The 144,179-nt window shown below is 35.9% G+C and overlaps 5 protein-coding genes across 12 annotated transcripts; 4 read left to right on the top strand and 1 right to left on the bottom strand.

Annotated features, from left to right (window-relative positions):
* The first annotated feature begins 47,166 nt into the window (after positions 1-47,166).
* On the top strand, positions 47,167-54,565 carry LOC140863747 (phytyl ester synthase 1, chloroplastic-like). 4 transcript variants are annotated; one of them, XM_073267369.1, is made up of 14 exons: positions 47,171-47,315; positions 47,401-47,787; positions 48,006-48,057; positions 48,997-49,052; positions 49,164-49,322; positions 49,401-49,505; positions 50,075-50,187; positions 51,105-51,226; positions 51,632-51,740; positions 51,808-51,938; positions 52,362-52,731; positions 53,445-53,558; positions 53,755-53,846; positions 54,160-54,565. In XM_073267369.1, the coding sequence occupies exons 2-14, from the start codon at positions 47,403-47,405 to the stop codon at positions 54,467-54,469; spliced, it is 2,118 nt and encodes a 705-aa protein (XP_073123470.1). In that variant the 5' UTR covers positions 47,171-47,315; positions 47,401-47,402; the 3' UTR covers positions 54,470-54,565. The 4 variants fall into 4 exon arrangements, with proteins under 4 accessions (XP_073123469.1, XP_073123468.1, XP_073123471.1 ...); XM_073267368.1 differs by having other exon boundaries at positions 47,167-47,787; positions 50,078-50,187; XM_073267367.1 differs by having other exon boundaries at positions 47,167-47,787.
* Positions 54,566-64,224: 9,659 nt separating this feature from the next.
* On the top strand, positions 64,225-68,638 carry LOC140860633 (uncharacterized). Its single transcript, XM_073263636.1, has 4 exons — positions 64,225-64,239; positions 64,913-64,957; positions 65,476-65,624; positions 67,048-68,638. The coding sequence occupies exons 1-4, from the start codon at positions 64,225-64,227 to the stop codon at positions 67,955-67,957; spliced, it is 1,119 nt and encodes a 372-aa protein (XP_073119737.1). The 3' UTR covers positions 67,958-68,638.
* On the top strand, positions 68,013-68,873 carry LOC140860632 (uncharacterized). The gene has a single exon (XM_073263635.1). It carries the CDS (start codon positions 68,013-68,015, stop codon positions 68,871-68,873), a length of 861 nt encoding a protein of 286 aa, XP_073119736.1.
* A 17,793-nt stretch (positions 68,874-86,666) lies between these two features.
* On the top strand, positions 86,667-87,173 carry LOC140860631 (uncharacterized mitochondrial protein AtMg00710-like). The gene has a single exon (XM_073263634.1). The coding sequence runs from the start codon at positions 86,667-86,669 to the stop codon at positions 87,171-87,173; it is 507 nt and encodes a 168-aa protein (XP_073119735.1).
* A 4,166-nt stretch (positions 87,174-91,339) lies between these two features.
* On the bottom strand, positions 91,340-124,176 carry LOC140859917 (uncharacterized). 5 transcript variants are annotated; one of them, XM_073262538.1, is made up of 31 exons: positions 123,962-124,176; positions 120,478-120,621; positions 120,300-120,401; positions 119,286-119,390; positions 117,721-117,837; positions 117,539-117,634; positions 117,358-117,453; positions 117,178-117,273; positions 117,003-117,098; positions 116,832-116,927; positions 116,432-116,578; positions 112,256-112,369; positions 112,072-112,167; positions 111,795-111,941; positions 105,636-105,746; positions 105,455-105,550; positions 99,385-99,531; positions 99,110-99,226; positions 98,928-99,023; positions 98,574-98,720; positions 96,186-96,314; positions 96,015-96,110; positions 95,675-95,821; positions 95,108-95,224; positions 94,907-95,002; positions 94,587-94,733; positions 94,055-94,171; positions 93,881-93,976; positions 93,548-93,694; positions 92,846-92,929; positions 91,340-92,751 (listed from the first exon to the last, which is right to left on the bottom strand). In XM_073262538.1, the coding sequence occupies exons 1-31, from the start codon at positions 124,040-124,042 to the stop codon at positions 91,669-91,671; spliced, it is 4,506 nt and encodes a 1,501-aa protein (XP_073118639.1). In that variant the 5' UTR covers positions 124,043-124,176; the 3' UTR covers positions 91,340-91,668. The 5 variants fall into 5 exon arrangements, with proteins under 5 accessions (XP_073118639.1, XP_073118638.1, XP_073118641.1 ...); XM_073262537.1 differs by having other exon boundaries at positions 91,340-92,756; positions 92,848-92,929; XM_073262540.1 differs by having other exon boundaries at positions 91,340-92,756; positions 92,848-92,929; positions 94,055-94,141.
* Between the last annotated feature and the right edge of the window lie 20,003 nt (positions 124,177-144,179).

The following is a 144,179-nucleotide window of genomic DNA, read 5'->3' as shown; positions in this document are numbered from 1 at the left end:
ACCCACTACCGGGTTTTAGTTGTCAGGGATGAGTTGGGCATCATTGGTTGGGCAGCTAAAAATTTCTATATATATATATATATTCGGGTATGGGGATAAGTATGAAAATTAATTTCCCACGGGCACGAGGATGGGGATCCCCGATTAAAATAACAGGGAATGGGGCGGGGATGGAGACTGATTTTATATTCGGTGAGAGGATAGAGACTTGTTTTGTAATTATCTTTGTAAATATATAATTATTTTTGACTTATTTATATTAATGTATTTAATTTTTAATATCTAATTTTATTTTATAACAATTTCTTTCCATATTTTTACACCTAATATCATATTATTTACTGAAAGGTTTTGACGTCACAACTACAAAAATACCAAAAAATAATTTGACTAACTTTTAGAGTAAGTGTTATCTCTCAGTGTTGTCAACACTTCAAGACACACTACGCAGCGGAATAAATTAAATAAAATTATAAATAACACAAAGATATTTATGCACAAGTACTAAGTACTTGCGCGATGCCTCATGACAAAATAATCACTAGAAAAATAAACCACTTTACAAAAACCAACTAGTGATTGTATATAAAAACTACTTTTCTCAACAGATTTGAGAAAATAAATCACTTCCTAAAAACTAGTAAAAACCAGAATAATAAAGTCAATAGGAAGTTCTCTAAAGCCGAAAAACCAAAACCAAAGAAACAACTTTCAGAACAACACTTCACTGGTGTGTTCTTTAGTGTTTCCAACACTACTCGGCAACACAACGTAGCAGCACGATGTACTTTAGAAATTCTTTAATGATCGATCTTCAAGCTCTTGAATTTCTTCAATAATCCACGTTTGTATTTTCTTTGTACTTTGCTCTCTATCTCACGTCCATCTCTCTTTTCCACGTCTCTTCGAGCATCTGCTTCCCTTCTTAAATAGATCTTCAATCTCATGGGAAAACTTTCCTTCTATGAATAAGATCCTACAAAATATGGAAATAGGATATTATTAGGAATCAGATATTTGCATTAAGAAAGAATAATTATTACCAATGTTAATACTTGTCTAAGAAAGGTAAAACTCTAAACATAGCAATTGATTTCAGAAAGGAAATATTTCAAAGTACGTAAAACACATTCTTTCAAACTCCCCCTTTTTGCCTTTCTGGACAAAACACACAAGTGCAAATAATTCCCTCTAAATTATACAACTAATACTCCCCCTGAATTTGATCAGTTCAAAACGAAGTGTTGTGTTGTCGTGTTAGCAACACTAACTCTCAACACTCACTGGTTCAGAGTAGAAATTAGTTTGATAGCATATCAGAGCAAAGTAAGAAAGTAGCACATAAAAATTCAGAGATATATTAAAGAATTAGAGCAACACACAAACTTAAACAACTCAGAGCAAAATAGCAAAAGATAAGGATAAGAAAAAAAATCCTAAAACTAATTATGACCAGAGTATGACTCTAATCATCTTCCTCGTCAACTTCATCTTGCTCACCACTTGACTTGCCTACTCCCCCTTTTTGTCCAGATGGCCCTGGTAATCCAAGTTTATTCCTATACTTGGCCATTAAAGCTTCATAATACTCGAGATCAGCTTTGGCTTGAGCAATTTTCATCTCAGCATGAGCCATTTGAGCTTGAATTGCAGTAGAGTTCAGCACGAGCAGAGCAGTATTATGAATGGACATGGGAGAAACAAATTTAGTGTTGGCAACACTGGGTGCAACACCAGCCCATGGTAGATCAATCTTTCGATTACACTTCAGTAGACCAGGTGCGATCTTGATAAGCTCATCTCCTCCAATCAACTCTTCATCGTCTTTTGGCTTGAATCCCTGAGACTCTAGCATCCCATATATTAACGAGAGAAACGGAAATTTGTTTGCTTTCCAACCACCTTCTCTGAAAGACATAATGATGTTGAACACCAATTTTCCAAAATACAGAGGAGCCTGAGTTCCAATGGAAAAAAGCGCAAAGGCTTGTGGTTTGGTAACCACCGTAGTATTGGTTGATGGTGAATCTCTTATTGAGATCTTGTGAAGCACAGAGAAGAAGGAATTAAGCTTTGCAGCAGACAAGCGATCCGGATGAAAGTGGAATTTGTTAACCATGCCTCCAGTAATCACCTTTGTGATTTGATCAATATCTTCAGAGATTGCATCATCTTCTACATCGGAAGTATTGTAGTGCTCATTGATCAAAATAGGAGTAAAATCGTATACCTTTCCCCGAACATACACCCATCCAAACTTAAAAGATTCTTCATCTCCTGTCTTTGTATTTAGATTACAATAGAATTCCAGTACAACTCTTCTTGAAAATGGAACGACAGTAGTGACAGTAGAATACAAATTCTGTTGTTTCAAAAAAGTCACTAAATTTTTCTTTTCAAAAGACTCCATATCAATATTTCTTTCTTCCCAGCATTATTTACCAGAAAGAACTTCCCATTCATCAACATATTCTTTTGAATAAAAGCAGAGATTGTATGTCTTGGTAGGATCAACCTCAGTGTCAGATTCATCAGCAGTGTTTTCCTCAGTGTTGGAAACACTGTCATCAGCAACTTGTTATTCAGAACTGGCAGAATCATCAGAAGCAGCATCCTCATAATCTTCTTCCTCAGAACTTGAAGAAGATGAACTATCAGACTTTTGTGGCTGATAAGTATAATTTATGCACTTAATTTATATATGATTTTACTTGGCTTTTGTCATGTATCGAGTGGATTTTATGCATATTTGTTGTTGTTTGTGAGATGCAAGGATTGGAGAAAAAATATCGGGAAGAAGTGGAAAGATGAAATACAAAGCAGCAACTTCAGAAAATTACTGAGAATGTTTGAGACATCGAAATTCAATATCCACCATCCATAATAAAATTTAAGATGTTTTGAAGCTGCTGCCAAAATTTCAGCTCAATACAACGGATAGATTGTGAGATATGATTTTTTGAAAATTATCGCGTGCTGCAAAATAGCATATGCGAGAGGCATGCGCACCCGCGCCATATGACATGCACACCCGCGCTGTCCTGGACGTGAAAAAGTGAAAATTCGAAGCTTATGCGCGCCCGTGCTGCTCTGTGCAAGAAATTGGCGGATTTTTGCAACTTTAAAACTCTCAATTTGTGGGGCTTTATTCGGCGGGCTTCGAGGACATATAAAATGGACTTCAAGGACATAATCAGTGGGGGGAGGAGCCGCACAAAAACATGCACAAGAGCCATGCAAATTTGAGAGAATATAGAAAAGAAGGAGCGACACCGAAACAACACAACTACACATTCAAGTAGGCTTGGGACACGGATTTGGGACGTGAGAGCGAACGACTAGGGATAATCGAATCAAAAGATAGAAGAAATTCATCTGGGGACGGAGAATCAACTCTACTCTATGATTTTTATTATCTGCCTTGATTTATTTTGAGATTTTTGAATATGTCTATGTGTTTAATTATTTCATTATAAAATTATTAGTTGTTTCTAGAGATTGACGGATCTTGATTTGATTTTCATGTTTTGAATATTATTTTGCCTAATATTATTTGTTATTAAGAATTTATTTGTGTATTCCTGATTTGATTGTCTTTCAATTTACTGGCCATAAATTGAATTATTATATTTATTTGAAAACTTGCATTCGGGAGATGAGATTTAGAATATGATCATAGGAAAACACAACCTAGATTTTTTGTAGAGTTCGGGAGGCTTACAAGTTCCTTTGAGGTCATTGAAAGAGAACCATAGAATTTGATTAAATTATTTTTTTTGTTTGATTTCTGATAGGGATATCAAAATGAGCATTAGAATAATAAAATTTACTGGACACTCGAGAGAGGCAGTAAATAAAAATTAAGGGTTATGGGCCTATAAATTGGAATAGATGATATAATCAATTGATGTGATTTGCATGAATGAAAATCGAGTGATATCTTGTATCTAGAACCCGTCTCAGATAGTGTACCCAAATCCATCCTTGAAATTCTGGATTCTTTCTTTTATTTTAGTTTATTGAATTTTAAATTTTAATTTATTTTCTAAATAAAGTTGAGATTATTTTAATTACGGTATTTAGTGTGAATATAAATTTACAATCCTCATGGGAACGATACTCTACTTACTCTATATTAAAAATTGACACCGTGCAGTTGCGGGCACAAAATTACGCAACAAGTTTTTGGCGTCGTTGCCGGGGATTGATTTAATTTATTGTGCACTAATACTATTACCAAGTGATCTTGATCTTTATTTAGAATTATTTTTTATTGTCTATTTATTATTATCATTTTTTATTAATTTATTTTGTTTTCTCTATGTCTGCAGTTGATGCAAAGATCTTAATGTTTTGAAAGTGCAGACACAGTCGGGCTGAAGACTATAAACTAAGCGCTGCTTGGGAGGCAACCCAAGATTTTCTAGTGTTATTTATTTATTTGATTTTTATTTATGTGCGTCTTAAATTCTTGTCCCTTGTCAAATTTTTATAGGTTGTGTGGAGATAAAGTTTAGAGGTGTTCTCCTACTATACCCCCAATGCGCTGCAAATGATGACTACTGATGGTCGTTGCCACAGTTGTGAATGGTTGATAAGATGCTGATGATGATGCCGAGTCCTGATGCTCGTTGTCAAAGGTACATGTCCCTTGTTCTTTTTATTGTTTTCAATCATTAGGGACAATGATTGTACCTAAGTTTGGGGAGGTGATTCATTTTTTATGAAAACTGAGTTTTTGTAGTTGATTTGTTGTTTGCGTGATGATTTTATTGTTTATTTTTTGGTGTGTCGCTGTTTGTGAGTTGATTTGTCCTAAGATAATTTTTAAGGTTGTTGTTTGGTTTTAGTGTTGTTTTGATTCGTGTGTTAAGTTGGTTGTAAATACAAAGTCAAAGAAAGAAATGGAAAATCATGGTCAATGATGAAATTTTTTTTTATTTTACTGATGTCCATTATTATTTGCCTGTCTGACAATTTCTGAACTGGGAAAGCTAATTGAATGAATGATTCTTATATACTCTGTGATTTTCGCTTGAGTCTGAGGTAAAGACATGCAAACATAGATATGATTGTGGTATTGTTTGTTGTTTGGGCCTAATTTTCATTGATCAAAATTTATCTCTAGTTGGATTTTGAGATTGCACGTCGATAAAAATTTTGCATTGATATATATTGTCGAAGTTGTTAGACTATTCTTGCACTGATTGAATTTATACGATTTGATTGTGAATTGAGACTTGCCTAGAACTTGTTCGGACACCCTTCGAGGCGAGATACTGGTATACTGTGACTTAAGAATGATTTAGGCAATTTTTATGTAAATCGTTTGAGTCTTTCAAGCTACCCATTGATATATTTTATCCCTAGTTACCTTGTTTGAGCTTTATAGAAAATGAATGGCATACGTGAAAGAGTATGGCAGAACCCCATTCGAAATCTTTTCAAGGTCCTACACTCACTACCTGATGAATAGATTAAACACTAATTCCTACCTTAAAGGGAGTAAGCTTTGAATGTGAAATTTTTACGTGCTCCTAGTGTGATACTGAAATGTGGAATGATGTGTTGAAAAAGAAAATTTGAAAATAAAAGGCTGAAAAGAAAAGAAATTGTAGTGAAAAGTTGTTGCAAAGTGAATAGAAGGGAAAAGAAAAATTAGAAAAGTGGTGAAATCAATGGTTTGACGAAGTGGAATCAGATTGAAATGAAAAGGAGTTGAAAAACAAAAATCGAATGTAGCTTATGCCCTCCTTTGAATTTTTATCCTTCTTTTGTAGCCATGAGCCAGACCTTACATTACAAGCTTATTAAGTCCTATTTACCGAGTCACATTCGCCCAATCTACTAGTGGAGAAATGGTGCGAGAATTTTGCCTATGGACAGTCGGAAGACATTTTCTTTGAGTATAAAATTTTAATCAAAACACGCACACACTATCTTTATTTGCATTAAGCCGACTGTGAGTGTTTTTGATTGAGTTCTAACATATCTTTGAACTGTTGTTACCTAAAAAGTACTCATGATCTATGAATGTGTGAATTGAACTTGGATGAAGGTGTTTTGAAACGTGAGTTGCGGAGATTGTAAGTTTATGCGGTTAACCAGTTTTATGATTAAATTGTTAATGTTGGATGGGTTAGATGAGATTGGATTTACTTATTTTTTGAATCACTTCTGAGGCCATTTGCTCCAAAGTAATTTGTGACTTTGTTGGTTGGTTTGTTTGTTGATGATTTTGTGGTTAATTTTTGAGTCTGTTTCATTATTGTTTTGCTCGGGACTAGCAAAAGTATAAGTTTAGGGCGATTTGATAAGTATAATTTATGCACTTAATTTATATATGATTTGACTTGTCTTTTGTCATGTATCGAGTGGATTTTATGCATATTTGTTGTTTTTGTTGTGAGATGCAAGGATTGGAGGAAAAGAACCGAGAATAAGTGGAAAGATGAAATATGGAGCAGCAACTTCAGAAAACTACTGAGAATGTTTGAAACATAAAAATCAAATCTTCACTGTCCATAATAAAATTTGAGATGTTTTGAAGCTGCTGTCAAAATTTCAGCTCAATCCAACGATTAGATTGTGAGATATGATTTTTTGAAAATTATCGCGCTCTGTCCTGGACGTGAAAAAAAGTGCAAATTCGAAGCTTATGCGCGCCCGCGCTGCTTTGTGTGAGAAATTGGCAGATTTTTGCAACTTTAAAACTCTCGATTAGTGGGGCTTTATTCGGCGGGCTTCGAGGACATATAAAAGGGACTTCAAGGACATAATCAGAGGGGGGAGGAGCCGCACAACAACACGTACAAGAGCCACACAAATTTGAGAGAATCTAGAGAAGAAGGAGCGGCACCCAAACAACACAACTACGCATTCAAGTAGGCTTGGGACACTGATTTAAGATGTGAGAGCAAACGACAAGGGATAATCAAATCAAAAGACAGAGGAAACTCATCTGGGGACGGAGAATCAACTCTATTATGTGATTTTTATTATTTGCCTTGATTTATTATGAGATTTATGAATATGTCTATGTGTTTAATTATTTCATTATAAAATTATTAGTTGTTTCTAGAGATTGACGGATCTTGATTTGATTTTCATGTTTTGAATATTATTTTGCCTAATATTATTTGTTATTAACAATTTATTTGTGTATTCGTGATTTTATTTTCTTTCAATTTACTGGCCATAAATTGAATTATTATATTTATTTGAAATCTGGCACTCGGGAGATGAGATATTGAATAGGATCATAGGAAAACACAACCTAGGTTTTTTGTGGAGTTCGGGAGGCTTACAAGTTCCTTTGAGATCATTGAAAGAGAACCATAGAACTTGATTAAATTATTTTTTAGTTTGATTTCTGATAGGGATATCGAAATTAGCATTAGAATAATAAAATTTACTCGGCACTCGGGAGAGGCAGTAAATAACAATTAAGGGTTCTGGGCCTATAAATTGGAATAGATTATATAATCAATTGATGTGATTTGCATGAATGAAAATCGAGTGATATCTAGTATCTAGAACCCATCTCAGATCGTGTACCCAAAGCCATCCTTGAAATTCTGGATTCTTTCTTTTATTTTAGTTTATTGAATTTTAAATTTTTATTTTCTAAACAAAGTTGAGATTATTTTAATTACTGTATTTAGTGTGAATATAAAATTACAATCCTCGTGGGAACGATACTCTACTTACTCTATATTAAAACTTGACATCGTGCACTTGCGGGCACAAAATTACGCAACAGTGGCCGATTATCCTCATATTCTTGCATCATTTCAGCATCTGGTTCTTCATCAGAAGGAACAGTTGAGGATACTATTCTTTTAGCCTTGGAATTCCGAATGTTGTCCATGAATGTGGTCAGAGAAGCTTCATCTTCATTATAAAAAGTTAGCTCTTTTGGAGCAGCAGCTTCTTGTGTTGTTTGAACATCAGATGGATTGGTAACAACAACATTACCAGCACGAGCACTAGATTGCTCTTTTTTCAGTAAGAGTCTTAACAGAAGAATTTTCATCAGACAAGGAATCTTCATCCATTGATTGTGCAGTAGCTGCAACAGAGGGTTTAGGTCTTGTGACCACCTCAAAGTTTTGATCAGCAGAATCATCTCCAGAGAAAAAATCTGGATCATCTAAAATAGTTCTTGAAGACTCCCCCTTTCCACAAAATCTCTTATTGGTAGTAAAATCGGGGTTGTAAACCGCTTGACGCTTGGACCTCCTCGGTGTTGGCGGTGTTGGGAACACACGATTCAACACTGAGAAATCAGAAGGATTATCAATGTCAATTTCGTTCCCGGGTTCGCCTGGTGCAACCATATCCAGTGGTTCAGGTTCAACGGCTACTGGAACAATTTTGAGAGTAGGATTTTCAGAACGAACATCCGAAGGATTGTTTTCCTCTTGATAACCCATCTCCGATCGAATGTCATGAATATCAAATTTGTTCCCTGCCATAATCAGAGAAGTAGAAAATAAGGGTTTAAGAAAAATTCTTGCAGAGAGATTTTGAGATGATAGAAGTCGATTAAGAGTGTAAAATCAATATCCACAGTGATAGAATTATATAGGGAAAGGGGTTTATACGGTAAAAATCCCTATCTATCATATTAGACTTGAAATCTCCCCGTTACGGTAACAATTCTCAACGGGTAAAAAAATCTCTTAATTAAGGAAATTGAATTTGGTTAATTAAGGATACCCGAACAACTCTTACTAAAGATTAAATCAATATCTGCCAAATAATTAACTCCACATCGAGTTTAACACCACTAAAATATAATTAATCTCAAACAATTCAATTTTTAGTAAGTTGGACAATTTTCTAATTTTGTTCATCTTTGAACTTCTAACCTCTTAGCACGGTAAGTTCACAATAAATGCAAAATTCATGACCTAATTTATGTCTAAAACAGAATGTAATTAGATTAAAATGCATGCAAAGTGTGTGCAATACGTGTTAAGCACTAGTGTTGGCAACACTTCCCAACAACATTGTATTCTTCAAAATAATTTTGAGTTTTTCACACTTCCAGAGCAAAATCAAAAGTGGTAGTCTGCACACTAAAGGAATGGTCTTCATTGGATTCCTTTAGGTAGCTTTTTCCAATTTTATTCCAAATATATCAAAAGTGGTAGTCTGCACACTAAAGGAACGGTATTCATTGGACTCCTTTAGTCGAGCACACAAAAATAACTTTTACTCTAAATTTGCGAAACCACTTTTCACATGAGACAAGATCATAGAATACACGAACATCCCTCAACTACTTCGTGATTTAGTTAGAGCACATTAACCCGGAAAGTGTGATTTAAAAAGAGATTTTGCAGAAGAACTACAGCATGTCAGTTAGTGTCATCAAACAGTACAAAACATAGGACATTATGAAAATGCAACCTATAGTCCTAAAAATGCACATGCATGTTTGGTGTTGTCCTTCAGTGTTGGCAACACTCAGGGACAACAACCGTGAGTTATTATAATGAAAATATGTTGAGAGATTTCCTAAGACTAGAGAATCTCTCGAAGTCTAATGCTTTTGTGAAAATATCGGTCAGTTGGTTATTGGTCCCAACAAACTCCATATGGATCATGTCTTTCTCAACTAAATCTCAAATGAAGTGATGTCTTATGTCAATGTGATTTGTTCGAGAGTGTTGTACTGGATTTTTTGATATATCTATAGCACTTGAGTTATCACAGTAGACAATTAGAGTTTCACTTTCAATACCATAGTCTTTTAGCATTTGATTCATCCAAAGTAGTTGAGAACAACAACTTTCCGATGCCACATATTCGGATTCAGCAGTGGAAAGTGACACACAATTCTGTTTCCTACTATACCATGAAACCAAGTTGTTACCCAAATAAAAACAACCACTCGTGGTGTTTTTTCTCTCATCAACATCTCCTGCCCAATCAGCATCACTATAGCCTACCAAACTAGTGTTGGTTTTCTTAGTGTACCATAAACCCAATTCTAAAGTACCTGGAACATACTTCAAAACTCTTTTTATAGCTTTCATATGTGTGTGACTTTAGGATCAGATTGATATCGAGCACACAAACACACACTGAACATAATATCAGGTCGACTTGCACTCAAATACAGTAGACTTCCAATTATGCTTCTGTATAGAGTGTTGTCAACACTGTCTGCAACACTGTCTTTGCCCAGTTTTTCATTAGTTCCCATTGGTGTTTTCATATGTTTAGCATTATCAGTACAAAACTTCTTTACCAAATTCTTAGCATATTTGTTTTGACACAAAAAGATCCCATCATACATTTGTTTCACTTGTAAGCCTAAAAAGTAATTCAACTCACCAACCATGCTCATTTCAAAGATAGTAGACATGCACTTAACAAACTCATTCACAAGTTTTTGAGATGAAGCACAAAAAATTATGTCATCAACATAGATTTGACAAATAAGAAGGTTACCTTGTGCTTTTTGAACAAAAAGTGTTTTGTCTACCTCACCTCTTTTGAAGCCAATGTTGAGCAAATATTCAGTGAGTCTCCCATACCAAGCACGAGGTGCTTGTTTTAATCCATATAGGGCTTTCTTCAACTTATAAGCATGATCAAGGTGATGTGGAACTTCAAAACCCTTAGGTTGTCTCACATATACTTCTTCACTCAAAATTACATTAAAAAATGCACCTTTGACATCCATTTGAAAAGGTTTCATTTTCATGTGACAAGCAATGGCTAGTAATAATCTAACAGATTCTATACAGGCTACCGGTGCGAATGTTTCATCAAAATCCACCCCCTCAACTTGTGTATACCCTAGAGCAACTAACCTAGCTTTGTTTCTCACAATATTTCCTGATTCATCAGTTTTATTATTAAAAATCCACTTTGTTCCAATGATATTACTATGATCAGGTAGAGGAACTAAAATCCACACATCATTCCTCATAAATTGTTCAAGTTCATCATGCATAGCATTGACCCAAAATTCATCTTTTAAAGCCTCAACAACATTTTTTGGTTCAATGCTTGACACAAAATAAGAGTATCTTACCTGAGAGTATGCAGAACTCATGCATACTAACTCTATCATTTTTCTGTAATCAAAATTTTCCTTTCTTCGGGTTTGCATGCTTTCTTTTGCATCTCCAATAATTTGTGAAGTAGGATGGTTTTTCTGAATTCTACTTGGTACATCATGACCATCATCTTGTATTGTTACTTCAAAATCATCCTGATCATCTGTTCTCTGTTCATCATTCTGTTCTGGTAAGTTCAGATTCAGTGTTGGACTCAGTGTTGTGTTGGGTGTTGTTCCAGATGAGACAACACTTGGGACAACATGTGAATCTGTTAGGGAAGTGACATTATCCAGCAGATCATCAATATTATCTTCGATTGTTTTCCCCTTCAGATCTGCATAATCATCAAATACCACGTTAATAGATTCAATAATAGTCCTAGTTCTCAAGTTAAACACACGATAATCTCGACTATTTAATGCATAACCTAGAAATAAACACTTATCACTTCTTGAATCAAACTTGGCTAATTGCATCCTGTCATTCAAAACATAACATATACACCCAAAGATATGAAAATACTTGAGGTTAGGCCTCTTTTCCATGAAAATTTCATAAGATGTCATAGTAGAACCTTTCCTCAAATACACCATATTGGATATATGACATGCAGTATTTAACGCCTCAGCCCAAAATCTTTTTGCAATATTTTTTGAGCTTAACATAACCCTAGCCATCTCTTGGAGGGTTCTGTTTTTCCTTTCCGCAATGCCATTCTGCTGAGGTATCTTAGGTGCTGAATATTCATGTGATATACCTTTTTTTCACAAAATTGATCAAACAATGAGCTCTCAAATTCCTTACTATGATCAGTTCGAATCCTGATAACCTTCAAAGCATACAGGTTAGTGATCTGTTTTATCAATTTTTTGAAAGCATCGAATGTCTCAAACTTTTATCTTAGAAAACTTACCCATGAGTACCTTGAGAAGTCATCAACACACACAAGTGAATATCTCTTACCTCCACAGCTTTCAACCTCCATAGGTCCCATTAAATCCATGTGTAGGAGGAGTTCAAGACATCGTGTTGTCCCCCAGTGTTGTAACACTGGATGTGACACACGAGTTTGCTTACCCTTTTAACAATCTCCACACACGTATGAAACTCCAGAAGTCAGATTTGGCATTCCACGTACAGCTTCATATTGGCTCAGTTTCTTAAGTGCTTTGAAGTTAGCATGACCTAAATTTTGATGCCATAAGTTCAACTCATCAACTTTGGTGTGTTTGCATGCAATTTCCTCTCCAAGTTGATAGCAGTTGTCAGATGATCTAGAACATGTCAAAACACAAGAATTATTCTTATCAAATACTTGACAGAGATTCTTATCAAATTTAACATAAATATCATCATCACAAAGTTGACTAATGCTAATAATATTAGCATTCAATCCTTCGACATATAGAACATTATGAAGCTTGGGCAGTCCTTCTACATTCAAGGTGCCTTTTCCAACAATCTTCCCATTGGCTCCCCCTCCATAAGTCACTTTTCCTTTATCCTATTCAACATAGCTCAAGGGATACTTCTTCAACCCTGTCATGTGGCGTGAACTGCCACTGTCAAAGTACCAATGACCTGAAACATTAGTTTTTAAGGAATTGTAAACAACATTACAGTTGGATTTAACTTTTGTTACCCAAACCTTTTCCTCAGTATTTTTCTTCCTGGCAGTGTTCTAGTGCAGTGTTGGCAACACTGGTCGCAGCACTTGCCTGGTATTCCAATTCATATAATCATACCTGAGTTTAAAACAGTAAGATTTGATGTGACCTGGTTTGTAGCAATAGTGACAGATGAACTTTTTCTTCCTTTGCTTTATCCTCTGAGCAGGAACTTGAGCTTTCAATGGAATTGGTTTTGCCTTAGGTGATACACTTGAAACACTAGCAGGGTTACTGTTCTCCTTGACAAAAACAGTTTTTGATGATTCTCCTACTTCAAACTTGCTGTTTTCAAATCCTAGTCCAGCTCTGTCATCTTTCCCCATCATCAATATTGATTTCAGCTTGGTCTTGCTTGAATTAAACTTTGCGAGAGTTGCATTAGCTCTTCCAAGCTCTTATTTGATCTTGCATAGTTCCAAATCCTTTTTCCACAAAACAACTTCAAGTCTAGCAACTGCTGCCTTCAGTTCACTGTTTTCTTTTGATAGAGTCACATTTGACTTGGTTCTCAACACCAATTCAGCATACAATTCTTCATAAATTTTTTGCATATTTTTTAGAGAGAACTCATCCTCACCTGCATCCTGATTATTCGATTCTTCAGTTACTGATGCATTCAAACAAAATAGCTTTTGGACAGTGTTGTGGCCAAGTGTTGTGACACCTGTGACAACACTGTTTTTCTTCTTGATCAGAACTGTCAATGCATTGAGAGTTTCTTCTTGTCATGGTTCTGTACCTTCTTCAACTTCATCATCACTTAATAAAGTATTCATTCCTTTGCGAAGTCTGATTGAACACTCATTTGCATAGTGACCAAAACTTGTGCATTCATGTCATTTCACACAATCAATATTCTTCAATATAGTAAGTATTTTTCCTTCATTCTGAGTTCGAGATTGACTCTTTGCTGGGATGGTGTGCTTTTCTGGTCCAGTGATCCTCAGCGGTTTGCTAGTGAAAAGAGCAGCAGGGACTTTGGATTTTTGTCCAGGTTTCTTTGTGTCCCTCATCCTCTTCAGATAGTCACCAAACTTTTTGGTGAACACAGATATGGATTCGTCTCCTAAGTCAGACTCATTCACATCCTACGAAAATTCAACAAAATCGTTGTATGAGTCATTAGAAACCTGAAGTGCAATTGACTTACCTTTGTCCTTTTTCCCCACATTCATCTCTAACTCATATGTTTGCAGTGAACTCATCAGTTCATCCAGACTCATAGATGACGTGTTATTTGACTCATCAATAGCACAGATACTCATGTGGAATCTTTCGGGCAGTGATCGCATCACTTTTCTCACAAGGCGTTCATTTGAGATAGCATCTCCTAGATCAATTGCCTCATTCTCAATCTTCCTCAAGTGGCGTTCATATTCATCTATCGTCTCACTTTCATCCATTCTCAAGTTTTCAAACTGAGTAGTAAGAATTCTTCTTTTAGTTCTACGCACGCTTTCAGATCCTTCACAGTGCCTTTGAAGTTTTTTTCAAGCCTGTTTAACACACACACAATTTTTAATTAGTGAAAACATATTAGAATCAACAAAAATAAATATAGCATTAAGGGCTATAGCATTCTGATTTGATGATGCAGTTTCATCAGCATTCCACTCTGTTTCTGGTTTGAGTGGAAAATCTCCTTCACCATCAGTTGTTCTTGGTGGAGTCCATCCATGTAAGACACTTTGGAAAGCTTTTTCATCAATAGATTTGATATAGAATCTCATCCTAACTTTCCAAAGAGCATAGTTAGACCCATCCAAAATTGGTGGTCTTTAAGCAGTTCCTGAATATGGTATCTCCATAGAGAATTCCTGTCAAACATGAAAACCAGAATCTCACTTAGTATCGTTAAGTGATGGCTCTTGATGCCACTTGAAAGGTTTTGACGTCACAACTACAGAAATACCAGAAAATAATTTGACTAACTTTTAGAGTAAGTGTTATCTCTCAGTGTTTTCAACACTTCAAGACACACTACGCAGTGGAATAAATTAAATAAAATTATAAATAACACAAAGATATTTATGCGCAAGTACTAAGTACTTGCGCGATGTCTCATGGCAAAATAATCATTAGAAAAATAAATCAGTTTACAAAAACCAACTAATGATTGTATATGAAAACTATTTTTCTCAACAGATTTGAGAAAATAAATCACTTCCTAAAAACTAGTAAAAACCAGAATAATAAAGCCAATAGGAAGTTCTCTAAAGCCAAAAAACAAAAACCAAAGAAACCACTTTCAGAATAACACTTCAATCATGTGTTTTTCAGTGTTTCCAACACTACTCGGAAACGCAACGTAGCAGCACGATGTACTTCAAAAATTCTTCAATGATCGATCTTCAAGCTCTTGAATTTCTTCAGTAATCCACGTTTGTATTTTCTATGTACTTTGCTCTCTATCTCACGTCCGTCATTCTTTTCCACGTCTCTTCGAGCATCTGCTTCCCTTCTTAAATAGATCTTCAATCTCATGGGAAAACTTTCCTTCTATGAATAAGATCCTACAAAATATGAAAATAATATATTATTAGGAATCAGATATTTGTGTTAAGAAAGAATAATTATTACTAATGTTAATACTTGTCTAAAAAATACAAAACTCTAAACATAACAATTGATTTCAAAAAGGAAATATTTCAAAGTACGTAAAACACGTTCTTTCATTTATTTCTATTTTTTAAATTATAATTTATTTTAAAAATTTAAGTGAAAATATAAATAAATTAAAATAACTTTTAATGGAACTTAATTTTGTTATTAGTGTAATACATTGTCATCTATACTAGTGTTATATAATTGAACTAGCGCTTCTATAACCTAGTAAATTTAATATTATTTAATTTTTTTGAATAGAGACCGATTAAATTTTTTTATTGTTGGCATGTTCTAGAGTTGGTTTTTTTACTCATGTTATATTTGAACACAAAGACCGAGAATAAATTGGGAAATAACAATGCATGGGTCATTACCGCTGCGACAACTTCTCCTTTCATTGGGTGTGGGCCAAGTGCTCTTGTAAAATTATTAGCTTTGGATATGACTAAGTTGAGATGGAAAATAGGAATGAAGATTTTCCAATTGTTGATGACCATGTTGACTGTTGCGTGATCTTTACTGTTGGTCCCCTATATATTTGGGTGGAATGAGATAGCGGAAGTTGGATTTGCTCTCGTAGCGACTATTTTTGTTCGATTTGCATTGGGTGGTATCGGAAATTATGGGATGATGGACATGTTGACTGCGATCTTAGTTGGTTTACTCAGTCCAAGAAGGATTGGTCTGGTTTATGGATAGGCTCAGCAGAGCAAAAAGAAATGAAGAATTGAAAAACTGGATTAACCATATGTTCCGGTGAGGATAGGAACATATCTTTTAAAAATATATTTGATTGGTAGTTATATATTTTTATTTATGACATTATGATTAATTTTAAAATTTTATTTACAATCAAATTTTTTTACCCCAAATTATTTTATGTATTTTAAAATCAAATTGAATTATATATATATATATATATATATATATATATATTCGGGTATGAGGACAAATTTGGGGATTAAGTCCCCGCGGGGATAGAGATGGAGAATCCTCGATTAAAAATAACAGGGAATGAGGCGGGGATGGAGACTGATTTGTATTCGTTGCGAGGATATGAACTTGTTTTGTTATTATGTTTGTAAATATATAATTATCTTTAACTTATTTATGGTGATGAATTGAATTTTTAATATCTATTTTTATTTTATAACTTCTTACAATATTTTTTACACCTAATGTCATGTTATTTACTTCTATTTTTTAATTATAATTTATTTTATAAATTTAAGGAAAAATATAAATAAATTAACATAATTTTTAATGGTACTTAATTTTGTTATTAGTGTAATACATTAATTGTCATCTATAATTGTGTTATATAATTGAACTAGTACTTCTATAGCCCAGTAAATTTAATTTGATTTACTTTTTTTAAACACGCAGTGATTAAAAATTCTTATTGTCGGCATGTTCTGGAGTTGGTTTCTTTCACTCATGTTATATTTGAACACGAAGACGGAGAAGAAATTGGGAAACATCAATGCATGGGTCATTATCCTTGCGACAACATCTCCTTTCAGTGGGTGTTGTCCCAGTATTCTTTTAAAATTATTGGCTTTGGATATGACTAAGTTGAGATGGAAAATATGAATGAATATTTTTCCAATTTTTGACGACCATGTTGACTATTGCCGGGTCTTTACAGTTGGTCCCCCTATATAGATGAGTGGAATGGGATACCAGAAGTTGGATTTGCTCTCGTAGCGACTATTTTTATTCCATTTGCGCTGGGTGGTGTCGGAGATTGTGGGATGATGGACATGTTGACTGCGATCTTAGTTGATAAGATAAATCCAGGAATTTTTTAGGGTATCCCAAGATTTCTTGGGATTTACTTATTGGTTTACTCGGTCGAGTGGTTTATGGATCGGCTCAGCAGAGCGAAAAGAAATGAATAATTGAAAGACTGGATTAACCATTTGAAATATATTCATCAAAATTTCCAAAATAACTTACTCCGGCGAGGGTTGGGACATACATAAATTCCCGAAATGAGCGATGCGGATGAAACAATACTTGAGTTTGATGGAAAGTTTTGTTAGGTGCAGAAAAAAAGAGTTTCAAAAGATAAAACGTCTTCCAGTACAAGGGAGATTGTATTTTCTTTGCATGTATTTTGATCAATTGTTAATTAGCTGACAGCTGGTCAATTCTTATGCAAATCCAGCTTTTCCCAGTTTCTTGCAGACATATGACAAAGAAGCAAAATAAAAAGAAGTAACAGTTAAATGACAAAGCGAATGGAGATAGGTCTGAAGGTACTTTTAACATGTTTTTTCAAGTGAATGTATAATGGCAGTTTCTTATATATAACAAGTGTAAGCTACGTCAAGGATAATTTATTTAGGGGTGGTTTGATATGGTATACCACGGTATTCAATGAATACCGCATACCGTACCAAAAATTTCAGTACCGAAATTTTCGGTACCGCATATCGTACCGAAATTTCGGTATGACATAAATCCATACCGTTCTTACCGAAAAAATTCGGTATATCAAAATTCGGTACATTATCGATATGATACCGTGTATATAGACTTTTTTAATATTTTTTTTGGTATACCAAAATACCGAAATTTTCACACCGTACCGAAATTTTTGGTATATATAGTTTTTTTTCGGTACGGTATGTGCGATATGAAGACATTTTGTTATTTTTTCCCAACCCTAAGTTTATTGACGGGACCTTCTCCAATGAATAAGGGCATCTACAGCGGGGGACATTTGGAGAGAAATTTCTCTTCAAATGTCCACCCTAATAAATGTCCTCCATTGTGGAGGACATTTATTATACCAGGTGGAATGTCCAGACACAGATTTGTGTCCGGACATTTCATCCATTTACTTTCTTTTCTTTTTTTAAATTTTTTTTAATATATATAAATTTTAAAAACAAATATAATTAGTGTAATTATAAATATTAATACAATTCGTATTGTTACCATATAAAATTTTAATATTAAAATATAATTTTTAAAATCTTTGTGTTGCTGTATATGTGTTTTATCAATTATTTTTAAAAAAATTAAATATTTTATGAAAATAAATTGTCTTAAAAATTAATTATACTCGTCTTTACGGATTAGTTATAAAATAATGTTGGTAAATTATTTTATGTGAATGAAAAATAAATGAATAGTAATAAAGTGATTGTGGGGTCCACAAATATTTGGTGTGTAAGATATTTGATTGTGAAGTGTGAGATATTTGAATGGTAGAATATTTTTGATTGATGATATGGCAGAATAGACCCACAAATATTTGGGAAAAATAGTGGGTTCCCTAAGATATATAAAGCTATGAAGTTTTGTTGTACGTAAAGTGATTTCATACAGTAGTCATTCCTTTCTTGATTATGCTTCTTTTTCTTATTTTTTTTTTTCCAATTCCCCTCAGATGGGTTGCTTGGGATGTGAAATCTATGAGTTTGTGTTTTTATTTTACTTTCAGTTTATATTTTTTATTAATTGGAATAATTATGAAAACTGGACAGAATAAGAATAAAACCGGATCAAAAATATTGTTTTAATCAGTATTAAGAAATTATTAATTAAGAAAACGAGTCATTATTTATCAATTAGTTCGCGACTACCGATCGAAGTTCTGTGTGGACCTTCCGAAGGGTGTTTAGACTTACAAGCTGTCCACACATCCAATGAGGATCGACACATTACAATTAAGAACTTCCAAACATGTTATTGGAGCTTCCAATATTACTCGTGTAGATAAGTGATATCTCGACCATGATACTTAGCCGCAAAGCCGGTTTGGAAACTTTCGAACTCCATATATAAATATATACTTCATGTGAGATTCATTTCCTTGGCAGCATTTGCATGATTCCTCCCTCAGTTATTAGAACATATTGCGGTTTTATATCCACGTTCAAAGACCAGTTGAGTTGGGAAGTACCTTCAGAATAGGTGGAGACTCAATGTGCGATCGATGAAAAAAACATTCCCATAATTCTAACAATGGATGGAGTATAATGTGGAAGCCTTTTGTAATAAGATGTGAATAACTCAAAGAATTATAAAGCATGTTGAAACATATGCATGAACTAGCCAAAATAATAGTAAGGATCCGAAGAGATATTAATATTCAGTTTTGTTGTAAGGTCTAAGTGTAGACATTACAGATTGGTTTAGAAGTACATAAGTACTGAGACATCCATATGAATACACATTCTTATGGGTTTGCATATTTACTTTTCATATGATGCATATTTTCATGTCATTTGTATATATTGCGTCATATATCATGTTGAGCTCGTTATCCTTTGAGATAAACTCTAACTTGTGAGAACCCTCAACTCTTTTTCTTGGACGATCAGGTACCGGGAGCCATCTAGTGATGTTATGGTGATCCATGACATTAAAGGTCCAAGATCTTATAGAGTGTGAGAGCCACACACAGGTTCTTTGGGGCATAGTTCTACACACTTAGGTGTCTCTAAACTTAACATGAGATTTTATTATTGATCCCAAATCACGAGTACGTACATGTTCATCTACTTTTCATATAGGTTTGTATACCCAAATTTATGTATTGGGGGATTAGGTCTCTCACGTTTTTGTTTTTATCTTAGATACTTTTGGGTTCGGGTTTGATCAGGTTGGGCCCACAATTTGATCCAAAGAAATTAAGTGGATTGAGTCAGGTACGCACCAAGCATGGTTGACCCAATTTTTTGAAATTATTTTCTTGTAGACTAAAGAAAGATTTATTATATTTTTATATATTATATGTTTGAAAAAAAATTATAGTACATTGATATCATAAATTTTCATCATATAATATTTATATAGTAAAAATTTGATTTTTTTGTGTGTCCTGTATTTTTGGACATTTTCAAGAATTAAGATGCAGAAAATACGAAATATATATATTTTTTTGTAAACATGCATCGTGCTTGTAGGTACAAAGTATCAAGCGTAAAATTAAGTTCGACCAAAGTAACTCAAAATCTCATTATTCAAAATTCGTTTAATCATTGAACAAAAATGATGATAAATCATACGGGCACGTCAAAACTTCCTCTGGAGTAACCCTACATTGAATCACCTACTAACTGGCAACTATGACATGCATTTAACTTAATTAAATGTATAATACTTAACAGAGTAAAAAGTGCGGAAACATAACCCATAATTTACATAACAACGCTTAGTAAACAGTTCAAGACTTATTCCAGTAGTGATACAACCATATCGAATAAAGTTCAAAACATCATACAGCTAAACAAACTATGTTGTATAGAAACCTAAGACATCTCTGGCTCTCCTAGTCCTGCCTCAAACCACCAGCTCCATCCATCCTATGACCTGCCCCGTAGAATAGGGTGTCCAAGATAACAACTACGATGTGAGAGATTAACACCCAGTACATTAACATGAGTAAACATATATATATTATGCATGCAATCGTGATGACTAGTAATGGGTCATCTAACAAGTCATGATCAGTACCGGTGCCATGTGAGTGTTTTAAACTCACATATCAACTCCTGGGTTCAACCACACTCGTCTAGTACACCGGAGTAGTCAGACATACCATCCCCGCCATCGCGGTACTCTCAGTGACAGACTATCAAGTATAGAGTTAAGCGGCTCTATAGTCAGGGTATAACAAGGAATAGGCTCAACGTGTATATTCACATGATATATGAATATGAAAAGCGGTAAATCATATATCATGCCGTATAATAATGCCAAATAAATGCAATATATAGATATGAATACTTGCTGGCAATCTCAGTCAATGTGTACGTACCTCTAGGATAGTTCGAGTCTAGTAGGGTCCTAGGTTCCAAGCCTATATTCAAAATTCACCGTATCACTACACAAGTTCTATAAGCCTTAACTAAGCTAATAAGTACTCCCAAAACTTAAATCGATTCCCGGACCATACCTTCGTCCGTAGTAAGCCCTTTGGAGTCGCTAGTCCCGGATGACTATAACCACACCTTGGTTATTCCAGAACCTTATTACAAACCGATAGGGCCCTAAAGTGTATATCTCACACTTATATAACTGAAGAAGGAAAACTCGGAATTTGTATTTCAAAATGAAATCAAATGATCCCTATTTATAGGAAAATTTCCGGCCAAGTTCGGGCCCTCCGAACCGGCTCCTATCTTGCATGCGATCCACGTTGAGTTCGGATCGTCGGATCACTACTTCGGTCCATCCGAACTGGGCATGCTCAACACTTGTCAAAATTTATAGATTATTCATCTAGGCTCGCTGCCCGTCCGATCCTGGTTTGGACTGCCCGAACGTGCCTTAGTCAAGAAGTCTACTTTGGAGCCCACGTGTTGATAAGTTTGGATCCTCCGAAGTCATCTTCGGACCGTCCGAACTTGCTAAATCTATGGAAGCCAAATTCTTACTTTTGCAGTCCAATAAAGCCTCGGATTTGGTTAATTAATATCATTTAATCATGTTTAACATATTATTATCTTAAAATAGATTCTGGGTTACTACATTCTCCCCACCTTTAGATATTTCGTCCGCGAAATAACATCTAAAGACAATACAAGATAACAGTATGAAACATCAAAACATGTTTTATTACAACAACTGTAATTACATCTGTACATGGTAATCAAAAGTACAAGGCAAACAACTCAGGATATTTCGCTCGCATGCGGCTCTCTGTCTCCCAAGTTTCTTCTTCAACGCCTCGTCTTTGCCACTGTACCATCACAAGTGGTATAGTCTTATTCCGCAGCACTTTCTCCTTCCTGTCTAGGATACGGAGTGGTCGTTCAACATAAGACAGATCTGGCTCTAGCTGAACATCAGTAGGCTGGATAACGTGTGAATCATCAGCTATGTACTGTCGAAGTAACGACACATGAAAAAATCATGTATACTGGAAAGATATGACAGTAAAGCCAAACGATAAGCAACATCTCCGGTCTTCTCCAATATCTGGAAAGGCCCAATGAAACGAGGTGATAACTTGTCTTTCAATCCAAATATCATCACCTTCCTAAAAGGTGATACACGCAAGAAAACATTTCACCAGGCTCAAACTGAAGTGGCCTACGGTGAATATTCGCATAACTGGCTTGTCTATCTTGAGCAGCCTTGATCCTCCGTTTGATCAAATCTACCTTGTCTACAATTTGCTGCACCAACTCGGGACCTTCAACTTGTCGTTCTCCTTCTTCATCCCAGAATAACGGAGTACGACATCGGCGACCATACAGTTCCTCAAAATGTTCCATATCAATACTACTATGATAACTGTTATTGTAAGTAAATTCAATCAAAGGTAACTGATCCTGCCAAGATAAGCCAAAATCCATAACAGAACTTAGCATATCCTCAACGTACGAATCGTCCGCTCTGACTGTCCATCAGTCTCCAGATGATATGCGGTGCTCAAACTCAGAGTGGTACCCAACGCTTGCTGAAAACTTGGTAACGCTTATCGTGTCACGCCCAAATTACCCAACTCAAGCAGATAATCACTGAAAATGTAGTAGTGTGAGTAGGGATCGTTCCCACGAGGAAAGGTAAATTCAATGTGTTTAAATAAAATAAATGGGGGTTTTTAAGTTTAGATTAATTACTAAAAACTTTAAGCAATTAAAATTCACTAGCATGCAAAATTTAAATAAAAGACTGGAGAAATTCAATAAGAGACGAGACTTGATATCGGTCGACTACACCCTTGATATTCATTCATTCAATCATCGATTCTCTAAATAATTAATCTTATTAAATATTCGTCATTGAAAATTCAATTCATGTTTCACCGCAATATTAGTTAATTAGAAAACAGCATTCTTAATTAACCATTACCAATGGACCAACCCGATAACAACAATCTAGATTTAAATCCACGGTAGCATTCAAACTAGTAAAACTGACGAAACTAGACAACACAACACCAGCGGTTATATTTAGCCTATCCAATAATTGACCCTACGAGATAATAAATTCAACAACAGCAATTATCACATGTAGTTGCTTCGCAAATTAGAGGTTTCAAACAATTACGGATTTGAATTCTAATTTAGCTATCGCTTGCAATACAAAATCCTAAGATGGCCAATCCTAAAATCTCGCATACAAACATAAAATAAAATAGATCAAAAATTGATACTTAATAAAGATTAAAACACTACAAATCAAATCTCATAAATGAAATATACCAAGGGTTCGTCTCCCTCAACCAAGTAAAAGAGTTTAGTTACAACGATTCATAGCAAAATTCACAAAATTCAAAGAAAAAGAAGAAAACTAGAATTAAGAATTCAAGAAGAAAAACCTAGCCTCCAATGTATCTCCACAAGTCTGATAATAATCCTCCTAAAACGGAATAATAGTCTAATAAAGGCTAGGAACTAAATTAACAAAGTTTCAAAAAATATATTTTTTTTCCAGAATCACGACGCCCGCTCGATCTGCAACATTCGGCGGATCGAGCGGCGTGAAAATGCGTAACTCTCTGCCTCGCGTAAAAAGGGTCTCGCTTGATCTACAAACTCCTGCGGATCGAGCGAGAGAGAATTGTCTTCCTACTGTCTTCATAATATAAGTGCTCGCTCGATCTGCATACTCTTGCGGATCGAGCGAGAGAGCATTTCCAGAAATTGACTTGAATTTCCCTTGCTTCAAATCTCCGTTCCTCCGAGGTTCCATCTTAGTCCACAAAATAAGCGACCTAACCACAAAAACAAGAATCCCATCATGCAAACACAGAAAATGCAATACGAACAAAATGCTAAAATAAAACATGCAACTAATGCAAAACAACAACAAAAATGATACTAACAAATGCAACAAAAAGACAACTATCAAATACCCCCACACTTAATCCTTGCTCGCCCTCGAGCAATTTATGCAAAAACAAAATGAAACAGAACAAACATGTAAGCAAGGATGAATCACATAATTCATAGCCTCAGAAAAAACCATTTTCATCTAAAATAAGCTCATAGCAACTCTCAATTATCAATGATACACCTACAGTCGAATGTGAACGTGTGTGCGCCATGTTACCCCAGTTACATGCAACTTCAAAAGAACAAAGTTTCAAGACTGTTCGCTGAACTATAACTATTCAGTGTAAGCTACACCATCAAGAACTCTCCTCCCAACAATCCTACAACACAACACAACTTTCTTGAGAATAATTACGCACCTCCGGATTTTACACCCGGTATTGCAATAGTCCCAATAATTACCCGCTAACTTAGCTACAACTAAGACAGGATTAGAATTTCAATCCCCTCGCCTATAGCCCGGATGGAGCATCAACCCCATTTTATCCGCATACTTAGCCTTGAATTTGATCTTTTAGGATTAGGATTTCAATCCTTTTCAGGCCCGGATGAAGTTGTAAAATTTTTTTTTTTCTAGGTACGCCCAAGATCATTTATGTCATATCAAAGAAATCATCAAGATTCAAACACTATCAAGTTTCACAAACACCTATTGTCGTGCAATGGTCCAACAGACATCCACGATATCTAATACATCGCTACACTTCACCGGTTAAACATGTGTGCTTAAGAATATTCAACAAACAACCTACGGTTTCTCATATCGAATCAAGAGTAAAAAATTTTTTTCAAAAATTCATAATTTTTCAACTATCTCATCATAGGCTAATGATTTCATCCTCAACTCATGCAGTTGGATAACACAAACGAAAATAACAACAATACGATGCATAAACAACACAAGAAAATGTAACAACGAAACGAAATGCATGTAATGCAACCCCCCACACTTAAACAACACATTGTCCTCAATGCAAAAACAAAAGAAAAACACAACCAAACAACGAAACAGAATGAAATGCAAGAACGCAAAATGGGACTCCCCTGGTTCACAGGTCTGCGGAATCTTCCTCTTCAACCTCTGGAGGAAGGAAAGGGGCGGCGTATTGGAATGGGAAAGGTGGTGGATACGGCAGAGCGGCTGGCACAGCATTTGGATCAAGACCATGGTGGATTGTCAGATTGCGCAACAAAGAATCCAAAGCCTGCGAATTATGCGCCGCCACTGTATTGTATGCATTCTGATGTTGGGCAAAAGACATGAGTTAGCGGATGGCATCAGCTTGAGATCGCCGAAGAGGATGAGGTAGCCTTGGCTGGGCTTGCGGTGGTGGTTGAAAGTGACCATCCTGCATAAAATGCTTGACACGGTGCGCCCTCTTTGCTTCGATGAAAGCGGAGTCGAGTGGTCGCTGAGGTGACAACCACTCTTTATCATTCCGAACTGAAATGCCGGCGCGTAAGCATATATAAATAGGAGATGATCATGGGGAAATAGAGACCCACGGTGACATTATGGATGGACTTTTGGATCTCGCTATGAAGAACCCGCCCCACATTAATGGGTGCTCCTACTTCCAGCGCATAAAGAGTGGTGGCGCGCTCTAGACTGACGTCGCTTGAATGCAAGATCGGCATCAGACGCCGAATCACAAAAGCATACCATGTTGCAGGAATGACACGCAAGAACCGCTCCTTGAATTTCAAAATAGAAGCTGGATTGACCCATGTAGCACCGGGGTACGCTAGTTGTTCAAGTAATTCATCCAAATGCGGGCCGTTTTGCAGGCTTTGGTAGAGCGATTTGTCCACCTCCGGTATTTCCAATAATGCATTCAGCTCATGGGGCAGAAAAGAGAACAGTTTCCCTCGAACAAATGTCTTGTTATCTGTTCGTTCAGCTGCATTTGCATAGAATTTGCGGACAAGCGGCACTACAGCTGGCAGAGGATCCTCGCAGAATTTCGTCCACCCACGCTCATGAATAGTCTGGACAATGTCTGGATAGGCCAAGTTTTCTTCAAAACCACGTTCAGGGATGGGTGAACGACTGACCTTGGCTTCGAAGTACCGATGACGAGCGGCGTCATTGACAAAGTGGCCGACAAACTCGGCATAAATATGATCAGCAGCCCGAGAAGAGGATTCGCCTTGGTGTCGGGTGCATTTGGGCCCCATTGATAGTAGGAAGAAGATAGCAAAAGGGAAAAGACAATTTGTCGAACACCTGGCGTGCGAAGAATAGTCCGGCAACCCCTTGAAGAACACAAGATCAACAATGAAGAACTACGTCTGGGAGATGCCTAAGGAGAAAAGCTCGACGAAAATAACCCACGACGACAAAAATCGAGGATGGTGACTGGCGGTAGGCATGACTTGAGAGAGGCCGAAGAAGATGATAGGAGAAGATGGCGTCCGAAGAGTTGTGGTGGAACTTCCGAGAGATTTTCCTGCGAATTGAAAGATGGAAATATGAAATTAGGGAGGAAAATTAGCTAAAAACTAAAGGTGGGGTTTTAGGAAGACACAAGAGAGAAAATAGAGAATAAGAAGAAAAGAAAGAAAGAAGGGGGAAGGGAGTCGGCGTTTTTATTAAGGTAAAAGTGCTCTCGCTCGATCCGCAAGATGTTGCGGATCGAGCGAGACAAATTATGTAACTTACTGTCCCGAGCAAAAAAAGCTCTCGCTCGATCTGCAAGATATTGCGGATCGAGCGAGACAACAAAAATTAATTTTTTTGGATTTTTCAAAATTTTCGAAAAACAAGAAACAACATAAACATAAAATTAAGACTAAAGAAAGTAAAAGAAATAAAAACGAGCAGAAGTAAAAAGGAAAGAAACACTGGGTTGCCTCCCAGTCAGCGCTAAATTTGCAGTCAGTCTATAGCTCGACTGCATGCCGTGATTTATTTGACATTTGGCGGAGTATCGAGAGTGATATCATGCTCTTCCACTCCGACGTTCACTTGGACTCCTTCATAATAGTGCTTAAGCCGGTGGCCATTCACCTTGAAAGTTTTGGATATGTCCAAACTTTGAATTTCGACTGCACCATGAGGAAAGAAGTTAGTGACAACAAAAGGTCCATTCCAACGCGAACGTAACTTACCTGGAAACAACCGAAGTCGTGAATGATATAGCAGAACTTTCTGACCGACTTCGAAGTTCCGTTGAGAGATCATCTTGTCATGGAATGCCTTTGTTTTGTCTTTGTAAATTTTAGAGCTGGCATAAGCATCATTGCGGATCTCTTCCAATTCTTGCAACTGCAGCTTTCGATGTTCGCCTCTCTCATCCATCTGCATGTTGAAATTCTTTATAGCCCAATAGGCTCTATGCTCCAATTCGACTGGCAGATGACAGGCTTTCCCAAAAATTAACCGATATGGTGACATTCCAATCGGCGTTTTGAACGCAGTTCTATAAGCCCACAAGGCGTCATCCAATCGCAAGCTCCAATCCTTTCTCGTAGGATTCACGGTCTTCTCTAGGATAGATTTGATTTCTCTGTTGGATACCTCAGCTTGACCGTTGGATTGTGGATGATATGCCGTGGAAATCCTATGCGTCACATGATATTTCTTCAGTAGACTCGCCACGGTTCGGTTGCAGAAGTGTGTGCCTCTATCACTGATGAGGGCTCTAGGAATTCCAAACCTAGAGAAAATGTGATGCTTGATAAACTCTGCAACAACTTGAGAATCGTCAGTACGGGTGGCCTTTGCTTCCACCCATTTCGAGACATAATCCACAGCAAGTAATATATAAATATAACCATGTGAATTCGGAAAGGGTCCCATGAAGTCGATGCCCCAAACATCAAAGATCTCACAAACTAGAATGAGTTGTTGGGGCATCTCCTTTCGTTGGGAGATGTTACCTGTCTTTTGGCATTGGGCGCATGACTTACAGAACAGGTAGGCGTCTCGAAATAAGGAGGGCCAGAAGAATCCGCTATCCAACACCTTCCTTGATGTCCTTCTCGGTCCAAAGTGGCCACCACATGCATAGTAATGACAAAACGTGAGAATAGGGATTACCTCGCTCGCGGGAACGCATCGTCGTATAACTTGATCAGCGCAGTGCTTCCACAAGTATGGATCATCCCACACATAATACTTCGCATCACTTCTCACTTTGTCTTTTTGTGCCTTAGAAAATTCAGAGGGGAAACCATTAGTAACTAAATAATTCACAATATTTGCGTACCATGGTAATTCGGTGGTCGTCGAGAACAGCTGTTCATCAGGAAATTCGTCACGCAAATTCAGCTCCTCATCAATATGAACTAGACAACTCAAGTGATCAGAAACTAGATTCTCGGCCCCTCTTTTGTCTTTAATTTATATATCGAATTCATTCAGCAGTAGTATCCATCGGATCAGCCTTGGTTTTGCCTCTTTCTTCGCCATCAGAAAACGAAGAGCTGCATGGTCAGAGTAAACAATAACCTTAGTACCAAGTAAATATGAACGAAATTTATCTAAAGCAAAAACTACTGCTAAAAGATCCTTTTCAGTAGTGGAGTAGTTTCGTTGGGCATCGTTCAGAATGCGCGAAGCGTAGAAGATAGCATGCGATGCTTTCCCAACTTTCTGGCCTAAGACAGCGCCGACGACATAGTCACTGGCGTCACACATAATCTCAAAGGGCTTGCTCCAATCCGGTGGTTGGATTATTTGTGCAGATGTCAAGGAGTTCTTTAATTTGTCAAAGGATGATTTGCATGACTCATCAAACTCAAATGACACATCTTTTGTAATAGCCTGCACATGGGGGATACGATCTTGGCGAAATCCTGAATGTACCTCCTGTAAAAACCTGCATGGCCAAGAAAAGAACGCACTTTCCACACACATGTGGGGTAAGGTAGAGATTGAATGATATCAATTTTAGCTCTATCTACCTCTATCCCCTTTGATGACACAACATGACCCAAAACCACACCTTGCCCAACCATAAAATGACATTTTTCAAAATTCAAAACGAGGTTGGTTTCGACACACCTCATAAGGACAAGTGCAAGGTTAGATAGACAGTTTTCAAAGGAATCACCATAGACAGTGAAGTCATCCATAAAAACTTCTAAGATATGCTCAGTAAAGTCTAAAAAAATACTAATCATACACCGTTGGAAAGTGGCCGGTGCATTGCAAAGTCCAAAGGGCATCCGTCGATAAGCAAAAGTGCCAAACGGGCATGTGAATGTCGTTTTTTCCTGATCCTCTGGCGCGATAGCAATCTGAAAATAACCATAATATCCATCAAGAAAACAATAGTAAGGATGACACGCTAACCTTTCAATCATTTGATCAATAAAGGGTAAAGGAAAATGGTCCTTTCGGGTTCCGGCATTCAGCTTCCTATAGTCAATACAAACCCTCCACCCATTTTGAATACGGGTGGGAACCATCTCGTCATCCTATTCTTCACAACGGTGATTTCGGTTTTCTTGGGTACCACTTGGACCGGACTGACCCACTGACTGTCAAAAATTGGGTAGATAACCCCAACTTTAAGTAGCTTCAGAATCTCAGCCTTTACCACCTCCATCATCGGTGGATTCAGTTTGCGTTGCGGCTGACGTGAGGGGTTTGCTCCTTCCTCCATCAGAATTTGGTGCATGCATGTCGACGGGCTAATTCCTTTAATGTCTGCTATGGTCCACCCAATAGCAGTCTTGTGCTCTTGTAACACCTTGACTAATCGCTCCTCTTGATCAACTTCCAAGCTGTTGGAGATGATAACCGGTAATGTTTCTCCTTTACCAAGGAAAACATACTTTAGATGGTTTGAAAGTGTCTTCAATTCGACCTCTGGTGCCTGCAAAATAGATGGAAGACGCCTGGTATTAGAAACTGGCAAAGCTAAGTAAGAGACATTACCTGACTGAGGTAGCTCAGGCGAACTATTCAAAAGTTTCTCAATCTCTTCTAATTCCTGATTGCATCGAATTCCATCTTCCGTCTGCATAATGGGTGCTGTAATAGCCACCTCTAGATCATCTTTCCCTGCATGCTCACAATTCTCTTGTGCCAAGAAATCCATAATATCAACAGAAAACACGCAATCATCACTATCAGGGAATTTCATGGCATCATAAATATTAAATTTTACAACCTCGCCATCGAATTCCATAGTAAGTGTGCCACTGTGAACATCAATTTTTGTCATGGAAGTTTTCAAAAACGGTCTGCCTAACAAAATAGGACTATTATGATCACCGTTTTCCATGTCTAGCACATAAAAATCTGCAGGGAACACTAATTCATTTACTTGCACCAACACATCTTCTACTACTCCCCTAGGGTATGCATTAGACCTGTCCGCTAACTGTATGACAATTCCAGTTTTGTTCAATGGGCCAAGTTTTAAGGATGCATATATAGAATAAGGCATAACATTAATTGATGCTCCTAGATCTAGCATGGCCTTCTCAAGTCTAACATTCCCTATAGTGCATGAGATAGAAAACATACCTGGATCCTTACATTTTGCGGGTAGTTTCCTTTGGATCACTGCAGATACATTCTCACCAAGTTCCATTTTTTGACAGCCCTTCAATGTCTGCTTCCTCTTCGCTGTGCACAACTCCTTCAAAAACTTTGCGTATCGAGGTACCTACTTAATCGCATCTAGCAATGGAATATTGACTCACATCTACGAAAAGTTTCATAGAGCTCCTTAATCCCCTCACCTTTTCTAGAGTCCTTAAGTGCTAAGGGAAAAGGGGCAACAGGCTTATATTCAGATAAAGGAGGAAACTTACCTCTTGGCGAATCATCCTTGGATGATTTTTCTTCACTTACCTTTTGCTCTTCTTCTTATTTCAGTTTCTCTTTGGGCTCAACCTCAACTTCTTTCTCCTTCATTTTCAACTCCTTCCCATTCCTTAAAGTTATCGCACTTGCGTTCTCTCTTGGGTTCACCAAAGTTTGAGATGGCAAACTGCTGGAATTTTGTGATTCCAGCTTGTTGATTGCTGTAGCTAGCTGTCCCATTTGAGTGGTTAAGTTTTGTATACTTTCCCGGGTGTCCTGTTGAAAAGATGCAGTGTTAGTGGCAAGTTCCTTAACTATATTTTCGAGAAACTCACCTGGAGTTTGTATCTGCGGTCTCTGCTGTTGCTGTTGAGGATACGGCGGCCTATAAGTTTGATTATGTGGTGGTGCTTGAGGCCCCGATTGACTTGCTTGAGGATTCCCATATCTTAGATTTGGATGATCCTTCCAACCAGGATTGAATGTGTTGGAATAAGGATCATACTTCCGTTGTGGTGGTCCAGGAAATCCGCCAGTAGCGTTTACCTGTTCAACTGAGTCCTCTTGAAGTGTAGGACACATATCAGTGGCGTGTCCTATTGCAGCGCAGATGCCACATGCCTTCGCAGTCTGTCCATTCCCTACAGCCATCTGACGCACAAGAGTCGTCAATTCAATTAATTGTTGTTCAAGGGAAGAAACATTTACCTCGTTGTTCTTCCGTGGTGGATGATCATTCCTTATGGTGCCAAATTGTTGAGAATTGACAGCCATATTTTCAATCAAATTCCGTGCTTGTACCGGCGTTTTGTCCATGAAAACACCTCCACTCGCCACATCCAACATGCTCCTGTCATGAGGCAACAAACCTTCATAGCATAATTGAATCAACTGGTTTTCACTTATCTGGTGTTGCGGACAACTAGCGCAAAGCTTCTTGAACCGCTCCCAATATTCGTGCAGTGATTCCCCTGAATATTTCTTGACGCCATAAATTTTTTTCCGGATGTTTGCAGCTCAAGAGGCTGGAAAAAATTTATCCAGAAAGATCCTTTTCATCTCTGTCCACGTGGTGATAGAGCCAGAGGGCAAGTAGTATAGCCAATCCTTAGCAGCACTCTTCAAAGAGAAAGGAAAGGCCCTCAGTTGAATCTGCTCCTCTGTCACTCCATGGGGTTTCATACTAGTGCAAACCACGTGGAATTCCATTAAGTGTTTGTTCGGGTCTTCACCTGCAAGACCATGAAAAGAAGGTAGTAAGTGAATTAAACCAGATTTAAGTTCAAAAGTAGCATTATTTTCTAATGTAGGAAAAGTAATGCATAGAGGTTGTTGATTGGGATCAGGAGTGCCCAATTGTCTGAGACTCAGGTTAGCATTAGCAGCCATCTCTTCTTCTGGAAAAGCAGCTCTAGCAGCGGCTTCTTGTTGTTGCCTACGGAGTTCTCGCCTTCGCCTATGCAAAGTTCTTTTGATCTCTGGATCGTAGAAAAAATCCTCTTCAACAAGATCACCTGAAAGCATGAACTAGAGAAAGCTAGAACCAGAGAAAAGAAAAAAAAAAGTGAGAATAACAGAATAAAGCAAAAAAAAAACAAAATAAAAGAACACAAAAAAAAATTAACACCGTTCCCCGGCAACGGCGCCAAAATTTGGTAGCGCTTATCGTGTCACGCCCAAATTACCCAACTCAATCAGATAATCACTGAAAATGTAGTAGTGTGAGTAGGGATCGTTCCCACGAGGAAAGGTAAATTCAATGTGTTCTAAATAAAATAAATGGGGGTTTTCAAGTTTGGATTAACTACTAAAAACTTTAAGCAATTGAAATTCACTAGCATACAAAATTTAAATAAAAGACTGGAGAAATTCAATAAGAGACGAGACTTGGTATCGGTCGACTACACCCTTGATATTCATTCATTCAATCATCGATTCTCTAAATAATTAATCTTATTAAATATTCGTCATTGAAAATTCAATTCCTGTTTCACCGTAATATTAGTTAATTAGAAAACAGCATTCTTAATTAACCCTTACCAATGGACCAACCCGATAACAGCAATCTAGATTTAAATCCACGGTAGCATTCAAACTAGTAAAACTGACGAAACTAGACAACACAACACCAGCGGTTATATTTAGCCTATCCAATAATTGACCCTACGAGATAATAAATTCAACAGCAGCAATTATCACACGTAGTTGCTTCGCAAATTAGAGGTTTCAAACAATTACGGATTTAAATTCTAATTTAGCTATCGCTTGAAATACAAAATCCTAAGATGGCCAATCCTAAAATCTCACATACAAACATAAAATAAAAAAAATCAAAAATTGATACTTAATAAAGATTAAAACACTACAAATCAAATCTCATAAATGAAATATACCAAGGATTTGTCTCCCTCAACCAAGTAAAAGAGTTTAGTTACAACGATTCATAGCAAAATTCACAAAATTCAAAGAAAAAGAAGAAAACTAAATTAAGAATTCAAGAAGAAAAACCTAGCCTCCAATGTATCTCCACAAGTCTGATAATAATCCTCCTAAAACGGAATAATAGTCTAATAAAGGCTAGGAACTAAATTAACAAAGTTTCCAAAAATATATTTTTTTTCCGGAATCACGACGCCCGCTCGATCTGCAACATTCGGCGGATCAAGCGGCGTGAAAATGCGTAACTCTCTGCCTCACGTAAAAAGGGTCTCGCTCGATCTGCAAACTCCTGCGGATCGAGCGAGAGAGAATTGTCTTTCTACTGTTTTCATAATATAAGTGCTCGCTCGATCTGCATACTCTTGCGGATCGAGCGAGAGAGCATTTCCAAAAATTGACTTGAATTTCCCTTGCTTCAAATCTCCGTTCCTCCGAGGTTTCATCTTAGTCCGCAAAATAAGCGACCTAACCACAAAAACAAGAATCCCATCATGCAAACACAAAAAATGCAATACGAACAAAATGCTAAAATAAAACATGCAACTAATGCAAAACAACAACAAAAATGATACTAACAAATGCAACAAAAACACAAATATCAAAATTACCCCAAAAACGTGAGGTAAACCATGGATCTCTATCACTGACGATACTCACTGGAATACAATGCAATCGCATTATCTCCTGGATATATAAGCTTGCCATGCGATCATAAGAATACTCCCGGTTGGAAGGAATAAAGTGTGCTGATTTTGTCAAATGATCAACAACGACCCAGATAGCATCACACTGGCATGAAGTCATAGGCAAATGGGTAACAAAATCCATAGTCACGTGTTCCCATTTCCATTTAGAAATCTCAAGATTCTGTAACAAACCACTTGGTCGTCGGTGTTCAGCTTTGACTTGTTGACAAACAAGACATCGCGAAACAAATTGATACACACTTCGTTTCATTCCTTTCCACCAGAATCTGGTTCGAAAGTCCTTATACATGTTCATACTTCCAGGATGAATTGATAATCAACTCCTGTGAGCTTTAGAAAGAATATCATTTTTGAGTTCCGTGTCATCAGGTACAATCACCCGATTTGATAAGCACAATAATCCATCTGACTGAAAATGGAATCCAGATGTATTAACCCCATTGGCTAAACGTGCCAAACACTGAGTCTTAACATCAGATATCTGAGCTTCTCTGATATTAGAGTATAATGTTGGCTCAGATAAGATCGTATTCAAATGAATTTTATCCCTTCCTTTCTAGTGCTTGAGCGTGAAACTCAATGAACAGCATTCCTGAATCATATGAGATATATCACTAGTATGAAGTGCAGAAAGTCTCACCTGCCGACTCAAGGTATCAGCAGTAAGATTAGCAGATCCTGTATGATACTTGATCTTGCAGTCATAGTCTTTCAGTAAGTCCATCCATCGTCTTTGTCGCATATTCAACTCAGCCCGAGTGAATAAATATTTCAGACTCTTGTGATCCGTAAATATCTCAAAATTCTTGCCATAAAGACAATGTCTGCAAATCTTGAGCGCAAATACAATGGCGGCTAACTCAAGATCATGCACTGGGTAATTTGCCTCATGCGTCTTCAGCTGTCGGGAAACATAAGCAATAACATGTCAATGCTGTGTCAGAACACATCCTAACCCCTGACCAGAGGCATCAGTATAGACAATATAACCCCCTAATCCAGAAGGTAAAGCTAGCACAGGTGCAGTAGTAAGGCATCTTCGTAGCTCGTGAAGGTAACATCTTTCCGTGTAAGTTGTGTCAAAGGTCTGGCCAAATGTGCAAAATTCTCGATAAACCAACGATAATAACCAGCTAGACCCAAGAAACTTAAGATCTTAGCAATCGTCTTCGGACGAGACCAGTTCAGCACTGCCTCTATCTTACTTGGATAAACAGATATTCCTTCACTAGATATCACATGACCAAGAAATATTACCCGATCAAGCCAAAATTCACACTTGCTCAATTACGCATACAACTAATTTTCTTGTAACTTGTGCAATACAATCCTCAGATGCTGTGCATGCTCATCCTTGTCGTGGGAATAGACAAGAATATTATCAATGAATACAATGACAAATCTATCCAGATATTCCCGAAACACTTGATTCATCAGATTCATAAAGACTGCCGGTGCATTCGTCAAACCAAATGACATCACCAGAAATTCATAATGCACGTATCTGGTTCTAAAAATAGTTGTAGATATATCTGAATCTCGTACCCGCATCTGGTGGTAACCTGATATCAGATCTGTCTTAGAATAGACAGAAGTACCCTGTAATTGATCGAAAAAATCATCAATTCGTGGTAAAGGATACTTATTCTTGATGATGACACGATTCAGCTTCCTGTAATCAATACACAATCGCATCGATCCATCCTTTTTCTTGACGAAAAACACAGGTGCTCCCCACGGAGAAACACTAGGACGAATATATCTCTTATCAAGAAGATCCTGCAACTGCTGTTTCAATTCCTTCATCCCTGACGGCGCCAGACGATAATGTTCTCGGGATATAGGTGTTGTTCCTAGTACTAGGTCAATACCAAATTCAACCTCTCGAACCGGAGGAAAACCAGGAATCTCATCAGGGAATACATCAGGAAACTTGTTGACCACAGGTAACTGATCAATATCCGGGCTACTCGTGGACATATCAACTGCATAAATGAGGTAGCCCTCCCCACTTGACTCTAAGACATGACATGCCTTCAGAGCCGATACAAGTGGCATCGAAGGTCGTGCACCCTCACCATAGAAGTACCAGCTATCACCCTGATCCGGATGAAACTGTACCAGACGCTGATAACAATCCACAATAGCGTGATACATATTCAGCATATCTATTCTCAAGATATAATCAAAATCTGTCATCTTTAGAATCACCAGATTAGCAGACAACACATGACCCTCAAACTCTAGAAAGCTATCCATCACTAGACTCTTAGTTACTATCCTCTGTTCCAAGGGAGTAGATACAACTAAATCCAGGTCTAATGATACATAAGTCAATCTATGTTCCTTAACAAAACGGCTAGAAATAAAGGAATGCGATGCTCCAATATCAATTAAAACAAGTGCAAAAATACCATATAATAAAAAGGTACCTGCCAACATGCGATCGCTTCCCTCTGTAGCCTGCTCCTGAGACAGAGCAAATACCTGCCCCTGAATACGTGGGCGAAAACTTGAAGAAATAGGTGGTGCTGGCTGCTGACGTGGATGGGTAGAAGCCTGAGATCTCATCTGTGATCCCGATCCACTCGCAGTTCCTATACGCTGAGGACAATCTCTCCGCATATGTCCTTGCTCACCGCAAATAAAAAAAGCACCAAAAGCCTTCCGACAAGAAACCGAAGGATGCTTCCCACCACAATGAGTACAAAACTCGTCTTTCTTCTTCTTCTTTCCAAACTGGAACATACCTCGTGAACCACGAGATCCAGAAGAAGTAGAAGTAGTAGCAGAAGACGTAGTACCAGATGGTACAATAGATTGAGCTCTAGGCCCAAGAAATCCACTAGGCTGTCATGACATCATCCACTGTGCACGTCTATTGCTGTTTTCCACTTGACGGCAACGATTAACAAGAATTTTGTATTATGTCGGATCATCACAGACAACAACCTGTGAATAGATATCCTGATTCAAGACTTGCAGAAAGATATCTTATTTGGACGCATCACTCTCATTGATATGGGGACTGCAGGCTAAAAGATCAATGAATCGCTGCCAATATTCATCAATAGTCATAGATCCCTGTCTCAACGTAAGCAACTCCATAGATCGCGCCTGACGGACTGCTGTGGGAAAATAAAGCTTCTGAAACTACTGACAGAAATCCTCCCAAGTCACCCGTCCTCTCTCAGTACGTGCGTGAGCAGACTTGGCATCCCACCATAATCGTGCTCGTCCATCGAGTACAAACTCAAGAACCTCCATTTTCTGCTCCTCAGTACATCTGAAAGCTCGAAAAGCACTTTCAATTCTGGCCATCCAATTTCTCGCTACTTCAGGATTCTCGCCTCCCATAAAATGTTTCGGTCCTACTAGCAAGAATTTATTGATAGTGTAGTGATTTCTACGCTCGTGATGATGGCGATGCCTATCATCTCGATGATAACGATGATGATGACCACCTACCTGGCCAACACTGTCATGACTCTCATCTCTTCTATCAGCCATTATCTGAAAAATATTTGCACATTTAAAATCCCAAATGCGCAATTTATTAATCAAGACTAGACTAAATCCCAAGTACTAATCCCAAAGTCTTAAGCATGCTCTGATACCATAAATGTAGTGACCCTACATTGAATCACCTACTAACTGGCAACTATGTCATGCATTTAACTTAATTAAATGTATAATACTTAACAGAGTAAAACGTGCGGAAACATAACCCATAATTTACATAACAATGCTTAGTAAACAGTTCAAGACTTATTCCAGTAGTGATACAACCATATCGAATAAAGTTCAAAACATCATACAGCTAAACAAACTATGTTGTATAGAAACCTAAGACATCTCTGGCTCTCCTAGTTCTGCCTCGAACCACCAGCTCCGTCCATCCTGTGACCTGCCCCATGGAATAGGGTGTCCAAGATAACAACTACGACGTGAGCGGTTAACGCCCAGTACATAAACATTAGTAAACATATATATATTATGCATGCAATCGTGATGACTTGTAACAGGTCATCTAACAAGTCATGATCAGTACCGGCGCCATGTGAGTGATGTAACCTCACATATCAACTTTTGGTACAACCACACTCGTCTAGTACACCAGAGTAGTCAGACATACCGTCCCCGCCGTCGCGGTACTCCCAGTGACAGACTATCAAGTATAGAGCTGAGAGGCTCTATAGTCAGGGTATAACAAGGAATAGACTCAACGTGTATATGCACATGACATATGAATATGAAAAGCGGTAAATCATATATCATGACATATAATAATGTCAAATAAATGCAATATATAGATATGAATACTCGCTGGCAATCTCAGTCAATGTGTACGTACCTCTAGGCTAGTTCGAGTCTAGTAGGATCCTAGGTTCCAAGCCTATATTCAAAATTCACCGTATCACTACACAAGTTCTATAAGCCTTAACTAAGCTAATAAGTACTCCCAAAACTTAAATCGATTCCCGGACCATACCTTCATCCGTAGTAAGCCCTTTGGAGTCGCTAGTCCCGGATGATTATAACCACACCTTGGTTATTGCAGAACCTTATTATAAACCGATTTATAGGAAAATTTCCGGCCAAGTTTCGGCCCTCCAAACTCGGGTTCGGGTCGTCCGAACTGGCTCCTATCTTGCATGCGATCCATGTTGAGTTCGGATCGTCCGATCACTACTTTGGGCCATCCGAATTGGTCATGCTCAACACTTGTCAAAATTCATAGATTAGTCATCTAGGCTCGCTGGCCGTTGGAGTTCGAGCCATCCGATCCTGGTTCGGACCGTCCGAACGTGCCTTAGTCCCTAAGTCAACAAGTCTACTTCGGAGCCCCCGTGTTGCTAAGTTCGGATCCTCCGAAGTCATCTTCGGACCGTCCGAACTTGCTAAATCTTTGGAAGCCAAATTCTTACTTTTGCAGTCCGATAAAGCCTCGAATTTGACTAATTACTAACCTTTAATCATGTTTAACATATTATTATCTTGAAATAGATTATGGGTTACATCGTCCTCATACATGCAAAACATGAAACTGTAAATATGAGATCTCAAAATAACTTATTTAAAACATTATTCGATCTTATAATGACTAGTGCGCGCATTTCTCCCAAGATTTTTGTTTAACGAAATTGAGGTCTTAAATTCATTTTTATGATTTTTTAAGGTGTTTTAAGAATTTTCAAGAGTTCCTATGCACAAATTTCAAATTTTGATGTCAAGAATGAAAATAAAAACGACTCTTGTGGATCGGTTTAGTTATGTAATGCATTATATGTTAATATGTTATCACGAAAGCTATATTTCTTATGAAAAGTATGAAATGTTGTGAAATTTTAATGGATGTGTTTATCTTTATTTTTTTAGTAACCCGATTTTTGTTTTAAGTAATTAAGTGTCTTAGCGTATTTAGAATGATAAATTCTTGATCAAGGAATTCTCGGATGAGATTATTTAATAGAAAATCGGATTCAGGACGTCGGGAAGTAGTCCGATAGGTTCTAAGGACTAGAGTGATTCGGAATGTCCAAACTTGTGAGCTAGGAAGATCGTTAGTTCCGAAGTATTCGGAAGAAGCATTGTAGTTCGAAAGCAGAGGGTGATTTCAGAAGCTCCAGACCCACGATCGGAAGTTCCAAATCCATTAGTCAGAGTAGGGTGTAGGGTTTTGATTGGGTGATTGGATGGGTGACAGTTCGGAAGGTCCGAACTGTGTTGGCAGCAGTGAGTTGTCCAATCTAGGACATGTGTTCGGTGTACAGGGATCAAAAGGGTGATCGGAAGCTCCGAAGATCGTTCAAAATGTCCGAACTGGCGGTCGGAAGGTCCGATCTTCGTCTATAATTCCTAAGATTGGCCCATTAACTTAACTAAAGCCCAAATTTCATAATTAGACCCAAATAATATATTTAAACATAATTGGGCTCAAATAAAATATTTAAGCCCAATATAACATACTTGGCCCAATAACTAGCCCAAGCCCATTATTAATCACTGACAGGCCCAAATTTCCCCAGACTAGCCCAATAATTATCATGGGCTCCCAAGCCCATGAACATTATTGGGCTCACTTAAATAAATATTTTTAGGTCTAAAATAAAATGATTAGAAGCCCAAATACATTTATATTAGTTGACTTAGCCCATTAAGCAATTAATTTGAATAACAACTTACAAATAAAATACCCGAGCCCAACTAATCTAACCCGGACCCGAACCCAACTAACTTGACCCTAGACCCGACGAACCCGACCCAGACCCCCCAAACCTTGCCCGGCCCGCCCCCAGCCCAAAACCCGATTCCCCCTCCTTGATCCCTACGCTGCCGCGTGAAGCAAAATTTAAGGGCTCCTGCCGCCATACTCCGGTCACCCCCGGCCAGAGCACCAGCACCTACACTAGCCCACTTCAATACGTTTCCAACAAGCCAAAAACCAATCCAAACCAACACCTGTAGAAGGAGAACGAACCAAAACAACACCGCCTATTTTTCTGCTCGCGCGCCTATTTTTCAGTCTAACAATCTCCTTGATATAAAGCTCTGCATACTGATTCAAAGTAAAGGTGTTCCTCACCGGTAGAAAATGAGCTGACTTGGTGAGTCGATCAACAATCAACCAAATCGCTGTACAACCTCTATCACTCATCGGAAGGCTAACCACAAAATTCATCGTGATGTTCTCTCACTTCTATTCCGGAATGGGGAGAGGTCTAAGCAAACATGCAGGACGCTGATGCTCTGCTTTGACTTGCTGACAAGTCAAACACTCTGATACAAATCGTCCGATGTCTCTCTTCATACCGGGCCACCAATACAAAGACTGCAAATCTCGATACATCTTCGTACTTTCGGGATGTATGGAGTACGGAGACGCGTGAGCCTCTGTCAAAATATCTATCCTCAACTGATCGATATTCGGTACCCACATCCGACCTCGGTACTGAACAATGTCATCTACGACAGTATAAAGAATACTGCTCTTAACTTCATCCCTTTGCCTCATACGCTGTAATTGGTCATCAGCGGGCTGCCCATCTATGATCCAATCTCGAAGAGTCGGCTGCACTGTCAATGCTGCTAAACTCGGTGCATGACCGCCCGAGTAGACCTCTAACTCAAACCTCTGAATCTCCCTCTGAAGTGGCAACTGTACCGATAAACACGATACCATTGATGTCTTCCGACTCAAAGCGTCGGCCACAACATTAGCATTACCACGATGGTAACTAATGTCACAATCATAATCCTTCACAAGCTCTAACCATCTGCACTGCCTCATGTTCAACTTATTCTGAGTGAATAAGTACTTTGAGGCTCTTGTGATTGGTGAAGATCTTACACTTCTCACCGTACAAGTAGTGCCTCCAATTTTTCAATGCAAACACCACTACTGCAAGCTCCAGATCGTGCGTCGGATAATTCTGCTCATGAATTTTCAGCTGTCTTGACGCATAAGCAATCACTCTGTTGCATTGCATGAGTACGGCGCCTAATCCCATCTTAGATATGTCTGTGTAAGCAACAAGCTCCTCGTGCTCCACTGACATCACCAACACTGGCGCAGATGTGAGTGTCTCCTTCAACTGATCAAAGCTCCTCTGACAATCAGGACTCCACACAAATTTTGCATTCTTCTTTGTCAAGGATGTCAAGGGCACTACAATAGATGAAAAGCCCTTGATAAATTTCCGGTAGTATCCTGCTAGGCCCAAGAAACTACGAATCTCCAATGTGTTCTTTGGAATCCCTCAATTCTGTACTGCCTCAACCTTAGCCAGATCTACTGCTATCCCATCTCTAGAAACAATATGGCTAGAAAATGCCACCTGCTCGAGCCAAAATTCACACTTGCTGAATTTCACATACAATCGATGCTCCCTCAAAACCTGCAAAGTTTTCTGCAAGTGCTGTCTATGCTCCTCTATGCTCCTAGAGTAGATCAAGATATCATCAATATACACAATGATGAACTGGTCTAGATATGGCTGGAATACACAGTTCATGAGATCCATGAAGACTGCTGGAGCATTAGTCAATCCAAATGGCATAACTAAGAACTCGTGATGTCCATAACGTGTCCGAAAAGCACTCTTGGACACATCCTCTTCTCTGACCCGTAACTGATGATATCCAGGTCGCAGATCAATCTTGGAGAATACTGAAGCTCCCTGCAACTGATCAAGCAGATCCTCTATCCTCGAAATTCGACTGAAACTCTAATAGCGGAGTCTCTAAAAATTCAATTTACTAAATCAACATTTACATATCTAGTTCCCAAGTTTCAGTATCCCAAAAGTCATGCTTCCGCTGCGCACTCTGATAAATAACATATTTTATCTTTCCTATGTGTCTCCGTCATCTCAATCAAGCCTACATTTATAAACTTTCGCTCCTAAATACCCCATAAAAAGAGTTATTATAACTTACTTACATTCCACTATAACCCAAATTTGACATTTATAAAATTCTTAATAATATATTGAAAGTACAACTACATGCTTACTTCAACTTATACATAAAACCCACATATTAACTCTAATGTTCCTCTCACCAAACACAACAATCGCATTGCCATCACTTGACTGATTACATATGCTTATACACTCCACTTATCTATTCCCAAACAATCATGAGACGGACTTTTGTCCCAAATTAGTCATTTAAACATAACACTTAAAATATCAACTCCTATAATAAACTTAACTTAGAAAAACTTTATCATGTAAACTCAAAAATAACATCACATAACAACTATGTTGCTTGTCGGAATCTCCAAAAATCATAACTTATACGTGTAAGCCATAATTCCCAAATAATTCCTCATAACGAGTTAAATAATTACATTTATAATATACTCTAATGCTAATCCCACAATCAATTTACCCAATAATTTACTCATGAAATCAGTCTAACTTAAAATCAATAAGTTAATACAAAAAAATTCAAGTGTCAACCCATCTATAAAAAATATCAAACTTAGATTCAAACAAAATATAACCGAATTCCCAAATTCGAAATTCCTTGTGGTCAACTTATCGTATAGCATGTCTCGGGGGCATTTTCATCACACGTGCCACGTAGGATGACATCTGTTGGGGATCGTGAACGTGTGAACTGCTTTTTTTGAATAAAACTTCTTTCTTTACTTGGTGCGAGCAACTCAACTGTTTTAATGTGTCTGCTGCTAGGCAATTGAACTATTGTTTCTTCAAGTATGAGTCCAGTTGTAATTATCAACCAAACTCTGGTCTTTCTCGTATGTCAATATTAATCAACCAATAGGTAACTGTGCGGAATGAGGTCAACTAACAGATTGAATAAATATCAAATGACTTGTTGGAAGAAAATAAATAGCGCAAACTTGTTTTTGGATGCTCGGAGACTTAATTACTCATTCGTTACCTCTTCTTCCTCACGAAAAGGATATACTAGAAGACTTTGGTTTACACAACCCTTGTATACAACTCACTCGGGACTTATCCCTTGCCTAGATCAAAACTCCTAGCACAACACAAGTTAAGATATTAAATCTTAACATCAAAACACAAAGTGTCATGAAAGTTTGAATAAAGCCTAAGATTCTAACTGATGAGTAACTTGTCTTCAACGATTTAAAAAACGTGGTTGAAGGTTGACTCTTGAACCCTTCGTGATCCTGGATAATTAGATAATTTACTGTTATAAGTGGCCAATGTGAGCAAGTAGGATGAATATTTTCAAAGTACTTGAAGGATGTTAGAAGACTTGTAAATTATTGTGCGGATTTCTCAACCTCGTTCTCTTCGTGTTCATCCTCTTATTTATAATCTTCTCGAGAACGTTCGGCTGACAACTTCATTAAATGCTTGTCTCAATCACTTTAACTCTTTTACATCCCTTCATAAATGCGAAATAAGACTTTTTCCAAATATGGTTAGTAGCACTTCTGCAGTGAGCTTCTTGCAGGTTCCATATTTGGTAATCTTTTGAACGTTAAATGCAGTCGCATTCAAAGCTCTTAATTTCTCTGATCTTTCGATGTTGTGATGTATCACGCAGATCTGTTCATGAAGATGTTTGAATTTCAACACATCTAACTGTAGCACAAAATTATTTATTTCTTGAAATTAAGAAATAAAAAATGGATACAAAATGAATTTGAGAAATTAAATAAAGATTAGTGGATGCAATCTCTAGATAATCTCTTGATTCTCCTCTTCAATGATAATTTCTTGTGAAATATGAATTTCTTGGGCATTTGATCTTCTTGGAAGATGATTTGATATCTTGATAACGTTAATCTGATGGGTTAAAACTTTGTTATCGAATTAACCTTCAAAATTTGAGAAGAACGCGATGAATGCCTTGAATCGCGCCTTGAATTTTGGTGATCTTGAATTTGGTGAAGAAAGAAATCTTCTTGGATTTGAATGAATTTAAATGTGTTTGAAGAATAACGCAATTAATTCCTTGAATCACACCTTGATCTTCTTGAATTTGATGAATTTGAAGAAGAACGCCTTGAATTGCGCTTTGATCTTCGGTGATTTCTTTGAACTTCTTGATGTGACTTGAGAGAAAAATCTTGAATTCTTCTACTTCTTTGCTTCAGTCTTCTGTGTTGTGTGTTCTTCTTGGTCACCTTCCCCCTATTTATAACTGAAGGATGCAGATTCCTACCATTTTCATTCGATGAGGTGTAGAAATTTGATTGGCTGCTCCTGATTTATTTGGTGATTATCTTCTATTAATCACAAGATTTGATTTTAAATACTAAAAATATTAGTATTTTCTTCCATTTGATTCAAGATCCAATCTTGATTTTAAAATTTTAATTTGATCACAAAATATATTAAAATATCAATTAATTAACTATTTATTTTTTTGTAGGAATTTAATTTTCCAATAAATATTCAATTATTATTTTTATTCATATTTAATATTATTTTGTACTTTCTATAATTTTAGGGTCAATAAATTTATTTGTATACACTAACTTCATAATATGTTGCCCATCATTTGTAGTCGTTTGAGCAGTCAAATATCTTGGGATTCGAGAAGCAGCTATCAGCATAACTGTTTTCACGACTGGTCATGTTACTTTAGGATACCATTCTTGATTTTCTTGTTTTTTTTACTGACTCTATTCACTTTAGCTTGGAGCAGTTTGATATTTAGTTGAGTTTCTCTGAGCAGTTCTCTTTTAGCAGTCTAAATTCTTTGAGTAGTTAGATTTTTTGAAGTAGTTCCTTTGAGCAGTTGGACTTCTTGAGCAGTTGAGATTTGTTGTGATGATCAGAATTGGTTCTGCAACTGGTTAATAGAAAAGACAAGGCTCCTTTGACTGGTTTGTTTCCTATTGAATAATTTGGAACGTGTGAAAGTACTTGGATCTGACTGCTTCGACTGATTCTTTTTTTCAGCTTGTAATAAATCATTTTCATTGATGTCTCAGCTTAATTTGTCAAACACCAAAATAATATACTAACAATATCTGTCAATAAACCATATTTGTTGAATTTAGTGGTTTCAGGCAAAGAAAAAAAATCTAAGTTATTGATGAAAAGCAAATCTCGATAGGTTACAAGACTAAAACTTAAGACATGCTAACTTATAAGATTAAAATTGTAATTTTTCTTTTGTTACGACATCTCATGCGAATACTTTTTGACAGTTTCATATTCACACCTAATACCGATTATATAAAAGTACATTTAATGACATTCTTAGAATTTCACGTACGTTTCTTAGCTTATACATTTTACCAAAATATTTTTTTCCCCTAGCTTGAGCATTGTATGATTTGTATATATGGGTGCACAAAAATTCTTATGAGATTGTCTCATGGTTCAATATTGTGAGACAAATCTCGAACTCAACCTAACTCATGAAAATTAATATCTTTTACATAAAAAATATCATTTTTCAGATAAACATAAATCAAGTCGACATATCTCACGTACATAAACTGATATACACAATATCTAAGCTTAATTTGCTGGGAAACAAGATCTCGATACTCTCTAATGTTTGATTTTGAAGCTTTTAGGAGTTATTTAACTAAATACGATCAAATCCACCGACGTGTGTCGCAAACTCAACAAAGATTCGATTTTTTTTATAATCAAAAAATAATTATGCTCCATCGATTAAATTAATATTTGTATCTGCACCTCCCTCCTTTACCTGGAATTTTTTTTAAAAAAAAATCTGGAACAAATCAAGAGTAGTTGCATTATTAATACATTTTTTTTTTCGAATTCCTTATTAATAGAATTTTCTATCACCTTGTATGTACCGATACTAACAAACTAGCAAGTCTACGATTTATTGGATGTAATATAATACTCCGTCTCAATTATATTGTTCACGTTTTCTTTTTTGTTTGTCCCAAATATATAGTCATATACCATATTTAGTAATATTTTTTTTACACTTCTTTACTAATATACCCTTATTAACTACACTTTAAAAATTGTGCAATCATTTTTTAATGCATTGAATAGGGATAAAATATGAAGTTTATATAAAATTTATTTTTCCAATACATTTTTCTTAATTTGTGTGAAAATTCAAAGAGGACAATATATATGGGACGGATGAAGTATATTATATGTTTGAGAACAATCAAGGTGTGCGTGGAATATAAAATTTATTTATATATATAAAAAAGTTGTATGATGGGATTATTATTAATGTAACTTTAAATAAGAACTTATCAAAATAATTAAAATTTAAATAGCATAGAAATTTATATTAATTTAATATCATGCATTAACTGTATCTTAAATATTCATGGTTGCTGGTTATAATAGTAAACTGGAAAATATCTTATTCAATAAAACATGGTCATGTGATATTGGTGGATTTTTTTTTAAAAAAAGGTTATCACTCGAACTTTAATTTCCCAAAAATCACACAAGCCCATGCTTAAGATTTCATAAATTTAATCCCGACTGTCAACCACTCACTTACCTCATTTCTGATTTAATATAAATTTAAAATTTATAAACGTCATTTTCAGATTATTTTATTAAAAACTCATGAATTAAAATATTTCCCCATGTGATGCGCTCTTTTTCATATGATATAGTATTTCTCAATGGCTCATGAAAAACCCATTTCTTCCTCCTTTTCTGAATGATTGTCCGCAAGTTTTCGATTCGTTATACGTTTCTTCGTCAAATATTTTTCTTGCTAGTGTGTCCATTCATGTTTCTTGAAGTTTTTCCACGTGAAAAGGGAGCTGGCCGGTATGAATTAAACTATATTAAATATTTGTCAAGTAAATAGATCAAAGTTTTCTTGAAATTTTTCAAGGGGCGTTTGTTATGCTAGCCATGGCCTCGAGTATCAAAGTTTTGGGGACACCAAATGATGTTATCCATTCAAGATTCCCTATCCATTGTTTGGATTTCAAGAGTTCGATTTCTCGAATAAACGGAATAAGTTTTGGAGTGAAGGAAGAGAGTAAAAGGGCTTCAATGGATTTGAGAAACAATAAAAAAATTCCATATGTTAAGGGAATTAATGAGGGAGAAAAGGATTTGAAAAATGAGAAGTTGGAAGCTTTATGGGATGATGGAGTTGGAACTCAAAGCATGAATGATTATTTTGATTATGCAAAAGAGTTGATTAGGCATGATGGAGGGCCACCAAGATGGTTCACACCTTTGTCATGTGGACCTCCTCTCAAGGATTCACCTGTTCTTATGTTCTTGCCAGGTAAATGGAGTTCAAATAGAATGATATTGTAATTGTAAAAAAAAAAAAAAAAAAAGCAAGAACCATTACGAAATAATTATTATCTGAAGTTTTATTTTAATTCACGAGATAAACTCCAAAGTTTAATTAACTTATATATTTTTATCATATGGGTTTTGTGCGGTAGCTAGTGTTGTTGATTTAACTTTTATATGTATATATTTTCTTAAATGGTGCAGGAATTGATGGAGTTGGACTTGGCCTAATCATGCATCACAAATCTCTAGGAAAGTACGTAGGTCTTCTATTGAAATTCTGGGCTAATTTATATAGGACACCAATTATATATAGTCTATAAAAATATTTATAATTATATCGATTTTTGAAAAAAGAAGAAGTATTTTTTCATGAAAAAAGCAGAAAAAAAAAGTTTAATGTCTTTAAGAAGATGAATTATTTTTAATATTTAAAAGAGATGTACAAGAATTTTCAATTTCTCTCCTTTTTTTTCACAAAAAGGATCTCTTATTCCAACATATTTTTGTTTAGAAAAATAAGGTTTGTAAATAGGTAATTTTTTCTCCCAAAACTTTTGTACACTATACACATTTTCAAAAGCGAAAAATTCTATGTAATTAGCGATCTATTTTGCTTGGATTACGAATGATAACTTAAGATTATCTTTCTTAGAAAGTAACAACAGAATATGCACACATTCTTTCTTATAAACTAGTGATTTTGGACGCGCATAGCAATGGGTCTTTAATAAACTAAACTTCTCGATGAATTTTACGTTTTTTTAACACAAAGGCTTTAAATGATAATTAATGGATTTTATGTTTTCTTAATATTTTCTACAAGATGATAAATAACTAGTAATATCAAAATTATAGATTCGGGGATAATTTTCTTGTGAAAAGCTGTAAGAGAAGACGACCTATCAATTTATATTTAAAATAAAAAAAATAATATATTTTTATGACGGGGCACACTCTCGTCGGAGATTAAATGTTTGAATGTATTAAAATGGTTGGGTTAGTTTCTTATTGTATACTAAATAGGTAGGTTAGATCCTTCCCCCATGGAATATGTGGCAATCATTGGTTGGTTTAAATCATGTGGGTTTCACTGAATTATATGTGACTCACATAATTTGAACAAATAAAATATATACACCTGTCGTATAGGATAATACTCATACGGTATGTTGAAGTTTTCAACTAAATACAGGGTCTTTCACGTCAAATGCATGCACATCCCAGTTCAGGATCGAACACCGTTTCCAGGTCTCAATTCTCTTTTTGAAAAAAACCAACAAATTTCGTTCCCATCAAATTTTTTAACCAGTTTTTCATTATGGTTACATTTCAAGAACGAGATGTTTGATTAAATGTCAGAGTTGGTAGAATGGGTGGAAGAAGCATTAAAGTTCGAGCATTCTGTATCTCCAAATAAACCCATTTATATAGTCGGAGATTCTTCCGGTGGGTGCTTGGCTCTTGCCGTGGCGGCGCGTAATCCTCAGATAGACCTTGTTCTAATACTAGCTAATCCGGGTCTGCCTTCTGCCTTTAAGCTTGATCTGTGGTAACAGTGTGGCACATTTAACTCATGTATGCCATCATTTCTTTCAGCTACTTCATTTGACAGGTCGACGCTGCCGCTTTTGCTCGATTCATTGGAGATATTGCCTGATCAACTTCACGCCACAGTTCCCTATCTTCTGGGTTTGGCTTTGGGTATGCATTCCTTTGTTAGTCTGATTTCAAACACTGAAAAATATGTGATGATTTTTCACAGAACCCACAAATTTGCAAACAGATTGAGCAGGAATATCGATTGATTTTTTATATTCAAAATCATGGAATTCCAACATAGCACTAACATATTTTCAACCAAAATTTTTATTTCAAATATACTAAGATCAAAGGAGCTTTGGAGAATTCTTACTGCAAGTATATATAAGGTCAAATGAGATCTCTCAAGTTTGAGTCCAATTCGAGCATTTATCTAGTAGAGCTCAGCAATGAAACTTGGTATATAAGTTATTCGATTTCAAATCATACTTAAGAGTATTGAGCTTAGCTTTGAGTTGACTCAATAATATTTGAGTTCAAATATGAGAATATGAATAGTATTTGGCTCTATTCGTATGTTTCGACTTTCAATTACTCCCTAGAAGTTACTATTAAATTATAGATATCAACTGTTGATTCAATATTGAATTGGATATATGGTTGCTCGGTTGGTTCTTCTTAATCACAATTTTTAAATGGCTCAAATTTTCTTTCTTATGTTTTTTGTGAAGTAGTTGATCCAATGAAGGTGTTGAGACTTAACATCAATAATCCAATGCTGCATCCTATGCAATTTTTTAAACAGTTGACTGGAAACCTCGCTGCCCTGCGCCTGTGTATTCATGTGAGTATATTCTTCTTCTTTTTTGTGTGAGCTAAAGAACACAAGACACCTTTAATAAGCATCTGAATTATCTCTAGTGATCCCCGTATTTTGATTCTCTTGCATTGCCTTTGCAGCCGTTTCTAGTAGATTTTACTCATCCTTTCTTAGGTTCTAGCCAATGGACTTAAAGGGCCTTCTTGTAAGGTTTAATAATCTTTTGAATCCTAGATAATCTTCTTTAGTTGATCAAAATTAAGTAAACCTTTTTGTTTGAGATTAGTTAATGTTTCCATATTCCAATCTGCTAAAAATCCTATATTATGAAACCATGGATTGCTTTGATTCCTTCGCATTATGTATCTATGGATTTCCAGTATAAAAGTATTTATAGCAGTGTTTAATGGAACTTTTTTGATAACGTGGGATAAACATTTTTTTGTAAATGACACCAACATGATTGATGGAAGGTAGTTGCTATTGGAATCGATTGTTCATAGTCTCACTGGGAAGCACTTCCCGTGTCTATTGTCTTATCGGAATGAACCTCTTGATTCCAAGGCGTGATGAAATGGTAGTAGATACAACCTCAGGGTACACATTGTGCAGTAAGTGAGCCGGTAACTTTGTCTAGAACTGTGGTAGGGTGGTTTTGAAATGTGAAGGATTGCAATGCAAATTTTTTTGTTTCCAATAGGAGGCAATCATATAATCGTATACTAACTTCTGTGAAAAGTTTGAAAGAGCTCGTAACGCTATGCAAAAAGGCATATCCAACAAATTAAGTTAATTACTTTTACAAAACAAGAGTAAATATTGGTTATACACATACCCACTTAAAGTCCATTTTTAGAACATGAAAATTTCCATTTGTTTTGTAAATTAATAATGCTTCATATTTTTTATATTGAAACTTTAACTTTCTTGGAAATGGACAGGATTTGGATGAAATCCTGCCTAAAGAAACCCTTATTTGGAGATTGAAGCAGCTCAAACATGCAGCAGCTTATGCTAACTCTCGTCTTCATGCCATTAAGGCTCAAGTACTTGTTCTTGCTAGGTCTCTTCACATCTCGATGTTTTTTAATTGATGATTAAGCATAATGTTTTTGAAAAGCAAAATTCTCAACAGGTAATTTATATCATATATTATGATATGTTTGCATGGTGTCAATTGATCTGTAAAATTTTAATTGTAGTATACTTAAAAATTTAAAATATGCATTATCATGAGCTATAAAGTTTAGAAAATTCTGAAGTAGCAGTGGAGCCGAAGCCATAGGTGAGGAAAGGCGATGAACATTTTGTCTTGCATATGATAGACACACGCACACGTAAATATCAATGGAGAAGAGGATATAATTCTTGCTAGCCACCCTCTCTCTACATCACATGTGAAATTTAAAGTATCACATCTTACAAACTTTGTTGAGACTAAATATTATATGCTGCATTGGAATCTTAGTGGAAAGGATGACATGCTTCCAAGTGGAGAAGAAGCTTGGAGGATTTTGGGATCAATACAAAATTGCGAAATACGATGCTTTAAAGACAACAAACATAACATATTAATGGTAGGTGATAATTATTTTTAACTCCTTTTACTCCTAGCGCTATCATTATTTACATCTAATTATGCAGGAGAATGGATTTAATCTATTGACAATTATAAAAGGTACCGGCACCTACCGCCGCACAAAGAATCGTGATCTTGTTGTGGATTTTCTACCTCCAAGTCTTTCCGAGTTTAAGCAACTACTTGAGAATTATAGGTAATTTAATTATATTTTTATCTTGAAAAATGAGTGTTAGGATTTACAGTTAATTTCGTCATTCTGGTAGTTTCTGTTTCAGTGATCCTTATGATATTGTCCAAACAAAACTTTATGACCCATGCTATTATGATATGTTAAAGGATATTTCATGTTTCCGGTTCCTGAAACTTGTACCAAGTTGTTTTTAATATTTATATACACATTCGAAATAAAACATCTGCGAAAATATTGATTCATATTTATCATTAGTTTATCTAGATATAATTTATATGGATCAGAACACAAGTTAAAATGAAAATTTTGGATGAGAACATGTGGCGTACATATGCCAATCAAAAGGTTGTTTTACATAAAATTTATCTTAAGCTCCTTATTTATTCAATGTCATCTAATTTCTTGGAAATTGCAAATTCAATATAGATGGTATCACAGCTACACAAGCCCTGTAATACTATCAACAATGGAAGATGGAACGATAGTGAGAGGCCTATCTGGGGTCCCTAGAGAAGGCCCAGTAATGTTAGTTGGATATCACATGCTGATGGGATTAGAAATCTTCCCATTAATTGCAGAGTTTCTGCGGGAGAGGGGTATCATGGTTCGTGGGATCGCACACCCCTCACTTTTCTCGCATCTTCTTGAAGGTGAAACCAAAGAATTTTCAGTGTGTGATTTTGTTAGGTTATATGGTGCTTTATGTGTAAGTCCAAGTAATCTTTTCAAGCTGTTGGGGATGAAATCTCATGTCCTTCTTTATCCTGGCGGTGCTCGTGAGGCTTTACACCGTAAGGTCTGTGTCAATTCCTACATCAACTTTACAAATAATCGTGGAATGATAGTACTTGAAATTTTCCTCATAAATTAGTGTACATTTATCGAGCTTCTCATTGGAGCTTAGATCTTATTATTGGTGTCATGGTTTTGAATCGACACAACTACATAAAAAATTAATATTTTTGGGGTCCGCCTTAATAGTGTGACTTATCATCATCTATATAAGGTTGGATCATATAGGGTATGCACATTGAAAGCTGTTGCAACCACATTTTTATGTATAATAATAAGATATAAACTACACTGAAAATGAACCCAGAGATTATCTCTGTACCCTAGCACAAGCTAGTTAACACTTACAGTCAAGCAAAACAAACAGAATGAAAATTAATCCCCTCCCTCCCTCACTTATTTATTTATTTCCCCCTTTCTGGACTCTTCTATGGTTGTGACTCTTGGGCTCTTTGGATTTAGGCCCATGAATAATGGGTCCGTAACAAAAGCCATTGAGATTAAGTTATGTGGTGGTCTATTTTCAAGCGGTTGGTGATGTTCTTAATCCTACATTTACTCCCTAGAGCAACTATGGATGGATACTTCTTTTAAATTGTAGTCACGCCTAATATAGAAGTAGCCTTTTGAGTTGAGTTCTAGATAGTGTATATTTTGTCTTTTATAGCTGTTCAGTTCATGTTTTCAAAGATGACATTTTGTTTTTGTGTTATGAAGGGTGAAGAATATAAATTATTTTGGCCCGAGGAGCCGGAATTTGTAAGGATGGCTGCAAGATTTGGGGCTACAATTGTGCCATTCGGAGGCATCGGTGAAGATGACATAGCCAACGTAAGAAGTGTCATTTATCTGTTTAATGGTGCCAAGCGTATGAATAACCGACTATATTTGTGGACACGCACAACGGCAGTTAGACTTGATTGGATAGCCTTTAATCATTTGACTTATAATTTGAAAGTTTGTTTATTGATGATGATTATCGCAATTTTGGTACCTTAATTACATTATTAACCTCTGTTACGTGCAGTTAGTTTTGGACTATGATGACTTGATGAAAGTACCATTTTTGAGTGACAACATAAGAAGAGATAATCAACGCTATGCATCCTTTAATGTGAGGTAACCAGCTTATACTGATAAATAGTTGATGCATTCTCGTGAAACTATGTCAATATGCGAAAATGCTACTCAATGATTTAACACGGTTTTATGTGTTTTACCAAAGGGTTGTAAATTTATTACTATAAACGCACTAACAGCTTCAAAAGCTAGGAACAATTTTCGATATTTTCCATATTTTTCAAGAACTTATATTTTGTTATGTCATAAATTAAACTATTAGAAACTATACTCGTATACCGATGGACTTCAGATCATTAGAAACTATACTCATATACTGATAGACCTCATGCATGTTAATTCTGATCATTAGGGATGGAATGTCCGGAGAGGTTGGGAACCAACCTTTATATCTTCCGACACTTTTACCAAAGATTCCGGCTGGCCGGCTGTACTACCTGTTTGGGAAACCAATTCGGATGGAGGGAAGAGATGAGGTGTTGAACGACAGACAGAAAGCTAAAGGACTGTACTTGCAAATAAAGTCCGAAGTCGAGACCAACTTGTCCTACCTGCTAAAGAAAAGGAATGAAGATCCTTACAGAAACATCATCGATAGGATTCTTTATCAAGGTCGAGCTCCGGGAGCTTCAACGGATCAGATTCCAAGTTTTGAACCGTAGATAGTATCTGTATTTGTGAAGGTGAAAAGGACACTAATTTTGTCTGATGTGCATTATTTTTGGTTATGGTTCTGTCTCCAATGAATCAAAGATCATAATATTTGATGCTAAAAGTTTGAATTCGAAATATATTTATTTAATATATGATTAGCTTAATGTTATTCAATACATATTATATTAGATCACGATCCATTAATTGTTAATTATAATCTCTTTAATCTAAATTATATTTCAAAGCATTAGTAAGATTTTGAATTGTTTATTTATTATTATGCCCTTGAGATATTTAAATTCCCAATATTGTCCATTGATGAATTCATTGAATTATAATATAATTAATTTAATATAACTGTTTTCTTTGGTTTATTTAATGGTGTAGTATATTAATTAATTTAATATAATTGTTGGTCTTCCAATCTGTTTCTGTTGTGACCCGTCCCAGAATCACCTATTAAATGAAATACTTCGGAATCACCTACTAACTTAACTAAACCATTGGGGAAATCTGCTCCCAAGCCCTGGTCACCGACCAACCACGGTACTCATTCTTGGTCCACCTGCAAACCTGCCTTGTCGAATGGGGTGTTCGGGATAAAAAGTAGGGACGTGGGCGCTAACGTCCAAAACAAAGATACGAGTACACAAGTTTATATGATGCATGCAACATGAAATATGAATGCTTTGGTACACTGATCAAGATCTGAAATATCATGCTCAGAACGTAGGCGCCACCAGTATGTGCATGCTGCTCCGAAGATCCAATGGGTGTCACACGTACTGAACCCGATCTTGGAACCTACCCGTCCTTGGTAAACCACAAACGCCCCTGTCGGTCTAGTAGGTGTCACATGGTACCCGATAGTACAACAAAACACTAGGGTTGAGTGACTCTAGAGCAACTGACTATCTCGAAAGGATAACAAGCTCAACATGGTATGTCAATGCTACATACAACTCATGAAAGTATAATCATGCATTATATGCCAGATAATAATGCAACACATAAACACGCATACTCAGTTGACTATCTCAGTCAGTACTTACGTACCTCAACTACTGGTCAAGCTGCACAAATGTCTATAGTCCAAGCCTGCATCAGTCGTCATCCCGCTGATGTCGAAGGCCCTGACCCAAGCACAGCTCCGCTATAAGCCCCGTAGCACCTTGTTATAGCCTTGCCTCGAAGAGATGACTAAAACACTAAGAATTACACACTGCATCGAAATCCACACACCCAAAACATGCACTACTATGAGAAGTATCGCCCCTTATAGACGACGATCGAACCTTATGAAGCGTTTGGAGCTTCTGATCGTTCAATCGGAACTTTTGATCTTTGTCCACCAAACGTGTGTCTTGTTCACTTCTTTGTCTGTGAGATTTCGGAGCATCCAAACTCATCCTCTACATCCGAACTACAACATACCTTCCGAAGCGTTTGGATCTTCCGATCCTGCTCTGGTCCAACTTCAGACCTTCCAAACTACCCAAACACTTGGAAACCTCCAAACTATTTTCAGACGTCCAGAATCCGATTTTCTACTCATTTTTCCCAAATAAGATCTCATTAATCATGCTTTAACTCTTTAAACATGCTTAGAAAATTTAATTACTTAAAACGAGAGTCCGGTTTCAACAGTTTCTTTTTAAATAATATGTATAGGAAATGAGAAAGACATCAAATGAGTTAGTATTACTATTTAAATCAATTTAGTTTTTCAAGCGGAGTTATAAGGGAAACTCGAATTCTGCAAAAAAAATTATAATTTCGTAAAGTAAGAAAAAAACACACACACACACAATGGGTTGAGGATGAAAGTTGTGTTTGGTGCAGAACGTATACTATTTTAATCTAAAACTTGTACTAAAATAGATTTTTGAGTTGGAGATGACCTAAGACCTAAATAATTGTTCTAGATTAATATAATGGAAAGGGAAAACTGCATTGTGTTCTTGAAATTTTGAACCTATTTAGATTATAAAGATAAAAACTAAATATCATATTAGCTTATGTCTATTTGTTTTTCAATAACGTTAATACACATATATTAATTATAAATTTTATAAATAATACTTTTAAAACTCCAAAAACTCGCAAATAATTTTAGATAAATAAATATTTTATATAGGGGTGGAATCGGGTCGGGATCCGTCCCGTAACCCCCTTACCCGATTCCCGTCCCGATAGAAATTGAGATATTTTTTTTCTCCCGATCCCGCATCCGAGAAGTGTCGGGACCCGAATGTTCGGGATCCCGTCGGGTCGGAAGAGGGTAATCCCGAATAATATTTTTTTAAAAAAAAAGTTCTATGTAAATATTTTTTTTTAAAAAAAATTATGAAAAAAATCAAACAATTTCTTAATACATTACAAATAAATTAAAATTTTTATATATATAACCACTAAAAAACTAAAAAAATTTTTTAGTACATTACAAATAAACTAAAACAACTACTTTATTAATAAAAAAACATATAATTATTTATAATAATAAAAAAAACAAAATAAAAATTTATAACTCAATGTTAATATTAAAAAAGATAAATATAAAAAAAATTATATGGTATATAATTATAAAACATTAATATTAAAACATATAATTAAAAAAATTATTTTTTTAATTAAAAAATATTATTAAAAAATATTATTTTTATATTCGGGTCGGGTCGGATCGGGAATCCCGTCGGGAAGAGTTGCCTATCCCGATCCCAATCCCGAAATTGATCGGGTCAAGAAAAATCCCGACCACTCGGGTCGGAAAAAGTTCGGGACGGAAAAAATTTGGGACGGGAACGGGTCGGGATTTATGTAAAATTTGTCACCCCTAATTTTATATAAATAAGATTGTCTTAGATTATACTTGATCATCCCGTTGTAAATTTTAAATTATGGATTACATGTATTTTTAATTAACATATAATTGATAATGAGATTTGTAGATTAATATCATTAGTATTTTTGTAGTAACCCGAAATCTGTTTTATAAGATTAAGTAGGTAATCATGTTTAGTAGTAAAAGATGCTTAAGGAATTTTAATATGATTAAATCGAGTGGATAAACGACCACAGAATTATCAGAAATGGGCCATATTAAAAAGTGGGTTCGGGTGGTTCGGAACCACCGAACTTGAATCAATTATGATTGGAAGATCCGATCAGATCGGAAGAAGCGATGTAGGTCGGAAGAAAGGTTTGAGATCAGAACTTCCGAACTTGATATCGGAACGTCCAAAGAGTTACGTCATGCGCACTATCGATGTGTCAAGTGTGGTAGACACGTGGGAAAACATGCAGATCAAAACTTCTGAAGTAGGGTTTATAGCTTCCGAAGATGATCGGAACTTCCGAAAAGGCAGATCGGAGCTTCCGATCAGAGGCTTTCCGAGACGTGGCGATCATGCAAGCTCAGTGCTTCCGAACTAGGGTTCGGAGATTCCAAACCCATGCCTATAAATAGGGGTAGAGACTCATATTTTATTGTGAGAAATGTGTGTGTGAGTTTCAGATTCAGTATAATTCTTAGGGTTTTAGCCTTATACTCGAGGGTCGGGCGATAACGAGGTGCTACGGGGCTTGTAGCGGAGCTTTGCCAGGATAAGGGCCTTCGACATTAGCGGGCTGACGACGGATTCAGGTAAAGCCTGAGATCACTATTAGTATTAGGGAGTATCTATTAACTTATTTAAAGCTTTTAGATCTTAGTGATGTGTAATTATATTGACTTGTAGTGATGGACTGTAGATGTTTAGGATAGTTTTTGAGGTACGTAAAGTAATAACTGAGATATCCAGCGAGTATTTCTGCTTATATGTTGCATTTTATGTGACATGATCTATATTTTACTGCTTTATATATTATGTTGCATTTGTATATTCATGTTGAGCCGAATCTCCTTCGATATAGCCATTTGAATAGGGTCGCTCAGCCCTACATTCTTGTTATATTATCGGACATCGGGAGACGTCATGATGACGGAGACTAATGCTACGGTGATCATGTAGAGTGTGTGGATGCACCCAGCGGAGTTGACCCCAGATGGTACTATACGCTCATTGGAGCCTAGAGTGAGCAAGATTAGACAGTAGACCAGTACCCAGTCATTTTGCATTCATCATATTAGATTTGTATACTCGTGCTTTTTGTACTGAGCGAGGTCGCTCACGTATGTGTAGTTTTTCATGGACACCCCATTCGACGGGGTAGTTTCAGGTAACTCAGAAGATGGACCTATGCGTAGTAGGTGATCTAGGAGAGGATGCAAAGGTTGTTGTTAGTCTACTTAAATCGTTCATTCGATTGGGTTGTATTTTAACTCTAATTTGGGTTTTATTTACCAGTTTTATTCTGTCGGTTCAGCAGTTATTTAAGTGTCCGCATTAATTTTGATTTTGGTTATCTGTTTAAGTTTTATTTCATGTTTAGTGTTTAGTTAGTAGGTGATCCGAGTTGGGTCATTACATTTTATGGTATCAGAGCATGCATTAATTATCTTTGGGACATAATTGATGACGTTTGGGTTAACAAAGTGAATTCTTGTAGATGGCTGGTTACGATGATGGTAACGGTCATGACAAGGATGGGCGTTGGAGTGGGAATACCCTGAGATATCCCCGTAGTCACCGTCATCGCCAAGAGAATGATCGTCATAGGTTCGACTTTCATAGGTTTCATTCGGATTGGACCTAAGCCAATGACCAAGCATGAGACTCCAGATGAAACAGAGGATTAGACGAAATGTGTAGAATGTTGTTTTCGATCCTTTTGTGACCGGAGGAGGAACCAGTGAAGATTCTCTACAAACAATTGGAGAGATTGTTATGAAGATCCTATCCCATCTACCAGATAATCGTACCCATCAATATTGGAAGAATCTCGTAGGGTGGTAAGATTGTTTAGATTTTGGTAGGGAGAGGTTTCTTCCAGGGAACTGTAATAGGGTTTCATAGACAGAATGTAAGATTTTCGCGTGTGTTGGATTTTATTATAAGAAACAAGTTTGTTGTAAGGGGTTTCCTTATATAAGCATTTGAATCATTTGTATTGTTGATTCCAGACATTTGGTTTATATAGTAACAGTGTTATCACACACCATTCGACGTGGATTGATTACTTCAAATGCTAGGTATTTATCAGATTATTAATATGATTGTTCAGATCAATAGATTAAGTATCTAATTTTGATTTGTGTTGCCCATGAGGTTAAATCCGTGATCGCATTGTTGTCTTCAGATGCTGTAGTAAATTCCTACTCCTTTTACTTCAGCTTAGTAAATTGTCTTGTTGGAATTTATTCATTTTAATTAATGATTTATTATTATGGCTCTAATGATTGATTATGCTAACTCTTGACGGCTGTGTTTTCTGTATTGCCTCTTCACCTTTCTCCAACCTTCAGGCACCCACTGTCCACTTCTTTCTCCTTTGTATAGCTTCTTCCCCTTCTAAATTCCATTTCATTTCGCATATCTTATTTACACTGTGCTTTTTTCTCATTTGTTCTTCCTTCAAGGTTTGATATCATGAGATGCACGATAGGGATCCAGTGCACTATCTGGTTTTGTTACAAGATCCGTCTCCCATTACTTTTTCCATCATTATCATTACTGATTATTGTTCATTACTTTTAATTTTTTTATTTTTCAAAAAAAAATTTATATGCAAGAAACTTGAAAAAATAATGTTTACACTTAATGTTAATTCATGTACGCTGCACACTTTCAACACATGCATTTAATCAAATTAATTAATTCAATGATTACCTAACTCTATATAAGTCAAGAAATAATCTCAATTTCACTCATATACAAAAATCCAAAGTATACATACATACATACATAATCTCTCATATTATTTTCGTTAGACAATGTTCATGCATTCCACGGTGCTAGCTATTTGCATTTCATGATCAGTTGCAGGGCAAGAAAAGCATACCGTCTTTGCTATTTTCTTCAGCATCTTCGTTCAATGGATCAACAAGCACCAGTTCGTATCCCAATAGGGCAACACCGTGAGGACAATATTGTGTCATAACCGTGATGGTTCACTGTGCATTTGTTAGACATCATCCAAGAAATTCTTATTTCAAGTTTATCTTTAGATTGTTCCCATGGTTAATGTTTCCTGCGAACAAACAAAAACATTTTCATTTTATAATAATTATTATATCCCTTTTGTGTCCCCATCTTTTTTGTTTCTTAATTATCCAATTTAACGACTATTAATGGTCACACACTTTGCATTCCTCTATGAAACAAGAATAAATTTTTCGTAAAATCTTGCTTACATTTCTACTGATAATGTACAACATTTATACAAGTTACATACCTAGAATAAAAGGTAACTAATCACTTGATTGATCCTATGATCATTTCGTATTCTAGATAACTAATAAAAGGAAAGAGTATACTAATTAATATCTACAATATCTCTTAAATAATTTCTAAAATTTTCAACATTCCTACTCAAGCTTAGGAATAGATATTTTACATTTCAATCTTTCTCCGGAGATTTTCATGACTTGGCCTTGTAAGACTATTGGTGAGGATATCGGCTTCTTGATCACGTGAGGAAATATAACATAGTTTGATACCTCCCTCTTCCATTTCATTCTTGATAAAGCTTTGGTCTATTCTGACATGTTTCATTCGATCATGTTGGACTGGATTGTTCACAATGCTAGTGGCAGATTTACTGTCACTATACACCTTGATCGGTGTACTGATGGAAATTATCAGGTCTTGCATTAATCTTTCTAGCCAAATAACTTCACGCATCCCTTGTGGAATAGCTCGAAATTCAACCTCAGCACTACTTCTTGCTACCACAGTTTGTTTCTTACTTCTCCATGTAACCAAATTTCCCCACAGCTTCGAGAAAAATCCAAAAGTTGATTTACAATCATCACTTCCAGCCTAGTCTGCATCAACAAATCCTGCAATGCTCCGATTATCACTTCTAAGGAGCATGAGTTCTCTGCCAGTAGTTCCTTTGAGATATCTCAAAATATGATTCACTGCTTCAAGATGACTCTGAGTTGGAGAATGCATGTACTGAATTGCATCAGTTTCTGATGGGGCTTTGACAACACCTGTCAAATATCCAATCTTTCCCTTCCCCTTGATTACAAGAATGACAGATTGAAACCATTCTATAAAATTCAATTCATTCAGCTTGTGTTGGGTGATTTGCAGTGAATGACTGTCAAATGACGGATTAGATGATATGGTTTAAGATGAAGTGACTTGAGTTTTTCCATCTAGAGATGCTTCTGAGGCCTAGGTAATTTAGGAGAGAAAAACACCTTGGATTGGTGTCTCTTATACCATAAAATAAGAATAATTATTCCATAAAATCTTGCTTACATTTCTACTGATAATGTACAACGTTTATACAAGTTACATACCTAAAATAAAAGGTAACTAAATCACTTGATTGATCCTATGATCATTTCCTATTCTAGATAATGCATAAAAGGAAAGAGTACACAAACTAATTCTACAATATCTCCTAAATAATTTCTGAAATCTTCAACACTCTACCACCAGAGATACTAAATATATAGTCACTTTGTATTATTGTTTTTTATCCTACAAAGTAAAAAATACATCTCTCTTTCCCAAAAAATGAAATAAATCAACACATGTACGTATTTTATAAAATGAATTAAAATGCTTCTTTTCATTATAAATTTATATTTTCACCTCATTTTATCTCATATTTCCAAAGTCTTTTCCTTTTGCCCATGAGGTTAAATCCATCATTGCATTGTTGTCTTTAGGTGTTGTAGTAAATTCTTACTCCTTTTACCTCAACCTAGTAAATTGTCTTGTTTGAATTTATTTAGTTTAATTAATGATTCATTATGCTGACTTTTGACGGCTGTGTTTTCTATATTGCCTCTTCACCTTTCTCCAACCTTCAAGAACCCACTGTCCACTTCTTTCGCTTTTGTATAGCTTCTTCCCCTTCTAAATTCCATTCCATTTCGCATATCTTATTTACAATTTGATTTGTTCTCATTTGTTCTCCCTTCAAGGTTCGATATCTTGAGATGCACTACAGGGTCCAGTGCACTTTCTGGTTTTGATAAATGATCCGTCTCCCATTACTTTATCCATAATAATCATTACTGATTATTGTTCATGAATTTTAAATTTTTTGATTTTTCAAATTCTTTTCTCTATGCTAGAAACTTGATAAAATATTGTTTACACTTAATGTTCATTCATGTACGTAGCACACTTTCAAGTTTCAAACAGATGCATTTAATCAAATTAACTAATCCAATGATCACTTAACTCTATATGAGTCAGGAAATAATCTCAATTTAACTCATATACAAGAAATCCAAAGTATACATATATACATAATCTCTCATATTATTTTCGTCAGACAGTGTTCATGCATTCCATGGTGCTAGATATTTGCATTTCATGATCAGTACTTGCAGGGCAAGAGAAGCATACCGTCTTTGCTATTTTCTTCAGCATCTTCGCTTCAATGGATATATAAGCACCAGTTATCCCAATAGGGCAACTACGCAAGGACAATATGGTGTCATAACCGTGACGGTTCACCGCTGATTTGTTAGACATCATCCAAGAAATTATTATTTCAAGTTTATCTTTAGATTGTTCCCATGGTTAATGTTTCCTAAGAACAAACATGAATATTTTCATTTTATAATAATTATTATATCCCTTTTGTGTCCTCATCTTTTTTGTTTCTTAATTATCCAATTTAACGGTTATTAATCATCGCGCTTTGCATTCCTCTGCCGACAGAGATAATAAATATATAGTCACTTTGTATTATTATTTTTTTTAACATACAAAGTTAAAATACATCTCTTTCTTTCCCAAAAAATAAAATAAATCAACACACGTACATCTTTTATAAAATTCATTAAAAGGCTTAATTTTAATTATAAATTTATATTTTCACCTCATTTTATCTCATATTTCCAAAGACTTCTCCTTTGCCCATGAGGTTAAATCTGTCATTGCATTGTTGCCTTCAGCTGTTGTAGTAAATTCCTAATTCTTTTACCTCAGCTTAGTAAATTGTTTTGTTGGAATTTATTGAGTTTATTTAATGATTCATTATTATGAATTTAATGATTTATTATGCTGACTTTTGACAGCTCTGTTTTCTATATTGCCACTTCACCTTTCTCCAACCTTGAGGCAAGGACTGTCCACTTCTTTCTCCTATGTATAGCTTTTTCCCCTTCTAAATACCATTCCATTTCGCATATCTTATTTATAATGTGCTTTGTTCTCATTTGTTTTTCCTTCAAGGTTCGATATCTTGAGATGCACGACAAGGGTCCAATGCACTATCTGGTTTTGTTACAAGACCCGTCTCTTATTTATTTTTCCATCATGATCATTACTGATTATTGTTAATTAATTTTAAATTTTTTTATTTTAAAATTTTTTTCTCTATGCATGCAACTTTAAAAAATAATGTATACACTTACTTCTCATTCATGTACGTTGCACACTTTCAAAGACATGCATTTAATCAAATTAATTAATTCAATGATCACTTAACTCTATATAAGTCAAGAAATAATCTCAATTTCACTAATAAACAAGAAATCCAAAGTATACATATATACATAATCTCTCATATTATTTTCGTTAGACAGTATTCATGTAATCCACGGTGCTAGCTATAAGGCATTTCATGATTAGTTGTGGGGCAAGAGAAGCATATTGTCTTTGCTATTTTCTTCAGCATCTTCACTTCAATGGATCGCAATAGGGTAACTACGCGAGGACAATATTATTTCATAACTGTGCCGGTCCATCGCTGATTTGTTAGACATTATCCAAGAAATTTTTATTTCAATTTTATCTTTAGATTTTTCCCATGGTTAATGTTTCCTATGAACAAACGAGAATATTTTGATTTTAAAATAATAATAATTATTATATTCCTTTTGTGTCCTCATATTTTTTGTTTTTTAATTACCCAATTTAACCGATATTAATCGTCACACACTTTGCATTCTTTTATAAAATTCATTATTTACTTTACGAAAAAAATCATCTCAATTTAATGCCATTTCCATGTTATAAAAAATTTATAAACATAAAATTAGATAAATAAATTAAATATATAAATTTTATAAACATATAATATCAAACAATTTACCGAAAATTAACTCGCTCAAAATTTTCATATAATAACTACATCAACTAACAAATAGTTATATTATATTATTACGTTTATTTCTTAAACAAAAAATTAATTGTATTAACTCATTTCAGCACAATAATAAAATTTAGTTCTTAACTAAACTTGATTTTTTTCTGAAACAAATTGTTAATTTTTATTTTCGCATCAATATTTTTTATATTTAAAAGGATAATTTTTCATTGTAAAAATGCTCATTTTTCATTGTGAATTTACATTTTCACCTCATTTTTTCTCAGTTTTACGAGGTTAAATCCGTCATAGAATTGTTGCTCTCAGCTTCCGTAATAAATTCTTAATCCTACTACTTCTGTTTCCTTAATTCCTTCAGCCAGTGTAATAAATTCTTATGACAATAACTTCAATGGATTATGTTCAAATGCGATGCATTTATTAAATAACAATTGTATAATCAATAGCACACAATTATATATATGTATATGTGTGTATAGTTTACAAATTATTAATTATTGAATTAAATGCGTAAAGTGTATATATCCAAACACTAGATGCAAGATAAGAATTAGTTAATGATTAGATTTAAAAATATTGATTCAAATATTAATCCATTGTGCCCCGACTTTTGGTTTTTAATAATGATTCTAATTTGCTATAAATATTGCATCAGACATAATTTACCAACCACAACATTCCATGCAGGGGCGTACGTATAGCATGGGCTTGACTGGGCTTAAGCCCAGAAAGCCCTCTACCTTAAAATTTTAGTAGAGGTATAATTAGGTCCAATTAATAACGAGCCCAGCAAAATTTTTTAGTTGAAAAAATTAGATTGGGCTTGAAGAGAACAAAAGAATATAAGATTGCTGAAAGAAAACAAAATTTTATTCATAAAAAATGTTATTCATTAAAAAACCTAAACGCCCAGTGCTCCCAGCCTCCCACGAATCAATTTTTAATTCTCTTATTTTCACCAAATCTCCATAGCCTCAGGTTCAAATTTAATTTTCTGCATATTTAATTTCTTGCAATCTTTCTACTAATTTCTCTAATTCTTGCTCGTATAATAAACTCAAAAAACTTGTTTTCCCCATAGTTTCTTCATCCGTGAGTTTGGGTCTTTGGGACTTTGGGTATTCAAAAATTTTGGATACTAAATGTGTTTCATAATCAAGGATGCTGGATTAATTCTTTCTTTTTTTCATTAATTGTTTGTTAACTTCGAAAATTTACTTAAAAGATACAGATTTTTTTAGGCTAAGAATAATCACGAAGATTCTGAAATTTAATGTAGAAGTTTGGATAATTATTTACAATTGAATATGTTATTCAATTTTGGGTCTTCGAATTTTTGAAACATCTCAATTGTGATAGTCAAAATGTTTGAAGTCTGGAAATTTGAGTTTTGCTTGGGTATTCGAAAAACTTGCTGGAATATTCATTAGGAGTTTTAGACTCAGTATTCTAAAATTTGTCAATTAATTTATATAATTAATTTTATGTTTGTCTAATTCATTCTGTGCTTTAACTTTTGGATAGTTTTTTTTAAATTTTTCTTTTTTGCTTTAGCCTTTGTCAATGTTGTAGTTTAGTGGCTTTCGTGAGTTTGGATATTTTAAATCTAAAATATTTAATATAATAAGATTTTTAATGTTAGTTATTCTAATTTAGACAATAAGTAATTTTTATTTAGCATTCTTTAGTTTGATTCCAATTTATTTGAACAGAGAAAGATAGAAAATGTGATATGCAACCGTAGCTATTTTCAATTATTTTCTTTTCTTTTGTTGATTGTTATTTTTTATGTTTATAATGATTGGAAAAGTGAAAGGGATATGTCGAAAAGGAAGATCAACGATTATTTTTCTCGAAAAGACAATGATCAATCAACAAATAATCAAATTGTTTCAAACGATCCTTCTCCTTCAAGTCCAAATGTACCACTGGAAACAAAAAAAATGAATCTTGTTCATGAAGTGGTAGATACAATAGAAAGCAACTATCCGTATTACGAGCGAGATCCTGGAAAACGACCCGTGATTTGGCAATATCCATGTGACAAACAAGATGAGATTCGGAAAGAATATGTTGGTATGGGACCATATCAACCTATTTATAATTATCTTCTTGTTGATTTTAAGCAACAAAGACGCAGTTTTCAGTCTTCTTGGTTTATAAAATTTCCGTGGCTTGAGTTTTTTGAAGCAAAGGAAAGTGCATTTTGTTTTCCATGCTATTTATTTGATACCCCTTCTTCACAACAAAAGAAATTTACAGTTGAAGGATTCAAGAATTGAAAAAGAGTGAATTGCAAAAATTGTCCATTGAAAAGGCATGAAGGAGAAATTAATTCACATCATAGTGATTCTATGCAAAAATGGAAGAGTTTGAAAAATGTTTCTCGGCATATTGACAGGAAAATAGTTAAAGAGTCAGAAAAAGTGGTTAAGCAAAATCGATTGCTTTTAAAGACTTTCATAAGAGCTGTATGGTGGCTAGCATTGCAAGGTTGTGCATTTAGAGGACACGATGAGTCATACAGTTCTCACAATCGAGGTAATTTTCTAGAACTAGTCAATTTTCAAGCTGAGTTATGCAAAGAAATTGGTGATATTGTTTTGTCTAAAGCGGCTAAAAATGCCAAGTATATAGCACCGTCAATTCAACAAGAGATACTAAAAATTATTGCGGATCTTGTACGAAGTAAAATTCGTGATGAAATTGAGGATGCTAAGTTTTGTATTCTTGTTGATGAGGCAACTGATGAATCCCATAAAACACAAATGGCTCTTGTTTTAAGATATGTAGATGTTGATGGGGTTGTTAGAGAGCGCTTTATGGAAGTTGTTGTTGTTGATGACACAAATTCTATAACTTTGAAAACACAAATTTGCAACATACTATCACACCATAAGCTTTTGGTGGAAAACATGCGAGGTCAAGGGTACGATGGTGCTAGTAACATGAGGGGAGAATGGAATGGGCTACAAGCTTTGTTTCTCAGAGATTGTCCATATGCCTATTATGTTTATTGTTTTGCTCATCGACTCCAACTTGCCTTAGTTGCAGCAGCTAAAGAGGTATCAGATGTATGGCTATTTTTTTCTAAGTTAACTTCCATTGTCAATTTTGTTACTATTTCTTCGAAGAGGCACTGTCAGTTACAATCAATTAGAGAAGATGAAATTGTTGATTTGATAGTGGGTTTAATCAAGTTTGTGCTTTACAACGTCCTGGATCTACTCGTTGGAGTTCACATTACACCTCTGTTGGCAGAGTTATTGAATTGTTTCATTCAATTTGTACACTTCTTGAAGATCTTATGAAAAAGGATCAAACTCTAGTATACGTGCAGAGTCTAAAGGTTTATATATTGGAATGATGACATTTGAATTTGTTTTCATGTTACTGTTGATGCATAGAATCTTGGAAGTATCAAATATGTTGTGTCAAGCATTGGGACGAAAAGATCAAGATATTTTGAATGCAATGAAGCTAGTCACAACTACAAAATTACTCTTTCAAAAGATGCGAAATGATGAATGGTTGGATTTTATATGGAGTGTAAATGATTTTTGTGGTGTTCATGATATTGAAGTACCTGATTTTTCTGATCCATACTTCCAAGGTACTAAACGTTCTTGTCAGCAGAAAAATCATTTCACATTGAAGAAGTATTATCATTTTCATGTATTCAATGTTGTGGTTGCCAAACAATTGATGGAGTTGAACAACAGATTTACTGAGAAATCAATGGAGCTACTCACTTTGTGTGATGCCTTGAATCCTAGTGATGGATTCAAATCATTTTTTGATAGTGCTATTTGTTCTTTGGCTAAGAAGTTTTATCCGTGTGATTTTTCTGGAGATGACATGGAACATCTGAGAAGTCAGTTAAATCATTACAAGCTTGATGTTTTTGAAGATCTGCGATTTAAAAATATCGATTCTCTTCCTAAATTATGTCGATTGCTAACCGAAACAAAGAAGTCAAAGATTTATTTCATGATTGATAGGTTGATCCGTTTAGTCCTAACTCTTCCGGTTTCTACTGCAACCACAGAGAGAGCATTTTCAGGGATGAAACTTCTCAAGACCCAACTTCGCAACAAAATGGAGCAAGAATATCTTAACAATGCTATGATTTTGTATATTGAGAGAGAGATTGCTCGTAATATTGATTTGGAATATATAATTGATAGGTTTGATCTTTTGAAAAATCGCAGACTGCGATTGAAGTAGTATGTATAATTTGGTTGATGTAACTTGCGAATATTATTTTTTTATGATTGTTTTGCTTATGTTATTTTAAAATGAAAGTTTTGGATTTTTCAATTTTTTGGTTTTTTTATAACTTATACGTTAAGCCCCCCGAAAAAAAAATCCTGGATACGCCCCTGATTCCATGCATACAAAATTTAAAATTATTAACCTAAGTGTTAGAAAAATGGAGATTACACCACTTAGAGATCTGCACGACCAAAAAAGAGGCTTCACTGTAAACATTTTTCGTTCTTCGACAAGGAGAAGAGGCACCAACTAGGAAGGGAAACACGACAATGAGAAAGCTGATTTTCATCGATGAGCATGTACGTATTTGTTGAGAAAGATAGGCAAATTTAATTGACTTTTATGTAGCGGAAGCGTTTGATTCTTTTCCCCTTCAGTGATACTATCGGATCAAAGTGTTTTCATGATATCAATATCAATCAAGATAATATGCACGAATAAGAACGATACAAAGATTTTTACGTGGAAAACCCAAATTAGGGAAAAACCACGGGACCGAAGTCCACCAAAAAAATCTCCACTATATCAATAATGGTTACAACGTATTCCTATAATAATAGGAGATAACAACAACGCTCCCTAGAACAATTTAATGGATACCAAGAACTTCAAGAACAACGATTTTTGGATGACACACTCGATCTCATTTTACAAGTAGAACTCACACAAATCTAATCACGTAAAAAATTCTTTCTGATGTGGAAGATCGGACATCGCCGTAACCACAGAGTATAATAAAATTTATTTAAATGACTAGGCTACAAAAAAACACTCAATATTGCTTGTGTTTTTGGGATTTCTTGGGATGGTTTTGGAGCAAAGGTTTGTGATCTATTTATAGGCAAAATTTGGGGGGTTGTTGAAGTGTGTGAATGACATCAAGTTTGGTAGCCACCATGGTTGATTTGAATTATTGAATCCAAAAAAAGTTGAGTTGAATTCCAATAATTCTCCCCCTCAAACTCATTCTGTGGATTCAATCAGACCCGCTGCACTTCTACATCTTTCCAACTTTTCTTTTGGCAATGACTTTGTGAACATATCGGAACCACTTTCATCAGTATGTATCTTCTCAAGATGTAACAACTTGTCGTTTAACGCATCTCGGATCCAATGATACCTCACATCAATATGCTTCAACCTTGAGTGAAAACTGGAGTTTTTACTCAGATGGATTGCCCTCTGACTGTCACAGTAGAGCGTAAACTTGTCTTGCCTTAGGCCTAAATCTTGTAGAAACTTCTTCAACCACAGAAGTTCTTTGCATGCTTTGGTCGTGGCTATGTACTCGGCTTCTGTTGTGGATAATGCCACACACTTTTGAAGTTTTGATAGCCATGAGACTGCTATATGTCATCAAGTATCCAGATGTGGACTTTCTAGAATCAACATCACCAGCCATATCTGCATCGGTGTAGCCTTCTAACACAAGTAGGTTAGTTCCAAATCTCAAACAAAATCTAGAAGTACCTCTCAGATATTGGAATATCCATTTCACTGCTGACCAATTATCGTTGCCGGGATTTGAGAGAAATCGACTTACCACGCCAACTGCGTGAGCGATGCCACGTCTTGTACACACTATTACATACATCAAACCGCCGACTGCTAATGCATAAGGAACACTTTCCATTTCTTTCTTTTCTTCATCACTTGTAGGACATTGGCCTGAACTTAGTTTGAAGTGCCCTGCAAGTGGAATGCCAACGGTCGGTCTTTGCCTTATCCATTTTGAATCTTTCAAGAACTTTCTCAATGTATTGTTCTTGAGATAACCACAGTTTCTTATTTGTCCTATCCCTGGAGATATTCATTCCAAGAATCTGTTTTGCTGGTCCTAAGTCTTTCATTACAAAAGATTATCAAGCTCCCCCTTAAGCTTGTCTATCTTGCTTGAATCATGACCAATGATCAACATATCATCAACATATAACAATAGTATGATGACATCATTGTCGTCGTATTTCTTAAGAAATACGCAGTGATCAGAACTGGTTTTCCTGTACCTGTGACTCATCATGAATGAATCGAACTTTTTGTACCACTGTCTTGGGGCTTGCTTCAATCTATACAAGCTTTTGTTCAACCGACACACCATGTTCTCTTTGCCTTTGACTTTGAATCCTTCTGGCTGATCCATATATATATTTCTTCATCTAGATCACCATGAAAAAATGCGGTCTTGACATCAAGTTGTTCTATCTCCAAATCCAAACTAGCAGGAAGTCCAAGAACAACTCTGATAGAAGACATCTTCACCACTGGTGAGAAAATTTCATCAAAATCAACACCTTTATTTTGGTTGACACCTTTTACGACTAGCCTCTCTTTGTACCTCAATCTTGATCCATTTTCTTCAGTCTTCACCCTGTAAACCCATTTATTTTTAAGTGCTCTCTTACCTTTTGGTAGATTTACCAATCCATAGGTATGATTGTCATGAAGCGATTGCATCTCATCTTTCATCGTTTCGATCCACTAATCTTTTTGGGCACTTGATACAACTTCTTTAAAACTTTCTGGTTCTCCGCCATCAGTGAGCATCACATATTCATGTGGACTGTATCTTGTAGAAGGTATTCTTTGTCTGGTTGACCTTCTAACCCCTGTCTCAGAAGGTTAATCTAAAGGGTTGCCTTGAGTATCATCTGGTTCAACTAACTCTTTATTATCACTTTGCATATCTCCCCCATGATCACGAACTATGGGTGAACGAACTGGATCTAGATTGACTCAGATTTCTGAATTGGATGATTGATATTCTTTATTGTGTTCAACATCACAACCAATCTCATCTTCAAGAAATACAACATCTCGGCTTCTAACAATCTTTTGATTTACTGGATCCCATAGTCGGTATCTGAACTCTTCATGGCCATAACCCAAAAATATGCACTTTTTGGATTTATCATCAAGCTTGAATCTTTCATCTTTTGGAATATGAACAAAAGCTCTGCATCCAAACACTCTCAAGTGTTTGTAGGAGACATCTTTTCCAAACCAAACTCTGTCAGGAACACCACCATCTAACGGAGCTGATGGAGAAAGGTTGATCTAATCAATTGCAGTTCTCATAGCTTCACCCCAAAAGAAATTGGGAAATTAGGACTGAGATAACATGCACTTTATCCTCTCACAAATTGTCCTGTTCATTCTTTCAGCCACTCCATTGTGTTGTGGTGTTTTTGGAACACTTTTCTCTAGCCTGATTCCATGAGTTGAGAAATATTGCTCAAATGGACCCCTGTATTCGCCACCATTGTCTGCGCGAACACATTTCAGTTTCAATCCATTTTCTCTTTCAACTTTTGCGTGAAAATTCTTAAAGATCTCAAGAACATGATCTTTAGATTTTAACGCAAAACACCAGACCTTTCGGGAGAAATCATCGATAAAGGTCATGAATTATAAAGCATCGCCGAGAGTTCTGTCTTTTATATAGCACAAGTCTGTGTGCACTAAATCCAAGCGTTGATTTTTTCTGGATGGATAAAAGCTTTGAAATGCAACTCTGTGTTGTTTTCCAGCTAGATAATCAACACAGGTTTCCAAGTGCATACCAAATACTTTAGGTAGGAGTTAATTTCTAGCCAAAGTTTCCATTCCTTTTTGGCTTATATATCCAAGTCTCTTGTGCCATAATTCAATAGAGGAATTTTTTGTAGATGTGTTTACCTCTCCACTGGATACCTTAGCCTGCATCATATAGAGAGAGTTCTGCTTCACACCTCTAGCAATAATGAGAGAACCTTTGGTGAGTTTCCATTTTCCTTCTCCAAAGTGACTGGCACAGCCTTCATCATCAAGCTTTCCAGTGGAAATGATATTAAGACGAATATCTGGAACATGGCCAACTTCTTTGAGAGTGAGATGAGATTCTGTATCTGTCTCCAAGACAATACTCCCCATACCAATGACTTCTGTCAAACCTTGATTGGTCATTCTAACTTTTCCAAAGTTTCCACTTTAGTAGGACACAAACATATCTCTGTGTGGAGTGATATGATATGAATCTCCGGAATCAATAATGCAATCAGTTTGTTGGTATGATAGACTGAAACATGAGTCATCACCAAGAATGATAATATCACCATCAGATGTAACTGCAGCTGTGTCTTTCTCTTCTGACTTTGTACCATTCCTTTGATCTCTCTTCTTTTTCCTGCATTCTCTTTCATAATGATTTGGACCTTCACAATAATGGCACTTGAATTCTTTTCTGGTCTTAGACTTCCCCCTGGATTTGTATCTTCCTTTCTGAGGACCTATGGTGTAACTTCGTCCTCGATTATCAGCCGTTTCTGTAACCAATGCCTTGGTTTCAGAGTTATATTCTTGCTCTTTTCTTCTAGACTCTTTAGTAAGAAGGCAATCTTTGACTGTTTGTAGTGTCATCTTTCCATCAAGAGCAGAATTACTGAGCGATACCACAAGAGTATCCCAACTATCTGGCAAAGAGCTCAGTAATAACAAGGTTGTAACTTCATCATCTAGGGCAATCTTCATGGTGGTAGATTTGTTGATTAAATCCTGGTAAGTATTTAGGTGCTCTGTCATATTTGCTCCTTCTTTGTATCTGAGTCGTGCGATACTTCTGATAATTGAGGCTTTGTTTAAGGCATTCTTTCTCTCAAATATAGCTTCAATTTTTCTCCACAAAGCATCAGCTTTTATCTTCGTTTGCAAAGTTATGAAAGATACTATGCTCGATAAAACTTCGTATGTAACCAACAGTTTTTCGATGCAGTATAGTCTATTCTTCATTTGATTAATTTTCTGGCTTGGCTTCATCACCACTCAATGGAAAGTACAAATCTTTGCAATATGGCAGATCCAACATGCTTGCCTTCCATATGGAATAGTTTGACCCGTTCAGTTTTAACATCCCTCCAAGGGGCTCCTCCATTGAACGTGTCTCTGATACCACTTGTTGGGAAAGATAGCCAAATTTAATTGATTTTTATGTAGCGGAAGCGTTTGATTCTTTTCCTCTTCAGTGATACTATCGGATCAAAGTGTTTCCATGATATCAATATTAATCAAGATAATATGCATGAATAAGAAAGACACAAGGATTTTTACGTGAAAAACCCAAATTAGAAAAAAATCACGGGACCGAAGTCCACCAAGAAAACTTCCACTATATCAATAATGAGTACAACGCATTCCTATCGTAATAGGAGATAACAACAACACTCCCTAGAACAATTTAGGGGATACCAAGAACTTCAAGAACAACGATTCTTGGATGACACACTCGATCTCACTTTACAAGTGGAACTCACACAAATCTAATCACGGAGAAAATTCTTTTTGATGTGGAAGATCGGACATCGCCGCAACCACATAGCATACTAAAATTTATCTAAATGACTAGGCTACAAAAAAAACACTCAATATTGCTTGTGTTTTTGGGATTTCTTGGGATGGTTTTGGAGCAAAGGTTTGTGATCTATTTATAGAAAAAATTTGGGGGGTTGTTGAAGTGTGAAACCATGGTGTGAATGACATCAAATTTGGTAGCCACCATGATTGATTTGAATTGTTGAATCCAAAAAATTTTGAGTTGAATTCCAACAGTATTTTACTCGTTTCATTTTTTCACTCATAAAAAACCTATCAAAACTCTATTAATCTTGTTATAACAATCAAACATGAAAGATACGATGTTTGTAAAAGATTATATGAGTCTTGCTATCATTCAAGAAAACTTGGTATCATTCAGGTAAACAATTTGCGTAAGACAGATTTATATTTATTTTCCTACAAGTTGTTTACGTTTGTTACTTCTGTTTTATGAAACCAACGTACGTCCAACATGTTCTTTTATTTTTCATAATTTATCATTGCAATTTGAGAAAGAGAATTAATATCGTTGTCATTTTTATTCCATGTGCAATCATATTGATTTTTCAAGTTTCTGTTCACATTTATGAATAGACAACGTAATACTTCTGGTTAATTAACCCATATATTCAACACAATAAATGAAATTAAATTAATTATCCATGATTACCTATTGGTAAATGAGATCCTATATGTACAGGAACTGCCCCAAGTAACATTTAAAGGTGAAGATTTATCAATACATGTGGGATCCATTATTTTCAGTGAACCTCACATATATTGATAAATTTCCACCATTGGATGCACTATTAAGACAGTGCATGTACAGGTAAGGAGAAATTTTTCATCCTTTCATGAGTGCAGTTGTCCATTTCGCTAAAAATAAATGTTAACAAAACAAAAAAATCACTTGTATTCATAAATTTGGATAATAATGGAAATAAATAAGTGGTCAACATATAAGAATCAATCATAATTGATTTTGTTGATAAAAGTAACATGAATAGTATAGTAAACGATCAAATGTCTTTATTTGAATCAGACCAGGATCAATATTATAATACATGCATCATATCTAATAATTATGTGTTGTAACATAAAGTGGATCCGCATAAAGGTTAATATCGGTGGAAATAATGGTAAAGTAACTCCGGACTAATGGGTGGTGATCGAGATATTATAGTACCGAATACTACGGCGACAAATGATTTGGAAATGCATGTGACATGATGCACTATAACCGCATCCTCAAACACATATAATACAAGTCATACTTTGCATAGACAACATATCATAAAATGAATTACGTACTATTTATATAGCAAGAGGATATCAAAACCGTCAAATTGTGCAATAAAAATTATATCAAATGAATTCATAAATACAATGAAATCATGGATTAAGAATAAGATAACCTATTTGCAAACTTTGTTTTCAATGTTTGGAATTTGAAAATTAAGTTTTAGAATGAAAATATAATTGAAAGGCTAAAAGTTCCAGTTGATTAATAATAATAATAATAATAATAATAATAATAATAATAATAATAATAATAATAATAATAATAAACACTCATTAAATCCAGAAAAAGTAACCAAGAGACAAAAAGATCAGATTTCTTACATTTATCGAGAACCTTTGTTTATTTTTATTGTTGTCGTTAGTACTTTTACTTTTAGTGACAATTATGATGCAGAGATCTGTTAAAATAAATTATGTATATTTATCACTCCTAGAAGTGGAATAATCATTAATCAAGGACTTTTTTAAATATAAATATAAATATGAGTTCTTTCCCAACACACATTTTGGCTACAATTTTTTTTTTACCGAAGCCATTATAATTGTCCGCCAGTATGCTATATATATATACATTGTTATGTTTTTCATGTCTAGAGAGACTTATCAATTCTGCTATTTGCTACAACTTATTCCTTTCAATGGATCGATTAATACAACTGTTGATATAAGCACGACAACAGCAATGACTCAATATTGTGTTTTCCCATCACAATTCAACTCACTTAGTACATCTAAAATGTGTAATGTATATTGAATTCTTCTTTATAGCTATAATCAACCCAGATTCAATAGTGCTCGGGGAATTATTTGCTATCAGAGAAGGCCTATTCGATGCCCATGATAAAGAATCTCATCCAAGTTCGTGTTTTGTTATATTTACATCACAATACAACAAAATAAATTTGGATGACAAGCACTGAAACTTTAAAAAGGTGGTAAGTTGGATCCGGATCCTCCAATGTCTCCAAAATATTTGTCATCGTTGAGACTATCACGTGCACATTTCCTTTCTGCATTCTCATTCAAAATTCTTGATTGTTCGGCCCGAAAGTTTTCACACAAAGATGGATCTTGAATAAAGTTGAGGTCGACTACTAAAATAAAAATAAAAATTCTTCTTGGAACCAAGTCAGATCCAACAGTAGGCGATTTTGTTCTGTTTTTATTTCATTTTGTTCCAATTTTCGTTCAGTTTTTTGCATACGTTTTATCTATAATTAATTGTTATGTTCACAATAAGGATTTTCTTGTGGGATAATTTTAAGATTTTTTTCTTGCCATAATCTCATTGATTCAATTGTCTATATTCATCTTCTTTCTTTTTCAATTTTGGTCGATGTGACGAAGTACCACCAATATTTTCATCACTGAAGTTAATCTCAAATGATGATAATCAAGGGGACGTTGATTTGGAGGAATATATTGCTTGTGCGTCTGATGTGGACATTCAAAAAATTCAATACCTCTTTGAATTGATGCTCATGAGGGGTTTGATGAAGCTGCATCCTTCTCCATATCTTTCATGATATACCATAAATGATCAAACTTAAACTCTTTCTTGAAATTAGCATTTATTTCATTAACTTTTTTGCACGAATTATATGTATATAAAATTAAAGCATAGTTAGATAATATAAAATAATTATAGTAATATATAAGTGTAGAAATTCCATGAAACAAAACTCACAATATTCATTTATGAAGCACAACTTAGATGGAGTTGTTCAACATGTTGAATGCTTGATTTTAATTTACTAATTGCCTCAATTATTAACCCCATACGAGCTTGCACGGATTCTTTTGTTACGAACTTCTGTCATGGTAGGTGATATGGAATTTTTGTAACTTTTCTCAACATGACTACAGAATTGACTTTTAGATTGGTTTATTCCTATGATAGTTTCTAGGGAAATGTCAAGATAAACATGAAAAAGGCGTATGTCTTCTTGATAAGAATAAGAAGCAGTTAATGCAGTCGAAGCCATTGAAAAAGCCATTGAAAATAAAATATGTAGGGAGATGAGAATAATATTTACAGAGAATGGCAATGGTGACTCGAAAAAAAATTATTTTATACCTATTTATAGAATTAGAAATGCTAGATGATATGAATTTGATAGTTGTGATTGCATGTAATATAATCCAACGGTGTATAAATAGGATCAGATTTATTGGATAGAAGATAAAGATCGTATGATTCCGATTAAATGAAATCTAATACGATGATGAATATAACAGATAATGACTTTTGGATATAGGATAAAGATCATATGGTTCTGATTAAATAAAATATAATCTGACAATGTATAAATAGGAATGGATTTACAATAATAAAATTCAATAGTTTCAATTTACAATAATATACAATATAATAACCGATTCCAATTTATTGGATAGATGATAAATATCATCAACCCAATATAATAATATGTTTAAATTTATGTATTTATTGGATAGATGATACAGATCATCTATCCAATTGGTTACAATATAAAATTATATGATTACAATAATTTACAATTTAAATTTCTATGGTACCAGCATATAACCATGGAATGATTTCTATTTGTATATATGATAAAAATCCTAAAGTTCCAATTAAATGAAATATAATTTAATCGTAAATAATTTGGATCTTATTTTTTTGATAGAGGATAAAATCCAATGGTTCCAATTGAACGAAATATAATCCAATGGTGAATAATTTCGATCTGATTACTTGAATAGAGGATAAAAATCCTATGGTTCTGATTGAACGAAATCTAATCCGAAGTTTTGTAAATCAAATCAGATTTTCTGGATATATGATGAAGATCCTATGGTTCCAATTAAATGAAATTTAATCTGACGTCGGTGAATAAATAGGATCTGATATGTTGGATAGATGATAAAAATCGTATTGTTCCAATTAAACGAAATCTAATCCCATGGCGAATAAATTGGTCAAATTATTTGGATAGAAGATAAAAATCCTATGGTTTCGATTGAACGAAATCTAATCCTACGATGTGTAAATCGGATCAGATTTCCTGGATTTACGATAAAGATCCTATGGTTCTAGTTAAATAAAATCTAACTCGACGGTGTCTAAATCAGATTGGATTATTAGATAGATGATAAAGATATATGAATAGATTTAGCTTATATATACATATATATATACATATATATATATATATATATATATATATATATATATATATCAATCATATGAAGGTACTCGAGTAATACGTAAAAATTTTCAACAATCAATATATACCATGAATTTTAAAATTTTCCATTTTTTTTCATTCAACATCATCAACTCATCTGGTGAATTTGATTCACATATTCTAGATCAATTTGAGTCCATTAATGAAACAAAAAAATTATTAGGGAGTCTAGCCATCAATAACACAATTTTAGCAGCTTCATATTCCGAGAAACATGAATCCGAATTCAAACATGGAGGGTCGATTCCCAGTCATATCGTAATTCGACGTGATCGAGAAATGGTTGATCGTAATCTATTCAATTATTATTTTGCTGAGAATCTAAGATACAATGACGTAATGTTTTTACGATGTTTTTGAATATCACTGGGCCTTTTTTCGTATTGTTGATGTGGTGAAGAGTCGCGGTCGTTATTTCACACAACGGGTAGATGGTCTTCGTCGACTTGGAATCTCTACTAATAAAAAAAATTGCAGTTGCAATGCGAGTGTTGGATTACAGTATAGCTGCAATGCAGTCATTGTCTTACGGTACACCTGCGGATACTGCTAATGAATATATTAAGATAAGAGAATTGACTACAGTTCAATGTCTTCAACGTTGTTGTCAGAATATTGTAGAGATGTTTGCAAAGCAATACCTAATGTCACCTACCCCAATTGATATCGATAGATACTGCATATTGGTGAAAAACATGGATTTCTTGGAATGTTGGGAAGCTTGGATTATATGCATTGAAGGTGACAAAATTTCCCAACAGCATGGGCAATATGCGGGCCATCGTAGTGGTTCTCTGACCATTATTTTTGAAGCGGTTGCTGATTATGATCTTTGGATATGACATGAATTTTTTGGTATGCCAGGGTCTAACAATGACATTAATGTTCTTGAGGCATCCAATCTATTTTAAAATCTTGCACAAGGTAGAACTCCTCCGGCAAATTACTTTATTGGTGAAAAAGAGTATCATCAAGTATATTACTTAGCTGATGATACATATCATAAATGGTTAACTCCTATGAAAACTATTCATGATCCACGTGGACCAAAAAAAAAATTGCAATGAAACAAAAGTCATGGATAAAAGATTTTGAACGCGCGTTTGGAATACCTCAATCATTATTTGCAATTTTAGCATCTCTGGCACATTCTTGGCAAAAAAAACACTTTCAAGATATAATGACTACATGTATTATAATGAACAATATGATTATCGAGGATGGGCGTGACTTGGATGCACCAATCCAAGATGTGATGAAAGCGACAACTCTGAATTTTAAAATGGTTACGTATCGAAATATAAGATTTCAAGAATTTTTTGCTCGATATAAAAAAAATTAAAGGATAGAGAGACTCACTTCGCACTACGAGATACACTAATATACCATTTATGAGATTTATATAGTAGTTCATTTATTTAAAACTTGGATATTTGTACTTCATTTCTATTTTAAGCATCATTTTAATATTTGTTGTATTTTAATATTTTATCTGAAAATTATTTTTATGTGTGATTGTAATTTTTTTAAATAATTAATTAATTACATTCAATTTATTCAATTAAGTAATAAGTTTAAGTATTTCAAATAATAAAATTAAATATTTTAAAATAATTTTTTAAATAGATTTAATTAAAATTTTAATTCATTAATATTTCTAATGAATATCTATACAAAAATTATTTTAAATATTAATTGTGTTTAAAAATATTTGTGGAATAAATTAGTTGTGAATAAAATAATAGGAAATATTTCGAAAATATTCATTTTAGTGTAGAGTTTAGAGTTACTGTGTTGGATATGAGTTTTGTATTTGGTGTAAGAATTACACTATTTTAAAGTTAGTGTTACACCAAGATAATGTAATGAGTTGGAGATGACCTAAGTCAATAAAACATATGTTATACATCCAATATAAATGTAACATTTATTATCATTAATGAAATATAAGTCACTCAAACATATGTTTATACATCAAATATATATGTAGCATCTACAATGATTAATCAAATATAAGTCATTCAAACATATATTTATACATGAAATATTTATGTAATATCTATGATCATTTATGAGATATAAGTCACTCAAGGAAGTTGGAAGAAAGTGTTTTTTGTCAAAAGGATTAGATTAATCTTGATTTCAACAGTGTTGAATGCTTTGTCGGTGTACTTTTTGTCTATTTTTAGGATACCCATAGGGTATCACGGAGGTATTGGAGAATATCACGAGAGACTTTTTATGGGACGGAGTCGATAGGGATTAACATTGTCATTTAGTTGCGAGAGAAAGGGTTTGTAAACCGAAGGAAATATGAGGTTTGTACATTGGGAACATTTGTTTGAGGAGTAGGGCTCTTCTAGGAAAATGGTGGTGGTGATTTTCTTCCGAGATAGACACGTTTCAAAAAAGGTTATTTTAACATCCCAAATGTGATTACTGTCCCCAGAGTAATAAAAGGGACTTTCCAGCTTGCTTATGACATCAGTCCACGCCATGAGAAACTTCCTAAGGGATCAACCATCTCCAAATTGTCACAAATCAAGCACGCTTAACTTTAGATTTCTTATGTGACGAGCTCTCCAAAAGAAGATGCACATCCATCTCTCACTCATTGGTGGAGTTTCCATCTTTCAGGTATTAACCACTTATATTGCGGACCATGTACCTCCCTACGTAGTTTGGCTTAAGGAATCAAGTGTCACATGGGGTTATAGTTAGCAAATATGGATTATAAGATCATAGTAAGGATGCAGATTTAGCAAAAAAACGTAACATTTAGAAGCGTCTGATAGGATCAGTTGAGTGTAGAGGGGGGATGAATACACCTAAAAAATTTCTCAACTGTAAACTATTAGAACTCAATCGGGTTAGCGACTGAATTCTTTCTTTCTTGGTGTCTATGTAAGTTGACAAACAAGTGTGATGCACGGAAAACTATCAACAAAAAGATTCTGAACACTGAGTATAGGAATGAATGCGAAACTGAATGAATGAGGTAAACTAAAATAAGAACACAATCAAATGTTTCTGGATATTTGGAGATTTCAAAAACTCCTATGTCACCCTTTCTTCCTCTTCGAAATGATAGAACTAGAAGACTTTGAATTTTACAATCAACTTGCAAAACCCCACTTCAAGACTAAGACTTACACAAAATCGTCTATCTCAGAACTCCTAACAACAATAACACAAAATACAGTCCTCGAAAGAATGTAAAACAAAAAGATTACTGTAACGCCCCAAAAATTTATTACCGATTTAATTGGCAATTTAAAATAATTATTGAGTTGGAAAAATAATTATTTCTGCCAAATGAGTTATAGAGTGTATTTACAAAATACACGTGCCAATTAGTCAATGAGTTTGAATATTTCTGGATATCTGGTAATATTGGTATTTTTGAGATAATTATTGAGATATTGGAATTAAAATAATTATTTATTCCAGATAATTTAATTTGGAGAAAATAATCAGTTTGGGTCACTGGTCAAAGCCTAAAATTGACTCAATTTATTTATTGGGAAATTTACTGGCCTAGTTGACAGATCAAAGTTTGCTATTCCAGATTATGGTAAAATGTGTTAAATTAAAATAACACAAGAGCATTGGAATGGTATCAGAGATGGTCACCAGCCGGAATACCCCGGGAAATAAGTGCTATGTGGGGCAAAGTGCTACGTGCGTGGGAGCCATCTCTTGAACCTGCGGGGCAAAGTGCTACATGACGGAAGACACCTCTTGAACCCGTAGAAGCCACCTCTAGATTCCCGGTGCTGGTGGATCGAAGGTCAGGTCGCGACGAGGACGTCGCGCTCTGAAGGAGGGGTGATTGTGAGACCCTTGTCCCACATGAAAAAAATAAAAGCTTTAAAATGAGTTTAAAATGGGATACAATGGACTTCTATAACAACTTGGGTTAATCATTTTCGTAAAGCGAGAACGAATACGAAGTAGTTGCTATAGGAGCCCATTGTGCAGTCGCGCAGGCGCGGGCCAGGGCCCGGGGCGTGACAATTACAACTCGATTACAATTGCAAAAATTGATCCTTCAATGATCGAATAAAATCTGAGAGTGTGTGCTTTGAGTTTCTCGATCAGTTTTGCTTGAAAGGCTTTGAAAACTGTTGTAATATATGATAGCAAGAGCGAAAGTGTCCGAGATCCTTCCTCAACTGATCGAAGTGCCTATTTATAGGCTTGGGTTCCAACGGTTATAATTTTAAATATTATCTAAAATCTTCAAATTCTTTCCATTCCACTGTTTGTATATGTCATGTCAACATTCTCTGCAAAAGGTACATTATGAATATGCATAGATCATCTGCAAAAATGTCAGTGTACGGATAACTTTATCCGATGAGGTAAACTGTGTCAATCTGAATATTCTCTGAGTATTGATTGAACTGATTGTGTGAACTTCAGCTTCCTGATGATGGCACTCTAGTGGCAGAGAGATAAGCTGAGAATTTTTGAATATAATAGCAGTTCAGCAATTGAGTACTTAGTCTCGGTAGTTAAAATGATATATCTTAGCAGTTGAGCGTGCGATCAGTTTACTTAGCCGCTCTATCCCAGTAATGCGAGCAGTTTAATATCTTTGGATCAGTTCTTAATTGGTAAACACTCTATTCCAGTGATGCGAGAAGTTTAATATCTTTTGAGCAGTTCTTAGTAGGTAAACTGATGCGTCTTAGTAATTGAGCATTTTAGCAGTTTACTTTTGTTTCCTCTGTTTTCGAGTTCAATTTAGCGATGCAATTGACAACTCAAAATACCGAAACTTAAAATCCCAACAGCGCTTTATTTAAGTTTATCTAAAAAATTTAACCAGATTTTCTTCAGTCTGTGAGGGTAGCGGTAAGTGTGGGGTAACTTAATCAATAAAGTTTTGGGAGGATAGGTGGTGAGCAGACTCTTTTAAGGATCTCTATCCATCTTTATTAATTCGAGGTTTTTTTGGCTTATAACAAACTCCTCTCTCATTTCTTTCAGTGGGATAATTCTTCATTTTCCTAGATTATTTTTTGGGATTTCATTTTCGGAGGTGTGAAGACTTTGGTTGACTTCAATTAGTTGTCATTAGATGGCTAAGATTAATCCTTATTATTGATCTTGATCTAACGGCTGAGATTTAATTCAAGAAATTGGTTAGTTAATCTGTTTGATTATTTAGCAACTTAGTATATAAGTCTTCATCTCCCGTGATGTGTTTGATGATCCGCACAAAAGGGCAAGACAAAAAGAGTATCTAATCCTCTGAGATAATTCGAGAGCCACACCATTGGAATCAAGCTGATTCTTCTCTAAATTTCGAGCTTGAGTCAAGTGCAGAAGATCGAAAGCAGAGTTCCTGATTAATCTGTCTAAGTTCTTCTTTTATTTTTCTGGTGAAGATTGTAATTGTTCTTGTGAGAGTATTGTAACGATTGAAACTCTTGATTCATAGTGAATTCATTTGGGATGATTTCCAGAACCTTGGATGTAAGATTGATCTCAATTCGAACCAAGTAATTGTAGTGTTCTTGCGTTCTTTTCTTGCATTGTTATAATGCTTAGAACTTGTTGCTTGATTGTGTATGTGAATTGTGTCTTCTGAGAGTCATATTCTGGGGTTAGATTACAATAAGTGGTATCAGAGCCTCAAGATTAAGATCTTGGGGCGAAAGAGTTCGATTGGTGGTTCTCCGTCTTCTCTGCAATTGACTCTGTCGATAATCCTCTTGATAAAGATGTCTACTGGCCAGGGACATTATTTAACAATGCCCACATCAAAGTTTGAGGTGGAGAAATTCGATGGGAAGAATGATTTCAATTTATGGAGAGAGAAGATGGTTGCTCACCTTGGTAATCTAGGATTGGATGAAGCCTTACAAGGTGAAACCAAGATCCCGAATACAAAATAGAACAAGACAGATATATTAAAGAAGGAAAGGAATATGATTGTCCTTAGTCTAAGTGATCAAATCCTCAGAAAAGTTGTAAGGAAGAAATCCGTAGCTGACATGTGGCTTAAGCTAGAGAAATTATACATGACAAAGACCTTGCCCAATAGGATATATCTGAAACAAAAGTTCTACAACTATAAAATGGACGAAAACAAGACAATAAATTAAAAACATTGATGAATTCACTAAGCTGCTGGCAAATTTGGAGAATATGGATGTAAAGATTGATGATGAGGATCAAGCCATCTTTCTACTGAATTTTTTGCCTCAATCATATGATCAGCTGAGGAACACTCTCAAATATGGGAAAGAAACACTCACTCTTGATGAAGTAATAGTAGCGCACGATGGTAAATGGAGACCTCGATCAAGATCTAAATCAAGGCCAAAGAGGATATGCTATTCTTGCAAGAAGGAAGGGCACATCAGGAGTTTTTGTCCTTCTAGGAAGCCAGGTCAAGGAAAAAAAACAGCCTCAATCACTAATACAGCAAATATATTGGAAGAATATGAAGTTGTTGAGGTACTATCTATATCGTCTGAAGACACTAAAGAAGATTGGATATTGGATTCAGGATGTTCTTACCATATGACTCCAAGAAATGACTTGTTTACAGATTTGAGACAAGTTGAGGCTGGTTATGTATTGCTGGGAAATAATGAATCTTGCAAGATTCATGGTATTGGATCTATAAGGTTGAAAATGTGGGATGGCACAGTAAAGGTGATAAATGATGTGAGATACATTCCTTGTAATGGTCCGGAAGCGTCCCTTCACAGCTCAGGGGGCCCGCAACCATTTTCTAACTCATGGCCTTCTCCCCACCTGGCTAGTGGAGTTTTTGTCATTCCCAGGGATCGAACCTTGTACCTCCAGGCTTAAGTACAAAGTCTTTTGATCCCTGGTACCATTGAGCTAGTCTAGCACAATGGTACCAGGGATCAGAACACTTTGTACTTAAGCCTGGAGGTACAAGATTCGATCCCTGGGGAGGGCAAAAACTCCCCTAGCCAGGTGGGAAGAAGGCCATGAGTAGCAAAATGGTTGCGGGCCCCCTGAGCTGTGAAGGGACGCAACCGGAACATTACAAAAAAGGGCGCCCTTTTTTGTAATGGTCCGGTTGCGTCCCTTCACAGCTCAGGGGGCCCGCAACCATTTTGCTACTCATGGCCTTCTCCCCACCTGGCTAGAGGAGTTTTTTTTCCCTCCCCAGGGATCGAACATTGTACCTCCAGACTTAATTACAAAGTATTTTGATCCCTGGTACCATCCTTAGGTACTCTAGATCAAAAAGGGCTAAGTTACAAAGCTCAAAATGGAATACTTAATGTATAAAAGGTTCGCTAGTTGTCTTGAAGGAATCCTCAAACACGGCCTCTATGTACTTCAAGGGACTACTCTAACAGCAGAAGTGAATGTATCTACACCAGAAAAAGACAGTACTCACCTTTGGCATAAGAGAATCGGCCATATGAGTCTTGGAGGATTTTAAGAGTTGAGCAAACAACAGCTTTTGGATTCTAAACAGATTAGTAATCTTGACTTCTGTGAAAATTGAGTATTATTAAGCAAGGCTCACAGACTCAAATTCAATACAGCCACTCCCAATACAAATTTACCTCTTGATTATATACATGCAGATTTGTGGAGTTCACCTAAAGAACCTCTTTCACTTTCTAAATGTCAATATTTCATTTCATTGATTAATGAACTTCTTAAGAACAAAAGATGAAGTTTTTAATAAGCTTGTTGAATGGTAAAGATTAGTTGAAAATCAGTCAGGAAATAAAATTAAAACACTAAGAACCGATAATGGTCTTGAGTTTTGCAATCATGAGTTTTATGATTTCTGTGCAAAGAATGATATTGTTAGGCATAGACTTGCACATGAACACCAAAACAAAATGGTGTTGCAGAACGCATGAATAAAACTATTATGAATAAAGTTAGATGCATGTTGAATGAAAGTTGTTTACCTTCTAAATTCTGGGCAAAAGCTGCATCCACAGCTTGCTACTTGATAAATCTGTCTCCATCTTCAGCTATTGATTTTATGGTTCCTGAGCATAAATGGTCTAAGAAAAAACCAACTTATAAACATCTTAAAACCTTTGGTTGTGTTGTATTTATTCATACGAACCAAGGAAAATTAAGTCGCAGAGCAAAGAAAGAAGTTTTCCTTGGTTCTCCAAATGTTGTTAAAGGTTACAAGGTTTGGCTTTTAGATGATCTTAAGTGTGTAATAAGTACAGATGTGATCTTTAATGAATGTGAATTCTATAAAACTAACAAGCTTGTTAAAGGATCAGCCAACACTAAACAAGTTGCGCAGAGTTTTATGGACAGGGATGAACAGCAGATTCATAAAACTAATGCAAATCAAGATGAAGGTGGATTAAACCACCACACTCCAAAAGGCTTCTATGAAATTCATCAGAATTAAAGTCAAGCAACCGATCAAGATGATGCTAAGATGGATGTAAGTCGAAGTGAATGAGATGATCCTAATCAGGATCAACATCAAGGTAAATATCTTCTTGCAAGAGATAGAGTAAGAAGAGAAATCAGATTTCCATCTAGATTTTCTTCATCCGAATTCACTACCTTTGAACTAAATGTGTCTGACTTAATGGACTTAGAAGAACCATCGACATATACAGAAGCTATGAGGTGCAAAGATTGGAATCAGTGGGAGAAAGTAATGAAAGATGAATACACATCTCTCATTAAGAACAACACCTAGGTGCTAGTTGATAAACCAAAAGATAAGAAGGTCATTGGTTAAAAGTGGGTGTACAAAAGGAAATCAGGAGTACCAGGGGTGGAAATACCAAGATATAAAGCAAGATTAGTGGCAGAGGGGTTCTCACAGATTGAAGGAGTGGACTATCATGAGGTATTTTCTCCAATGGTTAAGCATACCTCCATCAGAATTCTACTAGCAATTATAGCTATATAAGACTTGGAGCTTGAGCAATTAGATGTCAAGACAACCTTCTTACATGGGAATCTAGAAGAAAGGATTTTCATGACTCAACCAGAAGGCTTCGAAATTGATACACAAGCTGGAAAGGTTTGCTTGTTACAGAAATCAATTTATGGCTTAAAGAAATCTCCTAGACAGTGGTATAAGTGTTTTGATGATTTTATGTTGCTGCAAGGATATACCAGATCAAAATTTGATAGATGTGTATACTTTAGGATGCTACCTAACAAGTTACATATCTATCTTCTAATCTACGTTGATGATATGCTTATTGCATGTAAAGATCCTAAAGAGATACAAAGGTTAAAGGCTTCTCAAACTGAATTTGAGATCAAAGATCTCGGATCAGCTAAACAAATCTTGGGAATTGAAATCAGCATAAATAGATATCTGAATACATTGTCTCTGTCACAAGAGAATTATGCTAACAAAGTCATGTCTCTTTAACATGGTAGATTCCAGGGTTGTAAGCACTCCAGTAGGTGCTCATTTCAAACTAATGGTTGTAAAAGACGATCAAGAAGAGTTGGAATCACTTCATATGAGAAACATACCATACTCAAATGCAGTTAGGAGCATTATATATATGATGGTATCAACAAGGCCTGATATATCATATGGACTAGGACTTGTAAGTAGATTTATGAGCAAATCAAGCAGAGAACATTGGCAAGCTATCAACAGGTTGTTTAGATACTTAAAGGGATCCACAAAACTGAAGCTTAAGTACTCAAAACGATCAGCAATCACTTGTGAAGTTGAAGGATATTGTGACTCGGATTATGCATCCGACCTTGATAAGTGAAGGTCAATTTCAGGTTATGTTTTTACAGTTGGTGGGAATATAGTAAGCTGGAAATCAAGTCTTCATAATGTAGTAGCCTTGTCCACGACTGAAGCAAATTATATCTCTCTTACTGAAACAGTAAAGGAAGGCCTATGGATTAAAGGCTAGGTTTTGTTACAAAGTTGGGCTTTGATCAAAAGGTTGTTACAGTTTTCTATGATTCTCAAAGTGCTATACATCTGTTCAAGAACTCAGTGTTCCGAGAACAAACAAAACACATTGACGTCATGCTGCATTTTGTAAGAGATATCATCTCACAAGGGTCTGTTAATATCCAGAAAATTGATAACTTGGTAAATCCAGCGGACATGATAACAAAGGTGGTATCAGTTGGTAAGCTAAAAGAAGCTTTGAGTAAGCTCAATGTGATAAATTAAACAAACTTTATCTGATGGGAACTCATTTGAATTGGCTATGAACATCAAATTTCATCAAAGGTGGAGATTTTTTAAGACTTTGGTTGACTTTAATTAGTTGTCATTAGATGGCTAAAATTAATCCTTATTATTGATCTTGATCTAACGGCTGAGATCTAATTCAAGAAATTGGTTAGTTAATCTGTTTGGTTAGTTAGCAACTTAGTATATAAGCTTCAGCTCCCGTGATGTGTTTGATGATCCGCACAAAAGGGGAAGACAAAAAGAGTCGAATCCTCTGAGATAATTCGAAAGCCACACCATTGGAATCAAGCTGATTCTTCTCTAAAGCTCGGGCTTGGGTCAAGTGCAGAAGATCGAAAGCAGAGTTCCTGATTAAGCTGGCTAAGTTCTTTTATTGTTTTTGGTGAAGATTGTAATTGTTCTTGTGAGAAGGTTGTAACGATTGAAACTCTTGATTCATAGTGAATTCATTTGGAATGATTCCCAAAACCTTGGATGTAGGATTGATCTCAATCCGAACCAAGTAATTGTGGTGTTCTTGCGTTCTTTTCTAGCATTGTTATAGTTCTTAGAACTTGTTGCTTGATTGTGTGTGAATTGTGTCTTCTGAGAGTCATATTCTGGGGTTAGATTACAACATGAGGGATTTAAGAGATGAGGAAGTGAACGAGTTGAGTTTCTTGATAGGGTCCTTGGAGAGAGTTAGTTTGGTTCGAGGGGTTGCAGATATTAAAAAATGGGTTGGATATCAATTGAGTATTTTTTTTTTTGTCAAATCTTTCTGTGAGTCCTTCTTTCTAATAAGTAATTTTCTATATTTCTCCCTTTTCAATGTCAATCGAAAAGCGTCAATCCCAATCATGGATTGCGGTGTAGGGTAAGATATCAACCTGTGATGATCCAAAAGAAATGACCTATTTGTACTCTTTACCTAAGCTGATGCATGTTGTGTTGGCAAGATGAGGAGACCCAACACTTACATTCATTCCCCTTTCACGGCACATCTTTGGTTAAGAGCAGTGGAGGAGTCGAGCATGGTTTGGGTAACTCCGAGGTCAACAAAGAAGTTAATTCATGTTGATATTAGAAGTGGCCTTGAAAGAAGGGGTAGAATTTTTTGGACAGTGTTTACATTGCAATTGTTGGTTTGGTTGGAGAGAAATAACAAGATTTTTTATGATATAGCAAAGTTGGTTGAAGCATGTTGGAACAAGACTGATTCCAACATGGACAACCAAGGACATTGAGTTTAAAGCATTACCGATTTCAATTTATCAAGGGATTGGAATTTTATATTTTGTTAATTTGCCCGAATTATAGTTGTCTAGTGTGCATTATGTTGGTCTGCTTTTTGTAATTAATTATTATTTATAATCTAATGCAGTATACATTTTATTTTAAGAACAAAGTTATCTAAAAAACATTAGAAATACGCGAAATTAATACTCACATCACATTGATTATTATAGAAGTATTTGCAAAATATTATGTTTTTATAAAAGTGATAATTTATAATTATAAATTAGTTAAAAAAAATCAAAAGTTGGTAGTCTAAAGTGTTTGGAAAAAAATGTGAAAATCTAAAAATCAAAGTTTTGATAAATAAGTGATTAGAGTGATTTTAACATTGACCTTTTTATTAGAATCACTTTTGGAGAATCATAATCAACAAATGACTAATTTTTTGGATTTCAATTAAGTTAAGCATAAGCTAACACATAATCTAAGTTTAAGAAACACACCAAAGTAATTTTTCTAAGCCAAAATCTAATAATCATTTTTTAGTGATTGCAAACACTCTCTAAAATCACTTGTAGCTTTTCACAAATTTTGCCTGTATAAACGAAAAAGAGATCATCACTTCCAAATCTTGTGGACATAATAACCTGGATACTTTATTTCATAGATCTTCGCTACATTTTTCATTTTGCCTTTATAGGCTAGTAGTTGACGATTATGTGTGAACCTCGATATTTTATGTAGAGGTGTCAATGGGCTGGCCCGCCCGTCGCAACCCACCATTAGGTAGAGCGAGACTGGCCGATCCACCTATAAAACGGGTAGGAAAAACCCCAACTCAACCTACCTATTTTATTAAATGACGAAACGAACCAATTCGACGGGCTTACATATAAATTGGCAGGTTTAGATGGATCAACCCGCAACCCACCACAATCCACTGATAGGCGAGATGGTCGGGCCGACCTACTTTTTAGGCGGGTTGAAAAATTGCCAACTCAACCCACTTATTTCTTATAACGAGGCGAGCAAACCCGATGAACCTAACCCATTTTGACACCTCTAATTTCATAAGATACATCTCCTAGTATCCTATTTATACGAGAAGACATGTTGAGGCATGAACTTGGGCCCAAAGTTTTAGAACAAGCAAGTGGTTACTCACATTCGAGACAATTGTTTTCGAGTGTTGAATCTATGACGCCAAAACAATTCAAGAAACTATGTCATACCAAAGAGAACACATTGGTGCATTTGTAAGATCTCATCAAAATAATGACAACAACAATACTCCCTGGTCTTCTTTAACTGTATCTGAGAAAGACACTGGAAACTAACAGCATCAACATATTGTCCCCCGAGTAGATGATAACATACGGGTTCTGGTTCAAATTCCCACATTCAAGCAATCATTCTACTTAAACATAAAGGTTAGTTTGACAAGTTTTCAGCAGTTCCTACATACTGTTTTGTGGCTGTTCAAGATCTAAGAGCTTTTGTCCGAGAAACCTGTTTCAGTGGATACTTGCGGGGAAGAAAATGATGGATTTGCTGGCGACCTGTCTGCATTCTTGTTTTGCGCCACCGATTCAAAACCAGGGGGAATTTCACTTTCGAACAAGGCATCCACGGCTGAGAGATAGAAGGATGGACTCGCAGGTACCCTTTCAACAGTATTGTTTTGACTAGTGGATTCAAAACCAGGGGGGATTTCACTCTCAAACATGGTGGGTTCTTCGGACGCGGATGCACGTCTGCCTCCATCTTGACTGTACGGAATTTCTGGAAAAGGTAAATTATCATCAAGTGGTATCTCCCCTGTAAGTGTCTTATACGCAAATTCTAGGCAAGGATCGGTCCAGGAGTCCCCAAATTCATAGCAAGGCTGCGTATCTTGGGATGTTGCATCATCGTTTGGTTGCTTACCATTGGTCTTCCCTTCAGTTTGCTCTTTCAAATTAGCATTGTCCTCTGCAAGAGGGTTTTCAACTTTGTTCGACAGCTCTTCATTCAAAGTGGTGTTGCCCTCTGCAAGAGGTTTTTCAACATTGTTCAACGGATCATCTCCTTGAAGAGTTTCCTCGACCGCATTTGCATGATCTGCAACTATTATTGTGGGATCGAACCCAGAAGGCAGAGGAACACTAGTTGCAGAGGATCTCTTAGTCGCAGCCCTGTGCGTCCGTTCACTTAATTCAACATTGGAGAGCATCTCAGGTTCGGACTTTGCAAGCCTCTTTGAAGCCCGTGATGGCAAGTTCAAATCTCTTCTTTTCTTGGATTTTAGTAATTCTGACTTTGTTCCATGAGTTCGATTTTCAGTCTCACTTTCTGGAAGTTTCTCTTCAGTGAAAGCATCATTAATAGAGGAGCAAATAGCTAAAACGTCAGCCATTGCCTTTTCATCTTGTTTAGAGCAATCCTTTGTGTGCGCAGGGCCAATTTTCATGTCAAAGAGTTTATTTGAATTTTCACTTGAAAGCTGTCCTCTAAAACTGTCAGATCCAGCAGATGCAACTATCAAGGTATTGGCCGTTGATGCTACTTGAGTTTTGGCACTGGAACCACCTCCACCTAAAAACAGACGAGCCACCCTGTCAGAACTGCAGATGTTTGTAATGGCTAAAGACAGTTTCTTCCTAAAATAGGGCGAAAAAATTAGTACCATTTGCTTTTAATTCTCCACCAACAAAAAGCTTTGTCTTGGTCTCAAGTTGCTCGGACAACTTTTTATTAATTGGAGAGGACTACAAACAAAAAAAGGTTTTCTCAGAGAACGAAATAGCAAACCCAAATATCGAGAAAACACTAAACGAAGGGATTATTATTTCGGATTGGGAACAAAAACTTCTGTGTAGAGACAAAACAAGTTTAGCTGGCCTAAGGATAGTTGATCCATGGTTATCGATCTAGTTAATATTAGTTATAAACCATTAGTCAAACCATGATTAAATATATAGATTTACCAGGGATGGACAGACAATTCGCCAGTTGAAACATGTTACTTGGACCAGCCTGTCTAATTTCATAACACACACTGGAGACTATCCATACGCAAATTAGCGCATCTGTGCTTGATGACCATCCATTTTGCTTATGCCAGGTAAATTTTGACATGGCCTTATATTAAATAAATGCCAAGTCTGTTTAGATGTACCAGTTTTGTTATTGTTATTAGTAGCCCAGGTATAAAATTTTGGAATATCTAATGAATGCAACTTGTTATGGGCGATAAGCTAACTAATAGATTTCAGGAGCAAATCAATCAAATCATAAAATGGAGAATATATATTAGACGATTTTTTTTTAAAAAAAAGGAAACAAATTATTCATAAATAAGTGTGAGACCAAGTTTTTTAACTCACAGAGGTTTTCTTCTTAACGGAATTGGGATCATCTATTTCCCTCCTTTTTGGTCTGATGGCACAGCTACTGATATCGTTGGTTTCCAGATACCGCAAAACATCCTTTTTAGAACGAAATACGTAGCCACTGACTGGATCTGTGTAAAACTGTGGAAATTAAGCATAAGATCAATAATGAGCATTGATCATTAGAACCTGGTCCAAACACTGCATAGCAATATCTTTAGAGTGAGAGACAAAACATGTTGACAAGACATGTGATGGCATACACCTCCGTGCCATAAATGATTAAGGTTCTGCTCTTAGAAAACTAAGTATAAAATCATTAATCACCGGATCCTTTCTAATCTTGTCTCCAGATTGACTTGTTCTGATTTCCTTGATCCAACCTGGAGGTAGCCCATCAGAGGATGTAATCTCAGTAGCAACCTGGATATCTTTGAGAAGTCAGAAGGAAAATTGCATAAGATGGTTAGAACGCATTGCAGAGTTCATCATAGCACGAACCGCAGACAAAGGGTGCTGGCTGTTCTTTTTTATTTCAGTAATGCAAGCCGCATCTATCATGGATTTGCATTTCATAGATGCTTCCGGCTTCAAAGAAGATTCACCAGAATTGTCAAGCTGAGAAGATAAAGTTTCACAATTTTTCAAAAAAATAAGGAACAAAGGGGCTGCAGATCTGAAATACTTTGGATCTAATAAAGGATAAATAAAGGCACGTGTTAGGTGCTTGGAGCCTTGGAGGATAGCATTTTTGTGGTAAAATAGATAGTTTACTGAATTTAAAAACCCGATCTTATTCACAGAATTTTTCATATTTATAAAGAACCACGTTTTACCGTAGACAAAAACAAAAATGATTGGAGACTTTGACATTTCATTATTCAAGAGTTTCCCACTAGAGAGTGCACAAATTACCCGGAGAGCAACAATCTGCTTATTCAACCATAACATTGAGAATAAAGTAATGAAATGGCGAAGTAAAGCAAAAGCAAATGAAGTAACAAAAGGAAACAATGTCATGTTTCTCACTCACAGGGATTTTATCTTTGATCAATTGAAAATCATCTGCTTCCCTCCTCTTTGGTCTGACTGCACAACTACGAATATCATTGGTATCCAGAAAACGCAAAACATCTTTTTTTGAACGAAATATGTAGCCACTAACTGGATCCGTGTAAAACTGTAGAAATAACATCAAGAATGAGACATCTCTCACTGAGAAGCTGGTCTAAATACTACATTGTAAAATATGAACAGGCAAGGAATGCAGAAAACACTAGCATGATGACATACGCTTCATTTCCACATAATTTGAGGTTTTGTCACAACTAAAAGAAAGGGAAGTTTAATCACCAGATCCTTTCTAATCTTATCACCAGATTCACTTGTTTTGATTTCTTTTATCCACCCTGGAGGTAGATCATCATCTGTTGTGACCGTTGTGGCAGCCTGGACATCTCTCAAAGGTCAAAAGCTAAATGGTATAAGATGGTTATATACTTACAAATAACTAAATAAGACCCCGATATAGTATAAGTTTATCAAATAACAAACCGTAGTGGAAGAGTGCTCGATTTTCTTCTTTGTTTCAGTAGTGCATGACGTGTCTATCATGGATTTGCTTAGTACAGATGCATCTGGCGTCAAATGGGGTCCAGCCAAATTTTTAAGCTGAAAAGTAAAATTCAGCTAAGGAAAGACAGGAGATTTTATTATAAACAATTGAAAACAGAGGTAACAAAGTGACTGTGGATTTATGATAATTTGACTCTAATAAATGTAAGGCACTGATACCCTCCACCCTTGGAGGAAAAGGTTTTCGTGCTACTTTAGATTGAATTAGAAGCTGTTAAAAAAATCGAATTAATTTTCTAAAACATTTAAAAATTTACATGGGACATTATTTTACCATCTACATGAGAAGAAATTGTGGGACATACTTACATTTGACTACGTTTGTATCATTAAAATTTTTCCCACTCAAGATGCCTAAATTACCCAAAGAGCAGTATTTTGCTCACTCGACCACAGATTGAAATAAAATAATAGAACTGGAGAACATATCAGAACACTATGAAGCAACAAAAGAAAGCACAAGTTAACGCTGAGTTTATTGCTCACGGGGTTGATATTTTCTATCAATTTAAGGTCCTCTGTTTCCCTCTTCTTTGGTGTGATGGCACAGCTACGGATGTCATTTGTCCTCAGAAAACGAAAAACATCTTTTTTAGAACGAAATACGTAGCCACTGACTGGATCTGTGTAATACTGCATAATTTAAGCACAATATCAAGGATAGGACATCTGTCGATAGGAAACTAGTCCAAAGACTGTAGATAATCATGTATAGAATGAGGGGGAAACAAGTGCTGAAACCAGATGCATGACGGCATACACCTACTTGCCGTAAAACAGTAAGGATTTGCTCTTAACAAAGATAAGATAAGAGAATTTTAATCACCGGATCCTTTCTAATCTTATCCCCAGATTGAATAGTTTTGATCTCCTTTATCCAGCCTGAAGGTAGCCCATCAGCTGATGCGGTCTCAGTGACAACCTAGACATCTTTCAAGTGTCAGAAGATAAATGGTATATGATGGTTTGACCACATACTGAATTAGTGTTAGCTCACAACAGCACAAACCGCAGAGGAAGAGTGCAGGATTTCCTTTTTTGGTTCGGTAATACAAGAGGAATCTGTATTGGGCTTGCTCTGCACGGATACCTCTAGCTTCATATGGGGTTCATCCGCATTGTTAAGCTGAGAAAAATTTACAAATTCAACGAAGAAATAACGATGAGTTTTCAAGAAGAATCAGAACATCTGTAACAGAGGGAGTAACAGAGGGACTACGGATCTGTCATGTTTTGGAGTGAATTAATGAAGGTAGAGTCATATGATGGACCTAAAACCATTGAAAAATCAGAATCTAATTACCCAACACCTGAAATTTACACTACACATTTTTTTACCATGATGTAAGGAAAAATAATTGAGCATGTTTGCTTTTGTTATGCCGGCATTTCTAATTTTTACTTCTGAAAAAAACACACAGCAAATATCTTACGGGGCCAAATATCCAGCAAAAACAGCAGATCTCCTTAATTTATGAGCCAAGGCAAAAGCATCAAACACAAGCGTCATGCAGCTTCATGTACATTGTACACCCTTTACATCGTAGTCCAACATCAATGTTTCACACCCTCTCCAAATGTACCCAACTCAAAATTATTTCTCAACATTTAACAAGCTCTGGTACATGAGAACATACAATATATAAATGCAACATAATACCACTCCACCCCGTCCCTACAAAAACCACCCCAATAATTTGACCCTTGAGATTCCTCAGCAAAGAGTGTCAGTTAAATTACTTCCAACTTCGCAAAATAAGAGGCCATCTTCCACCCAAAATTCTATTTTAGTGCAAGTTCTACGCTAAGTACAATTTTTGCACCAAATACAATATCCAGCCTCAACCCATTTTCGAATCATACACTAAAAAGAATATTTCTCAGAATATTTCTCAGCTTTTATTTACTATCTATCTATATATAAATTTACCAATATAATTATGATAATGTTTATATGATATAATAAATATTATATTATTAATAAATGTAATTATAATAAAATTTAAATTAAAAATATGTCAAAAGAATTAGACATCTATTTAATAAACCATTTATTAATTATTTATAATTCTTAAAACATTTAAGGTGAATAATAATTAGACATCTATTTATACAATTAGTAACTAGTAATTATATTAAACTAGTAATTTAATTATAATTATTTTTGTGTATTTCAATACTTAATTAAAATTATATTGGTGCGTTAATTTTATTTTTTATTTTATAAGAAACTATAATTTTATTGATAATATGAATTTACTTAGGATACAAACAGTGGACCAGTGGTCCACAAAAGCATACTAGTGTCCAAAGCAAACAAAGTCAGCTATCCAACTAAATCAGAGCCAATCTCCAATCCCTATACAAGTCTAGTGTCATCATAAAATAAACTTCATATTATATATATATATAGAGAGTTTTGCAATGCTGCCCACCTCCCATGTCCAACTCCATACCCACCTATGAGGTGGCAATCATCCCATGGATGAGATGAATCATATACAAATGGTTCATCCAATGGATGAGTGCCACCTCATAGGTGGGCATGAAGGTGGGCACGGGAGGTGGGCAGCATAGCAAAACTCTATATATATATATATATATATATATATATAAGTACTTTTCAGCTGTCCAACAATATTTCCCCAACTCGTCCCCGACTAACTAAAACCCGGTTTTTTTTTTTATTTTTCGCATATCTAAAACACAGTACCGGGTTTTAGTGGTCGGGGACGAGTTGGGCATCATTGGTTGGGCAGCTGAAAATTTCTCATATATATATATATGATTGCAAATCATATTAGATTATTATATTATTAATCTACCAAATTAAACTATTTATTAATTATTTCTAAGCATTAAAAATACAATTAAAATTTTTAAAAAAAGGATTTACCCTGCACCAAATTACGAGTAAGAAGGGGGACACTGTTTTGGTGCCAAAATAGGTGTGTCCCCCATTGGAGCAAATAACCCTGCACCAAAATAGGGTTGGAGATGCTCTTAGTCTCTCAAATCAATATGCATTCCACATACTAAATTTACACCACAAGTTCCGTTAAATGACCTTTATCTTTTTCAGAATTTAAATTTATCATTGTGATCAATCCTCTTACATTCCCATCTCAAATTACAACTGCACAGATAACATCTAATACTCCATGCTCAAGGCCACAACACTGATGACCATGGAGATGAAACTTAACAATCTGTCAACTAGCGAGTGCCTAAATTACCCAAGGGATCAACATTTTGCTCACTCAGTAATTTCTTTTGCAAATTAAACATTGTGAAACAGAGAAAGGATAAAGCAAAAAATGAAGCATCAGATAGACAAACAAAAGTTATTTACAGATGAGAATGGTTAACCAAGTTGTTGACTCACGTTCAATTTATTCTCAACCAACTTCATATCATCCAGCTCCTTCCTCTTTGGTGTGATGGCACAACTACCAATATCGTTTGTTTCCAAATATCGTGTGACATCTTTTCTGGAACGAAATACATAGCCACTGATTGGATCTGTGTAATACTGCAAAATAAGCATATCATTAAATATGAGGCATGGCTTATCATGAAATTAGTCCGATCCAAAAACTAAAAATATACTATGGGTTAAAATGTTAATAGAAATATAAAACAGGATATGCTGAATAGCCTGCAGGAAAATGCATCTTTTATTAAAGAAAATTTGATTGTTTTCTGCTACGCGTAAAAATGAGTTGAAAAATGAAATTACCGGATCCTTTCTAATCTTATTCCCAGATTTACTTGTCCGAATTTCTTTTATCCAGCCTGGAGGTAGACCTTCCACGGATGAGCTCTCAGCAGCATTCTAGATATGTTTGAAAAGTCAGAAAAGTCAGAATCTAAATTTTTCAAGACTGTTAGAAAAGATGGAGAATTGAATATTGCACAAACTGCAGCTATAGATGGCTTCTTGTCCTTGTTTTGTTCAGAAACGCAACCGTCCTCAGTTACAGATTTAAATTGCAGAGGTGTTCGCGGTTTTGAAAAAGCTTTACCCACATCATCTACCTGAAAAGTTGAATGTTCGAAAGGAAAAAAAAAAAAAAGCATAAAAAGAAAACATGAGTTAAGACACATAAATTGGCTAACATACGAATTAGCCTTACACAAATAAAGGGACTATTGGTCGGTAATCCCTTATGGAAACTGTTAAACAGCTTGCTTACAGGGACTCCACTCTTAATCAACTTGAAATCATCCAGTTTTCGCCTCTTTGGGGTGATGACACAGCTACCAATATCATTTGTTTCCAGATATCGCAGAACGTCTCTTTTAGAAAGAAATACGTAGCCATTAACCGGGTCTATGTAATACTGCAAAATTGAGAATAAAATTAAGTATAAGATATGGTACATCAGGAACTGGTCCAACAACTACAAATTTTTTTTTGATAAGAAACTATAATTTTATCGATAATATTAATTTACTTAGGATACAAAAAGTGGGCCAGTGGTCCACAAAAGCATACTAGTGTCCAAAGCAAACAAAGTCAGCTATCAATCTAACTCATAGCCAATCTCCAATCCCTATACAAGTCTAGTGTCGTCAAAGATTGAAAATTTGAACACTTTTGTGCCCAAATGGATACTCTCAATTTGATCTTGTCCCAAAGTTCTTCCACCGCTTCTTCACTGCCTTCGAATATTCTCCTTTCTCCTGTTCCTTTCCAGCCATAACGACCAACACACGCAATGTACCACTACTAACCAAAAGACTCTCCCTCTCTCTCCAAGCCGACCTCCTAAATCAGTAGCATATAAGTCTTTTGTTGAGTTCGGAGTCACCCAAGATAACTCCAATTCCTTGAGAGCTAGGTTCCACAATGAACTAGAAAATGGGCAGTGAATAACCATATGATCCTAAGTCTCTCCCCCTTGTTTGCATAGGAGACACCAATTCGGGCCGAGGGAGATATTCGGAAGCCTCTTTTGAATCAAGTCGCAGGTAGGTAATCTTCCCAACGCAGCTGTCCATGAGAAAACCTGAACCTTCGTCGGAACAGGAGCTTTCCAGATTGTGCAGAAAAGAGGAAAGCTAGGAAATCGATCCTCCGGAAAGAAAGACTCGAAGAAAGACTTGACAAAAAACAAACCTGAAATGTCCCACACCCATTTTCTCGCATCCTCCACGCCCTCTACTAAGTTTACCCCCCTCAAAGTTTCCAGCAAGTTTCTTAGCTGGCCCAATTCTTCATCCCTCAATTCGCGTCGAAAATGCAAGTTCCAAGATAAAGAGTTATAGAGGAATAACATGGATCTCGACAAAGGAAAAATGAAATTTGTCTATTGTGCTCTCTAGAAATCTGAAAAAGGTTAGGAAAAAAATCCTTGAAACTAGAATTCCCCACCCAGCAATCTTCCCAAAATCTAAATCTATCCCCCCTTTAACCACCGCCCTCACAGAGTGACTGAAAGCCGGATGTCCTAGATATGAATTTCCACGGACTTCTGAAAGTGCTATGTCTAGCCAATCCCGCATCCCAACCGTTATCTTGAACTCCGTATTTGCTCGCTATAAGTCTCTTCCAAAATGTGTCCCCCTCCGTCGAAAATCGCCACCACCATTTACCTAGCAAAACCTTGTTCCGAAGGCAGAGATAGCCTATTCCCAAACCCCCTCTATCTTTAGGTCTACATACTTTATCCCAGCCTACCAGATGACAGTGAGTTTCCCCATCCGATACATCCCACAAAAAATTCCTCATAATCTTCTCCATGGCCTCTGCAACTCCGCTTGGGATCCTAAACAGCGACAGATAATACAAGGGAAGGGCACTCATGACCGCCGAAATCAGCGTGAGTCTGCCTCCTTTCGATAGGAATGCTTTCTTCCAGCTAGATAGCCTTTTAAACATCTTAAAGATCACTGGTTCCCAAAAAGAAACCTTTAGTGGATTCCCTCCCAATGGTACTCCAATATATTGAATGGGCCAAGATTCCACCCCGCATCCTATCTCCCTAGCCAACTCTTCCTCCACTTCTTTTTCACAATTAATGCTCAGCAATGCACTTTTCTCCTTATTAATCTTTAATCCGGACATATCACAGAACATAAACAAGATATCCATCAGCAATCTCACATGATCCTCATTCTGCGCAAAAAACAGAGTATCATCGGCAAATTGAATGTGAGATACCTCAATTCTCTCCCTCCCTATCTCCCACCCTTTAAATAGATCTAATGACTTTGCCTTGTCGATCAATCTTCCCAAAACATCAGCCACCAAGGTAAACAGGAACGGAGACAAAGGGTCTCCCTGCCGTAACCCTTTCTCTCCCTTAATTTTACCGCTCGGTCTCCCGTCAACAATTATTGAATAATTTACATTTCTGAGACAGCCTTTAACCCAGTTTCTCCATCTATTCCCAAACCCTTTCTTATGAAGAACAAAATCCAAGAATTGCCAATTTGTCATAGGCTTTCTCGAAGTCCGCCTTGAATACCATCCTCTCTTCTTCTTCAATCTGAATTCTTCCACCGCCTCATTCGCAATCAAGCAACAATCCAAAATTTGACGACCTTCAATGAAAGCGCTCTATGGTTGTGCGATAGTAATCGCTAGCACCTTCTTGAGACGCGACGCTAGCACCTTAGCGATTATCTTGTAAAGACTAGTGACTAGGCTAATCGGTCTAAAGTCCTTGATGCGCAATGAATCTTTCTTTTTTGGTATCAAACAAATATACGTCTCATTCGTTACTCCATTCACAATACCTCCCTCATAGAACTCCTTAAACACCTTCATCAAATCCTCTTTGATAGTGTGCCAACACTCCTTATAAACTTCCATTGAGAAGTAAGATGGTCCCGGGGCTTTCGATCCTTCGCACTCAAAAACTGCTTTTTTAATTTCATCCTCGAAAAAAGGTAGCTCGAGCTGCTCCATGGATTCTCTGTCAATTGCACTCCATTCTACCCCTTCGACACCCCATCCCCCTCTATCTGATTCACTGTAAAGTTTTGTGAAGAAATCTATAATTGCCGACCTGATATTATCGTTGTTTGTGCTTACAGTTCCATCTTCCAACTCCAAGCTCTCCATACAAGTCCTGCTTCTCCTTTGACTAAGTAAAGAATGGAAGAATTTTGAATTGCAAACCCCTTCCTTTAACCATTTAATATTCGCCTTCTGAGCTTCCATTTGCAATTTTCTGCAAACTATCTCCTCTAACTCAGTCCTGATAACTCTTCTGACCTCCACCAAGTTATCTGATCCCGTTCCTTCCCACTCTTGAACATCCAACGCTTGAATCTTTTTCTCCAACTCATTTCTCCTCATATCTAAGTTCCCAAAATTCTGTACATTCCATTTTTTGACCTCCGCTTTCGTTCCCTTTAATCTGCTCATAAATTTGTAGCCTTCCCAGCCTTGAGGATTTTGACTCGTCCACCAGCTGAAGAATTCCTCCTTGAAATTCTTATGCTTAAGCCATACATTTTCAAATCTAAAAGGTGTAGGCCCCCACTCTCCCTTCGAAGTGTTCAAGATCAAAGGAAAATGATCAGAAGTAACTCTCGGTAGCACTGATTGTCTGCAGAACCCGAACGTCTCCTTCCATCCTCCCGAGAACAAGAATCTGTCCAATCAGCACCAGATGGGTGATGACCGCATGTTAGACCACGTGAACTTAGAGTTCAACAGGGGGGGGGGGGGGGGGTCATACAGCTCTATCTCGTTAATCAAAGCGTCAAAACATCTCATGCTGCAGGTTAGAGTGTTGCTATTCAATTTCTCACTCAAAGTTCTCACCACATTGAAGTCTTCGCCTACACACCATAGTGGACCGCAAATCACCTTCAATCCTGCTAATTCATCCCAGAAATTCTGTCGAGCTCTTGGGCCACACGGAGCGTAGACTGCCGAAAACCACCACACTGAGTTAAGATCCTTTCCTATTTCAATAGAGACCGAAAACTCCCCAATCAAGTTATCCTTTACTACCACCATCCGAGAATTCCACGCCACCAAAATGCCTCCAGATCTGCCCAAAGTTGGCAACTCCACCCATTCTATGAATCTAGATTTCCAAAGGCTAGCTATGTACCTCCTATCCACCCGCTGCCTTTTAGTTTCCAATAGGACCACTATATCCGGTTTCTCTCTACGAAGAATTGTTCTGATCAACCCTCTCCTACTGCTCGATCCTCCCCCCCTAATGTTACAAAAAAAAATCTCCATTAACCAACTGTAGCACCCGGTGTTGACCACTCCTTGAGATTCTTTAATGTAATACCACAGCCTCTGGAATTCCAAAGCTAACTTTTCTCACCTCCAGTCTAGCAAGACAGTCATTAATTCGGCCCTCCTTGAACTCCTCTGACACCAAAGCCTCCTTCACTCCCACAAACTCCTCCCTCATATGGAGCACCGGCTTTTCACTCACCCTGGAGCTTGGTTCTACCCCCCTGCTCCTACCCCCCTCCCAGCAGAAAGAGACAAAGGATTTGTACGGTTTTTAAACCGGAATTGTCTGGAAGAGCCATCGATTCCGACTTGGGCTCAGAGTCGCTCACGTGTCCCTGTGAAGGTATAGAGTACGAACCTGGATGTGATGCGAAGATGCCCCTGATGTCCTTGAGACATGAATTAGTCGGGGAATTGACAAGAGAATCGCCTACCACTGAACTATCAGTTTGAAACGAGTCTGAATCCTCCGATGACAAATCACCGTCTGATTCTTGAAGAAATTCTTCCTCTATAAGCCCAGTGAAATTACTGGTATTGCCTTGTAGACCGTTTCCCAATGGGTCTTCGTTCCAGCCGCCTTCGCTTTTCCCTGGGATTCTGATCTCTGTGGCTCGAGCTTGTCGTCTTGAATACACAATCTCTAAACGTGGAGATGAAGGTCTCTCCGGCACTATGCCAGCCTCTTTAGAAGGTGTCTCTGTCTTATCCTCTTCAAACTCCCTCAATGGCTGTATTACTCTTCTCCGAAACTCGCCCATCACTTTTGGACACAATCTTTTGAGTATTTTAACCTGGCGGCCTCCTAGAATAGGTTCTGATCCCCACGATCTATCGCCGCTGCCACTTGCCCCTATTGAGATTTGATGAAGAATCCCCTTGTCTTTAATATTTGCATCTATCTCCTCCTCAGCACTAACACGATTGTTGACTATAGACTGCCCCTTTGACTCATCTACTGGATCCACCGAATCAGTCTGCTTCGATCCTCTATCACCATCATAGCCCGAAATAATATCCCTACCTTTTTCCAACGCTTCCTTCCCTGCATCTCGACCTTCCGTCACTGTTGTTCCGTCCGCCACAACTTGAGCATATGAGCGCTTTTCGTAGTAATCGTAAGCTGCTGGATTGACAGAGACCACTTCAAGTCGCACCATCATAGGGCCTCGAGGTGTCAAAATTTGCACGAAACTGTTGATGAATCCTCCCCACCACCTTAATTTTGGCGGCGGACAAATCTCTAAGCAAGATAGTGTCACGGCTAATATCCAGTAAACCCCTGCACTGCTCCCCCACGCTCCGGAACACCTCGCTTGACCATAAGTCCCAAGGCAATCCGAAAATTCTCACCCAGCTATTGCAACATGCAAGCATCTCTACTTCCCTATTGACCTCCGTTCTCCAGCCTTCGAAGAACGTCACCCTTTTTTCGAAAAAACCTTTCTTTAACCCCACGAAATAAGACGCCTCTTCTGCATTGTGGGGCCACCATACTGCCTTATTTGCCTGAAACGAGAATAACTCAATCCTCCTCTTAACTACCTTCCTCAAAGCAAAGACCGCTGCCTCCCAAGATATGTTGACCCGTGCCTTAGTAATAATGATTGCTTTCTGCCAATCCTTGACCGAACAGGGACGGATATTCTCATTGGCCAGTAGATCTTGCGGCTTAATGTTCTCCAGATTCTTCGTACCTCGTTGCTCAGATATCTCGACCCCCTTACCATGTCTGACATGAGCCGATGCATTGACATTCTTTCTTTGTATAAAAAAACGTAGATGATTAGCCAGCTTAATCCAACCACCCTCTGCTCGACCGCTGGGTACGATTATACGCTGTTTGAAGCCCCCCTGCGCTAGTTTATAAACTTCCAGAAACCTGCCTCTACTGTTGATATATATTGCATCCATGCAGAAACCACACACAAAAACGTGCAAATGCCAAATAGTAATGCAAAATCATGGTGCATACACCTACATGCTATAATCATAGATGGTTTGAATTATTGGTCGTGAAAGTGTACTAGAAAGGTAAAAGAGCTGCTCACCGAGTCCTTTCTAATCTTATTCCCGGATTTACTGGTCTTCACTTCTTTTATCCAGCCTGGAGGTAACCCATCTACTGATGTAACTTCAGTGGGAACCTAGACATCCTTCCAATGTCAGAAGCTTAAAAAACCAAGCTTGACATAAATATAGAAGTACTTAAGATCTTATCGCAGTACAAACCATGGTAGAAGTGTGTTTGTTCTTCTTTTCAGAAATGCAATCTTCATCTGTCATGAATTTGCATTGTGAAGGCGTGTCTGACTTCAAATTGGTAAAACCAACATTATCAAGCTGAAAGATAAACAAATTAAAAGAAAAGAATAAAAAAAAATTGGCATATGCAAGAATTTGTGAGATAACTAAATTTTCATGTAGCAATAACGGAACAAATTTAGAAGGTATACCTTTTTTTTAATAAGAAAGGAGATCATATTTTTTTTGATAAGAAACTTTATATAATATATCATATTATATATATATAAAGGATCATGTGATAATTACAAAAAGTGGACAAGAAATCCGCATATATAACCCGTACTACCCACTAAATATCAACAAAATATAGCCCTCCAGTCTCTTACTATATCTAAAAATTGAGAACATAGCAAACTTTTTGTGATTCCTAATCCACGTAGAAGCCTTCGGTTTGATCTTTTCCAACACATAACTCCCGATTCCGCTTTATCTTCAAAAATTCTCTTGTTCCTCACCAGCCAAACGTGCCAACAAAAACAATGAATCACCACCGTCCAAAGTAGTCTCTCCCTTCTACAAAGTTCGCGCCCTAGATCTCCCACAAATAAATTCTTTGTTGACCTTGGAGTTACCACAAAAAACCCAACTCCGCAAGAGCCCTGTACCAAAGGCCACTGGTGAAAAGACAATGAATGAATATGTGGTCCTGTGTCTCCACCTCACGCCGACAAAGCACTCACCACCTTGAACTTAGGGAACACGAAGGCCAATGCTTTTGCAAAGTCTCACAGGTTGGAAGCTTTTCTTGCACTGCAACCCACGAAAAAACTTGAACCATCGATGAGATAGGTATTTTCCAAATGACGCGAAACAAAGAAAACGAAGAGAAATACCTGTCAGGGAAAGAAGACTCAGAGAAAAATTTAACCGAGAAAAGACCCGTAGAATCCCCCAACCACTTCCTAAAATCCGAAGCCTGCATCCAACCTAACTCTCTCTAAGGATTCTAACAAAAGACTTAACTCGTCCACTTCCACATCCGTCAAAGCCCGTCTAAAATGAAAATTCCAAAAGACAACCGAATCTAGGGATTGACTTTCCAACTAAGCAAAACAAGAAATCGGAGAGTTATAAATCGAAGATAACTGGAAGAGAGAAGGATAAAGATCCTTGAAAGCGGAATCCCCCCACCACCTGTCTTCCCAAAATCTTAAAATGTTACCCACTTTGAGCACTGCTGTAACCGACTGGATGAAAACCAAGTAAACTCTGGAGATACGCTTCCAAGAGCTTCTAAATATGACGATGCTAGCCAACTCCGCATCCCATCCATTATCCCGCATCCTGTATTTATTAACAATAACTTTTCTCCACAATGCCTCTCGCTCCTGTGAAAATCTCCACCACCACTTTCCTAGAAGAGCCCTATTCCTTAAACCAATATTCCCAATACCCAGACCGCCTTTTTCCTTTGGTGTACAGACCTTATCCCAAGCCACGCAATGACCATGTGAATCCCGTCAGCTCATTCCCAAAGGAAATCTCTCATAATCTTTCCATAACATCAGCTACATCTTTCGGTGCTCTAAACAAAGACATGAAATAAATCTGCAAAGCATTCAACACAGCTGAAATTAATGTCAGTTTACCCCCTCTGGACAAAAATGTCTGCTTCCAACTTGCTAATTTATTTGACATCTTAGACAAAACGGGCTCCCAAAACGATAATTTCAATGAATTACCTCCCAACGGAATCCCCAAATATTTAATAGGCCAAGAATCACTCCCACAACCGATTTCTGCCACCAAATCAACCACCTCTTATTCCTCAAAATTAAGCCCCATCAAGGTACTTTTCTCTAAATTAATCTTCCATCATGACATTTGACAAAATGATTTTAGAATTTCCACCAAAAAGCGCAAATGTCCAGCTTCATTAACAAAAAGCTGTGTATCACCAGCAAATTGAACGTGAGAAATCTCCAGCCTCTCTATACCAACAAGCACTCCCCTGGTGAGCTCCAAAGACTTCGCCTTATCAACCAACATGCCCATTGATAGAACCGTGTTTGTCCCGTAACACCCATCACATCAGCCACCAAATTAAACAAAAAGGGTGACAGCAGATCGCCTTGCCTGAGCCCCTTTTTCACCTTTTAAACTTTCCATGGTATAAAAACCGAGAATGAAACGTTCGAGACACAACCTTGAATCCAATTTCTCCACCTTACGGTTTCTTTGAGAAGGGTGTGATACCACCACCTATCAGGCCTCAACCGATCCACTTAGTTGGTAAGGGGGAAGACAACTATATAGTTTATAGTCTATCCTAGAAAGCCAGGCCCCAATTAGAAGGTATACCTAATTCAACATCTATTCCAACTCACTCTGAATTTCATGTCAACCATTCAAATCTACACCAGTTATCAGTTTATCGTCAAAATAAGAAGAGAGAGTTGGTCATATCAATCAGGAGACTACAACTTTGTGTGCAAATTTCAAAAGTTGATGATCATCGCAACAGAGAAGGAAGATACTGCAATGGGAGAGGAAAGGTAAGAAATCGGCAAAAGAGAAGTAGAGATTGAAGAGAGATATCATCGCATGTCTTAATGGGAAATAGGAGTAAAAACCACCAATAAGGTATGTGTTTTGCGAAAAAGGCTCTTACCGCTTTGATAGACAGTGGAAGAATCCATTACTACCTCGACAGAATAACATGGCAAGACATTTGAATTGTTCGTTGATGGAGACTACACCTTAGGTGGTTACTGTAGCTGACAGAAGCAAAACTGCAAGACCATAAGTATTCCGAAGTTCTTACTGTTTACCTGGAAACTGAATGGTTATAAATTTGAGGCTCAACTTCAAGTAATTCCATTAGATGGGTGTGATGTTATTCTTGGAGTGGACTAGATGTGGAACTGTAGCTAAATACCGAAAAATATAGATTGAGAAGAACTGATTTATTAGGGTTTTAAAATAAAAAGTACAAGATATTTGTTTATAGAATTCATTATTCCTAGTTATAGAACAATGACTCCTAGTTTACTTGTACAAGGATGGTTGAATATTCTATTTATTAATAGCTAGGATTCTCAATCTTGTATTATGGGTATGTTTATCAAGTTAAACTAGGAGTAGATTATTTTCAATAATTTAGCACTGATTTCAAACTTATAAATTAGGTTTTACTCTTCATTCTTGAATCAAGGAGAATGATATTTTTCTCTTCGAAGACTTTATTTCTATATTTTCTACATGGTATCAGAAGATCCGGGCAAACTCCAGCCAAGATCTCATTCGGCAATATGGCATCTTCCGGTGACAATCCGTCGCCCAACCCCACCGCGTCACCTTTTCCCAAGGCTATACCTTTCTCCTCCATCATGTGTCATAATTAACTGGTCAAAACTATCTCCAATGGCCTCGTTCGTTAAGATGTTCCTCTGCGACAAACGAAAGGAGGATTATCTCTCGGGTGCCTCGAAGTGTCCAGCTGCTGGAGATGAGAAATTAAGGATTTGGAACAACATGATCATGTCATGGATCATTAATTCTATGAAACCCGAGATCGGTGAGAATTTTTTACTCCACAGTACAGCCAAGGATATCTGGGACGATGTCTCTGTACATCTAAAGAGAATCCGTCCGAGTGATCTCGCATCTAGGGCCTGCTGTATGGTCTGCGCCAAGGCGATGACAGTGTCACCACCAATTTTAAAGCACTCACTCGCTGATTTATACGAGTCTCATGCCTGGACATTTCCCACAAACGTAACTCTCTTCCACTCCAACTCGGAAACGAAGCATTTTTTTTCTCTTTCTATTGGAACTGAATCAATCTCTCGATGATGAGTGCGACCATATTTTGGGCACCAAGTCACTACCTGGCCTTCGTGCATCTTTTTTCGAGGTGCACCATGAAGTAGCCGCCAATTCATGTTGGGCTCTCTCGGTTCGTCCCTTCTGTAGATGGGTCAGTCCTTGCCTCTCACCGATCCTATTTCAATACTAGCACTGGGCCTACTGCCCCTCCGCCTTTGCCAGCTGGCTCACCAGGGGATAACCATATACGCAATGGTCGACCATGGTGTCCAAAGTGTAAGAAGCCAAATCACACCCTCGAGACATGCTGGCGCATCCCTTGGAAGCCAGCCGATTGGAAGCCGAATCAAGCTCGACAAGCAACAGCTGCTGCTACTGAAAGTTCCTCTTTAAATCTGCTGCCCTTCACCAAGGAACAATTGGAGACGCTGAAATCCATGTTCGGTCAGCCCTCGGCACCTTCCTCTTCATTCCTTGGGTCTGGTAACATTGCCCATCAATCTGATAATGACCATTTTCCCGGTGCTTTGCTTTGAAACAGTAATTATCTAATGTTTCAATTGTTGATTCGGGTGCATCCAACCATATTCCCGGGAACTTGTCTTTATTTGATTCATATAGTTCTTGTGGGATTCGTGTTCAGTACACATTGCCAATGGATCTAGCTCCTCGGTAGTTGGTATTGGTTCAATGACCCCCGGGATATTTGTATACAGTCTGTTCTCTTTGTGCCAGATCTTACTTGAAACTTATTAACTGTCAGTCAACCCAATTCCACTGTCAAATGCAACGCTAAATTTACATGTGACTTGCATCTTTCAGTATCTACTGTCGGGGAAAACAACTGGCAATGCTGATCTATACCTTCTCAGGATGGAAGCTTCTCCCAAGAACTCCGAGTGTTCCTGACTCCTTGTTTTCTATTTCCTGCTCTACTTTTCACTCCAATAAGGATAGTGACTTGTTATTATGGCATTATCGATTAGGGAATTTGAATTCTTTGTATCTATCCAAGTTGTTTCCTTATCTTCTCAGTAACGAAACTTCAAAACCTTCAAAGTGTGATATTTGTCAGTTTTCTTAACACACATGTCACTCTTTCACCTCACAACCTTACAAACCATCTACCCTCTTCTCCCTCACACACTGATATATGCGAACCGTCGAGAGTATAAAGATGTAACAGGTGCCCGCTGGTTCCTTTTATTTACGGATGATCATACCCGACTCCCTTGGGTTTTCCTGATTCAGGAAAAATCTGAAACGACATCAACATCCCTCTTCAAACATTTCCACACCATGATCCAAACACAATTCTCCGCCAATATCCAGATACTCCGTTCTGAACGCGCCCGTGACTATTTTAACTCTGCGTTGGGTAATTACCTTGCCACTCATGGCATTACGCAACAAAGCTCTTGTGTAGACACCCCTCAACAAAACAGGTCGCGGAACGCAAAATCGTCATTTGCTTGAGGTTGCTTGTTCCCTTTTATTCACATCCAATGTATGTAAGATTCAAAAATAAGGAATAAATTAGAAGAATTTTATTACTTTCGTTTTTTAAATATTGCTCGCATTCTAGCCATGGATAGAGGAATTACGGTGGATTTTCTGCCAGGAAAATTAGAAGATTTCTTGCTAGGAAAAATTAATTTCCTTTCTCATATTTAAATGGCAATTGTTCCAAAGGAATAAAATTATCCCAGATTCTAAAATCAAATATGTAAATGTAAGATCACGAGATTCTCACAAAACGAGCCTCGAAACCTTATCCAGAATGCACTGATCATCCCATAACGTGATCCAAATTAGGGACCGTAACATTACCATACTAAATGAACAGTATAAGCGTTGGTCGCCAAAGACCTAATAAATAATGACCAGGCAGCAAGATATGCCTGTTCACAATAGAAAATGACCTAGTTTTCTTGACTGACCAAGCCAGTCCATCAAAGCTTATCAATTAAGCTTAAAAATGTTGTTAGGACGTCATATGATGTTTATAAGACTCAAACTGAGGTGGAGTGTTGAAACACAACTTCCTAATATAAAAGATAAATTATTTTGATTTAGTTTGAGTTAAATAGGTCCCTCTAATTAGGTCAAGACGTTAAGTCGATTTGTTTCCTTGTAACTATAAGTACCTCCTGTTATAAAAAAAAAAAAAAAGTCGAGTTTTTGTCATTAATAAACAAGTATCAACCATAATCAATAACCAGTACTTCTCCTGAACTCGTTAACACAGAAACAAAACAACAAAAGGCAAGACAAACCAAATACAGACAACAGAGTTCAACTAAGCCACACACTCACAGGAATGTTATCCTTTATGAGCGTGAGATCACCCAGCTCCTTCTTCTTGGGTTTGACAGCACAACTACCAATATCACTAGTTTTCAGATACCGCAAAGCATCACTTTTAGAACGAAACATGTAGCCAGTGACTGGATCCGTGTAGTACTGCAGAAATTATGAATGTATCATAAGAAAGTGGCTAAACTACTGACCTAAGTAAAATATGCAATATGAAAAAACAACATGCATGAAGTTTTGTTTTTATGGATGCGAGAGAATGGAAAAGGATGTTCACCGCATCCTTTCTTATCTTATTTCCAGATTTCCTTGTCATAATTTCTCTTATCCAGCCATCGGGTAACCCCTCAACTGATGTGCTCTCAGCAGAAACCTAGACAAATACCAAATTTATGAAGCTAAACCATATGAAATGATTTCAATAAATCTACAGTCATTGATGAGCTCATCACAGCACAAACCCTAGGGGAAGAGTGCTTGCTGTTCCTCTTTAGAGGACTGCAATCTGTATCTGTCACGGATTTGCTTTGCAGAGATGTGTCTGGCTTCAAAAATGCTTCACCAACATTCTCAGGCTGCGATTTTAGCATTCAAAGAAAAGAAAAATAAAAAGAAATCCGTGAGATAGCATGAAATTTGTGACTTACCTGCAAAGAATCCTACAACAAAGGGAGAACTGGCTGCAATACCATTTTTTTTTTTATCAGAAACAAATGTCATGTTATTAATAGGTAAAAAAGTTAAAAGTTACATACAAATGTGGACCAGAGGTCCACGAGTTAGTCTAGGGATCTAATATGAAGATTATGCTAATTCAAAACAAGACTCCAACCCCTATACAAATCTGAAATCGCAAAAGCTTGGAAATCATTTAAACTATGTAACCACACTGCTACTCTCAGTTTGATCTTATCCCAAATCTCTTCAATCGAGTCTTCTACGTCTTCGAAGATTCTTCGATTTCTTTCCAGCCATACGTTCCAACAAACACAATGTATTGTAATTTCCCAAAGAGTTTTCCCTCTTTTGCCCAAAGAACATCCCAAATCTGTTGCGTACAAATCCTTCGTTGTCTTTGGTGTCACCCACAACAATCCCAGATCCTTTAGCACTGACCACCATAAGGTACTCGTGAATGGACAATGCACCAGTAAATGATCTATACTCTCTCCCCCTTTCTTGCACAGCACACACCAATTAGGATTTAAAAGACATTTCGGAGACCTCTTTTGGACCAAATCACAAGTCGGCAGCCTACCCAACACAGCTGTCCATGAGAATACCTTTACCTTAGAAGGAATCGGCGCTTTCCAAATGGTTCGAAACAGATCGAATTTTGAGAACTGGCAGCAATACTTGAGTAGCATAATGGTGACGGTCACAAATTAGAGTTAAGTGTTTTCTAGCGTAAAGTAAAGAGTACATTTAGTTTACTAATAGTTCAAACCAACTCTGAGTTTATAGGTTGAAACCTGTCTATTTCATAATTGGTATCAGTATACCATACCAATAAAATAATGGTAAGGAAATTTGGACATTTAGCTACATTTGCATGTCCAAAATCCTGAAGTTCAACAATTACAACAATCAGGGAGATGTACAACACAATAAACGGTGCCAGATATACTAGATATCGGAGTTCAATGATTCCGACAACTGAGGGGAAATGCCAAATGACACATCTTTATTTTTATATTATAATTTATAAAATGTGTCAGATGTGCAACAAAGACCATTTTGCTTCCTCATACAATTTTTTTTAATAAGAAATGAGAATATAAATATATTGATAAGAAGGATAATATAAAAAGCAAACAAGTGGTCCACATAACCTAACAGCAAGATCTGAACATATTGCATATTTACATCTTATAAAACTCCAATCCCTATATAAATCTGAAACCAAAAATAACTTAAAATCCTTGTGCCTCCCAATGCAACTAATGCAACTAGGTGCCCTATATTTTATCTTATCCCAGCACTCTTCACTCATCTCTTCCAAATCCTCAAAAATCTTCCTATTCCTTTCCAGCCACTCAGACCAACAAGTACAATGAACAGCAGTCAAAAAAATTCTTGCCCTGCTACCTAGAGCACGACCAAGATCCACTGCAAATAAATCCTTCGTCGATCTAGGAATCACTCAAATCAAACCCAGCTCCTCCAATGCTTTGACCCAAAGAAAGCTCATAAAAGGATTTAAAATGGGATCCTGAGTCTCAACCTCTCGCGGGCATAACACACACAAATTCGGGCAAATAGAACATGTGGGCCACCTTCTTTGCAACATCTCGCAAATTGGTAACGTCCCCAAAATAGCTGCACATGCAAACACTTGGACATTTGATGGGATTGGTGACTTTGCTTCCTCATACGATAAGTTAGTGTGTTAACAAAATGTTTTTTTTTTATCAGAAACATAAATATTATTAATAATTAAGATAATTAGAGTACAAATAGTGGACCAGTGATCCACTAATCCTCAAAAGAGGTTCAAGTAAATCTAGCTCAAAGCTAAGCTCCAATCCTATACAAATCTGAAATCGCAAAAGGTTGAAATTCTTTTATATTGTGTAGCCAAGTTGATCTGCTCAACTTTATCTTGTCCCAAGTAACTTCAATCGAATCTTCTTCATCTTCAAAGATCCTTCTGTTTCTTTCTAGCCAAACAATCCAGCAAACGCAATGCACTAAAACACCCCACAAAATTTGCCCCCTAGTTCCCAGTGCCCAACCCAAATCTGCTCCGAATAGCTCTCTCGTGGAACCTGGTGCCACCCATAACAAACCCACTTCCTGCAGCAGCAACCACCATAATGAACTTGTGTATGTACAATGAACCAACAAATGATCTTGACTCTCTGCCCCTTGTTTGCACAATACACACCAATTAGGGCTTAAGGAGCAATTCGGAAACCTCCTTTGAATCACATCACAAGTCGGCAATCTTCCCAACACCGCTGTCCATGCGAATACCTTTACCTTAGAGGGAATCTTAGCCTTCCAGAAAATGCGAGAAAGATCGAATTTTGGATACAAATCATCCGAGAAAAAGGAATCGAAGAAGGATTTTACTGAAAACACTCCTGAGTCAACCCACTTCCACCTCCGAACATCCTCCCCTCCCTCCACTAAGCTAACCCTACCCAAAACTTCCAACAAACTAGACAGCTCACCCAGCTCCTCATCCCTAATATTACGACGAAGATGCAAATCCCACGAAGGAGAATTTAACGAAGAGATGGAGTCGCTAGAAAGAAAATGAGAAATGGATTTATTATGAAGGAAACAGAAATTGAAAAGAGAATTGCCCTACCCAACAGTCCTCCCAGAACCTAATTCTATTTCCCCCTTTGACCTCTAACGTCACTGATTGAATAAAATTCGGATAAATCCTAGTGATGAACTTTCAGGGACTCCGAAAAGTGTTATGTTTTGTCAGTCCCGCATCCCATCCATTTTCATGCTTGTCGTATTTGCTTGCCACAATCCTCTTCCACAACGAATTATCCTCCTCCGAGAAAAGCCACCACCATTTACCCAACAAAGCTCTATTCCTAGAACGGATATTGCCGATTCCCAGCCCTCCCCTACTCTTTGGCAAGCTAACCTTTTCCCAAGATACCAGATGACAATGTTTGTCCCCGTCCGGCCCATCCCACAAAAAATTCCTCATTAACTTTTCCATGGTCCCCGCCACCCCTTTAGGGATTCTGAATAGCGATAACTGATACACCGGAATGGCATTCATCACCGCCTCAATCAAAGTTAGTCTACCTCCTCTCGATAGAAAAGATTTTTTCCAACTAGCCAGCTTTTTTGACATTTTGAACAACACCGGCTCCCAAAAGGATATCTTGAGAGGATTTCCTCCTAAAGGTACCCCCAGGTAAGTAATGGGCCAAGACTCCAGCCCGCAACCAAAATCTCTAGCCATCTCTACTTCCACTTCGGTCTCACAATTAATGCTCAACAAAGCACTCTTATCCAGGTTGATCTTCAAACCCGACATTTCGCAAAAAGTAAACAGAATGTCCTTCAAAAATCTTATACGTCCTACGTCCTTCACAAAAAGCTTTTACTCCTCGGAATCACCCAAAAAAATAACAAAACAAAACAAAACAAAAACAAACAAACAAACAAACAAACAAAAGTTTTGCACAACACGAGTCACGAGTAAATGCAAGATCAACCCCTCAAAAAAAAAAAAAGGAAACAGAGAGAGAGAGAGAGAGAGAGCATGCAGAGAAACGATATTTTAGGCACCCAATACCCATGGGAAAAATCCAATTAATACACACTAAAATCATCAGTGACACCGGCAACTGAAGCACAATTGCATAAAGATCTTCAGTGTGTTTCATTCTTTTTTGCAGTCAAATAAATAAATCATGGCTAATTGATGCTTCCACATTCTACTTCACAAGTTCAGCAGATACAATGGTGCACAGGCAATCTACTCTGGCAACATTTATAACACTGAATAATTGAACAGAAAACACTCAGCATCATTCAGGCATTAAGGTGGAAATGAATAAAAACAAAAGATAGCAACTAATGAATCTGAAAAAAAATGAAAAAAAGGCAACAAAAAAAATCAATACAGATCAAAGTAGCTAAGCAAGTAGCTCACTCACAGTGACTTCATTCTTATTCAACTTGTGATCGTCAAATTCCTTCCTCTTTGGCATGCAGGCGCAACTGCCAATATCATTCGTCTCAAGATATCGCAAAGCATCTTTTTTTGAGAGAAACATATAACCATTGACAGGTTCAACATAATACTGCAGAAAATTAAAATGACAAAAACAATGAGACATATTTCACAAGAGACATATTTCACAATATAAGACTACAAAAACAAATCCAGACGATATTGTATAATTATATATACAGAGTGATAAAAAAAGATGTAGTAAACTACACATGAAAGAAAGTGCATTAAAGCACAGCCACATCAAAATATGCAGCTCCACATAAACCATGGCAGGTGTTTCACTCAGAAAATTATAGAGCTAAGGTAAACAGGCTAATCACCGGATCCTTTCTAATCTTATTCCCTGATTTACTGGTCTTGATTTCTTTCATCCAGCCAAGAGGCAGCCCATCAGCAGGTGTGCTTTCAACAGCAACCTAGATATTGTTGAAATAGTTAAAAGTTAGATATGAAAGGTAGATTGACCAGATTGAGCTCATCTAAGAACAAACCACAGTGAAGGATTTTTTTCTCTTCGAATTTTTTCCAGGAGTGGAACCAACTACCGGAGGAGGTATGACATCAGCTGCTGTTGTCTCAGTGTCAACCTGGATAAAATTCAAACAAGAGCTAAATATTACAAGATGGTTCACATGGATCTAGAATTTCGATCATAACAACACAAACCACAGTGAGAGAATTCTTCCTCTTTGAAATTTTTCTGGGAGTGGAACCAGCTTCTAAAGGAGTTAGCGCATCAGCTGGTGTGGTCTCAGAATCAACCTAGATAAAATTCAAAAGTCAAGAGTTAAATAATATAAGATGGTTTGCATGGATCTAGAATAACTCGCTCATAGCAGCACGAACCACATTGAAGGATTTCTTCCTCTTAGAATTTTTTCTGGGAGTGGAACCAGCTACCAAAGGAGGTATGGCATCAGTTGATGTGGTCTTAGAGTCAACCTAGATAAAATCCAAAAAGTTGAGAGCTAAATATTACAAAATGGTTTGCATGGATCTGAAATAAGTCTCCCAAAGTAGCACAAACCATAGCGAAGGATTTCTTCCTCTTTGATTTCTTTCCAGGAATGCTACCTGCTTGTGATGGAGGCAGGCCATCTGCTGATGTGCTATCATAGGCAACCTATATAGTCTTGAAGTCAGAAGCTAAATTTTGTAAAATGATTTGAACAGATATCGAAATAGGATTGAGCTAGTCGCAGCACAAACCACAATGGAGGATTCCTTTCTCTTTAGTTCTTTTGCAGGGAAGCAATCTACTTCTGGCAAGGATTCGCATTGTAGAGACATGTCAGGTTTCAAAGAAGGTTCGCCCACATTGTCAAGCTGAGTTGATAAGAGATGCACAAAAGAATTAGCAACATGACATGACATATCAGTGTCTTTAAAGCAAAACAGTCAGCAGATTGGTAAATTAAAACTTCATGAGTTAAACATTCATGTGGCATCTCCCTCTACCATGTAAAAATCAACAAATACATAATTATTCGAAGCACAAAGCCAAATCTTGAATCCAAAGATTATGACTAGTAAACAGAAGTACACCTTCTTGTTCCATAAGAGATCACTAATAAATTATTATCAAATCAAAAATCATAAAATCACCAAAAAGTTTCATTAAATGCAGGGACCTATATGACGGGGGATGCAACTGAAAAGATTATGGCTAATAATGGGGGCTGTAACTGAAGAATCGTGGCAAATACTGGCTGTTAATGGCACTGGTATACATGAGACTTTCACTCCTATAAATACCCAATGAATGAATATTTGGGGTTCACAGAAAAACACTCAGATTTCGCCCTACAAAATTTCGGCCGAGACAGAACTAGTTTCTGCTAGGACATGAAAAAAATCGACTTTCGTAGTCCTGTCGCTTCCTAGATCTATTCCATCGGTAAACCAATGTTCTGACCAGTCCTCTAGAATGATTTAGTTCTGGAGGACCATGTAACTATGTGAACAAAGAATTTTAGTGTTTATACGAGTTCATTTTGTTTCAGTTATATTCTATGAGAATGTGGCCAAGACATATGTTTAGCTCTGTTTCTGTTATATGCTTCTGTGTATCAGAAATAATAATGTGTGTGTGGTTTATTGCCTGTTCGGCCCCAATTCGTAGAGAATTTCCAATGACACTACCCCTCGCCTACTCTTCCCAGGTAAAACGAGAATGAAGCTAAATAAGAAGGAAAAACTCAGTTTTGTGGAGGGTGAAATTTTGGTTGAGTTTGAGCTGCTGCTACAGTTGTTTGTTTAAAATTCCATTTGCCGACTAATTTAGTTTTATACTGATAATGGTTAGTTTGTTCCATTGTTGTTTTACTTTTTAGTCGTAAGGACAATCGATTTCCAATCATGAAAAAAGACGGTGTCGATTTCTGTACATACTTCGTTGTTGAATGTTTACTAGACCTGTAATTACAAACGTTTGGAAGAATTCCAATACCTGTTTCCAGTCATGGCGTGTGACAGCATACATATTGATCAACAATGCAGCCAACACTAGAATAATTTTTTTTCCTCAATAGTCAAACACGAGAATTAACATTACACTGTTTCCATGGTTCACCTCCAATAATCACTTAGTATCCACTACCCAAAAATAAGATTAGACATCATATAAAATTCCATGATGGGATACAGTGTAGACGAATCCACACATCTGCATTGCTAATGAAGAACAAAACACAAGTTTGTTTCATGAAAATGGAACATGGATTTAAATAAAAAAAAAACTTCTGCCACAAAATCACAAAAGAACCAATGCATACTTTGGGTTGTTCAATTGCGGCATCGGTTTGATTGATAGTTTTGAGATACCGAGCCACAGCAAGCTTGGAATAAAATTTATTCCCGGTTGACGAATCAATATAAACCTGCAAGAATTAGAAAAAATACATGAGAAATCCAAAGTCATAAATATTCTCCTAATCAGTTAAATGAATGCCGTCGTGATAATTTCGAAATTTTATAATACATAATAGCTTAAAGTAATGACACAAATATAAGTCCCTACTCTGAACAAAAATAACAAAATACGATATAGCAATATCTACAGATTATATAACATGGTTTCCTATGACCTGAGGACAGGGATGACAGAGAATGAAATCAAAAAATGGAATATACAAAAATAAGAGAACACACAATTCTTGTTATAGAAGATTTCCCAGTATAATTGAACAATTCCGAAACAGAAAATCGAAAAATAACTCCTCAACATTAGTAATAATCAATCAAAACATGTGACCTTACATTTTGAGGTCTTTTCATGCATTGAAACTGCAAAAAGAGTCAATCTGCAGCTTCCATAACTCAAGAATACTGGTTAGTGTTGAGGTTATTTGATATTTCATAATCTATGTTTAAAAATCTCTAAGCTTAAAAATATTTGTGCTGTTGTGAGCCCGAGGTGCTCTCAAAAGATAAACTTGACTCCATTTAATCTAGCAAACCGTTAGTGCTTCCAAATGGTTAGCAACCAATAATCGCAAAGTAACGTAGCCAGAGATCATGATTTAGTTCCAAGGGATAAGAGTATCTTCATTCATTTTAACAAATAATGATAGTTGCACATATCAGGCATTCACTCTAGCCTCTGGGGGTTTTCATTTTAATTGTAAGCGGATAAGCCAAATTTTGAGAAAGCGCCCTCTGTTTGTGGGATCGTAGCTTACTAATCAATTCATAGTATATAAAAAGACTGCAATAAATAAAGTGAAGATGCACCAGATTGAAACTTTGCCATAAAGCATTTACATTTCTCCTTTTACACAGTTACATACCTTGTAAGTTGATCCAGCACTTGAACCATTCTTTCGTGTTTTTCCCTCCATTCTCCACCCATCGGGTAACCAATCAGGAGACTTGTTGTTTTTAACTGATATCTGTGAATAGGAGAATAAATCATGTAAATAGACAACATACAGAAATATTAATATGATAAGTAGCCAGCAGACTCACAGTATCAAATTTATTTTCAGAGGATTCCCCATTATCATCACAATTTGCCTTTTGAGGAGCATCACGGAAAAAATCTTCAGTAGCACAGTGTATGACATCCTTCTTGGAATGGTACTTTACGCCAGTTGTGACATTGTAGTAGTACTACACAAGCCAGATACAAAAAATATGAGTTCTCGCTGGTTTTTTATATTCTATCCTTTTTCCACCAGCAATTAAATGTTTCCGTTGACATTATACCACATTAAAGATGGCAGGTAGGAAACAGATCAAATGACCAATATTATTGGCCATGGTACGAAAACCTACATCCAAATATGAAATGGAAGAGAAAAACTAAAGGTAAAATAATTTGACAAACAAAACCTTTATAATGCTATAAAATCATGTTTTAATTTTTTTATCTTCTACTCAATAAAGCTGTTAGTTGTCTCGCAATGGTCTGTTAAGTCTGCTATGAATATAAAAACAGCATAATCTCTTGGAGATTTCTCATCCATCCACCAAAAAACCTAATTGGATGCGTTCTAAGTCTGCAACATTGTTTTGTTTTTTTGTTGTCAATAAATGAAAGAAGAGTTTTTCACTCAGTTCATACTTCATACGAGTGAAAAAAGATAATCAGTTCATAACTTTCCATTTTTTCAGTTATCTATACACTTATCTAGACATAAACAAGAAATTCTTAATGTTCTGGAGATGATAAATTATAACTAAAACAGGGCAGTTGAAGGCTCTCGTTCGTCTCTATTGTTGATTAAGTAGTTTCTAATAATCACCTTCCAGAGAACAAACTACTGACGTGATATTCAAATATTATACACACAATTGACTGCAGCATGACTTGATCAAATGTGTCCAATGTACCAATAACGTCAGTCGCATATTTTGGAATTTTTTTGTTTCAACTATTATTTTAATATTTTAATTATAGCTTGTCAAACATCAAAAACTATCATATGCACCAAGTAAAGGTGAGAATAAAGTAGGAGCATCATGTATCTTATTGCATCATATATCAGTAAGCAATGCACTCCACACAATGAGAACGAACGCAAATAACAATTATTTGTAGGCATGTGACATGAATATACGATGCAATCCCTTTGGGGAATAAATGCTATTAGCATGGCCATTGGAATTCCAAAAGTTCACTTAAAATTTTGCCTGAAAAATTCACAACTAATTGTGCTCCTTTACGCTTTTTCCAAGCTTAATGTGCTCGACCATAGGTGACTGCTTTTCTATCACTTTTATCTAAATCAAAGCATTTTCTTCACGCTTAATTGCGCTTTCTAGAACACTAGTTTTAAGTATCTAGGAACATTTTTTCAAAAGGATAGAGGCGTCAATAGAAATGTATTACATAGAATACAAGCAGGATTTTTTTTATATAAGAAACGAGATCATATTATATACATAGATAGATAAAAAAAAAAGATCATGTAATAATTACAAAAAGCGGAAAAGTTATCGCAGATGGAGCCCTTAGAATCCACTTAATATCAACAAAATATCACGCTCGAATCTCTGACTAAATCTAGAATCGAGAACATAACAAACTATTTATAATTCCTGATCCACATAAAAGCCAGCAATTTGATCTTCTCCCAACACACATCTCCCCAATTCCGCTTTATCTTCAAAAATTCTTTTTTCCTCTCGAGCCAAACGTGCCAGCAAATACAATGAATCACCACATCCAAAGTAATCTCCCCCTCCTACCCAACTCGCTGTCACCAACCGACACCTTCATGCACATTCCGGAAATCTCTGTGGTGTGTTGTAGAGGTTGCATAAATTCCAGAACATTCTAGATTAGAGCTCTCTAGAATTCACTTGTCTTGTAGATAGAAGCATCTAAGATTAGAAGCTTCTTCACAGTCGGATCAAATAGATTTTACTCATTCATTGTAGCAAGTCACTACTATGAAAAAGGTGAAGCCCTCAAATGACCGACTTGAAAAGCAATACAAACATTCTCAAATCTCTATTATGTTCACACTTGCACGCACACTTGCGCTGCAAAAGTTGCTTTGCTAGTACTCGCAAAAGGCGAAGTTTAGGAGTAAAGGTCGCACGTGACTTTAGAAGAGCTAAGTCCGTGACATCGGGCCCTAGATCACCGCTACGTAAATCGTTTGCTGAACTCGGAGTTACCCACACGATACCCAACTCCGCCAGAGCCTTACACCAAAGGCCTCTGGTGAAGGGACGAGGAATGAGGATGTGTTCCTGTGTCTCCACCTCCCACCGACAAAGCACACACCAGCTTGGGCATAGAGAACAAGAGAGCCAACACTTTTGCAATGTCTCACAGGTTGGAAGCTTTCCTTACACTACAACCCACGAAAAAACTTGTACCTTCGATGGAATAGGCATTTCCCAATGACTCAAAAAAAAAACGATGAAAAATCCTTAGCAGGGAAGGAAGAGTCATAGAAAGATTTACAAAAGGAAGGTACCTTTGAGGCTTAAAAGGAAGTTTTACAACATGACTTGCTATGTCATATGAAGTTGAGTGTTGAGCTATAAACCAAGCACGAGATGAGAATTACTGGAATGAGGATGGTATGGACGCGTACTTAGGCAACCAACAAATACCCCAGTTAGGTGATGTTGCAACCATGACAAATACACAAATTAACCAAAGGAAGATGGAGACCAAAGAGGTTAGAAAAGATATAACAAGAAGAAATCCATTCAATACAGATGAGGATTTGACATTGAATAAAGCACAATGGCATACGAGGATCCATATAGCCGGACCCCTAAAGGTTTGATTGTTGTATAAATCAATTCATGTTGAACACGCAAAATATCATGATCCTGTATGATGAGACGTTTTAGAAAGTTATTTTTATAATGTAACGTTCTTGTCCCAAAATTCCAACACTCAATATATTTGATGCCCAGCAACTAGAAAACAACACTATGAGATGTTATTTGTATTTGGGCAACAGAATAGATAAAAACCAATTAATTACGCTCAAACAACCAGCACCGGTCTCCAATGCGCCCAACCTCAATTAAAAAACAGAATAACAAGAAGTCTCGGAAAAATAAAAGAATCACAACACACAAAAGCAAGCAAGCAAGCAAAATCATAAACTAATATACTCAACGATTCTAAACCCAACCCCTTTACAACAGTCGAATGAAGCTAAAAACATCTTATAGTAAACTATTAATCAAGTCATTCCACACCAGAGGAGCTCCATCTTATCTGAAAGACAAAAAAGGTGCCAACTGACCTTTTTAGGTTACCTATGCGGCTAATCAATAACCACCCTCGTTATGCCACCAGACTGATCAATCAAACGAAATGATCATACCCAGATAAAATAATATAAACGGAAAAACAAAGCTTATCGAGAAACAATAGATGGAAAAAATATCAAATCATTCGACGGATCGGATTCTTCCGAGAGTCGTACGGACTGTTACCTAACCCACATAAATGAAGTAGAAAAAACCCAATTACCTTCACATCCCTCCCGTTTTTCACCTCGGTCTTCTCGGCGAAGCCCGGAGGAAGCCACTCCGAAGAATTTCCGGCATCCATTTCGCCGGGATCTAGAGATTATCTAGCTAGCGTGAACAGCATACACAGCTGGGGCTAGGTCTGCTGGAAATGGACAGCAGGGGCAACATGTGTTGCCATGTGTGTGTTGATCATGTAATGACGCCCACGAGGAGAATTTCTGTTTTGGCTTAGAAATTGGAATTTCACGTTTTTCTTTTTTTTATTTTAGAAAATTAAATTATCATAATTCAAATTTAAATTTATAATTAGATCATCCAGTCGCACCTCAAATATTACTCCATTCGTATTTGGAATTATCGAATTCGAACATTTCCAAATTATTCTAGATTGAATTTGAGCTCTAATGAGTTTTCGTGTTAGCTAGCTAGCAAATGTCTTCACGTTTTGTATTCTTTTAGCATTTGAAATAAAATGACAATTATTATCTAAAATACTTAACATGATACATAATGAATTTAAAATTTATTTTAATTTTAGCATCCAAACAAGTCAAAAAATTTCAAAACGTTAATTTAATAGACCTCCCCTGAAACTTTTCATAATTACAAAAAAATCAGCTAACTTTGAGAATTTATATATATATATATATATATAAATTAATTTAAAGAAAAAAATTAATAATAAATATAACTAAACCAAAATGAAATATTTATTTTGGTTATGACTTTTAAAACTCAAAATATTATATTTTATTCGATGTATTTCAAACTAAAATTGATTTAAAAAAAAACAAACCAAAATATATCTATAATTTGATTTGATTTTTTTAAAGTTTTTTTGTTTGTTTTTTATTTTAATTTTTCGTTGAACATTTCACTTAAATATATTAAAAATAAAACTAAATTAAACCCATTTCTTGAATATTTATATTTGAAGGATAATTGTCAAGAATGACATGTCTTTCAAGGAGGTATAAGTAATTTTTAAAATTAAATCTAAATATTGTTAGTGGGAGCTTGATACGAAGAGGGAGCTATATGTAATTTTCAAAATTAATTAGATTTTTTTGTAATATTATAAAAAAAACCTCAAGATATACGTAATTATCTCGTTTTAAAATTATTAACCAATCCAAAGGTGTCGTAAATTAAAATGTTCCTCCCGTAAAAAGATCTTCCCATAGTGGGAGGAGCTTTTTCTCTTTTAAAAAAAATATTGCTTTTATTATTTAAAAATTATATGCATTTGTTGGGTTGTGAAATACAAGCAATCTTGATTTTGATGATAACAAAAAAATTTATTGTGTCTCTAACATATTTACTCTAGTGTGAAGTTGTTAACTCAATATGGAAGTCAAAACTAAAATTTAGTCAAACTGAATTTCTAGCGAGCTTTATTACAGTATGTTTGGATGCCTAAAAAAAGAAATTTGGAATTGGATTTAGAATTATAATTGGATTTGAAAAAAAAATTAAAATACATATTGGAATTTACTAGCCTAATTTTAGAAAAGTGATATTTTGTAAAAAAAAAAATATCAGGAAAACTTTAATTTATAACTAAAGTTTATAAATTTATTATTAGAAATAATTTTATTATTTTTATAAACCCAAATCCAATGAAATCTCATGAAATCTGACCAATTTTGTAAGGATTTCACTTAGTTAAATTAAATCTCATGAATTCCCATCAAATACCAATCTCATTTTAAAATTCCATCTTGTCAAACACCAAAACAGTATTTACAAATCCAAATCCCACCAAATCCCCTCCAAATCCAGTCCACCAAACATAGTGGTGTTTTGATGATATCTCACAACTTAGTGATGAAAATGATTAGCCGCCAAGATGAATGAGTAGAAAACTCAATTTGGAACATATCGTATATCACTTTAGTTGGGCTAAAACGGATGTTTTCTAGACCAAACTGACGTCTCAAAATCAAACTGAACTGGACTAGTCGAGCATAGAACAGAAGCAGTTCATCTCAAGCAGTTCTGGTATTTTGGTTATATCTTGCAGCTCCCTTTCCAAATGAAATGATTTAGTATGCATTATGAAGCTAAGACAATGATCTACAAATCATATATATGTACAAGTCAATGTCTGAATCGGAGCATAATGAGATGATAAATTGCATTGAAGTTTGTGGTTCGGAACTGAAATTCTGCAGAGCAAAATTTCTGGCACATAGTCTGGTATTTCGAGATTAACTCTCTCATATAGAATCCAAATTGAGTGATTCTTAATGTTGTGAAAAGCTAAGACAAAGAGCTACAATTTTCATGTTTATCACTTTGGTCAAATATCAATGGATCATGTCAAACTGCATCCAGTTTGGCAATTCAGTTTTGCTACCCAAACTGAAGTTGGTCAATAGCAGTCTACCGACCCAAACAAAAGTTTTTTAAGATCAGTCTACCGAACTAAATTGAAGTTTGCCAAGATCAGTCTAGCTACGCAAATTGAAGTTTTCCAAACTGCTACAGTATCCGTTTCTTACCAAGTTCAGTCTCGCTTTCAGTCAAGATCAGTCTACCTACCCAAACTGAAGTTTGCCAAACTGCTACAGTACAGAAAGTCTCAAACGGCTCTATTTATGTATCTAACAGTTATGTCACTTTTGGAGCCTATAAATACAACATCTTGAAAATCTAACTAAAGCAGTTGAAGAGGATCAAAGAGCATGGGTAGATTGTACAAGAAGAAGGGCGTCTAAACAAGATTTATCTCCTAGTTGAGATATTTCCCTTGGTGTGAAGATCACATCAGAATTCTTGAGCTTTAACAGTTTAATTCTTCACACCCCAACTCACTCACACACTTCTTCTTCTTTTCTTTTTTTTTTTTTAAGTTACTACATCTTTTGTGTTTTTTCAATTTTTTAAAATTTTTATGTAATGTTGTAATTTTTTTAAAATCGATTTTTTATTTATTAAAAGCCGTTTAATTTTTTCCTATAAATACACACCAAATCTTTCACTTTTCATGCATTCTACAATTTTTCATACATAAAATCACCAAGTCACTTCATCAATTTATCCGAAAATAGATGAGAAATTTTTTGGGTCTTTTAGGATTCATTTGAATTCTGAAAACATCGAAAAAAATGTGACCGCAAAAAATTCTCTCAACCGTCTACTAACAAATCTATTGCTGCCACACAATACCCTCACAATTATCCAAACGTTTCACAATATCCGCTTAATTTTCAAAGCTCTCAAAGCTTGCCTAATTTTTCGAGCAATGTCCCTCAAGCTCCATTTTATGTTTTTCCACCTGAATATTGACAAGTCATGGATATTCAGCCTCCCTTTAGGGTACCCACAACGGTGGGTTTTTTTTTAAAAAAGTTGCAAAATAGTTGGGATCTGTAGGATGCTCGCGTTGCAGCCTGCAACTCCAACTTTGAAAGTTGAAGCTCGCGTCCAATTTAGCTTCATGAAATTTTGATTAAAGATTACTTAAACTACAGCTACAGTACCCAAAATAAGAATTTTTTATTTGTATTGAAATATTTTATTTAATACATTCATGAAATTTTTAAAATTAATTATATTTTGATTAAAGATTACTTAAATAAATAAAAATATTAAAACTTAATTATATTAAATTAATGAAACATAATTAATCAAATTACTTTACATTAATTTGCGTAATCACTCAAAAATATTAAAACATAATTAATTAAGTACATAAAAAATTAAAAATAAATTTATTAAATTACTTTTCGTATTTAGCATTATTTAACATAAAATTAATTTTATTATATTATGAAATTTATATTAAAATCTAAGTAATAAATAATAATTATATAATATGTGTAGAAATGATAAGTGAAACCCATGAAAAAGTTATTTTTTGGGTTTAGGATTGTAGAGAAACGTTATAAAAGTTTTGTTTTGGGATGAGAATGACGTGTCATGATAGATCACATGATGAAGTTGGGTATATGGGTTCAGGGATGCGGGTACCCTTATGCATTTTCTCCGCTACAATCATCGGTCATATAGTACAAGATGCACATAAGGAACCCGCAACACCATCCTCGATTTCAGGTTCTCAATTTCCTTATTTTTTAACTCAAATAGGACTTGAAAACATTAATCTCGATAAAGATAATGAGATGGATGGAAAATGAGCACTTTGGTCAGTTGATGAAGACAAACTCCTTGCAAGTTGCAAGGTCATGGGTCACTATTAGCATGGACCCAATCATCGGTAATGACCAGAAGGATCAAGCTTTTTGGGAACGAATTATAAATTACTGCAACAAGCATGGTCCTAATAGATCTATATAAGAAAAGAGATTGGAAGAACGTAAAATCACATTTCTATTTATTTCATCATTTGGTAAATAAGTTTTCTGGTGCATACAATAATTTATACAATCATCGTCCGAGCGGATGGAACGATGATGATGTACTTGTCAAAGCTCATGAAATGCGGAAGATAAATCATAACAGCGAGCCTTTCAAGCATGAACAAGTGTGGAGAGTTCTTAGAGAGTTCGAGAAATATGTTTCACAACATCTTCATGCTAATAAGAAGGCTCGGACCTCTGAGTCAGGGGGACATACAATCGCATCCAATCCGGATACGAGTGTGATGTAAATGACTACGAAGTTCGTATTCGTCCAATGGGATATAAAGATGCAACGAGGAAGGGAAAATTGAAAGCTATAAATGTCAAAAAATGGGAAGAGAGAATGAACCATATATGTACAAAAGATGGAAGAACTTCACATGCAAATAATGGAACTTAAAAAAAATGAGATGGCGACTAGAGAGGCTGAGGCCCTTCATAAAGATTATAAATCCATATGTAAGATATTAGTGACATGACACCGGAATAGCTTAACATACATATCAAAATATGCGCAAAGATTAAAAAGAAGCATGACGTAGAGTAGATTTATTTAGTTATTTTTTAACATTGATTGTAATTTTTGTATGTCTTTGATATGATCGATTTGGGGAGTTAATAATTGCTCGTTCTTGAAATGTTTAAAAATGATTCGAGCATTGAGAGATTAAATTGAGTTTGGTTTTCAAACCAAACGGAAGACACTCAAAATAATCTTTCGAAGAAACCAATTAATTAATTTGTAAATCATTTTAAAATATATGCAAGTTGAATGTGTAAAAACGTTTTGTTGAAGCATTTTATCAAACACTTTGCATGCAATATTTTGATATTTTAAAGAATACATAAAATGGTTCAATAAACCATTCAAAAACAGTTTATGGATTCGGAGACAAAACTTCTATGTCACTCTTTCTTCCTCAAGGGAAAGATCTACTAGCAAACTTTGGTTTATACAACCCTTGTATACAATCTACTCCACACTTAGGACTTATCCCTTGCCTAAGTTGGAACTCCTATTATTCTCGATTGTAGGTCTCAACCTCACAATCCACATAATGTTTAACGTCTCTTATGTCAAGACTACAAATACACTCTTTAATGTCTTTGTGGAAAGACTCTCACTCAATTAATCTTTCAAAACACATCTCTCATATGTGTGTGAGTGAGCTCTCTTCAACTAATATACAACGATATTGAACATGGAAGAGTGTTCTATAAACTGAGTTTGTTGTGAAGGATTCGGTTGTGAACGCTTATTTTTCTTCTTGTACTTCACACATTAGGCTTGCTCTTATTCTAGCTAATTTCTTCATGTAGGTTGCCTATACTTTTAAGCTCCATCAAAAGCTTGTATTTGATCTTCAAAATGTTGTATATATAGGCTCCAAGAATGATATATATTTTAGATACAAGAATATGACTGTTTGGAAAGCTTCTGGAAATTTTATGACATTTAAAATGGTCAAATACACCTTGTTGGCTATTTTTCCCGTCTTGGACTGCTCTGAAGCAGTCGGCCTGAAGCAGTCAACTTGGAATGAAGCATTTCGCATTTGAGTTAGCAGTTGGAACATGATTCGTTGATTTTTGGGCAGAGTGATGAACATAAAAGTTGTATTCCTTTATCTTTGCTTTCCAACGCAATAAGAATAACTCGATTTGGATTTCATATGAGAGAGTTATTCTTTAAATACCAAACCTGTTCCAAAATAGTCGAGAACAAGACAGTCGAGGAGTCAACACTTGAGTGAAGGAGTTGGTACTTGAGGGAGAAGTTGGAGCATGATTCGTTGATTTTTGGCAATGTGATGAATATAAAAGTTTTAGCTCTTCATCTTAGCTTTCCATGTAATCAAGAATCACTTCATTTAGAGTTTTTATGAGAGAGATATGCTCGAAATACCAGATTGCATCATAAATTATGCTCTGCGGAATTTTAGTGCAGACCCAGAGACTTCAATGCAGTTTATCAGCTCTTTATGCTCTGATTCAGACCTTTGTGAAGATGATTTGTAGATCATGATCTTACTTCGTAATGCATACTTAATTGTTCCACTTGGATAACCGAGCTGCAAGATACGGCCAAAATACCAGAATTGGTCTGTCAAACTGTTTGCTGCCATATATTCATCCAATTCAATTTTGAGGCACCAGTTTGACCTAGCTAACATCCCAATTGATCCGAGTGGTATGAAATATGACTTGAATCTTTTTGAGTTGGCTGTTCAATGTTTTTCGACGACTGGTCATTTGGCACCGAGCTATGAGATATGCTCAAAACAAGAAGCTGCATCAGAAAATAAGTTGTGTTGAAATTATTTCAACACCTTATCACTTGCAATTTGTGATCAACCAACTACACACTCAATTAAATATGTTAGAAATACAATAACAAGTTTTGTTATCATCAAAACCAATATTTCTTGCATTTACAGACCCAACAGTCTTATTATTCTACCGAAGCATCATTCTCAAAATTTTAATTATTAATTAATATTGAATATTTTAACTATCTTATATTTAATATTATGAATTATTTGTAATAAATAATCAAACATAATGTCGTATCCCTTGTTTTAAAATCTATATATTTGAATATTTTTTTTTATTTTTTAAAAAAAATATAAATTTTAGTTAATAAAAATTATATTATTTTTTATGAAGTATATTTATTGAATATTAAAAATACATTATATATAAATTATGTATACATATAATTGTATGGAAGATATAAATAATAGGTGTGATCTTTTAATTGAGCGTGAGGTGTTGGATCATAAATCCAACGTTGGACTTATATGTAAATAATTATGTATTGTGGACTGTCAAATAAAGTGATCTAAATAAGGTTTTAATCTATTTGGGCTTTAATGTATCTAATAGGGTGTGACCTTTAATGTGTAGATACTAGTGGGCTTTTTTATTTGATTGATGGGCTTAAATAGAATCCCAAAATATAAATATAGGGTTATGGTCCCCATATCACATGACGACGTTGACAACACTGTCATTCTGTTCTATTCTCATCGATAGTTAGAGAGCGTGAAAGAATTGAAGGAACTCTCAAGGAAAATCGTGTTGATCTAGAAGGCCAAACCATGCAGATCTACATCAGTATCAATTATTATGAATTAAGGTAAGCTTCTGCTTCAGTTTACAGTTTTATTCTTGATGTTTTAACATGATGGATTTTGGATTAAAGTTTATATGGATTTTTTCCCAACAAGTGGTATCAGAGCCAATCATGTTTAAATCATTGAGATACGGTCTATATTTGATTTGGTCTAATCGAAAATAGAAAATTACAGTTTTTTGAATCGATCTCGAATTTCCAGTCCAGTTTTTTTCTTTATTTTCGGATTTAAAAAAAAGGAAATTTGAATTTTCGATCGAGGTTAGGGCCGCCGGATTAAGGGACGATCGGCCAACATACGGGCCGTTTCCGGCAAAATTGGATGAGGCGTTTTGTTGCCCACATCATGGCGCCTCACATAGTATAGGTTTCTTGCCGGAAATCGTTACAAAAATGGTCTGATTTCGAAGGAAACTCGCGGCCAAATTTTCTGCGCGAAGCACAGAAAATCGGGCCATTCTTCAGACCTTCCTCTTGACGATCTAGGCCGGTGATGGAACAGTAATGGTCGCCGACCTGTGGTATATCATCGGCTGGTGGTGATCGGCCGAAGGAAGGGTGGCGGCGGCGCAATAAGGATGAAGATGATGATGGGTTAGGGTTTTTCTTTTTGGCCAATTTTTTATTTTCGAAAATTAAAAAAAAATTTAAATAAGAGAACAAAACATTTCATGTTTTAGGAAACATTTTCTGACCCATCACATATTTTTTGGATAAAGTTTAATTCAGTTATAAACCCAATTTATTTTGGGTTTTAAGGATAATTTGGTTTAAATTTTAAATTTTCAATTATTCAAATAATGATAAGGCTATTTTTATATATTTTAAAATGAGATGATTAAAATCAATTTATTTTGAAATATAAAAAAGTTTTGTATATGTAATTTTTAGGAGTATTAATCGGCCCAAAGGAAGATTAATATTTAATATGGTTACATATGCGTTTTAGAAGGGTAAAAGGTGATAGTTATTTGGTTTTCATGTGAATAATAATCGGCCTAAAAGAAGATTATTATTTGACATGTTATTTACTATCAGTGTTCGGTATCCCTTATGAGTTTGCATTATTTGAATTAATTGATTATTTTCTATGGATTCAGTTTATCAGTCAATATACATGAGTCATTTAATTTTGAATATAAGGGCATTGAACCCGAAAAGATCACCCATGACCAGTTAATTGCCTGATTTGCCCACCAGAAATCAGTGACCGTACGGTCAATGGTTAAATAATTGAATTTGACCAAAATTCTTAAAATATTTTTTTTAAGAAAAGGGTCGATTTTTTTTGATATTAAATTTGAATAAAAGAATAGTTAAGGTATATATATTTTGGAATAAGTTGATTGAAGCAATATGTCACCAAAGTGACCTCTCTTGTGGACATCAATTTGTTTTGAAATATAAAAGGTTTTGTACATGTAACTTATGTAAATAATTAATCGGCCCAAATAAAGATTATTATTTAATAGAATTATATGTGAAATTTTGGTAATAAATGTGAGATTATTATTCGCTTTTACATATAAATAATAAATCGTCCCAAAGGAAGATTTATTATTTGATATGTTCTTATGATTAGTATTTGATTACTAAACCAAGATATCATTTATAAGTTAATATTTTGTCCAAAGATGAAATATTAATGGAGTATCCGGTATTTTGAGATGAGGATTGCCTTTATTTGAATTTAATATTACTTATTTGGGCATTTTTTGTGAGCATATTTATTTTATTGATAATTTTCTGTTCAGTTATTATTTGAATACTCCTGCTAGTTTTATTGTCCACATCAACTTTATTCTTACTTTCAAAGATGATCGTTACTTCAAGTTATGAAAAAATTAACATCTTGATAGTTCTTGGAATAATGATATAAGATATTGCAATAAAGATTGATTCAAGTATACATTTATGGACTATAGTACCTCTTTTTGAAAAGAGGGAGATGGAAAGGTAGGAGAAATTAAATTGCATGTCTGATGATCATTAAAATAAGTCATTCAGGTATCCTTAGAGCAATATGCCGAAAAGATATAATTACAGTTAGGAATCACATTCAGAATATTGAAACCGAGGTTTGTCAAGAATGAAAGGGTGAATTTTGTACATTCTTGACAACTTCATTTTAAATGAGGTATAAAGATAAAGGATTATGGATAAAATAAGCTGCAGATATAGCACCTCAAAGGGAACAACAAAAGAAACTGAGTGAATCGAAAAGTAATAGTTGTTTCTTATGTGGAGCTAAAAGACTCATTAAAATAAAGTTTCTAAATTTAGTTTGTTTTAATATTAATTTATCTTTGATGTCTAGACACATCTGGTGGATAGATTTTGGTGCTATCATCAGTGTGTCTATGCGGGACTATTATTATTGCTAAAGTTCAAATGATGATGAAAGATTCATCAGTGTACAATGTCAAAACAGTTAAAGTTGAAATAATTAAAAATTTTAGATTATTGTTAAGGTCTGAGTTTTATTTGAATCTGAATGAAACATTTATTGTACCGACTTTCAGGCGGAATAAATTTGATTTTTATTTTGGGCAAATTCGGTTTCTCTTGCTCATTTGAAAATGGAAATTTGGGTTGTTTCATGATTCAAAATTGGTTGGCTCTGGCTCTTCATCTCGTTACAATAATCTTTCTTCGGTTGATACAATTGTTTCATTTAATGAGTCCTTGCAATTAAATTTAAAAGTCTCAAAGATAAAATTCCAGTAAATGAGAATTCAGTTACGTCGTGACATGAAATATTATGTTATATCTCCAGATGAAGAATAAAGAAACTTATGTATGACAAAATTCTCAATCCTTTAAATTTAACATATTTTGATATTTGTGTTAAATTTAAAAGGGAATACAAACAAATTAAAGGAGATTTTAAGTCAACAAGAATTTGGACGTTTTTGAACTTATAAATACGGATATTTGGGGGTCTTCCATATGATTTTATGGAATGACCAACAATAATTTATAACGTTCATAGATAATTATTTTATATATGACTTCTCATATCTCAATTATGAAAAAAAAACACTAATGACTGCAGCATATATCCTTAACAAATTTTGATAAAAGTGATTCTTAAAGATCTAAGGCGTAAAAGTTTTATGGTCCCACAATTAATTTGATTCTCAGTTAGGAAAATGTTTGGTTTTTTAGGATGTCGAGTTTGTGGGGGAAGATAAAATTATGAAAGTTGTCTTTAAGGAAGAATATTTTAATATTCTCACAGGTGTTATTGACATTGATCAAAATTCTATTTTGACTTTGTTTAAAACACAATACGATAAGACAATTTAAGAAAATTTCTCATTCAAGAGATATTCTGAAAGAACAAACTCTTACATCTTAATAACCTCGTCATTATGGAATTCTACTCGAGAGAGAAGAAGTGCAATCTTAGGTAATTTTATTGTATTTCTCCAAGAGAATAAGGTCAACATTGATATGATAGAAAATGATTTTATCAATTTCTATCAAGTCATAAAAATTTTAACTCTCGAAATGGATTGATGTCAATATAAAGAGATAAAATCTATGAAAGACAATGACATTTGATACATTGTCACATTGCCTAAAGTGTGAAGTTCATTGATTCTAAATGGATATTTAAAATCATGAGTACTCAAAAGCTAGTGTGGAAAGAAATAAGGCTCGTCTTGTCATTAATGAGGTTTTACACAGTAAGATGATATAATTGTAAATGTCTTTCTCTTTAGTTTCTTTGAAAGACTCTTTAGGAATATATTGACATAGTACTGAATTTCAATTAATAAATAATATTTTTACATTTTATCATGTGATCATCTCGTTTGATTTTGAGATGAATTTGGTCGATGATTGTATATATCATAAGGTCTGTGGAAGTAAATATATTTTTCTGGTTTTGTATGTAATGATAGCGTACTCGCTGGCAAAGATATAGATAAGTTGCATGATACCAAGAGATTTCTAGCTAAGATTTTGAGATGAAAGATCTTTGTAATGCATTATTTTGTACTGGGTATCCAAATACATCGGGATCTCCCACATTGTATTCTAGGATTATCACAGAAAAGCTATATCGAGAAAGTTCTCAAGCGATATGGGATGTAAGATCGTAAATCAGGTTATACCCCTTACTTAAAGGAGACAATTTAGTTTCAATCAGTGAAACGACCCTAACTCTCTAAATATAAATAAATATGCGGAAATTTTTTTTTTTTTATACATACTAAATAATAATATGTACATACATGCCCATACATATATGCACAGAATAAATAGATTAAAAAATAAATAACTTAAATAAAAATGCAACCTTTAATAAATTAAATATCTGAGTCTAACATTTAATAAAATACTGACATAAGCAAAATAAATAAAATTTGCATGCACTGAAAATATTTAAATAAGACGAGTAATAATATCCACCACTGAAAATAAATAAAATGTATGACATGATAAAAATATTCAAAACATGCATATAGACTCAGACAACGGTCACGGGGTTACTGCATGTCCACTCATAGGTCCTCGCCGCTGGTGGGTACTACATCCTCCTCTACGTACTCACCTGCACCATATCAGTGTAGTGAGCCTAGAGGCCCAACATGCCAACATAACAAGGGTTTAAAATAATTTAAATCACTTTAATACTAATACATAACATATACATGAATGAGCATGCTTAAAAATATCATGAACATAACATAAACTTAAATATCATAATAATACATAAACATTGTTGAGAAAAGTATTTTCTAACATCGAAAGGTCGTATTCATAGTGTAACCATACATACATTAAATACTGATCAGCGTGGTAAACCAACGTACGTGGCGGTGACGAATCACCTCTTAAATTGGCAGTAAACTGCCCTTCAATAGTTCACATATGGGGACGAATCCCCCTTAAATTGTCACACTACTTCAACTTTCAACATAAAATTATTTTCTTATGCTCAACCTTAGACATTAAATCATGCATAAAAAAATTATTTCATGAATGCATGCACTGAAAATATGTCCGTAATATATATTTAATTAATTTTTCATAATATAATATACTTATACTTAAAATAGACTTTATGCATAAAAATAATTAAATATATATTTCGAACTTATTTATTTTTCATGGGTTGGTCCAGACTGCTGGTCACTCACTCTAAGCCCATTAACTTAAATAAAAGCCCAATAATCATATCTTAGCCCAAATAACTTAATTAAACTTAATTGGGCCTAAATAAAATATTTAAGCCCATTAACTTACTTAAACCTAATAAAATTCTAGACTGGCCCAAAAATACACTGACTGGCCCAAAAATTCCTATGGGCCCACGAGCCCATAAAATTTATTGGGCTTACTTAAAAATAATTTTAAAAAGCCCAAATAAAATTATTTGGAAACCCAAATAATTTTATTTCTAATTAATTGGCCCAAAAACCAATTAAAAACATCATATATTTAAAAATTAAAATACTCGAGCCCGGCCCACCTAACCCGGACCCGGACCGACCTGACCCGACCCAATACCCTACAGACTCGACCCAGATCACCCAGACCCGACCCAGACCCAGCCCCAACCCAAAACCCGGCCCCCTCCTTTCCCAGCCCTCCTCGGCCGCGAGCAGCAGGCCTTCTTGGCCTTCTGCCGGCCAGCTCCGGCCACCCCTGGCCGGAGCGCCACTGCCTAGACGTAGCCCACGTCTGGGCGGTGCTAACCCACCATGGCTCAACCCGAGCCATGGCCCCTAGCCCCTGACCGATCCAACCTTCCACAAAACCCTAAACTGCCGACTCCTTTGACCAAACCATGCATCAGATCAAACCCAGCCCACACCAGTCCGAACCAGCTGCTCCTGCTTGACCCTAAGGCACCCTAGGACACCCCTTGACCGAGCCCTAGCCCCTGGACCGAGCCATTCAATTAAAAACGTGAACCATGGCTAAGAAAATCATGAATATGATCAAGAATCACAAGAACGAACGCATAAAACCATAACAAATCTCGTTTTTCTGAAAATTCTTGAAGTAAACTGATGCTCACGCACACACACATGTATTACTCTGATATGGCACATTAAAATGAAAAGAGACATGCCTTGCACCGTTAAAAAAAGAGAAGAAGGCGCGTGGAACGATTCCGGAACGACGGGACGACGAGCAACCTTGAAGCTTCGAAGAAAATCGGCTATGGAGTCCTAGAGCCTGCTGATCGATGAAGAAGATGAAGGAGAGGTGGAGGTGTCGGCTGAGAGCTTGGAGGCGTAAGGGTTGGGTAGGTTTAGGGTAAGGTTTTAATTAAAAATAGGTTTTTAGGATAATAAAATATTAATAAGGATTTTTAATTATGAAATATATAACTTAAAAGCTCTAACTAATAATTAAAATCTGATAAATAATTTAAAAATCCCGAAATAAATAATTAAGGGAATTTTAAAGATAGCAAAAAGTCATTATTTTGGCTAAATTTGGATAAAAATGGACTCCTAAAATTATATAAAATTAAATACTGAAATTTTGAGAAAATAAAACTCAAAATAATATTTTTGGGCTCTAAAAATGCTCATGAAATAAATTGGATAGAAAGTTGTCATCTCGTCCGTCCACGGTCCCGTCAACACGATAAAATAATTCAATTACCATAAATCATGAAAATCTCTAATTATGGGTTAAATGCTTGAAAATCAATTAAATCATGCACAAATAATTCACATAAATATTTAACCCATAATCTAAAATTTCAAATAAATAAATTTCCTAATTATGCATAAAAATTTACGTATTAAAAATACCGGGTGTTACAATCAGTGCCCTAACAATGATTTAAAGAAAAAAAGTACAAAAGATTCTTTATGACTTAACAGTGGGAAATCTAATGTATTGCTAAGGTATATACACATAAAGTCTTTATATACGTGACTGGGATGTTGGACAAATATTTGAATAATTCGGGAGTAGACTATTAAAAAATAGTCAATTACGTATTTTGGAATTTACAGAAATAAAGAATTATATGCCCACATATCAGAGGTCATATCGGTTTTGAGATCATTTGGTATACTGACTTTGATTTATGGGATGCCTAGATAGTGTGAAAACTATGTTGGACTATTTAAATCTACTGTCAAAAGGTGTCATTTAACAAAATAGTACTAAAAATCACTTGTTATAGTCTCTTTTTTCATGATAGTAGATTTTATAGTGTGTTATAAGACATCCAATCAAGTTTCTGATTATTAAAGTAAGAGTTTTAGAGTGAATAATGTCTATAAAGCACATCGGTACAAACTCTATGATTGTGTATCCACTTCCTAAGGAACTATCACCCAAAAGATTTTTGTGTGCACATTATTTGTATGGGTGTTTTGTTATTTATGGATATTCAGTTTAGTGGGAGTTTGTAATTTTAAATGCTTTTATAAACATGTTTCAGTGATTCGGTTTTTGGTTTATGGATACAAAAGGGAAGGTTATTGTAGTGACCCTACTTTGAGTCACCTACTAACAAGTATGCAATCAACTTAATTGAAATAATTAATTATCAGAGTAAAACTTAATGAAACATAACCCATAATACGTAACCCAGCAGAAAACAACCGGTACTAAACCCAAATCAGAAGTGATACAACCATATCGAAATATATACAATAAAAACTAAAATATATTATTATACAACTATCAACTCCTGCGCTCTAGTCCTGCCTCGAATCTCCTGCTCTGTCCAACCTGAAACCTGTCCCGTCGAATGGGTTGTCCAAGATAATACCAAGGACATGAGCGATTAACACCTAGTACATAAACATGAGTAAAAATATAAATATGATGCATGCATATGATGACTGGATATCAGGCAATCCATCAAATCATGCTCAGACCAGGCGCCTAAATGAGTGCCGACGCCTCGCGGATCGACCTCTGGGTACAACCACACTCGTCTAAAACACCGTAGTAGCCAGACGTATCCATCTCCGCTACACTACTAGTGCTAGACCATATACTGGTGTAGAGCTGAGCGGCCCTACTATCATGGCTATGTCAAAGAAAATAGGCTCAATGTGTATGTGCACATGACATATGAATATAAAATCAGTAAAACATATATCATGCCACGTAAAATGCAACATATAAACATGCAGACTCGCTGGATATCTCAGTCAATATTTACGTACCTTCTACGTAATAGTTCGAGTCTACGTCAGGACCTAGATTCCTAGGCTACAATCAAATATTTATTGTATCACTAATTATTATCTACAAGCCTTAACTAAGCTAGCAGATACTCCTATTTCTTAATAGGATTTCCGGACCATACCTTCGTCCATAGTTAGCCTGTTGATGTGTTCAAAATTCTATATCAAAGATTCGAAACAAGTCACAACACCTAAACAAAAATCAGTCCAACACTGAACAGTGGCCGACGACACGACAGCGGTCCGGCGGTGGCGACGCGGCGACCGGAAAATCACCCGTCATTGGAGTTGGGTATTTCTACAAAATATTTATATCAAAACGAAGCTTACGACATAAGGAACAAAACCCCTCAATCAATTTCAGGTTTTCGGCGACTTACGACGGTGAAACGGGGCGGCGAAGTGGCGGACGTAAATTGGGTTTTCGGCAATCACGATGAAACTTCGCAAAATTGGTATCAATAGCTAGGTCTCGTCGAGGCGATTCCAGCCGTATATTCAATTTCACGTTTCGATGACCGGAGACGGCTGAATGACGGCGAGAAAGCGGCGGCTACGGCGTCGGGTTTCGTCCAGTCTCTCTAAAAATAGGTTAAATGGGTGTCAAGAGAAAGATCTCGTTGCGAGGAGTCCAACGGTATATTTATTTTTGAGTTTCAGTGATCGGTGGCAAAGTTACAGCGGCTTAAAGTTCCGGTAGCGAGGAGAGAGAAAATAATCGGGGAGAGAGAAGAAGGCCTGAGATGATGATGATGACGTGGCTAGGAGCGTGAGATATATGTATATCTGTATAAAGTATATCTCAATTAATCCGTGTACACGTATTTAAATGTGTGTACTCTTTTTATTAATTTTGGGTTAAACCTTGACCCGATTAAAATTACTTCAACGAATGTGTGCTATAAAAGTCACATATGTATTTTAATATCGCCTATCAACCGATATTTATGAATACATATTTTTAATACTCAATTCAATTATTTTTAATCTCATTCAATTCCTTGATTATGTATTGAGTAACCTTTAGTCATGAGTAATAGTTAATTACTGAAAACAGGGTACGAGTTACTACATTCTCTCCAACTTAAGAAATTTCGTCCTCGAAATTTCAGTCTGGGTAAAAATCAAGGAATGAAACATGCAAGTTTATTCATCACAAGTACTGTACATGCCAAATGTATATTCAACGGATACTATACATACTACACATATCAGTGGAATATACATCAAACAACTCAGGATGTTCTGCTCGCATACGACTCTCGAGCTCCCAAGTCCCTTCTTCTACGCCTCTGCGTTTCCATTGAACTATAACTAATGGTATAGTCTTATTCTGGAGTACTTTCTCTTTCCTGTCAAGAATCCGGAGTGGTATTTCCACATATGACAGATCAGGTTCAAGTTGCACGTCAGTCGGATGTATCATATGCGACTCGTCAGCGATATATTGCCGAAGAAATGACACGTGGAATACGTCGTGAATACTGGAGAGATATGACGGTAATGTCAAACGATAAGCAACATCTCCGATCCTTTCCAGTATCTCAAATGGTCCAATATATCGAGGTGATAACTTTCCTTTCAACCCAAACCTCATTACCTTTCTAAAAGGTGATACTCGAAGAAACACGTGCTCACCAGGCTCGAACTGCAATGGCCTACGGTTAACATTAGCATAGCTAGTCTATCTGTCTTGGGCAGCTTTAATTTTCTGCTTGATCAGATCTACCTTGTCTGTAACCTATTGTATCAACTCTGGCCCCTCGACTTGTCGTTCTCCCACCTCATCCCAAAATAGTGTAATACGACATCGCCGTACATACAATGTCTCAAAGGTGCCATGTCAATACTGTGATGATAACTATTATTGTAGGCAAATTCTACCAAAGATAACTGCTCCTTCCATGACAAGCCAAAATCCATAACAGATGCTTTCAGCATATCTTTGAGTGTCCGTATCGTCCGTTCTGACTGTCCATCAGTTTTTGGTTGATACGCAGTACTCAAACTCAGAGTAGTACCCAATGCCTGCTGAAAACTACCACAAAATCGCGAGGTAAAACGTGGATTCCTGTCACTAACTATGCTCAATGGAATGCCATGTAATCGCACTATCTCCTGGATATATAAACGTGACATGCGATCATATGAATACTCTCTATTATAGCATCACACTGACGTGAGGTCATGGGCAAGTGGGTAACAAAATCCATATTCACATGCTTCCACTTCCATTCGGGAACCTCTAAACTCTGTAATAAACCACCTGGCCGTTGATGTTCTGTCTTTACCTGCTAGAATACAAGGCATTTAGAGACGAACTGGTACACACTTCGCTGCATTCCCTTCCACCAGAATCTAGATCGCAAGTCCCTATACATCTTTATGCTTCCAGGATGAACTGTCAATCGACTTGATAGTCATGTTTTGTTCGCATATTTTAATGTTATTTTGTTAGTAGTTTGCATTCATTTAATTGTTTTTGTTCGTGTTTTATCTTAGTTTTGTTTTTTATGCATGCATTTGGCTACATAATCTACTCCCGGGTTTAATGTGTAGGAATTATCAAGTTTCATGAAGAAATCAGATTTTCTGCAAAGTTTCATGCGCTCGATTGGATATACTCACAGGATCGAGCGCGGCTTCTGAAGAATCAAGGCAGTAGGCGATGCATTTTTCATGCGCTCGATCCAAGAAACTCATGCGATCGAGCGCGGCCGAGGATATTCAAAACAGTGGGTTTGCTATTTTTCATGCGCTCGATCCTGCGTACTCACACGATCGAGCGCGATAGTCTGTTCGAGAAAAATTATGTAATTTTGGAAACTCTTTTATTTTGGACTCTAGTTTTTATTAGGCTTTTATTCTGTTTTTGGGGGATTGTTATCAGACTTTGACAATCTCCTTGGAGGCTAGGTTTTGTTATTCGAACTCTCTCTCAAGATTTATTCCTTTCTTTTGAATTTTTATTGAGTTTTTGATGAATCGTTGTAGCTAAAATTTTATATTTGATTGAGGAAAACGAAACCTTGATGTTGTTTATTCATGAGATTTGATTTTCAGTGTTTAATCCTTATTGAGTATCGATAGTTGATCTGTTTTATTTCATGTTTGTATGCGAGATTTTAGGATTGGCCATCTTAGGATTTTGTTATGCAAACTATAGCTAAATTAGAATTCAAATCCGTAATTGTTTGAATAACTAATTTGTGAAACAACTACGTTTGATATTTTCTGCTGTTAAATTTATTAAATCGTAGGGTCAACTCTTGACTAGGCTAAATACAACCGCTGGTGTTTGTGTTGTCTAGATTCGTCAGTTTTACTTATTTAAATGCTACCTTAGATTTAAATCTAGATCGTTGGAATCCGGATTAATTTATTGGTAAGGGTTAATTTAGAACGCTGATGTCTAATTAACTAAGCTTAAGGTGAAACAGGAATTTTATTTTCAATGATGAATATTCGATAGGATTAATTATTTTTAGGAAATCGATGATTGAATGAATGAATATCAAGGGTGTAGTCGATCGATACCAAGGCTTGTCTCTTATTGATTTCTCTAATTTAATTCTCAATCTTGCATGATAGTGATAATATTTAATTTTGTTTGTTTGAAATTCCAGTAGTTAAGTTCCAAAACTCAAAAACCCCCTTTAATTTATTTAGAACACATTAAATTTACCTTTCCTCGTGGAAACGATCCCTACTCACACTACTACATTATCGTGGTTATCTGATTGAGTTGGGTAATTTGGGCTTGATGCGATTTAGCGATACCAAATTTTGGCGCCGTTGCCGGGGACGGTGTTTAATTTATTGTGTTCTATTTCTTTTTGTTTTTTCTTTGTTTAATCTCACTCTCCTCTCTTTTCTTTGTTTCTAGTTCTCTCTCGTTCATGCTTTCAGGTGATTTTGCTGAAGAAGACTTTCTTTACGACCCGGAGATTGAAAGGACTTTGCACAGGCGAAGGAGAGAACTTCGTAGGAAACAACAAGAGGAAGCTGCTCGAGCTGCTTTTCCAGAAGAAGAGATGGCTGCTAATGCGAACCTGAGTCTTAGACAATTGGGCACTCCTGATCCCAATCAACAACCTTTATGCATTACTTTTCCTACATTAGAAAATAATGCTACTTTTGAGCTTAAGTCTGGATTGATTCACTTATTACTGCTTTTCATGGTCTTCCAGGTGAGGACCTGTAAGGCCCAGGATTATTTAATTTAATCCGGGATTATTTAATGTAATCCGAGATAATTTAATTTTAATCCGAGTATATTTAATTTGGGAATATTTAGAGTTTTGATTTAAATTCTAATATTCTTAAATTATTTAGGATTGAAATTGAATTACAATAAGGGTCGAGGACTGAATTGTAATTTTTGGAGACTTGAGGGACTAAAATGCAATTTGGGTTGAATATATCTGATTTTTCTTGAAGAGTCAGCTATCTTACGTGTGATGTGTGAGACCATTTCAGAATTTTGAATCAGAGAGCCGAGTTCTTCTTCTTTTTCTTTAGATTTTCGAT

This window comes from Henckelia pumila, chromosome 4 (genome assembly GCF_033568475.1).
Source record: "Henckelia pumila isolate YLH828 chromosome 4, ASM3356847v2, whole genome shotgun sequence".
Taxonomy (NCBI): Eukaryota; Viridiplantae; Streptophyta; class Magnoliopsida; order Lamiales; family Gesneriaceae; genus Henckelia; species Henckelia pumila.
This window is presented reverse-complemented; position numbering and strand designations above follow the sequence as displayed.

Bases quoted from the DNA above. Each gene is read 5' to 3' on its own strand.
- LOC140863747 (XM_073267367.1), top strand. From the start codon at position 47,394: ATGCTAGCCATGGCCTCGAGTATCAAAGTTTTGGGGACACCAAATGAT. The intron at 49,323-49,400 runs GTCTGCCTTCTG...CATTTCTTTCAG, and splicing joins TCTAATACTAGCTAATCCGG to CTACTTCATTTGACAGGTCG. The intron at 49,506-50,074 runs GTATGCATTCCT...TTTTTTGTGAAG, and splicing joins TCTTCTGGGTTTGGCTTTGG to TAGTTGATCCAATGAAGGTG.
- LOC140860633 (XM_073263636.1), top strand. The intron at 64,958-65,475 runs GTAATAAATTCT...TTGGGCTTGAAG, and splicing joins AATTGTTGCTCTCAGCTTCC to AGAACAAAAGAATATAAGAT. The intron at 65,625-67,047 runs GTTCAAATTTAA...GCATATTGACAG, and splicing joins CCAAATCTCCATAGCCTCAG to GAAAATAGTTAAAGAGTCAG.
- LOC140860631 (XM_073263634.1), top strand. From the start codon at position 86,667: ATGAATAAAGTTAGATGCATGTTGAATGAAAGTTGTTTACCTTCTAAA.
- LOC140859917 (XM_073262537.1), bottom strand. From the start codon at position 124,042: ATGGATGCCGGAAATTCTTCGGAGTGGCTTCCTCCGGGCTTCGCCGAG. The intron at 120,402-120,477 runs GTGAGTCTGCTG...TCCTATTCACAG, and splicing joins CTGAAAATAAATTTGATACT to ATATCAGTTAAAAACAACAA. The intron at 116,928-117,002 runs GTTTGTTCTTAG...AACAATATCTAG, and splicing joins GAAAAAAATCCTTCACTGTG to GTTGCTGTTGAAAGCACACC.
- LOC140860632 (XM_073263635.1), top strand. From the start codon at position 68,013: ATGACATTTGAATTTGTTTTCATGTTACTGTTGATGCATAGAATCTTG.